Source organism: Zalophus californianus, chromosome 9 (genome assembly GCF_009762305.2).
Source record: "Zalophus californianus isolate mZalCal1 chromosome 9, mZalCal1.pri.v2, whole genome shotgun sequence".
Lineage (NCBI taxonomy): Eukaryota > Metazoa > Chordata > Mammalia > Carnivora > Otariidae > Zalophus > Zalophus californianus.
In genome coordinates this window covers 134,686,947-134,829,067 of record NC_045603.1, presented here as the reverse complement: position 1 = coordinate 134,829,067, position 142,121 = coordinate 134,686,947, and the positions used below count along the sequence as shown (strand labels likewise).

At 49.4% G+C, this 142,121-nt stretch overlaps 1 protein-coding gene and 1 long non-coding RNA gene across 9 annotated transcripts; one reads left to right on the top strand and one right to left on the bottom strand.

Annotated features, from left to right (window-relative positions):
* The first annotated feature begins 21,752 nt into the window (after positions 1-21,752).
* PFKFB3 (6-phosphofructo-2-kinase/fructose-2,6-biphosphatase 3) lies at positions 21,753-97,822 on the top strand. 8 transcript variants are annotated; one of them, XM_027594039.2, is made up of 18 exons: positions 21,753-21,875; positions 78,341-78,466; positions 79,369-79,465; positions 80,136-80,202; positions 80,760-80,834; positions 81,202-81,258; positions 83,440-83,564; positions 84,260-84,467; positions 84,748-84,894; positions 85,055-85,159; positions 86,528-86,657; positions 87,362-87,424; positions 87,551-87,615; positions 88,385-88,447; positions 89,458-89,631; positions 91,103-91,125; positions 93,599-93,651; positions 95,159-97,822. In XM_027594039.2, the coding sequence occupies exons 1-17, from the start codon at positions 21,860-21,862 to the stop codon at positions 93,639-93,641; spliced, it is 1,584 nt and encodes a 527-aa protein (XP_027449840.1). In that variant the 5' UTR covers positions 21,753-21,859; the 3' UTR covers positions 93,642-93,651; positions 95,159-97,822. The 8 variants fall into 8 exon arrangements, 7 of the variants coding, with proteins under 7 accessions (XP_027449840.1, XP_027449837.1, XP_027449839.1 ...); XM_027594036.2 differs by lacking the exon at positions 21,753-21,875 and adding an exon at positions 70,274-70,715; XM_027594038.2 differs by lacking the exons at positions 21,753-21,875; positions 93,599-93,651 and adding an exon at positions 70,274-70,715.
* On the bottom strand, positions 66,619-68,390 carry LOC113922159. Its single transcript, XR_003519915.2, has 2 exons — positions 67,402-68,390; positions 66,619-67,200 (listed from the first exon to the last, which is right to left on the bottom strand). It is a non-coding gene; the product is annotated as an uncharacterized LOC113922159 (long non-coding RNA).
* Positions 97,823-142,121: the final 44,299 nt, after the last annotated feature.

Sequence of the window (142,121 nt, the reverse complement as noted above, 5' to 3'; positions counted from 1 at the left end):
AATGCTTTTTCTGCATCAATTGAGAGGACCATATGGTTCTTCTCTCTCCTCTGATTAATGTGTTCTATCACACAGATTGATTTGCGAATGTTGAACCACCCTTGCGTCCCAGGGATAAATCCCACTTGGTCGTGGTGGATGATCCTTTTAATGTATTGTTGGATCCTATTAGCTAGGATGTTGTTGAGGATTTTGGAATCCATATTCATCAGGGATTGCGGTCTGAAATTCTCCTTTTTGATGGGGTCTTTGCTTGGTTTGGGGATTAAGGTAATGCTGGCCTCATAGAATGAGTCTGGAAGCTTTCCTTCTGTTTCTATTTTTTGAAACAGCTTCAAGAGAATAGGTATTATTTTTTCTTTGAATGTTTGGTAGAATTCCCCAGGAAATCCCCGTCAGTCCCTGGACTCTTGTTTTTGGGAGGTTTTTGATCACTGCTTCAATCTCGTTACTGGTTATTGGCCTATTCAGGTTGTCAGTTTCTTCCTGTTTCGGTCTTGGCAGCTTATAGGTTTCCAGGAAGGCATCCATTTCATCCAGGTTGCTCAGCTTATTGGCATATAGTTGTTGATAATAATTTCTAATAATTGTTTCTATTTCCTTGGTGTTAGTCATGATCTCTCCCCTTCCGTTCATAATTTTATTAATTTGGGTCATTTTTCTTTTGGATAAGTCTGGCCAGTGGTTTAACAATTTTATTAATTCTTTCAAAGAAACAGCTTCTAGTTTCGTTGATCTAATCTACTGTGTTTCTGGTTTCCAATTCATTAATCTCTGCTCTAATCTTAATTATTTCTCTTCTAACACGTGGCTTAGGCATTGGTTGTTGCTTTTTCTATAATTCCTTAAGGTGTAGAGTTAGTTTGTGAATTCGGGATTTTTCTATTTTTTTGAGTGAGGCCTGGATGGCTATGTATTTCCCCCTTAGGACTGCCTTTGCACTATCCCGTAGGTTTTGGACCAATGTGTTTTCGTTCTCATTGGTTTCCATGAATTGTTTAAGTTCTTTGATTTCCTGGTTGACCCAAACATTCTTGAGCGGAGTGGTCTTTAGCTTCCAAGTGTTGGAATTTCTTCCAAATTTTTTCTTATGATTGAATTCCAGTTTTAAAGCATTATGGTCGGGGCGCCTGGGTGGCTCAGTCGTTAAGTGTCTGCCTTCAGCTCAGGTCATGATCCCAGGGTCCTGGGATTGAGCCCCGCATCAGGCTCCCTGCTCGGCAGGAAGCCTGCTTCTTGCCCTCCCACTCCCCCTGCTTGTGTTCCCTCTCTCCCTCTCTCTCTCTCTGTCAAATAAATAAATAAAATCTTTAAAAAATAAAATAAAGCATTATGGTCTGAGAATATGCAGGGAATAATCTCAGTCTTTCGGTGTTGGTTGAGACCTGATTTGTGACCCAGGATGTGGTCTGTTCTGGAGACAGTTCCATGTGCACTTGAGAAGAATGAGTATTCTGTTGTTTTAGGGTGGAATGTTCTGTATATAGCTATGAGGTCCATCTGGTCCAGTGTGTCATTCAAAGCTCTTGTTTCTTTGTTGATTTTCTGCTTAGGTGATCTGTCCATTGCTGAGAGTGGAGTATTGAGGTCTCCCTTACAATTAACGTATTGTTATCAATATGACTCTTTATTTTGGTTAACAGTTGGCTTATGTAGATGGCTGCTCCCATATTGGGGGCATAGATATTTACAGTTGTTAGATCTTTTTGTTGGATAGACCCTTTAAGAATGACGTAGTGTCCTTCTGTGTCTCTAAGTGCAGTCTTTAGTTTAAAATCTAATTTGTCTGATATAAAAATTGCTACCGCAGCTTTCTTTTGAGGTCCGCTGGCATGGAAGATGGCTATCCGTCCCTTCACTTTCAGTCTGGATGTGTCTTTAGGTTCAAAATGAGTCTCTTATAGACAGCATATGGACGGGAACTGTCTTTTTATCCAATCTGCAACCCTGTGCCGTTTTATGGGAACATTTAGGCTGTTCACGTTGAGAGTGATTATTGAAAGATATGAATTAATTGTCATCATGTTGCCTGTGAAGACCTTGTCTTTCTCCTTTTATAGAACCCCCCTTAATATTTCGTGCAGGGCCACTTAGTGGTCACATATTCTTTCAGTTTCTGCTGGTTTTGGAAGCTCTGCATCTCTGCATCCATTCTAAATGACAGCCTTGCCGGATAAAGTATTCTTGGCTACATGTTCTTCTCGCTTAGTACCCTGAATATGTCTTGCAAGGCCTTTCTGGCTGGCCAGGTCTCTGTGGATAGGTCTGACGTTATTCTGATGTTCCTCCCTCTGTACGTAAGGAATCTCTTCCCCCTAACTGCCCTTAAGATGGTTTCCTTGGTTCTAAGATTTGCAAGTTTTACTGTTACATGCTGGGGTGTTGGCCTGTTTTCCTTGATCTTGGGAGGGGTCCTCTCTGCCTCTAGGACACGAATGTTTGTTTCATTCCCCAGATTAGGGAAGTTCTCAGCTACGATTTGCTCAAATATACTTCTAGTCCTGTCTCTCTCTCCACCCCCTCAGGGATTCCAGTAATTCTGACATTAGAATACTTCATGGTGTCACTTATTTCTCTGATTCTATTTTCATGGATTCTGAGTTGTTTTTCCCTGGCCTCCTCTTTTCCCTTTTTATCTATTAAATTGTCTTCCAGGCCACTAATTCGTTCTTCTGCCTCACTTACCCTAGCTGTGAGATTATCTCCATTAGATTGGATCTCAATTGGTAACATTTTTAAGTTCGGCCAATTCAGCTTTCATTTCTGTCCTTAGAGACTCTATGTTGCCATTAACTGATTTCTCCATTCTAGCCATTGTCTTCACAATTGCTAGCCTGAATTCCATCTCTGACATCTTGGTTATATCTGCATCCATTTGTAAATCTGTGGCATAAGTCATAATCTGAGTCTTTCCTATTTTGGGGGTTCCTCCTCCCTGTTGAGGGAATGTATAGAGTCCAAATTATTGACCACAACCCAAGCAAGATGCACCTGTTTTCTACGGACCTTAGGGTTGCTGGCCTCTTGTTTTCCCAGCCTGTCTTCTGGGGCAGGGGCCTGCCGTGCTGTTACTCAGGCCACCATGTTTGGGCAGAATTGCCATGCCCCCTGTGGCGGGGGGATGGGCTCAGTGGAAAACATTTTTGGGGGGCTTTTGTTCCCTGGCAGTTTTCTGCGTCTCTTCTGAGAGAGCAGAAGAGACCGTTTCCAACCCTCAGCCTCAGAGCAAAGAGATCGCAGCCTGTTCTTCAGTGAGCTCTCCAGGCCACACGGTCTCCGTTTCTGTCCATGCTGCTATAAACTGCAGCGTCCTGGGTTTTCGCCCCTCCACAGCACCCCCAGTCCTGCCTCCAGGTCGGGGCACCTCCCTGCCCTTTGTGCCTCTAAAACCGCCAACCACCCACAGTTCGCACGCGCAACCCCACTGCTCCAGGTTTCCACCTAACGTCCTTTCCCCGCTGCTACCGATCTGCGAGTCTGTGGCCCGTCCTCCCCAGCGCGGGAGGCTATCGCTCACCAGCGGTGTAGGATCCCCATGGCCAGGCTCCCTCCCGCTGCCGTTTACCCTCCAGTATCTGCCCGCAGAATCATGGTTCTCTGCTTCGCACCTCAAAACCAACCGCCTGCGATATTCTGTTTGTGAAGATCTGGATCTATCTTCCTACATCTCAGGCTGATTTCGTGGGTGTTCAGAGTGGTCTGGTAGATATCCAGCTCAGTTCCCAGGATGGTTGGAACAGGGTCCCCTACTCCTCTGCCATCTTTTCCCCCCCTCCCTAGTCAATTTTTTAAATGCTGCTCTATGACTAACTTGAAAGGATGAGTAGGGGGCGTAGAAAGGCTAACTCCGCCATTTCCCAGGAAGTCACCAGATTGTTAAAATTCTCTTTGACTCCCCCACATTGGATATCTACGCTGGATTCTCTGTCTTCATTTTCTGGATTTCCTCCCTATTTTTGGTGGGGCTTATCCTCTAGCAGTTTCCTGAGAAAAAAGACTTGGGAGATACAGTTTTTGAGGCTTTGCATCTGAAAATATCTTGATTTTTGTCATCATACTTGATAATTTGGCTAAATCAGAATTCGTGGTTAAAACCCATTTTCCCTCAAGAACGTTAAGGTATTGCTACATTGTCCTCTTTCTTTAGTGCTGTTGAGAAAATGAATATCATCCTTTATAATCTGTCTCTCTTCTTTCTGGAAGGTTTTGTGATTATGTGTCTTGGTTTATAGCTCTTCATTTGTTAGGTGTTTGGGACACGTTCAGTCTGGAAATCCATGTCCTTTGAATTCCTATCCTGGAAATTTTTCATGTAATATGTGATATTTGCTAACTTCCTCTCCTTCCATCATTACATCTTCCTTCATTGTATCTCATCTGGAGCTTTTATTAGTCAATTTGTTCCTGAATTGGTATTTCTGTCTTTTCTCTCATATTGCTGACCTCTCATCTAAGGCAATAAAATACAGAAGTGGTTGAGTCCTGGACCAGAACCTTAAGGGTTTAGATGTACCTGAATTATGGAACTGCATGTGTTGTTTTATTTTTAGAAGCAGTACCTTATAAAGATTTTCACAGCTTTTGAGGAGCAATGAATTTAATAATGACATTTTATATAAATGCACATATACCAACAATGTGGGAAAGTTAGCAGTTTCCTTCTAGAAGTATATTCCTCTGTTATTAAGATATAAATATTATTTGCTAAATAAAGAGACATAGACCTTATTCCGTGAAATGCGATTTAGTAAGTTTCCTTTTTCAGTTATCGACTGGACATTCACAAAATAGATTTTACTTTTTAAAGGTAACTGAAAACTTTTTTAAAAAGCGTGAGAAAGGGAAATATTAGGGAAATAACTTACATGAGAATGTCTTGGGTTCATACAACTATGATAACAAAGACAGTGTTACTACATTATCATCCCTTTTGAAGGTATATGGCTTGTAGATGATTTAAATGTTTCAGGATACCAGTGACTTCCAAATTTGGAAACAGCTGGGTCCTTCTCTTTAGCAACCGCCTTTTCCCCCTCCTCTGCACTATCAAACGATATAAAAATACCTCTTACTAAGTCTCTTGTATTATCCTCTTCCTGCTGTGTCCCATCTAAGCAGTGAACACCTGATGTTTTCAAGTTTCTCATAAGCCAAGGCATTGTCGCCTGTGGATGGGTTTGTGACAGAGCCTGTGGGTGGGTCCGTGGCTTGCTGAAACCAGAGCGGACGTGAGGGGAAGACGTAGGTCCACAAGAATGGAGTTGCTAAGAGAATTTTATTACTGATCTATCTTCAAAAAACCAGAAGGAACAAATAGAATCAGAGTCTGATAATTTAGCAAACAATCTTAACCTAGCAAAGATACACTTTGCAGTTACTTGCAGTACTGTTCTTCAGGCTGTAATCAAGAACTAAGAAACAAAATCATGATGACACTGAATCATTTGGAAGCAAGCAGATGGCAAGTCAACGAACCATCGTAGGCAAGTATAGATATGGGTACTTCATGAGGGGCCAGCTGTATTGAGTCATTCTGATCTGAATTTTGCATAATTCTTACCAAAATTCTGGTTGAAAAGTAAGTTCAGGGCTGTTATTCCTACTCTGTTTTTATTTTAATTTTCCGAAATAACATATGCACATAATTATAAAATCCACTAAGTGCTCAGAGGCTCGTAGCAAATTAGAACAGCCCTCTGCTTCACCAGCCTTGTTGCCTAAAAGAAAACACATTCAACTCTAATAACTGACTTTTTATGACATTTATTTCTCTTTCGAACTCATTGGCTCATAAGCTATTTCTTATTTGTAGATGTGTTTCTCGTGATTTTCTGTTACAGGAGAGGAGGATTTAGCTCTCGTATCCCAGCTCCTGTCTCATCCCTCCCTCCAACTCTTGTTAACTGTTTACATCAAAATTCTGTGTTAAAGCAGTAGTCCCTGCAAACTTACTAGGACATAAATATGACTCATGCACGATCCAGGTAGTATATTATGGTTATTTTTTAATATAACCTTTGAGTTTTCTAGAGTTAATAATAACTGCCCAGTTTTAAAAATGGTTTAGTGTATGTACCTATTTTAAGATTTTTCTAATTTCTCCTTTGGTGTTTATCTGCCATTTAGTATTTTTCCCCAGGTCAGGCATATCAGTGAATCTATGGATTTTGGGGCGCCTGGGTGGCTCAGTTGGTTAAGCAACTGCCTTCGGCTCAGGTCATGATCCTGGAGTCCCGGGATCGAGTCCCACATCGGGCTCCCTGCTCAGTGGGGAGCCTGCTTCTCCCTCTGACCCTACCCCCTTCTTGTGCGCTCTCTCTCTCTCTCTCTCAAAGAAATAAAATCTTTAAAAAAAAAAATCTATGGATTTTGTATTTTCCCTGGTGTCCTCTTCCCCAATCTGGCCTGGTCACTTCCTAGGCCTGCTGCACGTTGCCATCTCGACACTTCCCTTGGCTGTGTTTCATGTTGGGCCCTAATTTTCAGACTCTCCTACCTTCTACGTTCTCGCTTTAACAGGTTACATCCTCCAGGCATTAATGTAATTGAAAACTGAGGGATGAGTGGAGTCTCACATACAGTGTTGGAAAAGGAGAAACTTGACACGTCCATTCTCGTCAGTTCACTGTTGCTGCGACAGGGGGGCATCGAGGGATGAGGCTGACGGCGGAGACTGTGTGCCCTTTAGGCTGACACCTGGCCTTTACGTCATGAGGAGAAGCAAAGGGCAAGGACCTCCTACCTGGTTAGCTTGACGTGGCGGCTGTCTGAGTGCAGCTCGGGCTGCCGTTGCTTCTGTTGCAAGCCGGTGCAAGTACAGGTCGGAAATCTGAGCGTGAAGAAGGCCTCCTTGGGTCTGAAATACACTCCCGGGCAGCACTCTGAGGTTTGTTTCTGGGGTGGCTTGCACAGAATGGATGGGTCAGGGGTGCATGGAGAGGGGCGAAGGGTCCCCGGGGGAGGATGGAACAAGAATGAAGGGGAGCCCCTGTATCAGGAAGTGAGCTCTGAGTAATCTTGTTGATCAGTCAGTTTTCCTGCTCTGCCCTCATCTGGCATTTTTTTTTTTTTTTTTAATCAAATTGTGAGGAAAAGTGGTCACAGAACAGGGCTGAGTCTCAGTGGGCAGTGCTGAGAGGAAGGTTCTGGGCGGAATCAGAGTGGAGTTGGTAATAAAACTGCCTTGATCTCCTATAAATCAGTGGAAATCGGCCATTTGCCATCAACATTTCCAGTTCCTCAGTGGACAATGATGTCAGAGCCTGATGGAAAAGCAGTGCGTTCCGCACGGTCAGGCCTCATATAACAAAGGCGACCCAATGTAACGGTAGCTCTGTCAGTTTCCGGGGGCTGCCCACAGCGAATTACCACACCGGAGGCTGCAGACGGAATTTGCCGTTTTCACAGTTCTGGAAGCAGCAATTCTGAAATCCGGGTGCCAGTAGGGTGGTGCTCTCCCTGGAGGTGCTCCAGGAGGATCCTTCCCTGCCTCTTCCTGGCTCTGGCAGCTGCTGGCCATCCTTGGCACTTTCTGATTTAGAGACTTAATTCCGATTGTCATCACATGACATTCTGTCTCCATGTCTCTTCTAAGGACACCAGTCATGCTGGCTGCGGGGCTCACCCTACTCCAGTGTGACCTCATCTTGACTCATTACACCTGCAAAGACACTTTCTGAATAAGGTCACATTCTGAGGTATCAGGAAGGACATAAATTGCGTGTCTGGGGCGGGGGGTGGTGGGCAGGGGGAGACACTATTCAACCCAGCACAGTAGCTTCCATGAGAGAATGCTTTTGTCGCTTACAGAAAAGTTCCAAGATAAGCATCCAGGGGTGGCCAGGTGAAGGTATCGGGCACGGGAGGCTGCCTGTCTGATGGCTCCTCAGTCATCCTCAGCATGCGCCTTCCACTTCGTGGTCTGTGAAGGCTGCTTAAGTTCCATCCATCACGTCTGCCTTCCACCTTCAAGAAGGAGAACGGGGGAGAAGGTTTCGCACGGCCCATGTCAGGTGTCCTTCACACCGCAATGCAGTGTTTCTGCTTGTATCACAATGGACAGACCTTTGTGGATGAGGCTGGCGACATAGCTTTTTTTCAGACGGCTTTGTGTCCTGCTCAAACTTGGAAGTTCCCTTTCTGCGGAAGAGAAAGTGGATGGAGATTAGGTGGGCAGCCAGGAGTCTTCCACGGTCGGGGTGGCCTTGTCCTGCTTCCCCACATTATGTGGAGTAAGTGGATTCTTAAGTGAATCGCCAGAAGTTGCTGCGTTTGTTAAGTGACTCTCTAAATGTGTGGATAGTGTGTTCTCTCAAAAACTGATGTATGTTTGTAGGACTGAGAAATAGCTAAAAAAATTCGTTGTTTTTTTTTTTTTTAATGAAATCCAGAGCTACTGCATTACTGTAGAAACTCAGGGGGAGTTATGATGCTTAACGTCTACCCTTAGTGCAAGCATATGACTATTACACAGCCCCGGCCTCCCGTGGTCCGCAGAAGTGAGTCGCCCTTAGCGTCCTGCACCCGGGCCACAGCACCTCCGTGCGCCCCTTCCGCCAAGCCCTTCCCGCGTGTGCCCACCGAGCGTCCGAAGCTACGGACGCAGGGTCGCTGCCGCAGCCCATCGAGTCTGCACGTTCTCAGAGGAAACAAAAGGGAAGACCTCTTTCTGGCAGAGACACTACCTCTGCCAAAAATAAAACCTCTGGCCCCGGACGGAGTCTTCAGGAGGCCGGGCCAAGGACGGAGGAGGGCGCTTCTCTCACCGGCCGCCACCGCACATCTGCCCTGGTCCGCCGAGTCATCCTCTCGGCCGTGACGCGCGGTCTCGGAGTCAGCGCGCGGCTGTGCCCGCCCGTCCCCAGTGTGCCCGCCGAGCTGAGCCTCCCGGCGGCGACGGGCCTGTTCTCCGGCACTCCTTCTTCACGGTTCCATCCGCTCCTCGGCCTCAGCAGCGCGCGCGGCCGTCGGGGCCCCCGCCCCAACGTCCTTGCGCGCGCCTCGGGGAGGCGGCGGCCCGGCGGCGAGGGCACTGTCGGGCCTCAGCTCCGCGCGGGAACGTGCGGGGGGAGGGGCGCGGGGGCGCCTGCGGCCGTCACGCCCCCGCCTCGGCGGGCTCTCGTCCGGCTCCGCGTCTCCTACGGTCCGTGTCTCGGGGCCCGTACGTTCGGAACGGCACGGCATGGGCCAGGCTGGCCTCCCCACCGCAGAATCCCTCCTTTTCCCTCAGGAAACATAAACGGACCGTTTCCTCAGACTCTCTGTAGGCTTCATAACGGACGGTGGCCGGTAAAACTCATGAGCGCGCGCTCCTCAACAGCAAGGCTGGTGTATAATTTCCGCGCCCGGCGCCCTCTCCCCGACTGTATTCGCTTCATAAGCCCTGTATGCAGCAGGGGAGGCCACGCTTGTCCTCCAAGCCGTCCCACAGGCGCGTGTTTGCCGCCACAAATAAACCTCGCTCCCACAGGTCCTTGCGCGTTTCCCCAGCCACGCCCCCAACGCCGCGTGCGGAAGAGCGGGGCCCCTCCCGCCAACGACTGACGTGTGGGGCCGACCCAGAGGCAGTCTCCAGAGACTGGAGCCCTGGCCCCTGGGTGGTGCCCTCAGACCCACCGGCTCGTCGGTCTCCCCCCCACCCCCCCCCCCCCCCCCCGCCCCGGAGCGAGCCGATCTGTGTTGAAATAGCTCCTCCTCCCAAGGGCGGAAAGCGGAGCAAGAGGCTGGAGCAAGATGCCGAACTCCTTTATGAAGCGAGTCGACCTGGAAATATTAGGTGAGGAGGGACTAGGGCTCTAACTTGCTTTTTTCAGTGTTAAAAGATGCCATCTCCCGGCCTGTCTGATAGAAGGCAGTATTTCAGCCAACTCGTGATTCGGTTGTTGACAGGTTGAAAAAAATATCCGGGGCAATTATATATTTTTATACCAGCTACCCCTTGGCGATGTATTTCTCAAATGCTTACCATTCCATTAGGCACTATGGTAAATTAAATAGTATATCCGATGTCTCAAAATCGTGTTGAAAATCCGGCTACGAATACGGTTCTAAAATATGTAAACAATAAAGCTAGTAAACAGGTGTAATCGCCCCCCCCCAAAAAAAACACATCCAGAGCTTAGAGGGAAGGTTTTTTCCCCCCCTGACTTCTAGAGCCATATTAAAATGAAAAATTCCGAAGCATGAACACCTCAGCCACACAAAACTCCAGAGGTTTAATACCTGGCTCCTCGTACTCAGCCAGGGGTGGATGACCCCTTCGGCTCCGAGCCCTCTGCAGTGTCCAGTTCTCCCTCCAGCCAGCCGGAGAGGGGCCACGGAGTGTCCCCAGTCGGGTGGAGAGATGTGACACTGAATTTCGGGTGAATCTTGGGAATCTGAAACAGGTCATTTTAGTAACATGGTTTAAAATCCGTAGTCCAAGATCGGTGCTTGTGTGAACATTTGCTCTAAGTCTTCAGGGCTGGGATATAAAGAACTTCAAATATCCCACAGAGATTGCTTTTCCCAGCCATCCCCGGGTCATTCTGAACAGGACTGAAAGGCCTTCGAATCCCCTCCTCTCCGTACAGGAGCTCCGTGGGAACAGGCATCCCTTTCCCCTTCTTTCCACACACATCCTCCGCTTTCCAGCACGCAAGTCATAATTCCGTTTAATGAGATGAATGCAGAAATATCTGGGGTCGGCCGCCTCGGTGGCACGTCTGCCTCCCGCTCGGGTCATGACCTCGGCGTCCTGGGATGGAGCCCCACATCGGGCTCCCTGCTCGGCGGGGAGTCTGCTTGTCCCTCCACCCTTCCCCTTGCTTGTGCTGTCTCTCTCTCTCAAATCAATAACGAAGACTCTTTTTTAAAAAGGAAATATCTGGGGTCTTTGAGGGAAAGCTTTTGCTTTACTGGTCAAAGGGAAGGATGTAACTGTGCTACTTCTGTCCCCATTCAAGCTTGCGTGCCGTGCACCTCATGTCTGCAGACGCAGCGTGTGGTCGGACTGTGGACAAAAGCCCACTTGCTGCGTGGCTGGAAGAGAACACCAGCGACTCATTGCACCTGCCCTGCACTGCTTACCTCTGGACTTCTCATGTCGGAAAAAGAAGCCCTTTCTTGTTGAACTCACAGCCGACCCGAGTTTCTGTTACTAGTGGGCAGAAGCATCCCTAACTGAGAGAGAATTTGGTATCTGAAAATGCGTGGCTCCCAGGATTATTTTTTAAATTTTAATACAGAGCTTAGGAGGTACTGCTTCTTTGTCATTGTAACACGTTTACTAGGCATTTTTTCACGTGCCAGGCACTGTGCGAGACCAGTGACACAGGAGGAACAAGATGTATTTGGAGTCCAAGCCACACAGAAATACGAGCACGTATTCAGCAAAGGTCACTTTGTGATAGACTGACTCACTGATTTAACAGTAACTGTTGGTTATCTACAGTGAATCAGGCTCTCGGAGCCGAGGCTACAAAGACAGATGGATGTCCTAGCTCAATGCTCTTAGGAGCACAGCCTTCCAAACATCCGTCCTTCATCCAGTGAATGTTGAGGAATGACTGCTAGGTACCAGGCCGGCTCAGGAGCTCATGTCTTGAAGGAAAGCATCAGTCAGCAGGGTTACAAAGTTGCTCCACTTTGGGGTAGTACATCATACGGTCCAAACTTCCAAACGTTGGATTCAGGGGCAACCAAACAAAGGATGGGGGGCACACCAGCATGAATGGTCAAGGCTCTCTCCCGTGGGGGGCGAGGTGCTGCCGTGCGTGCTGCCAGCCTGCCTGTCTCCCTCTGCCTTGTCTCGCGTGTGGCCAAGAAATGTCCCCCGGTCAGGAGGCCAGCGTCCTTCTCAAGCCCCATTTCCTGAGGAAGTTTGCTGTGTGATCCGTGCCCGGGTATGCAGCAGGCTCGCCAGGGCCCTTCTTCTCGATCTGCCCTTCTGCCCCCCGGGTCAGCGAGCTGTCACGTCAGGACCAGGAGGTGCCTCAGTCACTTTACAGTTGAGAAGGGAAGCCCGCGAGTCAGCCGCAGAACCCAGGTCTCCGGGTTCCTGGCCCTTCTGCCAAAACTGTCCGTGGTTCTGCTTCGGGGAGGCCCAGGGGGATGAGCTGCTCTTCTGCACTGGGGTTGATGCCCCTGCTTCCCGAACACAGCTCCTTCCTTCGGGAGCCGCTCCTGCCAGCTTAGAGCGCGTGGTTCCCGCGGGAGCCGCTCCTTCAGGGCCTCCATGGTGGCGGCCGGGGGGAGCGGGGTGAGGCCCCGGGCGCCACCGGCATCTGCCCTCCGTCGCGCCCCCGCCCCGCGGAGGAGGCCGGAGGAGGCCGGGCGGCCATGAGCCAACGAGGTGACCAGTGGAAAGAAGAGGCAAGAGACAGGCAAGGTCCTGGCTTGTACCGGGGGCCCTGTGCCCACTGTTCCCCACACAGGCCATCACCTCTCCCTGTGGTTCGGCCTTTCGTTCCGAGTCGCATCAGCTTTCTTCCAGATGACTGCCCTTTGGCCGGAGCTCCTTTGTGTCTGCTATCTGTCCTTCCGCACTAAGAGTGCCGATGACCTCCACGGCTACTAGTGAAGCACACTTACCCCCGGGACTGCGATTTCAACTCTCGCCTTTTCTTTAACCGTCCACATGCCGTCCTCCCCTCTCGTCCTTAACTGTCCTTCCGTCTGCGCAGAGGCCGGGCGAGGCCCGGACACAACCACAGGATGCCCCCGGAACATGACACCATCTAGAAATTCATTCCCCGGCTAATCCTTGAAGCCATCTTTAAGCAGCAAGGGCCTTGTAAGAGCTTCAAAGCTCTTCTCAGACCCCATCTGGAAACTCCCCAGCAACAGACCTATAATTTAGCTTTATTTTTAGTTTTGAACATGTTATTGCAAAAATAACCCACAATTCAGAAGGTCTGGGAAACCCTTATTCCGTTGTGTGTTTTCTGCTGCCCTAATCGGGGTCTCTTTGGTCGATAAGTAACCTCAGTGCCTCGGAACAGGATAATGACATAATTGTTTTCCTTATAGACTCCCTTTCTTTTAACCGTGGAAAAGTTTCTATTTAAGTAGAGGAATAGGAAGCAAATTAAACTCATACTTTTGATATTTGGGGTTAAGTTAGGTGACCAGTATCTATTTGGCATTTTAAGAACTTGTAATTTTAAGAGAATGTGGCAAATGTGAGTATCCAGTGCACCGACCTTGTAATCCCACTTTAATACATATATGTCTGAGTAATTGATGTGGACTCATGATTTGACCTAAAAAGGTGCAATGGAATTTTATGAAGATTGTAAGCAATATGGGAACATCTAAAAGAACCTAAGATTCACCATATTTAGATGGTTATTTGGGAGGGCTTGTGAGCAAACCAAAGTGTTCTGAAGTATAAAGTAGTTCATAAATGCCGTTTTAAATTGAGAAAGTAGTTGTTTAAATAACCAAATTTCTACGTGGGACCAGTCATCAAGGTTCCCCTTAACAGTGACTGTTAAATTTTACTGTATTTTACATGATAAGGATATAAGTAGAACAACGCAGTTTTAAGTTAAGCCTACGGAATACCCCAGATCGTGAATTTGGATAAAATGAGTGTTAAAAATAGAAATAACTCCAAGCAGTCTTTCGGATATATAAAAGCCACCCTTCAGTACAGTAAAAATCTATGCTCCTCTAACTTTACAGGTTCTGTGTTCTCTTTTAAGCAGTCATTTGGTCCTCACGTTCGGCCAACAACTAATATTCTCTGCATTTTACAGGTGGGGAAACAGAGGCAGAGGAAGGCAGAAATGGGCAGAAGGAGAGCCGGTCACGAATCTCCCACCAGCTCCCGCAGCCTGGCTCATCCACTGTTCCATTTGCCTCTAAATTGTCCTTATCACGGGTTAAGTGAAAGCCAGCCCATCGTGAAGACTTGCCCTTTTTCTCTGGACGTGATTATGTGACTAATGGAAATCACAGCAGCTCTTCGTGTTCCTCTCAGAAGGCAGCAGCATATTCCGGGACCCTGACGGGGGTGGGACACCACCACTTGGCCAGGACAGTTGAGCCTGATTTCTGGGAAGGAGGCAGCCTGGCTCCTCAGCCATAAATAGGTTGTTAGGCGCCTAAGTCCGCTGAGGTTGGGTGGCGCTCGGTTCCCAGCTAAGCTAACCCTCTGAGGATGGTGACTTCGCGCCCGCGGGACACTGACCAGGGAGAGCAGTGAGAGCAGCGGCCCTGGTCAGAAGGCCTGCAATGAGGCCTCTGCTCTGTCCTTGTCTGGCCGGGCACCCAGGGCAGGCCAGCTCCCCAGCTGAAGCCAGCTTGGTCGGTGGTGGAATGCAGCGAACGCGTGCCCCTGCAGCCGTCAAACATTTGTCAGAGCGCCAGGAGAAAACAACAACAAAAGGCCTGGTCATATACTGGCCCAAGAGTGAGCTGCCTGAGAGCAGCCTGGTGACATTCTAGTCATTTCGGGCTCTGATGTTTTCAGTGGCTCCCCCCTCAATGCCACCCCAGCCCTGGGCTCGGCGGCCATCAAAGGCCCGGGTTACGCCCTGTGCCCAGCTCGCGGGGGCCCACCACTGGGTTTGGAGCCTCGCTTCCCCGACCCTGTCCTTCTGAAGAAAGGGGTAGCTGTCCCCGAGGAGTGTCAGGAGCTGGTCAGCCTCAGGGCACACATTCCCAGCTGCGGCAGCTGTGGGGGCCTGCTGCCTACAGAGCGGAGCCACAAGGACCGCTGAGCAGCAAGCACAGTGGCGTGCTCCGGCCGTCAGAGACATCGAGGACTAGAACAGAATCTGTCCCCTAGAGACGAGACCCTGATTTCTGAAACCAACTGGAAAGAATTAATTACACTCCATCCCAGTCAGGGCTGTACGTAGGAATCGGTTTAAACAGGAGGATTTTTGGAGGGTCCTTAAAGCATTTTTTTTTTTAAATTTCAATTCAATTAATTAACATATAGTGTATTAGTTTCGGAGGTAGAGTTCCGTGATTCCTCAGTCTTATGTAACACCCAGCGCTCGTCACATCCTGTGCCCTCCTTCATGCCCGTCCCCCTGTTACCCCATCCCCTTCCACCCCCTTCCCCTCCAGCAACCCTCAGTTTGTTTCCTATGGTAAGAGTCTATTATGCTTTGTCTGCCTCTCTGATTTCGTCTTATTTTTTCCTCCCTTCCCCTATGAGCCTCTGTTTTGTTTCTTAAATTCCACATATGAGTAAGATCATATTCTTGTCTTTCTCTGATTGACTTATTTCGCTCAACAGAATACCCTCTAGTTCCATCACCGTTGTTACAAATGGCAAGATCTCATTTTTTTTGATGGCTTATTATTATTGAGGATTATTAGGGAAGGAGGAGACCCTCTCTGAGCCAGGTCAGACTGATTTGGTGGGCACTGGGGAGCCCACGTCCTCAGTGCAGGTGGGCCAGGCCCCCCACCATCCATAAACCTGTTGCCACTTTGTACCCATTTATTCGGTTTAAAGAACTACTCTCTGGCCGGCAGGAGTCCCACACGGTCCGGGATTCTTGGCCCAGGCATACACAAAGCTTCCCGCTATTCCGTCTAACACTAATCTAGGTACTGCCATGAAGGGGATTTGCAGATAAAATTAAGATCCCCAATCTGCTGAGTTTATGGTAGGGAGATGATCTGCACGGGCCTGAGTCCTTTAAGGCGGGGCATTTTCTCCGAGGGTCCCAGAAGAAGAGGTCAGAGGTCAAAGCATGAGCAGCAGTGGGGCTGCCTCAGTGGCTCAGTGGCTGCCTGAAGACGGGAGGGGACCACGTGGCAGGGGTGCAGGCAGCCTCTGGGAACTGAGAGTGGCCCTGGCTGACAGCCAGCAGGAAAAAGGGACTTTCTTCCTGCAGCCATGAGAGCTGAATTCTACTGACGTCAGTGAGCCTGGAAGTGGGGTTTTCCTCCAGTCTCCTGATGGGAGCCCCGCCTGTGACCATGATGCCAGCCTCGTGAGACCCTGAGCAGAGACCCCGTCTCACTGTGAGATTTCCGACCGACAGAATTGGGAGTGAATAAATGGGTGGCATTTTAAGCTAGATGGAGCTAGAAAAGTCCAGGTGGCATTTAAACTAAATTTGTGGTGATGCTCCTCCTTGTGCTGCCTGGACATTAGGCAGTTCCCATCATCAGTGGAAATTAGTAGCTGATTACACAACCAAGTCAGTTTGGCAGTTCTCTCATTGAGTGAGTTCTGCAGCCTCTATAATTACTTTTTCATGTTTTTTCTTTGTTTTCTTTTTTTTTTTTTTACTTTTTTATTTTGAATTTCAAATTTACAAAAATATTGCAAAAAGGACAAAGAATTCCGACCCCCCAATTCCCCAGATGTTACAAAAGCAGAGTACGGTCACCCAAACCTGGAGATTAATGTTGGCACAATACCATTCCTGTTTCACCTGCTGTCCTACTAACGTCCCTTGTGTGGCACGGGACGCCATCCAGGGTCACCTGTTCCATCTGGGCTTCATGCAGCCTCAGCTGCCTTTCAGCAAGAACACGTCCTCAGTCTGTCTTTGTCTTTCCCGATTTTGACATTTTTGAAGAACTATTTGCTAGTTATTTTTGTAATGTCCCTTATTTTAGGTGTCTCATATTTCCTCATGGTCCAATTCAAGTGATGCGTTCTGGGCAGGACCAGTACACATGCAATGTATCCTTCCCAGTGCATTATATCAAGAGGCACCTGATGCCGACTGGGTCCATCACTGGTGACTTTGACTTTGAGGATGTGGTCCAGGTGGCTTCCAGGTTTCTCTGCTGTAAAGTCAGCATCTTCCCCTTGGCAATCCATAATTACCTTGTAGGAGCTACTTTGAGACTATTAATAGCCTGTTTCTCACCGTGTTGTTGCATGCTAATTTTAGCACCCACGGATGGTTCCTCTGTGAAATAATTATGTCTGTCCTATTTGCCAAAGGGTGACTTTTCTAGCTCCATGAGTCCTTCTACATCTATTCGCTAGGATTCTAGTCATTTCCATAAATTCTAGAATTTGTGAGGAAGCGTTTTACCTCCTTCCCTATGTATTTATTCAATGTTTTATTTATTTATGTCGGTACGGACTCAGGAATTCTCGCTTTATTCTACGGGTCACAATCCATTACTACCATGATTTATCTTCTTGCTCAGATTGGCTCAGAGGAGCCCTCTCAGCTTGGCCTCTGTGGCTTTTGGACACATCCTCGTCATTTGTTGGTACCTCAGCAAAATGATTACTTAGTTTCTGGCACCACAAGATGTTCCAGGCTCATCTGGTGTTTTGCTGTTCCAGCCCTCCAAGATCTCTTGGTTCCTTCAATCGGAGACTGGTATTTAGAGACCAACAGTCATGAGTTAGGTGGGGCCATATAACTACTCTTAATGTTTACAGTTTTCTCCGATACTGTGGATCATTGACTCGTTCATGGTTACCTAGTTAGACAGGCGTGCACCGGCATGCGCAGGCGCGCACACACACACACGCACTCACAGGTTGGTAATGGACCAGTGAGCTCATCCCCGGGCAGCTGGATTTCCTTTGTCCCGCGCGACCCCATGGAAGCTCAGCCCCAACATTCCTGGGCCGGCGGACGTGCTCCCATTGCTTCTCTCCTCTTCTGGGACCCTTCCCTCTCACTACCCCAGGGGCCCTGCTTCCACCTCTGATAATACTAATATCAATAATAATAGCGGCTACCTTTCATTGAGCACTCGTGCTCCAGGCAAATATGATTTCGCTGAATCCTTACAGCAATCCATGAAGAATGCATTATGCCCATTTTACAGACAATACTGAGGCTCGAAGAGGGTACGTCATAGAGCCTAGAAAGCCCTGCAGGGTATTCTTAGCCAGTCTCTTCTCCCCACCCCTGCTCTTTGTATGCAGCCATCCTAGGGCTGGCTGGCTGTAGGTCGGCCTCTTGGCAGAACCCCGGGAGCTGCCGCCAGGGCCATACCCTGCCAAGAGGCATAGAGTTGGGGGCTTACCTGGCAGTGAGGACAACCCCCCGCTGGACTCTCCACACTGGGGACTCTCGTGGGGGTGGGGGTGGGGCTCTCAAGTACTTCACGGGCCCTGCTGGTCCCTGTCCCCAGGCACGCCTCTTCCTTCCTTCCTTCCTCCTTCACACACTCTACCACACTGTTCCCTGGCCCTGAGCAGAAGGTTCCCTCCTCCTATGGCCTGAATTCCTTCATTGGAGACGAAACCTTACATTCTACAACTAAAGGGGAAAGGCTTGAAAATGCAAATACCTGCTAAGGAAGGGCTATGGGAGGGAGGTATTTCCAGGGTAGAAAGCGTGAGATCTCTTCTACCTGAATGTCACCCTCCCTTTGGAGAGAGCATGAAAGCCTTCGGTGTGGCCTATGAACTGGGAAAGAAATCTGGGCAGAGGGCCCTTCGCTTCTTGCAGTAAGATTGCTCGGCACTTCCTGCCCCAAGAGCCTGGGCGGGGTGGCACCCAGCGGGGCATTGATGCCAGAAGAGAAGGGTGGCTCGAGGCCTGGGTGAAAGGAGCCCCGGGTCTGACCCAGTTCCCAGGGGGCCCTCACCCCACAGCCCAGACCCACGCCCCTCTCTGGGCCTCAGTGCCGCAGGACACTGGGAGAACTAGCACCAACCTTAGCACCTGAGAAGCTTGCTTGCCATGCAAATTCTTGCACCACGCCCGCCCGCCCCAGACTTAACTAGAAAAGAAACTGCCTGGGAGGCCCAGCCACCTGTTACAAACCCCGCCCTCCAGCCCGCTCTCCTGCCTGCAAGTTGGAGCACCTCTGTCCTCAGACTCAGTGACCAGATGATGCTACTGATGGTGACCATTCTAAAGTGACGGTAGCTCGCATTAGACCGAGAAGAGAAATGTCGGTGGACACAGTTGGCAGTTTGGAGAGTAATGACGAAATGACTTCACTCTATGACTCACACCATATTGTTGACAGTGCCTGGGAATATATTCTTGATTTCAAATTGTTTCACTTCTTGCCTCCACGTCAAAAACCAGAACGCCATGTCCCCCCTACCTCAGCCCATTTTCCCAACCCGTACCAGGTCCTGGCTGCAGTGAGCTCCTTCTTGGGCAAATCCAATTTTTCTTTTAAATTTTTTGTAAAGATTTTATTTATTTATTTTACAGACAGACACAGCGAGAGAGGGGACACAAGCAGGGGGCGTGGGAGAGGGAGAAGCAGGCTTCCCGCGGAGCAGGGAGCGCAGGGCTCGATCCCAGGACCCTGAGATTGTGACCTGAGCCGAAGGCAGACGCTCAATGACTGAGCCACCCAGGCACCCGCAAATCCAATTTTTCACACCACTCGTTTCTCTTGTGCGAACTTGCCGGCGTCGTTCCCTCCCTTGTGCAGAGGACGAGCAGAAACACTCTTCGAGTTATGAAATGTCAACATCAACCCTCGCTGGCTGACTCCGATTGGGAGTGAAAGCACAAATGTCCCAGGATTATTAACAACACCCAACGTCTGAGAGGCTGCTCTCCAAAATGACAGAAACAAGACAGCAGCGAGTCCCATGCCCTTGTTCCTCCATAGGATGACGCTCAAAGTGGAGAGATCAGGCTCCAGGGGTCCTAACTGGTTTTCCTCACAACGCTTCTGATACCAAATATGTGGGGTTTCCACACCAACAGGCAGTTGTCTAGGTGTCCTGTCATTCAGCTCAGTTCTGACCTGACTCCCTGGAGTCAGCACAGACCCCACGGGGGGGGGGGGAGGGCTCAGTCCCACAAGACCGCCCCCCACTTCAGATGCCAATACAGCTACTGTGTGCCCAGGTCTCCCCTCTTCTGTCCAACTTGGCTACAAAGTCTCCACAACTCTCCCTCTTTAGGGTTTGATAATTTGCTAGAGCTCAGAAAAGTGCCTTAATTTGTTATTATCGGTTTATTATAAAGGATACGACTCAGGAAGAGCCGAGCAGAAGAGATGCCTAGGACAGAGGTGTGTGGACCTTCCATGCCCCGACCATGCCTGTAAGCTCTCCCAACCCGGTCATTTAGGGGTTTTTATGGAGGTTTCATCACGTTGGCATGACTGACCACTGGTGATCTGACTCAATTTCCAGCCCCTCTCCCCTCCTCGGAGGTGGAGGGGTGGTGTTGAAAGTTCCAGGCCTCTAAGCATGATGTGGTCTTTCTGGCCACCAGCCCTAGCCTGAAGCTGCCTACGTGTCCCTGCCACCACCCGTGTTTCATGAGTGTGCAAACACTCTCTTATCCCTGTGCAGATTCCAAGGGTCTGGGGAGCCGTGTGCCAGGAACTGGGGACAAAGACCAAATATGTATTTCTTACTGCATCACAATCAGCCACATGAGTCCACAAGGTAGTAAAGCTGCCAAATACAAGGAAGAAAGGCCCATCCACCTCAAATTGCACGTCCTCTGGTTTCACTGTGACTCGCGGCTGGACAAGTCTGAGATGTGCAGTCTTGCACACTTTATCTGGCCTCAGATAAAATTTGCTTTCCTTGGCACGTGAGTCCATGGAGTAAAGTACAAGTCCACCGAGTGTTACAGTTGTGGCAGGGAAAAGAGCAGAGGGGGTTGACAATCTCTCAATCTGGCACCCCCCTCCCATCCCTCACTTCCTGTTCCTCTTACACAGACCGGCACCCACACTCATGAGGCCTGTGGCACAGGGGCTGAGGTCTGAGAGCTCATGATCCCAATCTCCAGCCAGGCCCATGCATGCAACAGTGTCTTTCCAGAAGGCTCGACCGAGGGCCATGTCCCAAGCCAACCGACAATACCTTGTCTGAACTAACAATGCCTTCCTTCTCCCAGACATGGGCTCCCTTTGAATGTGGGGCAGGAGTTTGGATTACCACCCATAAGAGAGAACAGCCCAGGAAACTGATTCTAAGAAATGATTGAAATCAGACAGCCCTCTGGCTCTGACTTTTCAGTTCACCTGGATGGCTTTTTTCACTACATGGAAAGTGGGGAAATTGCTATTTGCATGAGTGTCTTAAATATTAGATCAGGAGACTGTTCCTAACATCATTTCTTCAAATTGCAATATAAAATAGCACTTTCCACAGGAATGAACAACTCTCAGCTGAACAGAAAGATGACCTGCCTTTGAGATATTTGACCCCATCCAATAATCAAGCATTTCTCAGGTGCTGGCCTTTACAGAGGCAAAATGAGTAGTAATGTGAGGAATGGCCTCCCTCCTCTCTCTAGGTTACCGTTCCTCAAGTACCATTATTTTTATTATTTTTGACATATTTAGCGACCTGTGTGTGAGGTGCTGTTCCAGGTTCCCCGGGAAACAGCAGTGACCAAAGGAGAAAAACAGAACGTTTGTCAGAGGTGGTAATTGTTGGGGGAGGTGGGGGTGGGGGTGGGAGTAAAGCGGGGCAGGAGCCCAGGAGTGGGAAGGGTTTAGGGTTTTTGAACGAGGGTGGCCAGGGAGGCTACCAGAGATGCACTTTGAGGGGTGACTCCCTCCAGCCCTCATTTCATTTCAGTTTAAGCCAGCCAGCCACTTGGGCCGTCCCCCTGTGCCTGAGGACGGAAACATAAGCGCGCGGTAGAGTTCCCCCAAAGCCTTCCGGGGAGGGCGGCCCCAAGCCGCCCGAAGGAGCCGGCGAGGGGGTCCGACGCCGCCCCTGCGCAGGAGGCGGGTGGCCCGCGGCCCCGCGGCGCGCCGGCAGCGCAGGGGTTAAGCGGGTTCCGCCGGGCCCGCCCCGGAGGCTGCACCGCCCGCCCCGCCGCGGTTCCTCCCTCGGGCTGTGACGCGCCCCGCTTTGCCCAAATATGTCCCTTCCCCGCCCTCGCCCGGCGCCCGCGAGGCGCCCCCGAGCTGCGGGGCTGGCACTCGGACGTCGCCCGGCCTCGGAGTCCCGGGACAGCCCCGCGGGGCGCCCCTCTCCGCGATGCCCTTCAGGAAAGGTAGGCGCCGTCCCGGCGAGCCCACCGGCCCGGCCCTGGCCGCCCCCCCCCGCCCCCGCGCGCGCCGCCCCTCCGCGCCCCCCCGCGCCCCACCCCTGCCGCCGCCGCACGTGCCCGCGCCGGTGCGAGTCGCGCGACGTGGAACCAGCCCCTAGGCGCGCTGCGTTCAAGTTCGCGGTGCTGCCGGAGCAGGTTCGCGCGCGCGGACCCGCGGCCTGGGGGCCCTCGGGGGCGGCAGCTTCGCCGCGTGGGCTCCCGGCCGCGCACTCCGGTTGCAGACTGAGTCTGGGGGAGGGACGGCGGGGGGCGGGGGCGCACGCCGGTGGGGAAGGCAGGTCTGTGTGCGAGTCCTGCCGCCGCGCTTCTCTGTCCCCCGACTCTTGGGAAGTCATCCGACCACCCCGGAGCCTCAGGGTCTTCTTTGGCCAAACGGACAGGAAGAGGGGCGACTGCATGGGGACCGGTGGGAGGGTGCACGGAAAAGCGAACAGACGTGTGGTGAGGTGGGCCTGGCCTAGGTCGGGGCCCTCCAGCAAGACCTTGCCTCGCCTGGCCCCCTGCGTGCAGTGCCCCACCTGGCCCTCCTGCAGGCGTTCAGGCTCGTTCGCTGGGGCCTTCCGTCCTGCAGGGGGTGGTGGGCCGCACGGGGCCTGTCTGCGAGCCCAGATGCTCCCATGGCCTCCTGCCCCGAAAGGGGACCCCCCCCCCCCCGCGTTGTATTGGGCCTCATTTTACGGGCGGGGTGATGGAGGCCCTGATGCTCCCAAGTCACTGCAGGGCTCGGCTGGAATGCTAGCCCGGGACGGAGAGGAAGACTCAATTTCACTTTGCAGTCAGAGCTATTTGACTCCTTCCCTGTTTGTTCAGGCTGGGAGGGGCGTGGGCTCCGGCGACCCCCTGTCACTTAAAACCCAAGGCTTCTGAACCCCCCGGGGTACCGTGGCCTGGTGAGAAGGGAGAGGAGGCCTCCACCCCTCCCGGGTGCCTGGGACTGAGCTGTGTGGCCCTCTCCCTGCTCCCTCCCTCCCTGTGCTCTTGCCTTTTCTTCCCTTCCCTCATAACAGAGTAATAGGTTAATGCAGTGGTTGCCCGTGATGCCCTGTTGGCCTTTGTCCCTTAAACAGAGGTTGCTAAGATGCCACTTCGAGCTCCTGGTTGTGAAGGTGGGTGGTTGGCACACCTTGTTCTTTGGGGGATGGTGAGAAGTGAGGTGACCGCTTCTGAGAGCCGTCCTCAGTCAGCTGATGACGTTTAGTCCCATGGTTGCTGTCCCCAGTTGTCTCCATGATTCCCGATGTAACACCGTGCCCTCGTCCGGAGGTTCCCTCAGCTCTCAACCTGACCGCGTTTAGCTGCAGCGGGAACAGGGGTGTATGTGCTGAGTTCACCCCTTCTTCCCGCTTGTTTCCTTGTGGTCTCTGGTGGCAAACTTCGAGAAGGCAAGGATGCCTGTCAGCTCCACCGAGCACTTGTTGCAGGGGGTGGGGGTTGGGGGCGGGGGGAGAGGAGCAGAGGGGCTTATGCATCAAGGATGAAATAAATACCTGCGCTGCTAGATTTCACTCGGTGATTGATAGAGCAGGACAAAACATTTGCAAACTGCTAAACGTTAAGCTTGTTTTCTTTTTTAAATCTGAAGAGAACTTTGTTGCACAAAGGGAAAATGCCGTTCCTTCATTCTGTGGATGCCAATTCCTGAAGGTCCCAGGATGTGAGGAACAGACCTGGCTGGGTTTTCCGGAAGCTTTGGTGGTAAACCAGGGCAGAGACTCTGGAGGGCTTCGAGTCCAGGGCAGGACTTCTCTACTCTAGTGAGTTGTGATCTCCTATTTAGAAGGAAGCCCAGGTGGGAGTTGCAGGGAGACCCGGTTTGTCCAGTGTGGTGATGGGACATCATCTGGAGCTGCCCCCAGGTGACGGGGGCTCAGCACTGTATCCCTGGAACTGGCCAGGTGGTGGAGACTTCAGTGCAGATACTCTTTTATGTCTTTTTGGACTTTGAGCCATCTGAATATATTTACTATACAAAAAAAGTAATTTAAAACTTAGGAAGAGACTTCCCTGCTCTTTGCCGCCCCTCACCAAGATGAACAGAAGCCAGATGGAGAAGGACTTCCTTCTAGCTAACCTCTAGAACATTACCGCACTGCTCATTCCCTTCCCGCGCTGTTTCTGTGTCCTGACAGGTAAGACTTGGGGATCAGCTCGGTCAGAGGCCTGGCGAGAAACATGGGGCCTGCTCGCGTGTATGGGGCACGCTGAGAAGAGATTAAGAAAGGGACTATTACAGAGGTTTGGGCAGGGTGTGGGGAAGCCACAGAAGAGAGGGCAGGACCCCAGGCATTACCACACGTGCCGGATCAGAGCTGACCCTCCCTTAAGGATTCAGGCAGCTCACAGCCTTCCAGAGAACAAACTGGGAGAATGAGCACCCCTGGCCCTCCCTCCCTCTGACCTCAAGGCATCGGCCCGTTGATGTCCTTGTAGGTCCACATGCTGGGACGCAGAGCTGGGCGGACTCACCTTTTGTGGTGGGTGGATCTGGTGAGACAAACAGACGACCAGCCCAGTATTTTAGGTATTGGTCCTGTGTCTTGAGTGTGGGAGGAACGCAGCCGATGGCTCCTGAATGCAGAGTTCGGAGACTGCATGCTGCATCATTCATTCTCTAGATTGAGTGCTTGCTAGGCACCAGGCACACAGAAGGTGCTAGCTGAATAAGATCTGGCGGTTCCCTCCCTGTAGTTAGACCTTCACGGTCTGCCTCCCCAACATGGTCCACGGTGCTACGGTAAGTCAGGCAGAAAGCCCGAGCGTGAATGGATGAACAGATGTGACTGAGACCGGCCCAGGCAGCAGCTGACAGTGACCCCCCCCCGCCCCCCCGCCACCGGGCAGGTGGGGATGAAATGCACACTCTCACTTCTTTCCTTGGTCGGTTCCAGGGTGACAGTGGCCACGGTGGGGGAACAGGGTTGGGTCCTCCGCCATGTGGCTGGAGGAAGTAGGTCTGGAGAAGTCAGCCTTGAGGTTGGTTTGAGTCAGAGGAGGAAATGTGCTGCCGTGAGAACAAGAGGGGGGCGGGCAAGAAGAACTTCGGCCAGACACTGGGAGGAAGGCCAGGGTGGCTGGTGAACACTGGGATGAGCTGCGGAGGAAGGCTGAGGGAGTTCTCCCTCTGGAGGCCTTCCCAGGTCGGAGAGGTTGGCCCTCCCTCTGGGATTTGCGTGTGGCTCTGCTCCGGAGGCCGGGGTCTCGACGACATTCTCAAGGGCCCTTTCTGGTCAACAAGTCTGTCACACTGTCTTCAGAGAGCAGGGTCCCAAGTATTCTAGCACACTGCCCCGCCTTCAGAGCGGACAGGTGGAGGGTCTGCCTGACAGAAACCAGACTAACGTTACCGAGCACCCCCCCCCACCCCAAGTGCCTTCCGTGTGTGCACTTACCTCCCGGCTACCCTCTGTTGCATGTGGCATCGTGCCCACTGTGAAGATGGAGGGCATGCGGCTCACGGGCATTATGCAGCTTGTCTAGGCTCCCTCATCAAGCTGGGTGCTCAGCGGGGCTGGGAGGCAGACCCCCTGCCTTGTGCCTTTCCAGCATGGCCCGTGATGGGACTGGAGGGGAAGGGACCCAGAATACGACTGGCACCAGGCAGGAATCGCAGAGTATGGCAAGTCCGCCGTTAGGAACCAGCTACTTCTTTCAGGTTGGCAGTGAGCAGGGAGACAAGACGAAGGTGCCCGACTTGTCTGGATCTTTGAGAGGTGGATGGATGCAGGTGGGCCTGCCCAGGAAAACCCCAGCCTTCTGCCCCTCCTCACACGGCGCCGGGACACTGCTGTCACGGGTGCTGGTCCCATAACCCCGGCTGGTGTCGTGGAGCTGAGGGGCCAGCCAGACGAGAGGCCACGGCTGCGTGCCGGGCTGACCGGTGCCTACCGGGTACTGAGGGAACAGAAGCGAAAGCCGAGTACCGCCGTCGCAAGGGATGCGGGCCCTTCGGAATTCCTGCAACTCAGCCCCTGGGGTTGCGATGTGCTAACCGGGGTCAGCATTTTTGGACCTTAAGCCCAGGACCTCTCCTTCTTTTCTTTCCACTTCCCCAGTGGCTGTGCAGAGAGCAGATCGTGAAAAGACAGTCTCCAGGAGGGTCTGGGCACCCACCCTGCACTCCGGGTGTCTGCATCCGCGGGCTGGGTTCTGGGGCGCGTTCTCCTCCCCCGGGGCCCAGCGACTTACTGGACGACATTAGGGCTCCCGGGCCATTTCAGAGTTCTGTCCCTGATGTGACTGCAGCATGCTCCCCGAGGAAGGAGACCCGGGGATGGTGTGTATGAAAATGCCATGGCCCGGGAGCTCGGGGGCCAGGTAGTGACGGGCCTACCTGTGTCAGGTGCTGGCTGGGTTATCTCAAGCCACTTAAGAGCGTATGGCCTCAGTTTACCCATCTGGAAAAGAGGGTGTGAACAAAGATTCCCTCCAAGTCTGACTCAGCTTCCTCTAATCATTTGTCACATAGACACTGAGTGTCCCGAACTACTTGGCCAAGCTGGCTGCAGGGGGCAGAAGAGATCCCCTCTGTGCCTTTGTTCCCAAACAAAACTGTGCTAGGCACCCTGGCCTCGTCTCCCCCAGGGTCTCCAGGAGAGAGCTACGTTTCAGGGAAGTGGCAGATGACGAGGTCATGGCTCTGTGTTCTCTGGGCTCAGTGTTCCTTCAGCTTTGACTTCGAGATTGAAATTTGTGCCAAAAGGAAGTTAGTGTCGGAGTCTAATTTCTTGAATGTGCATTAGACCCATCTGTCCTATGAAGTCAGTCTGGAAGTCCCTGTCCATCCATAATCGTGGGTCTGCTGTTCCTTCACGTAGCTCCAGGGCTAAGAACTTCTTGCTGATCTTCCCAGAGTCTAGATGATCATCAGTGGCAGGCCCTCCAGTGTGGAAGTTTAGGTACAGTGTCCTTGCCCCACGCTGTGTTGACGATCGGTTTGTCAGAAAGAGAGCGTCCCTCACCCCCCGGTGTCCTTGGCCAGACGGAACATTCCAGAAGTGTGGTCCCCTGACCTGGCTTTTCTGCCTTGACATGCAGGGTGCTGAGCTGTGCTGATGCTTTTTGAGGAAACAACTGTGTTCTTTCTTAGGGCTGAACTGCTTTGGTATTTTTACTGTCTGCTTGACATACTGAACCCTGGCAACAGGTTGGATTCAGGAAGCCTCCCCCTGAGGCTGCGGAAGTCACTCTCGAGCCTTGGGGACCTGGCTCAGCCCCGCCACAGTAAAAGCAAAGTTTCATCAGTCAGTGGTGGCAAATGGGAGCTCATGGAGGTACCCCAAGGAAGTGTGGGCTTCGAAGCAGGAAGAGAGAAAGAGAAAGATCTTGGGCAGGAGAAAGATGCATTTTGATGCCCACAGACTCTATGGACAGCCTGGGGCCTCGGCACAATGCCCACATGACTGCTCGGGTGCCCAGAGGCTGGCTGGGAGTTACGGGTACAGAAGCATCGTTTCCCTTTGGAAAAGACCAGACCCCATGGCTCTCCTTCCTGGCCACACATTTGGATTAACCAGGGAACTTTTAAAAAAGTCTGATGCACCAGAAATTCTGATGTCATAGTTTGGATTGATGCTTGCTTGGACAGACATTTTCATAAAACAGTACTTCTCCCAGAATATGTAGCACACTGTGATATTTTGTCGTCTGTTCCATTTCATTTTAAAAAGGACTCTGGTCTGCCTTCAGTAAATTGATTTCAAGGCCACTAATGGCCACTAGTGGGGAGTAACCCATAGTCTTGAAAGTACCGTTCTCGGGTGACTGACAGCTCAAACTCTGGAGGCTGGGAAGCTGTAAGCCGCATTTCCCAGACTCCCTTGCAGCTAGGGCTCTGAGCATGATTTAGGGTCTTCTGCAAGATCTGAGTGGTCATGCTTCCAGGCTTCTGGCAGGTACTGCTGTGGAGGTATCTGGCCTCTCATGGGGGCTTTTTGAACCAGGCAGCCTCAGGAGGAAGCAGTGAATCTGGATGAAGGGATGGAGACCCCCATGCACAATCAGCCATCTGCAAGGGCCACATTTCCCTGGGGACATTCACAAAAATAACCATTTGGGGGAAACACTAAGAAAGGGAGCGTTATAGGCTCAGTAGCTGAGGACGTTTAGTTGAAAAGGCAAGAAACCCAGCTGGATGCCAGCCGGCTGTCCCCGCCTGCTGCTACCTCTCCTGGCCGGTGGTGTTACTTCAGTCACTTCTGTACGCCCTTCAGTCATCTGGCAAACATCTGTTCAGCGCCTAGTGGACCAGGTGTGGGTGAAGAGCTGAGAGTACAGCAGTGACCACCGTAGGCAAAACTGCCTGCCTCCGTGGGACTTGCATTCTAACGGGGGGCAGACAGGCAGTAAACAGATAGGTGAGTAAATACAGAGTGTGCCTGGTGGGCTGAGTGCTCTGGAGAAAAATGAAGCAGGAGAAAGGAGGAGGAGGGAGATGGGGGCAAGCGGCTGTTAACTAGGATGGTCACCACAGGGTGACATTTGGGTAGAGACTGAAGGGACTGAGGAGTGGACCGTGCACTATCTTAGGAGAGCGCTCTAGCAGGGGGAAGTGTAGGTGCAAAGGTCCTGTGGCCACAGTGGGCTGAGTGTTGGAGGAACATGTGGAAGCCAGTGAGGCTGGAGCTGAGTGAGTGTAGGACACCTTTCAGAAGGGTAGCAGGGCAGGTCCTGTAAATCAAGGCTACTCTGAGGCCTTGGCCTCTTCCTTGGGGTGGGATAGGACGCCCTTGGAGGGTTTAAGCAGAGGCGTGGCATGAATTAACTTTGTATGATGAGCCATATATGCAGCATGTGGCTGCCCTCCTGAGACTGGACTGTGGGGTCCTGAGGGTGAGTCAGGGAGACCAGGTGGGAGTCTGTTGGGTGAGTGGTGATGTTGGGTGAGGTCAGGGTGGGGAGGGGCGGGCGGGTGTAAGTGGTTGGATCCTGAGTATATGTAGGAGACACAGACCGCAGGGTTTGTGAGGGATTGGGTGGAGGGGAGGAGAAAGAGTGAGTCACGGAGCGCTCCTACGCCTGCTCTAGGTGACCGGGAGAGGTGCCGGGAACACTGGTGGTTTCCCGAACGGCTGCGTGGCCAGCAGGGGTGGGGACGCGGCTGGACTCCCGTGGAGTAACTGTGTTGAGCAGCGGATCTCCCCAAGCAGCGGTTCCGTTTGTATCCATGGTTCCAGAGGCTTGGGACTCAGCAGGGAGCCTTCTAGAAAGATCTCTTATGCTCTGGGCCGACTGCAGGACAGATACTTTAAGAACAAACTGGCTCTCAGAATCAGGGTTGATTATTATTGCCACACATAAGGGATTCCTCACGTTTGGATGTGTTTTACCTGTGGACGCTGAGCATGGTTACGGTCCAAGCTGGTAGAGAAGCATGCGGTGGGTTTTCTTGTTGCCAGAGTTTCTGTGTCAGGGGTGCCCAATTGCTGGTTAATTTCTGCCCCTTCTTCGGTTTCCTTAGCCTGTGAAGGGCTCCACTGTAGGGCAGGGGAAAACTCCACTCCAGAAAGGCTTCCTGAGCAAACTCGGCCCAGCCACCAGCTGGCTAACTTAGCTTCTGGGCCAGGCGACCAACTCAGCCTGGTTTGCCCTGGATTTCCCCTCTTAGGCACGGAAAATCGTGAGAGCCAGCAATCCCCCCCCCTCAATCCCAGGACGGTTATCACCCCACCTACCTCCAGCCAACCCTGTGCCCCCGGGCTCGCTGGCCTCATTCAGAGAAATAGGTTTTAAGACCTCATTAATGTTCGAATAACAAAAGGAAAGAGTCCAAGCAAATGTTATGGTCCTGGGCCATAGACTTGAAACTAGGGGAGATCCGTTTCAAAGCAGTTCTGCCAACAGACGTATAAGAAAAGACAAGAATTTTGTCATCGACTTGCCGCCTCATAATAGCGGGAAAGCAGTCGGAGTCTGCAGATTGGCCGGTTTCTGTGTGAAAAACCTAAAACCTGAATGTCACACTTTTATAATAAAAAAGCGAGTCAGTCAGCATCCACCTGACCATGAATCGTGTTTGCTGAACATGAATGGAGAACAGCAACATGGAACCTACTTCAAGCCGAAACCATGTTTTGTGCCAATCCTGGATTATATCAGAGCTTTTCACTTGAAGTCATTTGAATGAAGCAAAAGGTCATGTTGTCACTGCTGCTTTATAGGACATTTCTTAACCTTATAAAACTTCAAAAAAACTCATTTCGGAGTGCCTCCCAATAGGTAATAAGTGGCATGACAATAAAATCATAATCCACGCGACAGAAGAACCAACTGCCCCGGGAGGTGAGACAGTCCTTTTTTCTCTGTGGCTGTGTTCCTTCCTCTGCCTTCTGTTAGAAGAACCAGGGTTGGTGTTTTTGTTTTTTTGTTGTTCTCATAGTTTTTAAACATTTAAATTCAGTTAATTAACGTATAACGTATTACTAGTTTCAGAGGTGGAGGTCTGTGAGTCATCAGTCTTACATAACACCCAGGGCCCATTACAACACACACCCTCCCCAGTGTCTGTCATCTAGTGACCCCACCCCCCACCCCCCACCCCCCACCCCCTTGCCCTCCAGCAACCTTCAGTTTGTTTCCTATGGTTAAGAGTCTCTTATGGCTTGTCTCCCTCTCTGGTTTTGTCTTGTTTTATTTTTTCCTCTTTTCCCCTATGACCCTCTGCCTTGTTTCTTAAATCCCACATATCAGTGAGGTCATGTAATAGTCTTTCTCTGATTGACTTATTTCGCGCAGCATGATACCTAGTTCTAGTTCCATCCACGTCATTGCAAGTGGCAAGATTTCATTTTTTTGATGGCTGTGTAATAGTCCATTGTGTATATATACCACATCTTCTTTATTCATTCATCTGTCGATGGACATCTGGGCTCTTTCCACAGTTTGGCTATTGTGGACATGGCTGCTGTAAACACTGGGGTGCACGTACCCCTTCGGATCCCTACGTTTTTATCATTGCGGTAAATACCCAGTAGTGCAATTGCTGGGTCCAAGGGTAGCTCTATTTTCAACTGTTTGAGGAACCTCCATACTGTTTTCCAGAGCGCCTGCACCAGCTTGCATTCCCACCAACGGTGTAGAATAGAAGGGTTCCCCTTTCTCCGCAACCCCGCCAACATCTGTCTTTTCCTCACTTGTTAATTTTAGCCATTCTGACGGGTGTGAGGTGGTATCGCATTGTGGGTTTGATTTGGATTTCCCTGATGCCGGGCGATGTTGAGCACTTTTTTCATGCGTCTATTGGCCATCTGGATGTCGTCTTTGCAGAAATTGTCTGTTCATGTCTTATGCCCATTTGTTAGGAAGAACCAAGTGACTGGCAACACCTTTTAAAAAAATCAGGTAGTGTGGAACATAAGATAAGGAAATAAAGACACTGAATCTCTTCAGGGACCAGCAAAGTGCAAATGGAGACCACAGTGGGAGACACAGTTTTACCCCTGCTTGGTTGGCAGAAGTGAAGAAGTCTGCCGGTGTAAGGTGTTGGAGAGGGTGGGGGTCAGAAGCATTTCTGATACATCGTGACGGGTGGGTAAATTTTACAAGTATAAACAGGAAACAGTTTGGAATTATCTTGGAAAGGGGGGGGATTCACATCCCCTGTAACCAGGTGTGTCCTTCCTGGGCATGTCACTGAGAGGAACTTGTGCACAGGCGATGTTTGGTCTAAGAGGAACGGCCCTAAACAGCCAAATGCGCACGCGCAGGAGAGGAGGGAATGCGTTCTTGCTGCAGTAGCGCAGTGGAATGTTTGTCGTGCGGCGGACCGGACGCACCCCGCACGGAGAGACAGCGGTATTCGATGTTGTCACGACCGTTTAAAAAGATTGCAAGACATTAGATGCAGCACAATACTTTTTTTAATAAAGTTAAAACGCCTAAAACTAAACAATATGCTTTTAAGCAATGCGTACATAACAAAACAGTATTTCTTCTATGAAGTTCAGGATAATGGTTACTTCTGTTTGGAGAGAGGCGGGAGCAGGGATGGGGAGCATTTATATAGATGTAACATAGGGTAAGAAGCTCGGATGTCAACGGGCTGATGGATTTCTGCTTGTCTATGACATCGCTTCAACAGATGGTGTAAAACAGGACCATTCAGGGATCAGTGATGACTGTAGGAGGTGGACCAGGGATTATGATGAACCGCAATCTCTGTGCCTGGGGCCCAGAGATAAAGAAAGAATGAAGAAGAATTGCTCCTCCTCCTTGTTAAGGAGATCAGCAGTTCCCAAAGCTGTGTTTCCACCGTTCGTAAAATAGTTGTAAGGCAGTTCGAGTGGCCTTGCCCACCATAGTGAGTGGCTTCTGAATGAAATGCGGTGAGAAGAGTATGGGAAATCTCCTTCGTCAAAGTAGAACATGAAATTGTATTTTTAAATTTTAATTGCTCATTTCTATTATTACCAATGACATTTAAGTTTTGACAGAGAAATGAAATTATTTAGAGTCCATTTCAAGTAGTAGGTACTTTTAAGTATTAGGTCCTTAAAGGTAGGGACCCAGATTGGATAGAGACAGACAGACAGACAGACGGACACTGACTGTAAATGCTGGAGTGCAGCCTCGGCATTAGCGTGGCCATCGGCCAAATGCATTTGGTGTCTGTATTGTATTCAAGTTCATTTCCTGCTTTTGATGGTTGTATTGTAGTTGCACGGTAGGAAAGCATCTTTGCTTTTAGGTAATACACATGGAAGTATTAAGAAGAAATGGGGCAAATTTTATCTTCATGTTTCAGAAAAAAATAGTATGAATTTTTAAAAAACTTAATTTATGTACTATCTTGTATATATAAAATACATATTTAAAAAACATAATAACATACCGAGAGAATGGTAAAAAGCAGATGTCGCAAACTGTTAGTGTGAATTGGCGAGTCTGGGTGAGGGATACACGGGAAATGCCTTGTGCCACTTAAAGTTTTTCTGTAAGGTTGAAATTATGTCAAAAGGAGAAGTTCAAACGGAATGAGAGATGCTTGGTCATCTCTCCAGCCTCATTGCCTAATCTGGTCCCCTGGTTCCTTTTGCCCCATTCTTCCGTCCTTCAAGGTGCCAGGTCATGGCTTGGGGCCATGTTCACTCTGCCTGGAATATTCCTCCCTCAGAGCTTTGCACGGCTGCTTCCTGCAAAGCATTAGCTGATTCTCACCTCCTCACAGAAGCCTTCCCTGACCACCCAGCTAAGAGCCCTCACTCCGTCCCATCCCTCTCTCCTCAGCTTTCCTCACCCCACGGCTTCTGAAGGTACAGGCAAGAGCACTTTTTATAGATTCATAGACTTATGACCCAGCACTTCTGCTCCTAGGTGTGTGCCCAAGAGAAACGAAAATATGTCCACACAAAAAGATACATATCGATTTTCAGAGCAGCGTGACTCATAATACCCCTAAAGTAGAAACCACCCAGTGGCCATCAACTGATCGATAAATAAAATGTGGTCTATCCATACAATGAAACATCGTTCAGTAAATAAAAAGGAATCCTCTATCTACAAAGCAGATGAGTCTTGAAAAACATGCTCAGTGAAAGAGCTATTCACAGAAGGTGGTATGATTTCGTTTATATTTAATGTCCAAAAAAAGCAAATCTGTAGAAATAAAGTAAATTTGTGGTTGCCTACAGGTTGAGGAGGAGGGATGTGGAGGTGTGACAGCTAAAGGGTTCTTTTGGGGTAATAGAAAGGTTCTAAAATTGGGATGCTTACACGAGTCTGTGAATATATAAAAAACATTAGATTGTGCAGTTTTAAATGGGTTGACTTATATCTCAAAGCGGTTCCAGAAAACAAACAAAAGGAATTCATCATCCTCCACGGCAGCTGGTTTCTCAGCCTTCGAGAAGCAAGGCTTTTTGTCCCCATTTTCTGGAGAAGCAGAAAGATACAAAGATTTTGCAAACTTTGTCAAGGTGGATGGATGACGAGGAGGAAGGGCTGAGGCTGGGACCTAGGTTGCAGGCTCCCTCAACTTCTGCCTGGTGCATCAGGGTCCTTGTCCTTCTTCCGGGGCTGCGGGGGCCAACTTTGGAGGCAGTGGTGACCATGGTTCCCTACCCGAGAGCTGCCCCAAAGCAGCACAGAGACCTTAGACAATATTAGAGATGTGCTGGGCAGAGACCCGTTTTCTGGTCCCGTGACACCTCTCCTTGTCATGGGGCTGTGAACTGGTCACCTCACCTCTCTGGACCTTCATTCTCCCATCTATAAAGTCAAAGAATTAACTGGAGTATCTCTTCCAGCTCTTGCATTCTATGATTCTAGAGATTCTCTTTCATCTGTTGTAGCATAATGATTGTTTTTAAAAATATGCATTTGATTTTTAGCCCCCAAATGGGTGTGGTCGTGATTCTTAATTTGTGATACATCTAAGTGTTTTTAGTTATCTCAATGGGTCTTAAAAAGCTAAGTTGAATTAATAGCGCTTCTTCATCCCCTCCACAAAACGTGTGTCAGCCTGAGCTCTGGACGAGCCTACGTTGCCAACTTGGACAAATCATGGCAAGCCATTCTCCTACCATAACATGGCATATCTCCGCCATACTCTGGGGTCACTAAATCTCTTGTCCTTAGTGAGTCCAGAAAAGTGGTTCACAGCAAGACCTACGTCACTCTTCTTTTTGTTACTGGCTTACATTTTACATCTCTTTAACGCAGAGGCATAGAATATATATAGTTAAGTGTACAAATTCCCGGTGGTTTTATACATATGTGTACATCCATGTAACCCAACGCCTGACCAAGCTATAGAACATTTCCAGCACCCCCAGAAGGGCTTCCCAGCAGAATCCACTATGCAGACTTCTCTCATTATGAATAAGTTCTGCTCACTCTTGGAATTCATACAGATGGATTGTACATTATGTATCTTTTTTTTTTTTTTTTTTTTTACATTATGTATCTTTTGAATGTGGCTTCTTTCCCTCAACATCCCAACTGGATTTTTTTCCATGGTGTTACGCATAGAAATCCTTAGTTCATCCTCATTGCTATGTAGTATTCTACTGTGAGAATAGTTGGCGTCTTGTCCCTTTGTTTCTTTTTTTTAATTTTTAAATTTTTTTATTTAAAAAATTTTAATCCCAGTATAAGTAACGTACAGTGTTATATTATTTTCAGATGTACAATTAGTGATTCAACACATCGTGTCCCTTCTATTGTTGACGGGCCTTTGGGTCATTTCTGGTTTGGGTTATAATGTTCAGAGCCACCATGAACATTCTATTTGTACCTGTCTTTTGGTTGGTAAGAGCACCCCTTTTGGAATTGCGGGGTTGAAGTGGAATGGTAGCTTTAGCTCCTCAGTCGGTCTTGCTCTGGACGATTTTCTGCTCTGGAAACTAGAGACTGTATTATCTATCTGATCTAGAGGAAAGGTACTGTCTTCCTCAGGAAAAGTTTACCTTCTCGAGATTTTTTTTCCCCCTCACATCTTCCTGACCATGTCTTCACCCCTGAAAACACTGTTTCCCCATTCTTTCCGTTAACTGTGCCATTGCACACTTTTCCCTGTGCACACCCCTCGCCCTCCCAGCCGCGCTCTTCTCATCAGCTCCCTCCTTGGTACGTTTGTGCCGTAGCTTCAAGGCCCCCCTCAAACCACAGCCTGCCTTGAAGTCTTCAAGCCGGCGGGAATCATGGTTCTTGTGCTATAATTTGTGTTCATGCTGTCTCCCCAACTTGACCGTAAACTCCCCGGGCCAGCCTTGTGCCTGGTAGAGATGATTGAAGACTCTATGTTCGGGTAATTCATTTATGGGAACGTTAATACTTCCGTGCACATAAGATTCCTCAAAGAATATCATTCTCTGACTTGAGGTTACTTAATTCTCCATTCTTGATGAAAATTTCAAAGTGCATTAGAATCTTATACTATTTCCTTACAACGATCCTATCAAAGGTGATCCTTTGATCAGGGGAGCCTGGTCTGCTGAGGAAGGAATAGAAGGTGCGGGGCACCTGGGTGGCTCAGTCGGTTGAGCGTCTGCCTTCGGCTCAGGTCATGATCTCGGGGTCTTGGGATCGAGCCCCGCATCGGGCTCCCTGCTCAGTGCGGAGCCTGCTTCTCCCTCTGCCTGCTGCTCGCTCTGCTTGTGCTCACTCTCTCTCTGTCAAATAAGTAAATTAAATCTTTTTTTTTTTTTCTTTTTAAAAAGAGGAATAGAAGATGTGCAGCTTTTCCATAGTGGCTCATGGAACTTTTGGCCTTTAGGTCTCTGGGTGTAGTTGAACGTGTAAAATCGTTCAGGTGCCTTATTTTGGGGTGCTTCATTTCATTTCATTCTCCAGTGCACCCTTCCTTCATCCCTACCCCCTTCTAACAAGTCACACACTTATTTTTCCAAGGGAGACCACTTACGGTTCCATGCTGCTCTCTCCACCTTGCTTCGATTGTGTCCTGAGTCGTTCTAGTTGGGAATATCCTCCGTCACGATCCCCTAGGGTGTTGGGTGGACGTTAAAAATGAAACAGAACCTCTGAGAGGGTGGCCCTGGACTAGGCAAGGTACCAGCGTTCAGCGGTAGCGGGTCTCCCCTAGAAGGTGTGAGAACCACTGCCGACGCTTTGCCCACCTCCCGTAACAGAAGGAGACACCGAATGCTTAACCTACAGCCAGAAATGCGTCGCAGCCGAACTGGCCAAAGGGAGGCCTCGATTTCAGGAGACCTCTCTGACCCACTGAGTCTCCCAATAACCAATGCCCATCATGTTCTTTGATTTGAAACAGAAGTTGCAGAAGCTGCCCTCCTTCTCGAAGTCAGTCACTAAAGTGCCTCCTTGCTGAGCCATGGGGCTGTCTCAGGCACTTGCTGTGTGTGTCCACCAGCCTCTGAGCTGCCCTGCTCCGGGGAGATATGCCTTGTAAGCAGATGGGAAATATTTGTCGGCACCAAACGTATAAAACACCTGGGATGTAGGGACTCACTTGCCACACACTTGTCCCTTTAATTTCGTACGTATTTTCTTCGTGTATCTACACGAACATACCAACCTTGACTTGTGTTTGCCTGATGACGCAGAAATGCAGTTTCTTGGCCCATGGATCACTGATTGTGTGTTAGGAAGGTAAACGTGTGCGAGGACAGCGAGAGACTCTTGCCCGGGGAAGTTTTCATTTCTGTCTCTTTGTACTTTAAAGAATGTCGAGCCTTCAGAAAAGTTGGCATAGTGAATGGCATAGTGAACAACCTCCATCCCCTAGATTCACCAACTGTTGCATTTTACCATCTTAGTTTCTCAGTTGATTTTGTTGATGTTGAACCATCTGGGGAGGAGCTGCAGACATCATGACATTTCATCCCTAGATGCTTCAGCGTGTTCTTCCCAAGAACAAGAGCATTCTCTTAAATTACCACCACACAGTTATCATCCTAGTTGGAAACTTAGCAGGGACACAAGACCGTTACCTAGTTGCCAGTCCATATTTGAATGGTCTCAGTAGTGTCTTTTATAGATTTTCTTTTTCTTTTTGCATCTAGGATCCAGTCAAGTGTCACACATTTATCTAGAAGTCTCTTTTGAGCTAGGAGAGTTCTGTAGCCTTAGTTAGTGTTATTTTAATGATACTGATATTTGTGAAGACCCTGGCCACTTCTTTTGCAGGAAGCCCCTTAATTTGCAATTGCCTGATTGTTTTCTTATTCAACCTGTTTGGCAAGAAAAACTGCACAGATGCTGTGTGTCCTTCTTACTGGCATTACATCAACAGACTAGGGGGTCAGCTTGTCCCTTTAATAGCGATGTTAAATAACTCTGGTCATTTGTTTGGGCTACTCATAAAGATAACTTTTCCCCTTCCAATTACAGATGTGCCTGTGGAGTATCCTTTGGGATCACTTACAAAGTGTGAAGCAAGTACTCTGTTCCCAATCATCTTTTATGCAGTGGTTTCAGCATGTATTGGTGATTCTTGACTGAAACACTGATTATGGTGGCTAAAAATGGCAAATTTACATTTCTGTCATCCTCTTGACATTTGTTAGTTGGCCTTCTTTTGTAAAGAGGAGGCTTCCTGCCCACCCTCCCCTTTGAAATAGATTTCATTTCATTATTATTAATAGTAGGAATAGTATCAATACAGATTCAGGGATTTTGAAAATTATTATTGCATGCATTATAATCTATTCCTGACATTATTCATTCTGATGCTCAGATTGTCCAATTTTGGCTAAGAGCCCTTTCAAGCTGGTTGCCATGTGTCCTTTTGACACATCCCCCTTAGTTTGTGAGCTCTACCTTATATTTTGGGACAACCAGATGTTCCAGGCTCAGGCACTTCCCGGAGGAGCCCTGGTGAGGTTTAGTGGAGAATGATAGTTGGAAACAAAGGTCTGGGCTCTGGTGTGCTTGTTGTTCCTGGGGTAGCATCGTTTCTAGGGCCTTTCCAATTGACAGAGCTAGGAAACAGAAGTTTTTTAAGATCCTAAGTTCACGTTGCTCTTATTCCAGTCCAGTTCCAGAAAATTCCCTCTCCTTTCCCCATTCTGTAGGTTGTTTTTTCATTTGCTTTTTATATTTTCCCCAGGAATTAAAAAAAAACTTTTTTAAAAAAGATTTTATTTATTTGAGAAAGAGAGAATGAGAGAGAGCACGAGAGGGAAGAGGGTCAGAGGGAGAAGCAGACTCCCCGCTGAGCGGGGAGCCTGATGTGGGGCTCGATCCCGGGACTCCAGGATCATGACCTGAGCCGAGGGCAGTCACTTAACCAACTGAGCCACCCAGGCGCCCCCCCCCCCATCTTGAATCTTCTTTACTCCTGGCCTTACTATGAAAATAAAAATCCTCATGATTGATGTCTATTTTCCCCATAAGTGATGACACTGAGTAGATCATAAATTCAGTGCAGAGGTGGAGGCTAATGCCAAATTTCCTGAGGCTCTAAAAATAGTCTGCTCAGATAGGAGAGCCTGGAAGGAAACACAGCCGGGAATATGTTATGTTTTTTTCCTGTATTTTCCAGTCATTTCACAATTAATGTATATTACTTTTAAAGTAACAAATAGGAATATTTTAAGGCAAAAGAAACCTATATAGGTTGGATGTCAACACCTTGGTCCTCTGTAGTGTAGGGAAGGAAAAATAATTTTCCCTTTTCCCTTTTAGATTCTTGGCTGAGACTCTCCCTGCCCCTATAAAAAATAAACAGGAAGGAAAAAGCCAATTTTTAATTATGTATGTGATGTGCATACCTTCACGAGCCGCACAAAGATACTGGACTCAAACTGCCAGGCAGTTGAGCCTCCTGGACCATTCTGAGCTAAGGAAAGGGAGAAGGGTCCGGGGCCTCAAAGGCAAGGAAGAATACTCCCAGGAGGGTCAGAAGACGAAATGTATGGTAAACGAAGTTTGCCCGGCCACGCATGTAAGTAAGGTGATGTGTGGGCATAGCTGTCGTCCCGGCATAGGCCCCCTTTCCCTGTCAATCCCCCCTACAAAAGGGTATCTTATACTCTTGTTTGCAGAGCTCCTGTGTGTCTGCAGTTTCTCCAAAATAATCCTTATGCCAAAGAGGCATATTTTGGGGTGGCATATTCTGGTGCCCTTCCATATACCTCCTAGGAGCCGGGCACTGTGGGGACCGCGCGATGAGGAGGGCAGGGCTGGGGGGGGGGCCTCTTCCCCAGCAGGAAGGTCAAGGAGGGGCCCCCCACCCTGCACGCCCCTAGCCCTGGAACCCAGGCTTCCTGGACGGTGCCCCCTGCCCCGCGCCAATTTTCGGGTCCCCTGTCGCGGCGGCGCCGTGGGGCAGGAGCCGCCTCGCAGGCCGGGGGCGCCACAGAGCCGGCCGGCCGGCCCGCCGCTCCCTCGCTCCCGCTGATGCCCGGCGCTGAGGTCAGCGGAGCCCTGCCGGCCGGCCAGGGGGCAGGTCAGCCTGGGACGCTCGGCGCGGGGCGGGGCCGGCGGGGCGGGGCGGGGTCGGCGGGCCGGATTGGCTGCATGCGCGGCGCACGGGCCGGTCAGCGCGCGCCCCGCCCCGCCCCTCCGCGCCGCACGCCGCGTTCACGTGGCGCCGCCCCAGCCTGCCCCGCGCCGCCGGGTCCGGCACGTGGGCGCGGCGTGCGCCCCGCGCAGCTGCGCGCCTCTTGGGAGGCTCTGAGCTTCCCCGCCCAGTGGCCTGTTTTCGTTTTCTCGGCCAAGTTCTCCCCCGCCCCGGGTTAGGTCTGAGAGCGGGCGCGCGCTGTTAGTGCGCCAGAGGAACTAGGTCGGCAGGTGGCTAGCGGAATCCGGGGTTGGGCGGGCCGGGGCGGTAGTGCGCGCCGCACAGGAAGAGGGACACACGGGAAGCGTTAAAGGAAGGTCAGAACGTGGGAGATGGCCAAGGAGCATGCAGTGTTTTTATCTTTGGGGAGTAGTTGTAAGTGCCCGACGCCGCTTTTTTCCTGCTGGGCATCCTGGACGGGATGTTCTGTGACAGTCACATCAGTAAACAGCCGGCTGGCACGGTGTTTTGGGCCACAGGGTCCCCAGAAACCGCAGCCACGTTCCGAGTGCAAGTTGTCCCAGCTCCTGGTTTGGGGCCCAGACTCACCACGAGCGGAGGACACCCCCCCACCCCCCGCCCCACGGCCTAGAATGAATTGGGACTTTGGTTGCCCCTGAGTTTTTTGGGAGGGCTTGGAGTTAACTTGCCGAGAGCGACTCAGCTGGTGGAGGGGCAGGAAACCAAGTTCTAGGAGGAGTGAGTGCTCAAAGAACTGGGGATGTTTAGCCCAGACCAGACAGGTCCCAGGGGCCTGTGAGCCTGTCTGCAAGTGTTTGAAAGACTCACGTGATCAGATTTGACTGGTCCCATGCCACGGTGCTGGGGACAGCGCGCTGTTCGCGGAAGGTGAATTTCAGGTCAGTTACAGGGACGGGGCAGGAATGAACTTTGTGGAGTTCTCTTCAGGAACCAGGTACAGCTAGGCATTTGTACCTACCAGTAAGAGAATGGGGGAGCTCAGATTCGGATTTTCATGTGCCAGACTTCATAGCCTTTGCCTTTCATGGTGCATTTGTCTTAATGGAATGGGTTACTTTGGGAGTAGTGCCAAAGAGTGTTTTCGTGGTTGGAACACATTGCACTAGAGGTCATTCAGCTGTGCTTAGCCATGTCAGGGATTCTCTGCCTGGGATGAGGTAGAGACGAGGGAGGCAGTCCTGGGCCAGAGGAGGAGGCCACCTATCTCTCCAGCAAGTCAAATTTTCCAGCAGGGCGCGTCTCCGACCCGTTGTGACTATGAAGGCTCTCCACCTTGTTAAAGCAATAACTTTTTTTAAAAGATTTTATTTGTTTATTTGACAGAGAGAGACGCAGCGAGAGAGGGAACACAAGCAGGGGGAGTGGGAGAGGGAGAAGCAGGCTTCCCGCGGAGCAGGGAGCCCGATGCGGGGCTCGATCCCAGGACCCTGGGACCATGACCTGATCTGAAGGCAGGCGCTGAACGACTGAGCCACCCAGGCGCCCCTAAAGCGATCATCTTGACTTGGAGTTCAACAAATGCGATCACAGTGTCCAGCTGTTACCCAACATTCTTACTGCCCCTTAGCCCTTCCCTTTTGTCAAATCCGACGCTTCTTCCCCTTGCCCGGCCCCTCTGCCTAGATCAGACCAAAAGTGGGACCAACACAGTGGGAACTGAGGAGTGCGGCGAGGGGGGGGGGGGGTAAGTCACTTGGGCGCATTTCGGCCCTCGAGGCAGCACCAGATCCGGTGTCCGGAAAGGTCAGGAGGGAAGCACCTGGGCTGCTCTTATTCGCTCTGTGGCCCTCCGTGTCCGACACTGCAGACTCCAAGCCTGGAGGGCAGATGCATGAAGGAGTTAACCCCCTCTGAAGTTTTGGATTCATTTTATGAAGGAAGAGCTTCACACTTTATGAAAAGACAAGAGCTCTTTAGGAATCTATTTTTGCCTCTCCTCCTCGTATTAAATTGTCCAAAACCAAACCAGTAAGAGCGTCCCTGGGAGGAAGGTGGGAGTACAGAATGGGTATAAAGAGGCAATATCCGGTTTTTGTTGGCTCTCCAGCAGATGTGGTTACAATTTCTTACCAAAACCCAGCCAGAAAATACCAAACAGCGCTCTTCCTCCGGAGGCAGCATCCAGCCAGAGGTGGTCTCTCTGCCCTGGATGTAATTTTCAGAGATCTAGAAGTTGTCTCTGAAGGGGCCCACTTACTTTCCTTTCAGTAAGTCTCTGGTGATTCCTTCTTAACCTCCTGGGTCCTACGTGTCTCCTTCAGGGTGTCAGGGCGTTGGAGGTCATCCAAGGTCATCCAGGTAGCCAGTCCAGCCCGGCTAAGCAGTGCTTAGATCTCGGATTAAGATCTAAGCAGTCCCGGAGAGAAGGTGAAATGTTCCTGTCTGCCTGCAAGTGCTCTCCCGCCTTCTCCTCCCTCAGATCCTTCATTAAGGAGGGTTCTTAAGGTGATAGTCGCTCGGCTTGCGTTTGCACTGATCTCAGAGATCTGGAACGCGAGGGATGGTACGGTAATGGTGGGCTCTAAGGCATAAACAACTTAGGGAGAGGGTAGGAGCAAATGTTCAGACCCACTGCTCTTTGGCCTTTTGCTGTCCCCACCCCAGCATCCTCCTCCTACAGGGCAGCTGGAGTCAGGTGGCTGGGGAGGTGGCGAGTGTGTTGGAAGGCTAGTATTGAGCCCCCTGTCACCCACTCTGGCCAGCTATCTTTGTACGGATAAGGGGCAAAGATGGAAACCCCCCCCCCCCCCCACCAGGCTCTTGCTGCAGCTGGGAGCCAGAGAGGCGGGGAGCTGTGCCTGGGCTCTGCAGTCAGACTTCCTGGGCTCAGATGCCAGAAGCTGTGTGACCTTGAAGTTCCTTCCCCTCTCTGTGCCTCAGTTTCCTCGCCTGTCAATGGCAGGGTGGCTGTGAGGTTTAGGCCCCAAGCACTCCAGACATGCCTGGCACATGCTGGGTGCTCATAGGCGGTGGCTTTGATTCCCGAGGAGCCCGCAGTCCAGGAATGACGACAGCCCTGCGGTTGCTCTGTGTGAGCTTAACTGGGCTGAAGAGTCAAGGATGGGTGGTGAGCACAGCAGCCCCGCTGCCCCAAGCGCTAACCTGTCCTCCAGGCCTGCCCTGCGGAAAACCATGTGGCGTGCGGGGCCCTGACTCGTGTCCAGGGAACTTGCTGATGGTCCATCCGCCCAAGACAGCCCCTCTCGAAGTGGTCCTTAGCCAAATGCTCTCCTTCCTGTCCCCAGAGTTGTCTAACGGGGTCCCCCCTCTCGTACTCTTGGCACGAGGTAGCTGGTTGGGTGACTGATGCGCCCGGGAAACAGAAATTTTCCCGTTCTTTCTTGTTCTCCTACTTGTGGGATTTGTAATGGGGTCTCTGGTGGCGACGAGCAGAGCTGGATCTTAATTTTAGTGCAAGGAGGAATAAGGCGGCTCCAAAGTGGGCTGGAGCCATTGGAGTTGATAAGAAAGGGTAGGGGGCATCAGCAGATACCCAGCAGACCCAACTCATCTTTCCCTGGGGGTTTTTGTTGTTGATCTTGGGCCTTTGTTTCTGTTCCTTAGGCTGCCTTGGGGGTGAAATTGCCCTCATTGACTGGTGGGCTGGCAGATGGCTAAGGGACAGGGAGGAAGGGGGTTGCTTGCTGTGGTCTAGACAAAGGTTTACAAGTGTGCAGAGGCTTTTTAAAAATACTAGATACTAGTGAAAAAATTCCATATCGTCTGAATGTTGTGCTGTGGGGTGATATCCCAGTCGCTGAGCTCTTGCCCACAAAATTGGCCACCAGGCTCAGAAGGATCACGGGAGGACTGGCCCCTGCCTGATTCCCAGTTTTGTGTTTTTATAGTTATTTCATGGATGTGCATTTTCTCACACCTTTCCCAGGTTCTTGGAGATTCTGGGTCTAGATACTGAAAAGATTGAAATATTGATTGGTAATATGTGTGGCTTGCTCTTTGGGAAGACTTTCCCTTTTGCCTATTTGTAGGAACTTTTAAATTGTAACATTTTGGGAATCTTTTTTGCAATGACTTTCCTGGACTGCTGTTTGTGGTGGTTTTGAAGTGGTGGAGCTGGGGGAATGCGCCCTGGGGGCCCACCTTCTGGTTCTCTAATGAGGAGACCATGGTTTTGCTTTCAAGCAGGAGAATCATGTTTACCGGCTACCAGAGCTCCAAAAATAGATGCTTACCCCAAGACAGGAGGCGGTGGCATGCGGAGAAGCAATTTAGAAAAAAACCTCTGTACCTCTTGACTGTCACCTTATCTTGAGTGACTTGTCGCATTGTTTGGTGATCTCCATTAATCCAGGAGTCGGGACAGGCAGGGCACACCTCATGTCCTTCCTTGGCCCCCAAAAGATTACTTGGGTGCAGGAAGAAAATATGACAACTTCCCTTTCTGTTTATTTTAGTGCATCCTTTTTAATTTCTAATTTTTGTTTAAGTTTTATGATCGATATGGTATAACAGCACAGAAGCACATGTTCATGATTGACAACTAAAGAAATGCCTTTTTGGGAGGTAATAGTGTGTGGTCAAAGTTTGGATGCTGCTCCTCAAAGAAATGATGACACAGCCTGGGGACAACGGGGGGCGGGTGCTTGAATGCCTGAGACTCATTGGTGATGTTATTACAGTGCAAATTTGTATTCACTGGGTCTGGGCTGGAGCCCCAAATTCTGCATTTGGAACTAACTCAGAAGGAGTGAGATGGTCTTTTCCTGTTCCTGCCACAGTGTTGCACCTGGTGTCTCAGACCTAGAGGGAAACCCGAAGCCGCAGGGCGGTCGGGAACAGATGCCCTGGCATTTTCTTTCCTGGAATGCCTCTCCCTTACTCTTGCAGCCGCGAGGAAGTCCCGCACGCACACTGGATCAACTCGCCGGCATCCGTTCGCATAAGGGATGTGTCACTGTCACATGTCTTGTGATGTTTATTTGCTTCTCAGTCCAGATGGTGTCTGTGGCCCACTTCACAGAGAGGGAAGGTGCTGGGTGCAGCGGGGGGGGGAAAGCCGATGGCTGGGGAGTGTGTGGAAGGAGATGGGCGGGCAGGTGCCCTGCTCTCCCTGCCCTCTGTTCTGTACCCAGCGGACTGCGGTACTTCCCTTCGCTTTCCTTGCCTTCCTCTGGGGCGCTGCTAACACAGGTGCACCACACCTCCTGCTTCTGATGTGAACTAACATTTGCCAAGCACGTTTCAACCCTGCGGCTTCCAAGTGACAGTTCCGCGAGGCCACTCTTTCACCACCTTGCAGATAAGGAAACCGAGGCCCCGAATAGTTAAGTCACGTGTCTAAGATCATAGGGCTTGTAAGCCGTGCGACAGGGCACGTTCTGCCCACTGCGTGCTCAGTGTTCTTTCTGTTCGAATAAAATAAAAACCTCTGTCCTGGGAGCCAGGAGAGTTCAGAGGCTTGAGTTTTTGAGGACTGGACTTCTCATTCAGTCATTCATTCGTCGAGCAATATGATGTGTATGGTACCACGTGGTCAGGATTCAGAGATGAACAAAATACTCCGTGGCCTTAAGGAGAGAGAGAAGCGAAGATGCATTCACCAGACTATTGAGTCCTGTGATGGGGTCAGAGTCCCCTGGCCCACAGAGGGGGTGGCAGAGAAGGTTACCTGGCAGCAGTGTCTCTGAAGGGTGAATAATCCTAGCAAGATACAGAAGGGGCGGATGCTACCAGCAGGGAAGTCAGTGTGCTGACATGAGAAACTTTTCCTCAATATGACCCAAATAGAAACGATAGTAACTAATACATTTGAAACTTAGTAGAGATCATCCTAATGACATGCTTCTTAATTGCTGTGTCTTCTTGCCAGATCAGCTGCTTTAATCATTATGAAATGTCCCTCTTGAACCCCAGAAATATTTTTTGTTTTGAAATTACTTTGCTCTTGATAGAGCAACTCCCTTTTCTCTTGATAGTGTTTGCGTGGTGTGTTTTACTTTTAAGTATCCACGTCTTTAAAGTTGGTCTCTTAAGAGTTGGGCTTGCTTTTTCTTTTTATCCAATGTGACTGTGTCTTTTGATTAGTGTTTAGACCATTTACACTTTATGTAATTATCAACCGTCTTCAAGCACAAGAACCAAAAGCTCCTTGTCCCTCATTCCTCTCAGGGGAGCAAAGATAGGGGACAGGAAGGGTTGTTCTTCCAGCCTGTTCTGAGCCAGAGTCTGGTTTTGGGTTTGGCCTGCTTGCTCTAAAGAAGATTTCCTCAGTCGTGGGCCCCAGGATCAGTGGCCTTCTGGGGGTGGGGCTCAAGGGGCTCAGGTTTGGAGTCCTAGCTTGAGAAAGCAATGACCAGTAGGTGTAGCCAGTTTAGAAACCACTCTCCCCGCCCTCACACCCACATCCTGCCATGCAAAGCATCCAGCTTTTCCCCTTGAGTCCCTTTCTGGCCTGAAAAAAGCTCACTGGCCTCATGATGACACCTTATAATGCCAAAGAGCTGATTGATTTGCAAAAGGGGTTTACTTCCGTAGGGCACACTAACTCAGTGTAAATCTGCTCCGGGTGTGGTGAGCAGCCCCCCACCCCCCCCACGGCAGAGGAAAAACCCCTTCAAAAGCAGAATTTCTAAGTCCTTATCTCAAGCTTATGGTGTAACGGCCAGGGGTGATGTGACACGTCCTATAGCGAAGGGGACCGGCCCTCGCGTGGGAAAGGATGTCCACCTCGGTGTCTGTACCCTCCAAGTGGGGGGCCGTCCTCCAGGTAAATACCCAAATGCCCTGTTGATGCGCCCTGTCAGTGCCCAGTAATCTTGCAGTCCCACCACTGAGTTCTCAGACCCCCTACGGGACCAGGTCAGTGGGACCCGGCTCCTTCCTGGTTGGGAGGGAGCCACAAGAGGCTCAATTCCCGGTGCCTTAAATTGGAGCTGAAGACCCAGGGTCTGAGGGCCAGAGGCGCCTGGCAGGGAATGGGTCGCGTCTTTAGGTGTGGTTTTCCTGAGGCACAGATGGATTCTTCGGGGTCACCCTGGTGGACGTTGGGAAGCAGGGTAGAATTGTCCATCGAGGCACTGGGGACTGGAGCGACTTACAGCTTTGCCCAAGCCCAGAGGGCTTGATGGAGGGGAAGGAGCAGAACTTCACCTGCGGTGCTAGAACACATCGGCCCTGTCCGTCCCTGGAGGAAGGCCTTTACTAATCCTCTGTGTCTTCCCCGCCCCGTGAAGCCTCATTAAGGCTCGGATTATGATCCATTAGGCATCACCCGCTCGAGTCATTCAGGTCTTCCCGGTAGCCCCTCCCACGGCGCCTCTGCCACACTCCTCTTCTCTCTGGCCCCTGGCCCCATAGCCCCCCCACTTGTCCACTGCAGAGCTCACCTCGCACCCCTTTCTGCACGAAGCCTGCCTTCACGTCTTGTGGCAGGATGGAGCCTTATTCTCAGCGCCTCTCCCGGGCCCTTACGCACCTCATAGTGGAAGCTCTGTCACCGCTGTCCTTTCCTGTGCTCCCCCCGTGTCCACCGGCAGCCCCCCACCCCCGAGGGGCGGAGGTGGTCCTCTGTAACCCACCTGGTCCCGGCGCCGGGCACGACGTCCCCAACCCGGGGGAGAGCTGGCTACAAGAAGCCTGTCCGTCCCGTCGGCGTTTTTTTGTGTCTCGTCAACCTATATTTTCCCACCCATACTCTAGAGGGGTGGTGCCTTGTGCTGGGTCAGACACGGAGACGAATATTCCGGCTCTGAAGAGCTTAGCATGTGGGTGGGAGCACACACAGCGGATGTCCGCTCCCATGCACAGGCTCGAGCCGCCTAGTCCTTGAAGCACCGTGGGAAATAGAAGCGGATGGCCACAGCAAGAGGGAGATGCAGATAGTCATGCCGGACGGTAGGAATTAGAAAGGAGGAGGAGGGATTTCGGGTGGAATGCTTGAGAAAAGCAGAAGTGTCCGGGAGGAGGGGCTGTTTGGGGGAAGAAGCAGGTCAGACGACCAGAATGCAGAGAGGTTGCTTCAGAACCCGCAGTAGAGGATCCGCCACGAGGCCTGAGGGTTTGGAAGTGGTCCTAGAGGAAGCAGGGAGACTGATGGTTTCTGAACAGAGGAAGAACAGGACCGAAGCATTGTGCTGGAAAACGTGTCGGTGGTGCGCTCGCTGGCTCGGAATGCCAGAGGCTGGCGGAAGGGTGTGGGAGTGGTGACCTGTGGTCCGGGTGAGGCTGTTCGGGTTTGATCGGAGTGGAGACAGTAGCGATGGGGAGAATACCGATCACGCATGTGAGCAGCACACGGAAGGCAGGACTCGGTGATGAGTAAGCCCTGAAAGGACTCGAACCGGCAAGTCGTATGAAAGGAGGGATCAGTGCTGACCAGGTGGGCCTCACTCCAAAGCCCGTACATTGTCTGCAAACCTCTGGGAGCCTCAGTTTCCTTATGTGTAAAATGAGGGAATGAGATCCCTGTGACTCATTCTGATTTCATGCTAGACCTGGTCTCAAAGCACAGACCTGCTGTGTTTGTCATTTCGCCGACCCAGGCCTGTTTCCCAGAAGAACCTAGACTTCCCTGACCTCTTCCTTTCTGGCCACATAACCTGCTTTTTCAGTCCAGCGTAGGGACCCTCCGGAGAGCCACAGTGCCCGCAGCACCGGTCTGGCCCCGTCCCGCGGCCAGTGTGTTCTGGGAGCGCGGGTTCTCTTCGCCTCCTCCTGCTGACGGAGGGCCTGCCGTCCGGGGCCGAGGCAGCCGAGGCCTCAGGCCCACTTGTCAGGGGCATTTTTGTCTCTGGAGCCAGGCTTGCTGACATGGGACTGCCGACCAGGGGCTGAAGCTGGGGCAGGCCAGGGTGAGCCTTCATTTCATGGCCCCCTGGGCTGTGAGCAGCTCCTGAGGCGAGAGGAGGGGCGGCAGCCGAGCCTGCACTTGGCACTTGCTCAGGTGGCTAGGGGGCTCCTCGGCCGCACCCCCTCAGTATCCCTCTTCTGCAGCCTTTGTGGGTGATGCCCCGACGAGCGGTCCTCGTGTGTCCTCATGCACCACTTCTGTTTCGTTCCTTTTCAGTTGAGATGGATTGGCCCCAGCATCTCCACCAAACACCAGATGCACCTCTTTGGTTTGCATGCATGAGGGAAAGATCTCTTTTTAGTAGGGAGAAGTATGAAGTTGCTCTTCGGGTGGTGAGACGTTACCGACAAACTGGGACATTTCATCTCCGTCTTGCTACGTGCCCTCCTCGTTCTTGGCGGTTTCAGGCATTTTAGCGACAGAATGCTGGGGATAACTGTAAAAATCCCTATGTATTGAGCACTCACGAGGTGCCAAGATCGTTCTAGGTGTTTGCATGCATTCCCTTACTCACGCAGATGGGAGAAGGTCCTGATCTTACAGCCAGCACAGCTGGGGCCTGGAGAGGAACCGAGCAGCCCAGAACGACGGGCGTCCCTGCTAGAGCCGGAACCCCACCGGGGAGTCTGGCTCCTCGGTCCTTCTATGTGTACATCCACCGAAGTCACTGTGGTGAAAGGAGAACCACAAACCTGGCAAACCAAAAATAGCTAAACACAGAAACAGTTACACATTTTACGATTATTCATAAAAGAAGATATATCCAAATGGCCAATAAGTAATGAAGAGTCACTGTACCTCCTTAATCATCTAGGAAGTACAAATTAAAGCTACAGTGAGATACTGTCTACCTCCCTTATACTACTCCGTGCCGGGGTGGAGTAAAAGGAACTCTCGCATGGAGGGAAGATTGGTGTAATCACTTTGGAAAACCACTTGGCAGTAGTCCCTGGATGGAGGCAGACACTCTGACCCAGCAAGTCCACTGACCTAGCAATGCCGTTGGCACAGACCCCACAAAAATGCCTTCATGTGCGCACTGAGACATGTACAAGGACGTTCGCAGCAGCATCGCTTGTGATAGCCCCAAAGGGGAAACGATTCAATGTACCTTCAATGTGGATAAATACGTTGTAGTTTATCTGTGCAATGGAATGTACAGAACCATGGTAGCCAAGGAACCTTGGTGGTAAGAGGCAACATGAGAGAGCTTATGAGCAAAATGTTGAGTGAATAAAGCCAGACACAGTAGAATACATACTGCCCTATTCCACTATACAGAGACAAACCATACAAAACTAATCCGTGTTGCTGTAACTCATCCGGGGGCCTGGCGGCGGGGTTTTGGACTGGCAAGGGGCTCGGGGGCTTCTGAGGCTCTGGTAAATGACCTCGTTCTTGAAACTGAGCACTGCTTACTCAGGTGTGTTTGTTTTGGGCATTCGTGGAACTTTGCGTGTTTATAGGTCTGTTACACTTCAGTAATATGTTTATTTAAAACATGACTTGGGTGACAGGAAGCCTGGGCCTTAGTCCTCACTCCTAACTTGTGAGGGCCTCAAGCAAATAAACCTCCGTCTGGATCCGCTTTCTGCAAAATCCGTGGCTTGGACCGGACCATGGTTTGCAAATCTGTTGTAGCCCAGAACCATCTCTGCAGACAAAGCCTTGCCTGAAATCTAAATATGAAACAGGTCGTGGGGGTTGGGATGACATTGGGAATGACAACAGCCAAGGCGCTGTGGCTGCTGTCTGGCTAGGGCTCGAGGAGGCAGACAGGAGCACCCCGACTGCATGCTCTGAGGGGGCTGCTGGGCTGCCTTTCCTGCACTGGGAGGCGACTCCAGGCGTCCAGCACTCAGCCTATGTGGACCTACTTCAGCACTTCATTGTTCTGTGACGGCTTCCTAGGTGACAGATTTCCTAGCTCTGCTGTTAACTCTAACAGGGTTGACTCACTCTTTGGTTTTCCTCCTAGTGGCTGGAGAAATTCAGAAGCTACCCGATGACCGAAATGTAGCCATTCACATTTTAGTATGAATTCCTCTTATCAGATTTTTTTTTTCCCCCTCCTACATACACATCGTAGAGTTCAGTGAACTGGAGTTAGTGGAAGTTTTTGATGCAGGGATGGGTGGGGATGGTGAGAGGGAGACGGAGTAAAAGATGAGACTGAGATGGACAAGAGGAAGGGAGTGAGAAGGAAAAGTAGCTGGCTGGGGGGGCATTGTGCAAGTGGGGCAGCATCGAATCCTAATGCCACTTTCTGGGAGAAGCAGGGCCTCCTAAATCACAGCCCCAGCCCCTTCCCCAGGGTCTCCACAGGCCAGCTCTCTGCACCCGGCTTGCTCTAAAGTGCAGCGGGACTGGCCCGGGAAGCAAGCTCCCGTCTGGTGGGCTGGAAATGGTAGTGCCGCAGGTCCCCTGCTCGGCACCCCCAGGCCCCCTTGGCACCTCTGCTTGGCTTCTGCCACAACAGGCTGGGGCTAGGGAGCCTTGATTGTGGGGCCAGTGGAGGAAGGAGGTGAGAGCCCTTTTGCTCTCACTGTCTCAGCTGGACCGGGCCCAAATGTGGGTGAAGTTTGTCATCGAGTCTGGGTCTGGGGCCAGGAGGGCAGAGGGCCGAGTCTCTGCCAGGCGGCGTACCGCGTTTACCAATGCCCCGGGGGCCCTGCTTGCTCCACGGCGGGGTCAGCCAGAGTCGCTGTCTGTCCCCGTGAACCCATCCTGGGAACTTTAGGCTTAGGAAGCGGCCGCCGCCGAGCCCTGCAGGATGTCGAGCCGCGGAGCCCAGAGCGCGTGGCGCGGTCCCAGCTGCCCTGGTCCCTACGTGCCACGCCTGCCGTCCTCATCGGGGACTTCCAGCCTGTCTCCGTGTGTGCTGAAATTCAGAAGCTACCCGATGACTGAAATGGAGCCATTCACATTTTAGTATGAATTCCTCTTGTCAGACTGGGTATTTTTTTAAAAAGTTTTCTGGATGGTTCTTACACATCCCAGATGTTGAGAACCAGCGACCTGTTTCGGGGTTCAGACTAATCAGTGTTGTGTGTTCACTCTCTGCCCCTTCCCTCGATTATCCAGCATAGCAGCCTGGCATCTCCCTTTATTGAAACCCAAGACACAAAAAAACCTGACTTAAATAGCTGGGAGGCCAAGTTCTGGCTTTGCGTGCGGACTCCAGTGGAAGAACTATTTCGGTGAGCAGACTGGGCCCCAGAGGGCTTCCTGGTGAAGCTGTGTCACATCTCCTGTCTGCCCACAAGGCCTTCGAGCTCCTTCAGTGCATCCTCATTCGACCCCCTCGTTGCTTTGGGAGGATTATAGAAACAGCGGCTGGGTTAGTGGGTAATCCCTTTAGAAGGCATCGCAGGATGGGCTGTTTCTGCAGATAGCTAAGCTCATCCACTTTACACAGATGCCGTAGCATCCAGAGCCCACGTGTCCTCATCTTGGCTCCACTTCCGGGGGTGCACACTGTGGGGAGCCTCTGGCCCCTCTTTACCGTGTAATACGTGTGTGATACCTAGTTTGGAACCACGAATAACCGATTATCGTCTCCTGCTTGTGAGGCTTACCATTTTAGGCGGAGCCGTCCAACTTGTACAATGTCTTGAGGGTCCCAGAGGTCACGACATGATACGGGGCCAAGCAGCTCAGTTTTCTTGTTCGTATGGAAAGGGCTGAGCTGGTCCAAGTGTTCCTCTAATGAGGGCATGCAGCATCTCAGGGACAACACACAGGGGTCTCTCAGTGATGGGACCTGGTGGAAGAAAGCTCCTTTCAGTATTCTGTGTCAACTCATTGAACACTTGCAGCCGCGTCAAAATTACCTGTGGCTAGGCACAGCCATGCTCTGTCCCTGGCTGACCCAGGAATTTCTCCTTTCCATGCCTTTACCCCAACTTCCAGTGTGGGGTTCCTGAGTTCTCTCTCAGAACTGTCCCCTCACCAAAATAAAAAAAAAAAAAGGGATCAGAAGAAGGTACCCTCATTTATACTTGTTAACTGCTCTTTGGTTAGTTGAGGGGCTGTGCTCCCGGGCAGCCCCCTCCTCTGTAATGACATGGGGGCTCCCCGGTGGCCCCTCCTGCCTGAGGTTTCCTGGCAGACCTTCCTCTTTTCTTGCCCCCTTTCACCAGATGTATATATGCATTCCCAAAAAAAGGTTGCATTTCTGGAGACCAGTAGGGTACAGATCTCATCTGCATTGGAATCCCTGTTCTGTGACCTGGTTTAAGAGTTTTACCTCTCTCAGTCTGCGTGTCATTCTCTGAAAAATACCGACACTTACTTACCAACAAGTTGTTGGGAAAATATTTGCAAAATTTGAACACAGAGTCTGGCCCAGAATCAGCGCTCCGTAGATGGTGGCTGTTTTAATAATGATTGCTGTTAGGATTATAAAGTAGTTACTATAATATTACCATGTTATATTTACTATAAAATATACAGGAAGGCACACACACAAAACAAGAGTGAAAATTGCCTCTAATTCAGCCATGTGGCTGTATCATTTCTGATGTGTAGAAACACCCAATAAATTTTAGAAAATTGAGATTCCACTAGCATTACTTTTACATGTAATTTCCTTGTCACCATGGTTTGCTGTTAGGAGTACACCTTCTAGATGGTGCCTTAGAGTTCTCAAAGAATGCTGTCATATTGGCAATGCCACCATCTGTGTCCTGTGCCATCTCTGTGTGCCGGCTTTTATCTTAGTCCCTGGTGATGAGTTTCTGGTGACTCACGTTAGCACTGTGCCATTGGATAGGGTCCTTTTCATCTATGATGGTGCTTTGACCTTGATTTAAGCTCACCGAAGGACGCCCCTGTAGACGGTGCACGGTGCTCTGCCTCTCCATCCCCTGAGAGTTCTCTCTCATATGGAGTGAGGGCGGCCTTCCCCACACATCTTTGCCAGTCCAGCCCCATGCTTCTGCCTTCTTTGGGGTGTCTTTCCAACTCTTGGGGCGGCGATCTGGGGCATCCCTGGGCCAGGAGGACACTGAGTGACTCCGCCCAGTTTCCAAAAGACCAAAGCGAAGGGAGAACCCCTTCAGAAGGCAGACTGTGATCCCTCCAGAAGAGACCAGTCCCTTGAAGCAGACATAAGCCAGGAGAGGCCATTCCCAAGCCCGCCCAGAGGCCAGTGCCCATCGCCCACCTCGTGCAAGGCCTTGGTGGTGGGTGCCTGACATGCTGTTCCTTCAGCTTCCTCCTCCTTCGGAAGGCCTGGATAAAAGTTAAAAGCCAAGCAGCATGGGAGGGGGTATGCTCTAAGCCATTTAGCAATCATAGGATCTAACTGGAATGGGGGGCGAATTCTTTTCTGAAAGCAAGTTTACTAAGGGTGGAGAGAACAGACCATAAAAACTATTCATTGATGGGGTGAGGAGGGTGTTGGAAGAAGACCAGGGCCTCCAGGTTGTCCCTCCTGGTCTCGTTTGTCTTCCATCCGGTGTGGCTGGACCAGTACTCAGTCTGAAGGTGACTCCGTGGGGGTCAGAACTCGCCTGTTCACAGTGATGTCGTCTTGCTGACTCTCCTGCAAGAGCAGGAGCGCTGGCCGAATTTTCTGGGGTGGCCCCGGTGAGGCTACTGATGGCTTATCTTGCTTTCAGGGAGGCAAAGTGGCCAAAATCAAAAGTTTTTGGTGGTGTTTTTTGTGATATATAGTAGAGAAATGATTTTAAGTAGAACTACTCTCGATTACATTATTAACATTTTAATTATGAGGTTTGTATTAGTAAAATTTTGATGAAATTCATGATGCATTGCTTTTGGTTGTATAACTAACAGATTACCTGACCAACAGTAGCTTAAACCAGAGGGATGTCATTTATTCTTTACCATAAAGCACTGGTCACACTTTCTTACCCAAGCACAAAAATAAGCTCAAAGTGGATGAAAGACCTAAAAGTGAGACAGGAATCCATCAAAATCCTAGAGGAGAACACAGGCAGCAATCTCTGTGACCTTCGCCGCAGCAACTTCTTGTTAGACACATCTCTTGAGGCAAGGGAAATAGAAGCAAAAATGAACTGTTGGGACTTCATCAAGATAAAAAGCTTCTGCACAGTGAAGGAAACAGTCAACAAACCTAAAAGGCAGCCTGTGGAATGGGAGAAAATATTTGCAAATGTCTCATCAGATAAAGGGCTAGTATCCAAAATCTATGAAGAACTTATCAAATTCAACACCCCAAAAGCGAAAAATCCAGTCAAGAAATGGGCAGAAGACATGAACAGACACTTCTCCAAAGAAGACATCCACGTGGCCAACAGACACACATGAAAAAGTGCTCAACATCGCTCAGCATCAGGGAAATCCAAATCAAAACCTCCGTGAGATACCACCTCACACCAGTCAGAATGGCTAAAGTTAACAAGTCAGGAAATGACAGATGTTGGCGGGGATGTGGGGAAAGGGGAACCCTCCTACACTGTTGGTGGGAATGCAAGCTGGTGCAGCCACTCTGGAAAACAGTATGGAGGTTCCTCAAACAGTTGAAAATAGAGCTACCGTACGACCCAGCAATTGCACTACTAGGTATTTACCCAAAGGATACAAACATAGTGATTCAAAGGGGCACCTGCACCCTGATGTTTATAGCAGCAATGTCCACAGCAGCCAAACTGTGGAAAGAGCCGAGATGTCCACTGACAGATGAATGGATAAAGATGTGATGTATTTATACAATGGGATATTATGCAGCCATCAAAAAATGAAATCTTGCCATTTGCAACGACGTGGCTGGAACTAGAGCATATTAGGCTAAGTGAAATAAGTTAGTCAGAGAAAGACAAATAGCATACGATTCCACTCATACGTGGAATTTAAGAAACTAAACAGTTGAACATAGGGGAAGGGAAGGAAAAATAAGAGGAAAACAGGAAGACAAACCATAAGAGACTCTAAGGAAACAAACTGAGGGTTGCTGGAGGGGAGGTGGGTGGGGGGATGGGGTAGCTGGGGGATGGGCATGAAGGAGGGCGCGTGATGGAGTGAGCACTGGGTGTTCTATGCAACTGATGAATCACTGAATTCTGCCTCTAAAACTAATACTACAGTATGTGTCAATTGAATTCAAATAAAAAATTTAAAAATACATTCTGGTTCAATGGGTTATCCAAATAAAAAAAAGGAAATAAATTATATCACTACTTATATCATTCACAAAGTAAATTCCAGTTGGATAAGCCTTCGGTGGGCTCCATGCTGGGTGTGGAGTCTACTTAAAAATGTTTTTGGGGGGTCTTGATTTAGCTCTACTTTCAGAATGTGTTCCACCGGGAGAGGGAAGAAGTGTCAGGGGAACAGAGAAGGGAAGGATGCCCGTTGGGATGTGGCAATCCCAGCGTTGTGCGCACCACACCACGCAAGCGGGCCTTGCAACATAGTGCCAGTTCCCAACTTTCTCCACCGCAGGCTGCCCTCGGCGCGTCCCCGTGGTGCGCTTCGCCTACTCAGCAGAGGGTGGTCTGCTGGCCAGTTTCTGTTCTCACCAAAGTCCAGGGGCAGGAACCCCAGCTGTTTGAACCTGGGCTCTTCCCCTCATTTGGAGTGCGGGCTGGGGGGCATGTCGTCGGGGTGCGGTGGAAACCCAGGGATGGAGGCCACATCGCAGCGCAGCCAGGCCCGGAGGAAGTGCATCCAGCCGTCTGAATCACCACCTTGGGGTGGGCTGGGACAGTTCAAAACTTCTAATCTTTGTACATTTGTGGAGTACTTCACAGTCTTTCCGAGAGCGCTTTCATCCATATCTGATCTGATCCTCATAAGCACGGTCCCTGGAGCGGTCCAGTTTCCAGTCCACGATGGGAGCCCCCCTGGGTCACTGTAATAGGACCACTCTTCATCACACAGACCAATACTGAACACCTCCCGTGTGCCTGAGGCTTTCGCAGGCTCTGGTGTCACAGGGATGAACAGCTGTCCCTGTTTTGAGCTGCTTAGAGTCTGGTAATTATTGTCAAGTTTCTATTTATATTTCATCGAGAACAATTTGGATCATTGGAGAGTGGAAGAGATGCTGAGAGACCACCTAGGCAGCTCATCAGCGGACGAGGGAACTGAGGTCCAGAAGCTCTGTGGCCTGGCGTAGCTGTGTCGGCGGCAGGGTCCAGGCTCCTCGCTCCCAGGCTGGGCCCCTTCCTCCCCCACTCCCACTGGCTAAGCTTTGGAGATCAGACAAATCTGGTTCCCAGGAGCCGAGAATCCAAACCTAGATCCTCCATAGGTTCCCGAGAATTGCTTTTTGTCATAGTAATTTCGAGTGCCTGGCTCATTTCAATATTTATCACAGGTCTAACGGCGTCACTCCGTTAACTTCTCCCTAGAACTGGATGCTTTTAACATCACGAGACACATTCACGCTTTTAGTGGGCTTTGCTGTGTGTGCTGTGTGAAGACCGTGTTTACGCTGTTTTCAAGCCCAGGAGTGAGCTTCTTAGCCTGAAGATTGTAGGTTTTCATGGGAACATGACAGTTGCTTACAGATACTGAAGAGCAAGCCTCTCTTGCTGGAATGGGGCACAGGCTTGTTGCGTCCCCAGCAGCAAAATGAGAGCCCATGGGGGAGAGTTACGGGAAGAGGTGTTTGGCTCGGTGTAAGAAAGTCTGGCCAGCAGCACTGTCTAAAAAGGGATCAAGCAGCCTGAAGCCGTAGGTTTGAGCTGAGGCCCTGCAGGAGGGCTGTCACAGAGGGGTTTCTAGATTCGGGGGGAAATGGCCTCAGGGACATCCGAGGTTTGGATGGAGCAAGGTGAGCTGGTTCACTGCTGGGAACACCTCCCCATTGCTGCTCCTCATTTAGAGGCAGTTCCAGCAGGGAGCAGCTTGGAGCTCGAAACTCCTTTGCTACCCCTGCCTTAGCCTTTCAGCCACGTCTAACCTGCAAGTCTGAAAAATATCATTTAGCCAGGCAGCTAAAAACTGGGGCTCTGCTGTGAAGGAAGACGGGATGCATGATGGTTAATTTTATGTGTCGACCCGACTGGACCAAGGGATGCCCAGATCGCTGGTAAGACATTATTTCTGGGCACGGCCATGATGATGTTTCTAGAAGAGATTACATTTGATGTGAGGGGTGGAGTAAAGCAGATGACTCTCCCCACTGTGGTGGGGCATCATCCTATCCACTGAGGTCCCGAATGGAACAAGAAGGTGGAGGAGGGGTGAATGTGCTCTGTCTGCTTGCGCCAAGACATCCATCTCCTCCTGTCTTTGGACATTGGTGCTCCTGGTTCTCAGGCTTTCAGGCTTAGACTGAATTACACTGGCTTTCCTGGTGCTCCAACTTGCAGGTGGCATATCATGGGACTTCTTGGCCTCCAGAACCATATGAGCCAATTACTATAACATCTCTTCTCATACGTACATGCTTTCAACCTTAAAAATAAAAATAACCAGGGGCACCTGGGTGGCTCAGTCAGTTAAGCGACAGACTCTCAGTTTTGGCTTAGGTCATGATCTCAGGGTCGTGAGACTGAGCCCCGTGAAGGGCTCTGCACTCAGTGTGGAGTCTGCTTGAGCTTCTCTCTCTCCCTCTGCCCCCTCCCCCTGCTTATGTGCTTGCTCTCTCTTTCTTTCAAATAAATAAATAAATAAACAAAATCTTAAAAAAAAAAAACAAAACCCAGGTAGTTTACCAGCAAAATGAGCTTATTTGGGAATAGCGGAGCAATTGCAATTTGGGACATGCATACTGTGGTAAATCACAGGTAAACCTGGAGAACAAGGGAGGAGAGCGTTCTTTTATGGAGAAGAGATGGGAGTTGGAAGGGGCTGGTTTTGTCAAAGTTCGATCCATGGGAGGAAACTGGGAGTTTGAAGTGTAGTGGCTTCTCATTGGCTAGGCTGTTGCTGGACAAGGGGAGAAAGCTACCTTAGTCGTCTGGGGATCTAAAGTCCACCTCTTCTTCCTGCCCAGGAATATGGAGTAAGCTGCCCAGGCGGTGCGTACTCAAGAGCTCCCCCTTCTGGGCTTCCTGACTCCATTTAAAATGTTTCCCTTCCTTAATTTTCTCCCACCCTCCATCACTCCCTCCTTCTCTCTCTCTTTCTTTCCCTCCTTCAAGAGCCCTAACTAGTACAGGAAGTAACGAAACCTCCCAAATATGTGATTGATTTCACTGCATGGGAAGGAACGGACAAGGGGGGGGAACCGGGAAGCTGTCCATGTTCTCACGTGGGCGCCAGCACCTGGTGTGGGGTTCAGAGAGAGGCAGAGTCTGTAGAAAGCTGAAGGCTCCGTTTGCACAGAGCTCTTGGCTACCAGGTACCGTGTGTACCACAGGCCAGGTCCTCTGCTCTGCACTGTGCATAACCCTCTGTTACAGGCGGTGGGCATCGTCCCTGGTTTATAGCCGCACGAAGCCACTGCAGCCGTGTGTGGTGAACCCGCTTGGTGTGAAGTGATTTGTTCGTTGTCCTCAGACTCTGCCTGTCTACCGCCATCGCTCTGCCCTTGCTGCCCCGGGCCTCGGTGGGGAGCTCTGGGCCGACCGTGGCTTCTCCAACTATCTCAGGTCTCTTGCATTTGCTTTTCCCTGCTCTTCCCATCACGCTCTTCTCCTTGGTCTAGTTAACTACCCTGTTGTAACTTGAACAGGTTTCATAGCTTCATTTCTCAGCTTTCTGTCTCTCATCTAACTGTCATTGATTTTTTTTTTCTTTTTTATTGAGTTAAAATCACATAATATAAAACCATTTTATTTTTAAAGTTTAATTTTATTTAAATTCAACGAATTAACCTATACTATGTTACTAGTTTCAGAGGTAGAGGTCAGTGATTCATCAGTTGCGTAGAACACCCAGTGCTCATTCCATCAAGTGCCCTCCTTAATGCCCATCACCCAGTTACCCCATCCCCTACCCACCTCCCCTCCAGCAACCCTGTTTGTTTCCTAGAGTTAAGAGTCTCTTAGTGTTTGTCTCCCTCTCTGATTTCGCCTTGTAAAACCAACCATGTTAAAGTGCACAATTGAGTAACATTTACACATTCACAGTGTTGAGCAACCATCACTTCTGTCTGGCTCCAAAATTTTGTCATCACTCCAAAAGGAAGCCCCATTCCCATGAAGCAGGCCCTCCCCCTTCACCCCTTTCCCCAGGCCCTGGCCGTCACAAATCTGCCTTCTGTCTCTGTGGATTCATCAATCCTGGAGATTTTATGTCAGCGGACTCATATGATACATGACTTTTTGTGTCTGCTTCCTTTCACTTAGCATAATCGTATGAGTTTGCTCGGGCTGCTATAACAAACTATCATGGGGGGCTTAAACCACAGAAATTTATTTTCTCACGGTTCTGGAGGCTGGAAGTCCAAGATGAGGTTTGGTGTTTCCTGAGGCCTCCCTCCTTGGCTTGTAGATGACCGCCGACTGGCCGTGTCCCCATATGGTCTTTCCTCTGTGTGCACACGTGCCTGGAGTCTCTTTGTGTGTCCAAATTTCTGCTTCTCGCAGAGAAATTCATCAAGTTGGATTGTGGCCCACCCTAACCTCATTTAACTTAATGACTTCTTTATAGACACTATGTCCAAATACAGCGACATTCTGAGGTGCTAGGGGTTAGGGGTCAACATAGGGGTTTTGGGAGAACACAGCTCCGGTCCATTGCCGTGATGTTTCAGGATTCATCCATGTTTCAGCATGCTTCAGTACTTCCTTCCTTTTCATGGCTGAAGAGTATTCCGTTGTATGGATGGACCACGTTTTGTTTATCCATCCATACGTTGATGGACACTTGGGCTTTTGGCTCTTGTGAATAATGCTGTTACGCCCGCTGTCTCTTTACACAAAGAGGTTCCTGGCATTGGGGGATGGGTGGGAGAGGAGAGACAGGTAGCGTGTGTAATATTGTCCCAGACACTGGGTGGTAAGTGGCTGGATGCACATTCGGCGTCCAGCCTGCCATATCAGGGTAGTAGTGCTGGTGCCACCATCCCCCTGAAGCTGGTGCACAGGTGTCTGGCGACGAGCTGTGTTGTTGTGAGCTTGCCACCGGACGGTGGAGGGCTGTCAGGCTGTCTGTGTGTTTCGTAGGCTTAATCACTGTCCAGCTGGTTGCACACTATTCTTGGCAACTCTGATCCACGATGATGGATGACTGATGGCTGAGTAATCATCTTCTTACTGATGAAGAAACAGCCTGAACTGTCAAGAGCAATAATGCCAGGGGTTGTCCACCTTATCCTTCTTGAACAGACCTGGGTACAATTTATCTAGTGAGGCACTCTGAAAATCTTTCACCTTCTGAAAGTCACATAGTCTTTTTCTTAGCAAGTTTCTTTTTCACCTGTGATTGGAGAGAAAGTGTCATGAGGGTCATGGAAGACCCTTACGCAGGGAGACATCTGGGGTCGGTAGTAGCCATGGTTTCTCTCTACCCAGAGACGTTACATCGGTTGTTCTGTGTCTTACCACACTCCTGGATGTTTTCTTCAATCTCTCTTTGTTTTGTATCTGTGTCTATAAAATGTTGTCATTGAGAAACTACTCTGGCAAGAAACAAAGCCATGAGTGTTCCTGGGCATATCTCCATGCTGACAATGAAGAGAAGCAAGATGGTGGTGGCAGAGAGAAACCTGGCTGACCCCTCAGCCGTGCCTTCTCAGGTGGCTGGCTTGGTGTGGGTCTGGTCCTCAGATTTTTCTCTGTAGAACTGGATTTTAGCAGTGCATCCAGAGATAGTCAAGCTTTGGGAGACGGAGTCACAAACCAAACTAGTCAGAGAATGGCATGTAAATATAGATTGCCCACTTGATACATTTCCAACTGTGGGTTGGAATAGACCATTGAAGACAGCTCACCCATGAGTTCTCTGTGAGAGAAGACAAATGGTAATTCTGCAAGAGGAGGTAAGTGGTAGTTCTCTCCGCGAGAGAAGGGGAGTGATAATTAGAAGGCTGCTGTGCATGGTGGACCAGAGACAGGAGAAAGTTTATTACTTTACTGTTTTGGCTATTCTCGAAGAGCTAAGGCAGCCTGATACATTGGTTTCTCAATGAATTGTCTGTTAATTTATTCTCACTGCAGATGATAACGTTTTTCATGATATGAGGGGCCCCTGCTTCTTCATATAGCTCAGTTATGGGTTCCAACATCCAGCTCTTTTTCTGCCCCACCCCCTTCTTGTTTTCAAGCCTTCAAGAGAAATTTTCCAGAATAAAGCTTTCCGGTTTGCCCTCCTCTTTCAGTTTCACAAGGATAAACATTATTTGGGGGAGGTGTGGAGGAGAAATTGGGAGCCAAGTTGTTTGAAACACATCTCCATGCAGGAGCCTATTTCTTGAGCTGTCATTCACCCCCTCTTCCTTACAAATCCGGATCAGAGGTTCTGGACCTTATGATTATTTCAGGGTCCCAAGATCATTGCCTGCATGTTATAACCTGTTCTTAACACAGCAACCAGAGGCCAGTCTTTAAACAAGTTCTCATTCGGTCAACCCATGAGAGCCGACCGTGGGTGTGCCTCTGTTCCAGGCACTCAGGACGGAGACATCAGTGAGCATGAATGTATTCATGAATATGGCCTCCCTGTCCTAGCGGGTCATTCGCTGTATTGCTCAGTCGTCTTCTTCTTCTTCTTCTTCTTCTTTTTTTTTTTAAGATTTTATTTATGTATTTGACAGAGAGAGACACAGCGAGAGAGGGAACACAAGCAGTGGGGAGTGGGAGAGGGAGAAGCAAGCTTCCTGCCGGAGCAGGGAGCCCGATGCGGGGCTCGATCCCAGGACCCTGGGATCATGACCCGAGCCGAAGGCAGACACTTAACCATCTGAGCCACCCAGGTGCCCCAATGTATTGCTCAGTCTGCTTATCGCCCTCCAATGGCTTCCTAGCTTTCTCAGAAGAGGAACAAGCCTTCTGGATGGATCTATAAGGTGCTACTTGATGGGACTCCTCCTACCTCCTCACGTTGAAGCCCTCCCTGTTCCAGCCCCCCCCCCCCCCCCCCCCCCCCCCCCCCCCCCCCCCCCCCCCCCCCCCCCCCCCCCCCCCCCCCCCCCCCCCCCGGCTCTATCCCACATCAAGATCCCACTCCAGAGCCTTTGTTCCTATTTCCTCTCCTTGGACTGCTCTTACTCCAGATGTCTGGAAGGGAGGTGGAAGACTGCTAACATATGGAACGCAGAAGAGCTCAGTGTGTTACAACGTAACATGTGGAGATGACCTTAACTAAAATGTATTACTGATGCTAGTTTCACCTGTTTCTACTACTATAAAATCTTAAGCTAAGATTGTAGGTCCTATGGGATGGCATAGAGATGTCAGGCTATTGACAACCTGGGTGAAGCAACCATTCTGTAAAAATGTATTATTGACAATAGAAATTTGAGACTTATCTAAAAATTTGGATAATGTTGGAGACGTAGGAATATTTCTTCTTTCCTTCTTTCCCTTTACTAATAAATTAGGACATTCTAAGACCTTTGGGAAGTACACAAAAGCCCAAGATCTCCTTCACCTCTTTTTTTCTTTTTTTTAATGCTGATGCAGTTTCCTTTCACAAAACTGTTACTTCTTTTTTTTTTAATTTAAATTTAATTAGTTAACATACAGTGTATTATTAGTCTGAGAGGTAGAGTTTAGTGATTCATCGGTTGTATATAACACCCAGTGCTCATTCCATCGCGTGCCCTCCTTAATGCCCATCACCAAGTTACCCCATCCCCCCAACCCACCTAACTTCCAGGAACCTGTTTGTTTCCTAGAGTTAAGCGTCTCTTAGCGTTTGTCTCCCTCTAAGTTTTCCTCTTATTTTATTTTTCCCTCCCTTCCCCTTTCCTCTGTTTTGTTTCTTAAATTCCACATATGAGTGAAATCATAATTGTCTTTCTCTGACTGACTTATATCACTCACCATAATACCCTCTAGTTTTATCTTTGTCATTGCAAATGGTGAGATTTCATTTTTTTTTGATGTCTGAGTAATATTCCATTGTATATATATGTATACCACATCTTCTTTATCCATTCAACTCCCGATGGACATCTGGGCTCTTTCCCTATTTTGGCTCTTGTGGACATGGCGGCTATAAACATTGGGCTATTTGTTCTCCTGCGGGAGGGACCATGAGCCTTTCATACATCATAAGGTGAAGGCTCTCCAGATGTGCCTGCTGGAATACAAAGATGTGTGAATCTCTGCGGGGCTGGCTTTGTTTTCATATGTCAAGTAGCACCTTCCCTTGTAGGATCCTGTGAAAGCTTTTAGGTATGAATCCTCAGAGCAGTTTCTGAAGATGATCCTTCATCTTACTTCCATACCGTAGCCAAATTCTAAGTCATTTCGAGACCGTCATCAAAAACCACTTGGATTCAGGATTTTGTTGTGAGCATTGTTGTTGGGAGGGAAATTGCATGTCCCACTTGGAAGGCGATTGAAACGGGAGAGGCTTGAAAGACTACCAGGCTCGTTGAAGATCATGTTTTTTATTCCTTGGCTCATTAGCTATGTGATCACAGGCAAGGAATTGAATGTTTCTGAGCCTCAGGTTCTTTAACTGTAAGGAACAAAGGGAGGAGTGAGTGTGCGTGCGTGCGTGCGTGCGTGTGTACGTGCGTGCGTGCGTGCACGCAAACTGGGGGGGGGCGCTCTGAAATTCCAGAGTAAGTCGTAATTCTGGCGAGGACCACATCTTACTTGTCCTTACCCCTCCGGGTACGGTGGCTCTCCATGAGTACTTGTTGAATGTAGGAAGAAATGAGAGATGTTGACTTCGTTCCATGTGTCCTCTTGGACTCAGAGGAAAACTGAAGAACCATGAGATGAATATGAAATTACCAACTGATCTGCCCCCATTATGTGCAAACGTTTCTTACTGTCCCCAAGGGACCTCCGCACAGCCTGCATTTACCTACCACCTCTCTCTTCGTTCCGTTTTTATTCTCAGACATGGACATTTCCCCCTCTGGTCTTAAGTTACAAGCTCTTGGGTGTGGGAGCTTTTTTCTTTGTAATACTCAGCATGAGGCTGGGCACACAACACCATGATGACAAGCTATTTGCCCACCCACTTCTCTTCCCTGGCGGGACCCAAGATCATTGAGATCCCAACACAGTTTGCTCCTTGCAGCAGCTGACACACAGTCGCTGCTGTGAGTATCTAATAAACGCTAGACACCAGAAGATGGGCAGTGAGCTGCTCAAATCGTCCCCCATCCTTGTGCTCTTTCCCCTCAGGGAAAGACAGGATCAGCGAGGGCCTCTTGGAGCCCTCAACTGAACTCTGCATGATTGTCTTTCCCTTATTTTGTTTTAGGCATGCACATTGGGGACAAACTACAAACCCATTGATATTTTCCCAAAGGTCTATGCAAAGCCCAGAAATAGAATCCTTTCCCCCTAAATTAAAACACAGCTTGAGCTTGGTTCCATTTTTCCACAGATAACAAGACTCATGCAAATTCTGTTTGTGTATGTGTGTCATTTGCAAGAAGCCAAGATGTTAGGAACCTGTGCAAATCACCACGGAGTTCTTGACTACCTCTCTGCCAGTTCCCTTCTCCCTCAATGCCTGGATCGACGCAATGTGGGTCGTCTTTGTTTTATGCAGGATTTGAGGAACCTGAACTCTCACTGGTTTTAAATACTTTGTTTTCTTAAAACTTTTTATTTGGAAATATAAGATACAAAATAGTTCATAGAGTCCCGTGGACCCTTCCCTCAGCTTTATCTGTTGGGGACATCTTACATGACTGTCAGATATCAAAACCAGGAAATTAACATTGGTATGATCCCGTGAACTAGACTCTAGGGTATCTGGTTTTTAAAAAGCACAAATATTTTGAAGTCACAAAATAATACTTTTAAAACACAAATAGTTTATGTCTTGGTCTTGGGTGAGGAGGTCGACAAGGAGTATAAGATACTCTGAGAGCAGTAGCCAGGCTTGATGCTGGATAAGAAACACCGACTGGCAGTTTTAAGAGCCTGGGCCCAAGCTCAGGGGCGTGCCCTAAGGAAAGGAAAGGTCTGGAAAAAGTGGAGAAACACAGCCTGGGCGGAGGGAGATGGAAACTTGCTGTAGGGTTCAGTGGGACTTGGGCAGCCCACTTTTCGTCTGTTCACCCGGACCCCCGGCTGTGGCCACTGAGGAACATTGTCACAGCCTCATAATGAGACATGTAAGTCCACTTGATGGGAGACAAGCATATGACACTGGCAGAAACATAGCAATTTTTTAAATAGACTTTATTTTCTGGAGTTTTTGGTTCGCAGCAAAGTTGTGAGGAACGTGTAGTGCTGTCGTATATCCCTGCCCCACACGTGCACAGCCTCCTGCGCTGTCCACATCACTCGCCAGAGTGGCGCATTTTGACTACGGATGAACGTGCGCTGACACGTCATCATCTCCTAAAGTCCCTCGTTTACCTGGGGGCTCACTCTTGGTGTTGTGCCTTCTAGGACTTTGGATAAATGTGTAATGACGCGTATCTACCATTATAGTACCCGACAGAGTAGTTTCACTGTCCTGCATCACCCCATGTTTCTCCTGTTAACCGTTTCTCCCCCCCCAGCCCTTGGCCAACCATTGATCATTTTACTGCCTCCATAGTAGTGCCTTTTCCAGCATGTCATGGAATCATACAGTGTGGAGCCTTTTTAGACTGCATAATATGCACACAGGTCTCCGTATCTTTTCATGGCTCGATGGCTCATTTCTTTTTTAGTGCTGAATGATACCCCGCTGTCTGGAGGGCCCACCGTTTATTTATCCATTCACCTCCAGAAGCACATCTTGGCCGCTTCCACTTTTTGGTGATTATCAATGGAGCTGCCGTAAACCTCCCTGGGCAGGTTTTGAGTTGGGTTTTCTACCCCCTGAGGTGGAATCGTGTGGGCATCTGTGTCTGGGTTCCCATTCATGTACGAGTGACAAACATAAAAAAATCACCCTCTCTCTTGTTTTTGGGTGGATGGTGAGGTGAGGCTTTATTTCAGTCTTTTATTTGGTGTCTCACTTCACTCTCTCAGACGTGGGATTGTTAAAGGAGCAAATGACGACACGTTGTGTCTAATTAACAACTTCTGACGGCTCCCAGCCTGCTGCAGCTTGTCCTCTCATACTCTCGCTGGGGAGGAGGTAGGAATGGCATGGTTTAAGGGTTGCAATCTGGCTAGCTGGCACAAGATCTTGCAAGTGGGGTTCGCTTCTTGCTGTTGGTTAGCAACAGCAACTCCCCGTCGGGGAACGGGGGGTAAGGGTTAGATGACGTTGGCCAACAGAGGGAAGAGCGTGTCGTGGAGAAAGCTGTTTCCACCATCTTTCTCTGAGTCTCCGCATCGCTAAAGAATTCTCTATAAGCACCTGCACCAGGCATTATTGTGCAAGAAGGTCTTTCTCTGTTCTTTTCTGTCCGGCCGCTCAGCGGTTCTAGGCGAGAAGGTCTGAGGTACAGTGCAGTCTTCCCCTTCACCAGACTCCACTCAGCACCCTGGGGTTAAACTGTGCCCATCACGAGTCCCCTGGGGAACTATCAGATGTCTCTGTCAAGTCAGGGAAAAGATTTAATAACCGGCAGTCTTGACCTTTGACCTAGTTCCTTAACCCCTCTCATCTCTAAACTTCCCCTTCCTCAATTAAAACAAAGGGCTGACTCATCTGGAAGGTTCCATCTAGCCTTACTTGTGCTCTGGACCATGGAATCTCCCCTAGGACTTGGAGCTGTCCTGTCTGCCATATCTCACCGCATTACAGACGTTTTTATATCCTCTGCAACCGATACTGAAGGACTGCGCGTCTCATCACCAGACTGGTGACAGGGGAGTTGGTAGAGGATGGGCCCATTAGCAGAACTAGGGAAAGAGTTAGGAGGATGTCTAAATCAGTAAACTCTGAACCAGTACATTCTTGGAATTCAGTTGCAGTGGGGTTGTTTATAAACGGTTTTGCGGTGAGGCAATTTTGTCCTCATGAGGACACTACCCTAATGGACTTGAGTGTTGTGAATGCCACACTGGTTCTGGCTGTCCCCTTGCCCTATTCTCAAGCGTGAAGTCTTCCTTGAACCCCACCTATCCCACATTGTCTGCACTTAGACCTCAGAAGCCAGGGGGGGTTAAGTCAACTTCCGTGTGCCTGTCCCCCTGTCAGGTGCAGGCGGTGATGAGGAAGAATTTCATCTTTGCTCCGTAGCCGTGGACACACAAGCCCAAGGCATTGTTGACACACAGGCAGGGCAAGTGAGAGCTCTGGTGGCCGGCCATTGCTTACCGAGGAGCTTCAACTGCCCCCTGCTCTCAGACCTGGACCCTGCCAGACACATTATCTAGGTCAGGACATTAAAGAGGGGCCTCAGCTAGTGAGGACCCCACTCTCCCTGAGCTGAAACCCACAGCTGTTTCCAAGCTTAGAGGTTGGAAGACTGGCACCTCGTCCCCGTGCCCTGGCTGTGTGTGCAAAAAACCCGATGGAATAGTAGCAGGCACGCAAGCAGGCACACCGATTCTTCCGATTCTTCCCGGAGAGGCAAGTGTGCAAGCATGGAGGGGTGCAGCCACTCACACGCGCACAGCGGGCCCCCCTCCCTGACCCCAGCGAACCCCAGCCAGCAACTTTCCCGAGGGCTCCAGCGCTCGTTCGCGGATGTTTTTCTCTGGATCAGCCCACTCTTGTTTCAAGAGCGGAGGGGGACTCTCCCTGGGGCGTTATAGGGTGTCATCTCTGGCATTTGCTCCCACTGCAGAAAAACAAGTCCCATGCAATGCACTCGGGTTTCTGAACAGCTGCCCGAGCGCCGAAACCAGACAGTCAGCAAAGCTGTCAGAGGGAGAGCGGGGACTCCCGGGGAGGGCCGCGGCGGGGGGGGGAGGGGGGCGGCTGCCCGGAGCGCAGTCGCGACGCAGGGTGGGGGTGGGGTCCGGGGTACCAGCGCCGCGGGCTACGTTGGGGCGCTCGCGGCCCCTGGGCCGGCTGGGGTGCGGAGAAGGGTGGGGTGAGGGCCTGGCTGGGCGGGGGTGCGCGGAGTGGGGGTCGGGGACACCCGCGCGGTGGGCGACGCTCTACACTCCCGGTCCCTGGGCGGGCTGGGGTGCCGGGAAGGGAGGGAGGCGCGGGAGGGAGGCCCAGGAGGGGCGGGGCGGGAGCAGCTGTGCCTGCCGCCAGGGAGCGGGCGCGGTCCAGCGGAGCCGAGCGGGACGTGAGCGACGTGTGGCAGGCTCTGCGCAGACTGTTCTAGCGCGGTGTGGATTTCAGGGAGCGCCGCCTTCTTCCTTCCAATCACAGCACAACCTCAGAGTGAGCTAGGCACCTCTGCAAGGCAGGGCACCGCTTCGGTGCTGATGTATGGCGTGCTAAAGCCACATGCGTGGAATACCACTATGCGGGCGGCAGTCCCCGCTAAAGGCACCCCGGATCTTCACAGGGTGGGCACTGGCCTGACCACACGACTGTTCCATGTCACTAGCTGGTGCAAAACTCCGAGGACCGTGGAGGCAGGAAACACACAGACACACCAAAAAAAAAAAAAAAAGGGCGAGGAAGGGATGTGAGCTGTGCCGGATAAATGTCATGAATTTTAGGGGTTTGCCTAATTAAGGTGCCACCTCCCAATAGTTTCCCGGGGCTTACAGTCAGGTAATGAATTGCAGGTCGGAATAGGCTCTAGTTTTACTTACTCTTCGACTCAGAGAGATTAAGGTATATTGAAAATACTGTAAATGGTGACAGCGAAGACCAAGATGACTCGGTCCATTTCAGTCCGGCCTCCGGGGCTTTCCTGTCCCCTTCTGGTGCCCAGCCCCTTGGGCCTCTCAGCAGAGACGCTGGGGGTGGGGTGCGGGAGGGGGGAAGACCGGGTTCCAGATCTTAGGGCTGGGTGTTGGGGGAGCAATGGGCAACACAAGTCAAGTTTTCTAAGGGATTTAGGAAAGTGGGTGCGGTGAGGAAGAAGGACCAGGGAAGCGCCCTCCCCGTGGGTGGCAGGGGTCGTGCTGGGTGAGACTCACAGGTATTATCAGGGAGCAGCTTTGGCAAGGGGTGACCCAGAGACCTATGCCACACAGGCGCTCTCGTCATCCCCCTTCTAGCTTCTCTCTAAGGTAGCAGAGACCCCCACCCCCGAATCCCCCAACCTCTCTCCAACCTGTAGCCCTAAGCCCGGGTCTTCAACCTGGCTGTGCCTAACCTGGATCGCGTGTTAAGAATGTAGAGTGTTGGGGTCTCACTCCCAGAGAGGCCGAGTCAGTAGGATGCATCCAAGGTGATTCGGCTGCGGGGGTCCACGCACCACACTGGACGGCTCCGCTTCTTTCTTCCCAGCACCAGTGAGGTGATTATTCTGGGAAGCTGTGCCAGTCATCTTTAGGGGACGTAGAAGGAAGCTCAGAGAGTGGGACTTTTCAGCCAGAGTTTAGGGCGTCATCAGAGGGATTGAAGGAGCAGGGCGCGCTGCTGTGACCGACCTGCAGGGGGCGCCAGCAGGTCACCTCCTGGCTTGCCCACCCCCACGTGAAAGAGGGGTGGATCTCGGAGAATGCGTCCCCGCCCCGAGGCTGACGTCTGCGTAGCTGCCGGTCCCGACTCTTAAAAGCCTGGGCGCCGCGCGAGGCATCCTAGCAGAGCTGGAGAGGCGACGAGCGGGAGGCAAGACCGTCGGACTCGAGCTGGCACCCGGGGACCGCGGCTGTCACTGCGCTCGGAGCATCCCGGTGGCTTCCCGAGTAGACGATCCCGGCCTTGCGGCAGCTGCGATCGCAACCCTAGCCTCCTGCGCTCTCGCCGCGCTCGTGGAGCCTCACGCCCCGGGCGAGCGTTCGTGATTTAGCACAAAGCACGTTTCCAAAAAGCGCACGGGAGAGCTCCCGCGCCGCGCTCCCGCGCACGCACCCCCCTTCCCCTTTGTTTCGGGGGTCGACAGGCTGCTCTCCTCCCCAAGTCTGAATTCTTCGCGGGGGGCGGAGGGCCGCCGAGTCTAGGGCTGTGAAGATGCCCTTGGAGCTGACTCAGAGCCGAGTGCAGAAGATCTGGATCCCCGTCGACCACCGCCCCTCGCTGCCCAGATGTGAGTGCAGATTCGCGCGGGGGCCGGGCTGCAGGGGAGCGGCGCGCCGCGTGGAGAGCCAGGCCATTGTGTGGCTGGCGCTGGCGGGGCGCTGTAGTGCCGACTCCGCTCCTCCGGCGCTCTCGTGCCGGGCCCGGCGCCGCCCTCCTCGGCGGGTCCCTGCGGGCCGGGGCCGGGCGCTTCCCGCTCCTCCCCGCGGACGGGCGGGTCCCTTCGCTCTGGCCGCGGGGCGGGACCGCGCGGGCTGGGGCGCGGGCGCTGCGCCTCCTCCTGCCGGCGTCGGGGGCGCTGTGGCCCGGCCCGCCTCCCGCAGTGCTCCGCTCGGCTCGCCCGGGAGCGCAGAGGCACTCGGAAACTCCGAGCACGCCCCGGCCTCCGCTCCGGAGCGCGGGAGGCGGGATGCGCAGGACCCGGCGGGAAGCCTTCGCCGCGCGGACGCTGGGCCAGGGACGCCCGCGTGTCCCCCAGCCGAAGCCTCTCTTCCGGGCGCCTGCCGGGCCAAGTCCCGGCCGAGGGACGCGGCGGGTCTTTCCCCACCCTTTCTCTGCCTTCGCTCCTTCCCCTGCTCTCTGCCTTTCTCTCTCCCTCCTCTCCACCTACGTTTCCGTCGCCTCTCTCTCTCTCTCTCTCTCTCTCTCTCTCGCTTTCCATAGTTCTGTCCCTTCTCTTAATTTCTATCCCGTTTCTCTCTTCTGCGTAGTTTTAATCTCCTCTTTATATTTCTGTCTGCTCCCTCTCTACCTCCCTATCTCCTCGCTCTCTCTTTTTTTCTAAAGTGTATGTTCTTTCTCCTTTTTCTCCCTCCCCCTCCCGGCTTCCACCCCCAGTTCCTGTGCTGGGGGTGAGCAGAGAGCTGCCTGGAACCAAGCCTGTGCTCCTGGGGTTGGGGAGGTCCGTGGATCAGTGACCGCACAATTGGCAGCATTTTGCCCGCGGGTGAGCTACACACAGACACACAGACACACACACACACACACACACACACACACACACTCCACCGTGCTTGAAATTTGCTGGCAGTTCACCTTCCTGCCCTGTCATCGGCTCCAAGTGCTTTGGAAAGGTTTACCTTTTATCTTGGGCTCTGTCCCTAAGTTGCGGAGAGAGGCACCTATTAAAAGGGTGGTCCCAGTGGTTTGAAGGCAACACCTGCTCTCCAGGTAACGCACCCGGGAGTCTACCGGGTGGAGGGTGGATGGGGTGAGTCGAGTGCTGGGTGTTCTGCTTCAAGCAGGGTCAGGTTACCTGAGAGGTAAACATGGGATCCTGTGTCCAGATCCTCAAAGTGGCTTCTAGGCAGTGACAGCCCGCCTGCTGGCCTTCTCTGCTGCCACGTTTCTCAGGGCATGGTCACTGAGGCCATGGTGACTTTTTGCCACCTCAGGCTTTGCCCAGGTCTGAATCACCAACCAATAACCTCCCCGCCGCCCCCCCCCCCCCGCCGGGCCCTGTGCCCCAGACGGGAGGTGGGGAGAGCTGGCTCTGGGGTGCTTCTAGGTCATCCTGGTGATGGGGGCCTGGCAAGGTGCTCCGGACACTGGGGGCCGCTCCTCCACCAGCTTACCCCCTCTGCTGGACCTGGGGTTCTCGGGCCCCAGAAGCCTTAAGAACTGGTTTCTTTGCAAGGTAGCCAAGGGCCGGGGCTTTGCAGGTCTGTTTCTTGCTTTCAGATACACTCTGAAATAGCTTTCTACGCTGGGGCTGACCACAGTATTCCCTGGTTGGCGGTGGGGCATGCAGTGCCCTAAATCGTGAGGGAGATGTGGCCGTGGCAAGACACAGAAACAACCGCACCCTTTTTGACTTTTGAATAAAACCAGTATTTCTGGAGCACTTTGTAAACTGTAATTGGTCATGCAAATATAGGTTGGTTCTCTGTACGCACACACGTGTGTTTGTAGGTAAGTGTGTACACACGTGCACACATTTAGTAGTCCCCCGAGGTTCATGGTGGAGGTGTGAGGTTGCGTGTGGGGGCACTGAGATTGGCTGGCATTCGCTCAGTCGTGTGAATCGGAGACAGACAACTGTGTGGCTATGCTTCCTTCCTCCGGGCTTCAGAGACCCATCCATTAGACCCTATCAGTCTGCACGTCTCACACGCAGATGAGAGATTTGCCTAAAATCCCTGTGAGAACCATCAGAGCTTGGTGTGTGCCTGGGTGTGTGTGTGGGGGGGGGTGGGTGCTAAAGCGGATGGATTAAGTCTCTTGTCCCCGCCCACTCCTGGAATCCCTCTGTGTGGTTCTGGGGTGTAGTCTCAGACACATTCTTCCTTATAAAAATATCTGCGGCCTGGATATTTGTTACATGACCTTATTTCAAGTAGTGGTGTCTTTTTGGGTTTATATAGTCATATTTATTTCTCAGCAGAATGGGGAAAAGAGGGTATTTCTTCTTGGGGCATCTTTCCTGGTTCCCTTTCCTCCCCCGTCACCTTTCCCCCCTTCTTTAATGGTATTTGGAAACTTGGAATGATTTTCTTCCTTCTAAACCTGTTGCCATCTTTCTGAGTGGTGTCCTAATTAAGGGTCTTGAGGCAGACTCCTGTGAGCTTTCTTAATTAAACGATGGCATGGTGAACATTACTGTTCATGTACAAAGAACAGTAAAACAACAACAGAAAGTTCTAGATGGGCTAGTTGGACGATATTTCTGTGTTTAAAGCACATCAGTTGGGTGCCCTGTTGCTCTACCCATGTTGTGGCAAATCCTTACAAAACCTGCAATGTCAGTTGCAGACTGTAATAGGATTTACTGACCAGCATGCCATCGATAAGGAAGTAAATGACTGGTAAGGGCCAGTTGTGCGTTTAGGACACTGTCACTCAACGTTGAGAGCCTCTGTGTGGGAGTCCTGACTTTTTTGGGTGAGGTATTTATCCACTCAAAACCTGAGTGTCTACAATCTAGCTCATAGGTTATGCTCCGTCTCCTGATAGACTTTCATCCTAGTAGGGGCTCAAACCCACGGGGGGGGGGGGGGGAGGGGGAGGGGGCATTCCAACTTGAAGGAAGAGGGGCGGGGGAATGTTTAGTTGTCCCAACCTTATCTTTGAGGGGCCACTACAGTTTGTAGCAGGGATTCTCAGCCCTGGCAGCATGTTAGAGTTATTTGGGGGAGATTTGTGGGGAAAGAAATCCATAGTGGTGAGCCCAAGCCAAGGTAGAAGTGCTGCAGATGGGGCTTTGGGATCAGCCACTGGGTGAGAACCACCAGTTGAGTTTCAGGTGAAGGATTTCAGATGAGAAAGACCTAGGCGAGCCCCAGTTCTGTCCCTCACTCTGTGTGCAGTGGGACCTGTCTTCACCTGTGGGTCTTACTTCCTCGTGTCTAGAGTGATGGAAACCGTAACGACTCCTGCTGACGGAGGCTGCTACAGGAAGCATTTTTTACCCCTGTCCCCTTGTAGTTCATTCTCCTGAGAACCTTGATGGAGCACCCCTCCATTTCACGGGCAAGGAGGCTAAGATGCGGAGAGCTCAAGTAGCTTGGCCAAGGTCCGAGGAAGTGGTGGGGCCCTGCCTCGAACACTGTTTATTTGACTCTGTGCTCTGTCCTCTCAGCCAGGTGGTATTGCTTGCCTCCCAGGGTTGTCAGATGATTCACTCAAATGCGCAGTTCCTCCCTATTGCCGGCAGGGACCGTTCAGATTAGGAGGGCCATTCACTGGACAAAGGTTAAGTGAGGCATGAGTTACAGCATGCATGCAAAGTAGTGGATGATTTGGTATCCAGCAGTGGGACAGAAGAGCTTTCTGGGCCTGTCTTCTCTTACCCCAGGGCCAAGTAGGTGAAACCTTCCCAGTGAGCCCTTCTGAGGTGGGGGGGGGGGGGGGGGGTTGGTGTCACAGCGGTCTTTGTGGGCAGCGCTTGGCTTGCTCTTGCAAACCTTCCTGTAGACACATGGCAGGGGAGACTCCTGCTGGGGCCATCTGGGAGTTGACCCCGTCCACACCCGCAGCTTGCCCCTCTGTCAGAAACACCCCTTCCACTTGTTTCCCTGGAACTTTGCACTGAAGCATGATTAGCTGCTTGCAGAGAAGAACACCAATGACTTAGCATCTTTTGCAGCTGGCATTTTGGTGGAGTGCCTTTGGGTGGAAGGAGGCATGGGAGCAACAAAAAGTGTCTTCCAGCGGTTTCTTTTCTGAGCATGGGTTGTGGGCGTTGGTGTGGTGGGTGAGGACAACTGCGGAGTGCCTGTTGGTGCCTGTGCGTTACACGCTTCCCGAGAGGCGAGTCATTGAATCTGGGGAGTAGGGCCGGAACTGGAGCCCTCGAAGGCAGCCTCTGTGCAGGGCGAGGGGGTTTACCCTGGCCCATCCAGCTGACCGTTTTTAGGACCAGCCACTCAGGTCGCCCCATTGTCTGCTGCTCACTGCCCTCAGCAGCCGGCCTCCTGGTTGTCACTTGCTTTGCCGTATCCGCCGGTACAGCGGTGCCCCTGGCTGTGGACAGTTAGCCCTTAGTTCAGGTGCTCCCAGGGACGCTGACTCTGACTGCCCAGTTCACACTCACCCCGTGGCCACGCCCAGCCCCAGTGCCAGGGCTTCACGCGGACGTCTGCGCTGCTTCCTCATGGCGTTCAGCACACTCCGAAATGACTCTGTGCCTCTGTGTGCTGTACTTTGTCTCCTCCCCACCCCAGACCAGGGGTGTCAGCGCAGCGCCTGGGCCACATAATGCTCGGTGCTCACAGGGCACCCGGCACATGTGTCTGTTGCGTGAATGAATGAATGCAATGACAGGAGTTGAGGGTGGGCTCCCAGAACTTGGTGACTTTCTGTGAGCTCTTGCTCAAGTGTCAGCCTTAACCCTGGATGAGGCTTTTTTTTAATTTTAATTTTAATTAATTAATTTACTTATTTAAGATTTTATTTATTTATTCATGAGAGACAGAGGCAGAGGGAGAAGCAGGCTCCCCGTGGAGCAGAGAGCCCGATGCAGGACTCGATCCCAGGACCCTGGGATCATGACCTGAGCCGAAGGCAGACGCTTAACCGACTGAGCCACCCAGGCGTCCCTGGATGAGGCTTTTCGCTTGAGCTCTGTCCCCCTCCCCCTCCCAAACCCCAGCGAAGGTGTGTATAGTCTGTGAACCCAGCGGTCTTTAAACAACTGCTTCTTTCGCCCTTCAACATAGCGAACATATGTGTGTCCCCTTAAACATGCTTACCTGGACATCTGAATACATCCGAGTATAAAAACTTTGGGGGGGGGTCAAAAAGAAGTTAAAATGTTAAACATTTATGTAGGATGAAATGAAACACATACGAACTTCTGGGAAAATTTTGTGTTAAACTCCACCCATATCTTCCCTAGCCCCTGGGCTGCTGGGGGGAGAAGAGGAGACAGCAGAGTGCCCGGGGAATGTGGTAGGAGAGGTGGAAGGAGACGCTCTTCTTCTGTGGGTTAAAAAGGTCTGCAGAGAAGAGGAAACTGAGGGTCTAGGGGGAACTGAGGCAGGGGCAGGTGATGATAGCATGAAGGCACTTGAGCTCACCTGTGGGTTTAAAAAAGGAGTGGGGAGGGGTGAAGGAGAGTAAGACTCAGAAGTTTAGGCAAACAGTTTCCCTGCTCTGAGACCCGGCCCCTCTCACAGCTCCGCCCAATCTTGTGCGAGAAGCCAAAGGACAAGGGAGAATGGCTTCTGCTTTTCCGAATAAGAGGGGGATGATTTATTCGGGTTTGAGGTTCAGCTTGAATTCTTGGCTTAAGATATTTACTCTGCCATGTCCTTACAGTTTTTTTCCTCCCAAAGCATCGACTGCCAGGGATTTGTGCATACGATTACTTGGTAGTAGAACTAATCCCCTGTTTATAAGTTGGTCCGCCTTTGTTTCCACTTACTTGGCGTGAGTCCATCAAAAGTATTCCATGCGTGTGCACAGCTGGTGGGGGGGTGGGCAGAGAGAGAGAGTGTATGTGTGTGTGTCCATCGGGCCGGCCTATCTGGATGCTCTTGGGAGCAGCGGCGTGGTGGAGACGTATCAGATACGGCCACTGGAGAGCCAGAGTGGCTTGAGGGAAGGATTAGTAGAGTAAAGGTTGTTTCCAGGCATAAGAGAAGACTTTGCTCTTGAGTCACCTGCAGCCGCCACAATGCAAACGGTAGGGTGTGTCTTACGTCCCCACTGGTTTTCGGGAAGGCCAGCACTTTTCTCTTCTTGCCCCTCGGACTCAAGAAAGCCCATTGGCGCTTCTTTGCTCTATTTGTGTACTTCTGCTGGGCAGGGAAATGCCTGTTTTCTACAGACTTGTTTGTCCCCAGCCCCTGGGAGCTGGGGAATCCCAGCCAAGCGCTTTTATGGCTCCTGAATGTCTCCCGGCCCCTGATGGCCTTTCTTCGTCCTCACTCTGCATGGAGAGGGTCGCTGATGGTCTAAAACATGAAAGAAGAAACAGCTCCCTCTCTGCTTTGTTTCCTCCCTCCTTGCCCCCAGCCCACAGGTCCAGGGGGCAGATCCTAGAACAGGATGGTGGGTGTTTGGACATGTCATCTCAGTTTGGTCACAGGCTGGGTGGGCACGGGACCGTGTTAGGGCGTCCAGCTTAGGGGAGGTGTCCTCCTTCAACCCTGTGCCTGTCAGTGGCCTGGTGGCTCTCCTTCCTTCCCCATTTGGCACTCGCTTGTTTAGGAAGACACAGAGCCCCCGGCTAAACCTGACGTCTGCCTAGATCTGTGGTGTGATCACAGTAGCTTTGCCGGCATCCATGTGGCCGGTGCCCAGGAAGCAATGCCAGGTAGTTGCCCGGGAGAGCGAGCTTGACTGTGGCAGCCGGCGAGCACCAGGCAGTGCTGTTGGGCTGGGGGTGGGCAGGTGGCTGGTCTCTTGCTCCCAATGGGTGGCCCCTGGCACTCTTGTCACCAGGATGCTGGAGTCACCTTAGAGTCTCAAGGGCAAGACACCAGCCAAGGAAATACGGCACCTTAAGTGTCCAGACCAGGGTTCTTTGGGTTCCTTTCTTAAAACCCAGTGAAAACTTTTCTCCCTGGTGTTTTTTTCTTTTTTTTTTTTTTTTGTAAAGATTTTATTTATTTATTTGAGAGAGAGAGAATGAGAGATAGAGAGCACGAGAGGGAAGAGGGTCAGAGGGAGAAGCAGACTCCCTGCTGAGCAGGGAGCCCGATGCGGGACTCGATCCCGGGACTCCAGGATCATGACCTGAGCCGGAGGCAGTCGCTTAACCAACTGAGCCACCCAGGCGCCCTCCCTGGTGTTTTTTTCCTATCGAAACACCTCTCCTACTGTTAACCTCACCCCCACTGGTGTTGGGCAGTCCCTTCCTTATGCCCCCCCCCCATAGTGCCTCTGCTTTGGGGTTAGTAACGGGGTTCCTGGCTGGGTTTAGGGGCCTCAGGGATCGGGTTGGTATTTGGGGTTGGGACAGCCCCTGCCATGCATGACCTGAAAGCAGGATGGAGACATATAACTGGGGGGCTGGGGTCTCTGGCCAACAGGGGTTCTTGGCCTCGCTGGACTGTAAAATGCCCAGGGCTTTGAGGTGGGAATGAAATAGGAATTTTTGCAGAATTCCTGAACGTTCACCGTGGGGCACAGGATTTCGTTCATCATCGTGCGCTGCTTCATCTCTCACACCTTTCTTTGCTCTCCCCCTAGCCTGTGGGCCGAAGCTGACCAACTCCCCCACCGTGATTGTCATGGTGGGCCTCCCAGCCCGGGGCAAGACGTACATCTCAAAGAAGCTGACTCGCTACCTCAACTGGATTGGCGTCCCCACGAAAGGTGAGGCCACGGGCCGGGGCCAGGCTGGTCACGTAGATTGCTGCAGTCTTGCTCGCCTACCCCTGAGACAGGGAGAAATGGCTGCCGGGACCTGCCTTGCAGGGCCACTTTGGGGCTGGCCTGTCCCCCGTGGCTGTGGGGGACCCATTCTGGCTGTGTCACTCACCGCGCTGTGTACGTACCCTAACTTTTGTTGGGGTGTTTTCCCACCTGCTGCTGTGTCATCCCCACTGCCCCCCACGTGCCGAGCTCAGCCCTCACCTCCTTCAAGAAGCCTTCTCTGGCTGCATGGTCTGTGGGGAGCCGTGCCCCTCAAGTTCCAATAGCACTTCGTTGTGACATCCTTCTCCTGACTGTCATAAAGGGCTGCATACCATCAGTTACCTCTTTATGACCAGTCTTTGCGACGACCCGGGGGAGGTCGTGAGGTCGGCCGAACTCCTTTGGGCATGTGCTGTCCCCCGCAGTGCCCAGCGCCGCGTGTCACACAGTGAGTGCCCCGCCAGCGCCCTGTGCTTGCGCCGCGCGGGGGCTGCCAGGTCAGCAGGAGAACGGCCGGTCTGGACCCCGGGGGAGGCGTGAGACCCCGCGCTGTCCTGGGGGCCGTGCGCAGAAATCCCTGCCCCCGTCGCCGCGTCACACGGTCTCCCGAAGCTGGACTGCCCCGGGGCGGCGGGAAAGCAGGCCGCCATGAGCAGCGTTGGGCCTGGGGTTGCCGGGCGGCCTTCCCGGCTCACGGCCCTGCACGGGGGTCCACCCCCCGGTGTCCGTGTCTTAGCGCCATCTCGTTCAGGTCGGCGTGCGTGTGTTGGCGTGGTTTCCTTTTTTCGAGAGAGCTGCGGATGTGTGCGGCTCCTTCCTCCCCGGCGGTCAGCTGAGGGCCCTTGTCTTTGCCTCTGCAGTGTTCAACGTCGGGGAGTACCGCCGGGAGGCCGTGAAGCACTACAGCTCCTACAGCTTCTTCCGCCCCGACAACGAGGAAGCCATGAAAGTCCGCAAGTAAGGCCCGGGCTGCTGCGGGGGCCTGGACTTCCGTTCGCTTTGCTTCCTGAGGGCAGGTTCTGTGAGGGAAAGAGGAAGCGGGCCTGTGGGAGGAGGTCCGGCCCCACCTCCGAGTGTCTTAGGACGAGTCCTGGCCTCTGTGGGACTCACTCTTTCATCTGCCCCCAGGGGGTCCGGTTCAGCTGACGGTTGACAGAGATCAACAGCCATGTCTCACTGAGAAGGAACAAAATCATTTTTGTGGGAAATCTTCTGTTGACATTTGAAAAGGATTTTTTTTTTTTTTTTTTTTAAGCCCAGAGGGGTCATGAAACCCAAGTGCCATGGTGCCCAGCCCTGACAGCTTTTTAGACTCACCTGGCAGCTTGGGGCGATCCTGAAGCCAGCCCTACCCTACCCAGTGCCGTGAGAATCTCTGGGCAGGACCTGGGCCTCAGTTCTGTAAAAGCTCCCCGTGAGATTTCAGAGCGCAGCCAGCCGTGAGCATCGTCTCCCGAGGGTGACTAGCCACCTGTGTGAGGCCTCTGGGTCTGTGCGGGCTGGGCCTAGCAGTTTAGCGGGAGACTTGCCGGTCACTCTGTTCGTCACGAGGAGTGGGGGGGCTGCTTGGGTGTCCCCCGCGGGCTGGGCTGGTCTGAGGCATGGATTCTCTTTCTGTGTGTTGCAGGCAGTGTGCTCTAGCTGCCCTGAGAGACGTCAAAAGTTACCTGACGAAGGAAGGGGGCCAAATTGCGGTAAGTCTGGGGACTTGGCCAGCTCTGCTCCAGCATCGTAGCAGGATGGTGCTCTGGAGAGAGGAAGATGTAGACGCGGGCCAGAGCAGTGCTGAGAGCCATTGCAGGGACACCTCCAGTAGGGGCAGGTGCCTGGGCCTGAGAGTTCGGCGGGGGGGGGGGCAAGGGGCTAGAGCAGCACCGGACCCAGGAAGGTGGTTAACTGGGAGCGGACTCGGAGCACAGCTGGTTGGTGTGCTCTGCACCCGCTCCTCTGTGAGGGCCCCAGCCTCCGAGGCAGGCTGGACCTGGGGTGGCTCCCGCCATGGTAGCCAGGGTCCCTCCCCCGTGCCTTGCTGTTGTTCATTTGCTTTAAGTTCTCTTCCCACCTGCCCATCTGTCCCTGAGTGCCCGAGGCAGTGGGAGGGGCGGGGGGGGGAGCAGGGCGTGGTCTCTCCTGGAACCACATTTTTGGCTTACACCTAGAGGTGACAAGTACGCTGACCTACTTGTGGTTTGGTAAATACTACTCATCTCAAACTTGGGTTCTCTTCACTGCCCTTCCGTCTCCCTATTAGGTTTTCGATGCCACCAATACTACGAGAGAGAGGAGACACATGATCCTTCATTTTGCCAAAGAAAATGATTTCAAGGTGAGCCAGACTTCTTGTCTTGCTCTGGAGTATGCAGGAGCAGGGAAAACAAGCAACTGAGGGATTGGCTGGTTCCCATGTCTGGGGCACCTCTGCTCCATGCTTGGTTCTTTACCTCCTACTGCCCTTGTTTTGCTGCCTACAGTTTGGGCCTTACCGGTGGGGCCTCTGAGGGGTTACCGTGACTAGGAAGCAGGGAGGGTGAAGGACTCGGGATTGAGCAAGTGGTTCATTTTATGTGTTTGGGTGTTTATAAGTGGGGTACTTCCTCCTCAGATGTGGTGATGACATCACAGTGACACCAAAGTCAGCCCTTTGTGTTAATCACATTTGTTGTTTCCTAACTTTTCGCTTTGCTTTCTTCCAGGTGTTTTTCATTGAGTCTGTGTGCGATGACCCTATGGTTGTAGCCTCCAACATCATGGTAAGACCACACAGGACCCCACTCTAGGGTGGCAGTGAGAGAAAAGTGGGGAACCAGATCTGGCCCAGAGCAATAACTAGACGCTGAGAGCGAGCTGACTATCCCAGCTTGTTGGTTTTGTCTGAGAGGTGGGGTCCTGGGAGGCGGGAAGTACAGAGTGGTATTTAATTTAGAAGCATGTTCTGTGACCTGGACTGGCTTTATCTGGGGTCCTTGCCGACATTTGGCAGAAAGCAGTCTTTGCGGGACATAAGAGATAAAGCAGGGGACTGGGAACAGTTTCTGTGAGTGGCAGTCACTTGGCAGCCGAGTGGGGACAGAGCTGCTTGGGACAAAGGGCAACTTAACCCTCCAGATGGGAAAGGAGAAAGCGGGCTGGACTCTTTAGCTGTTAAGGTCCTTAATCGGTAAGAATGATCGAGTATCGATAAAACTCCGTAGGACGCAGCCAGCGTAAAAGGCAGAGCCCCCAAGAGTGGGAAGAATGGAGGTAGTAAAACAGTCTTCCTGCCTTTGCATCTGCAACTTTCCCTTCTCCTCTCCCAGTGCCAAGGGGGAGGTTTGCTCAGATCCGTTGAGGATAATTGGCAGCTTAATTTAATTAATTCTAAAATTTTGCCACTCGAGAGCAACATATCGTAAATGGAAACCGTTACCATGAAGACTTTACTACAGGTCACCTTCTCAAGTAGGTAATTTTCTCTCCAGCTTAAATACATGAGAATAAGATGGGTCTCTAATGAAAAGCAGGTCTGATGCGTGCACAGGGAAGGTTCTGGTTTGCTGTACACCAGCGTGCGTCTTTAGGGGGTTGCTGAAGATTCACTGGCTTCTGGCATTGGAACTTTTCTGCAAGGTAGTGGGAATATTTACAGGCGTTTCTAAGAAATGAGTTCATATTTCAGGAAGGGCTATTCAAATTGTGGAAAATCAGCCTGGATTAGTTTCAGCGCGTCCACAGGAAGAGGCTCAAAGTACAGGGATGTAGGACAGAAGTTGCTGTAATCTGAACAGAGGGTTTTGCTGTGTTTCTTCGGTTTGGTTCTCCTAGTCCCACTTGGTAGCGAGGCACAGTGCAGGTGCACGGTTAAATTTTTCCACAGTGAGCAGTCCCCACGTGCTCGGCTGGAAGCTCACCACTTATCTTGTGCTCTGTTAACACATCTGGTCATTTGCCCCACTTCAGAAATCTGTGGCTCTGCTTAAGCCCAAGAAGCAGCTCTGGAGCTTAGGCCTTCCCACTGCGCTCTTTGTGGCGGCCTTGCTAGGGAGAAAGGGGTTTGGGAACGTAGATCATTTCTCACTGTGGTAAAATATACATAAGACCAGATTTGCTGTCTGACCCGTGTAAGTGTTCCAGCCCGTGGCACTCAGCACGCTCACATCTCTGATGCAGTGGTCACCCCCCGCGATGGGCAGAACGTTTTCATCTCCCCAGACTGAGACTCTGCACCGTGAAGCACCTAACTCCCTACTGAACTCGGGTCTTTGAAGAGTGTCGGCCTCTCTTGTGGCAGTACTAGTTGTTGTAGAGGAAGAGAACACCTGCATTAACAAATTCTGAGTTTCCCTCAAATCTGCCCCATTGCTCAGACCTATCACTTATGGGAGATGGTGGGTCCGAGGGTTGTTTCTGCTTCACCTCCTTCCCAGGAGAGCAAACCTTCGAAAAGACAGGGCGTGTGGGCCCGGTGGAGAAGTACTAATTGGGGACGAGTGACAAGCACGTGCTGCCCCATGTGGGTGGTGGCAGGAAGAATCGTGCCTGGTGCGTAGGGCAGGGCCTCGCTAGCTTCTCCAGAGTGCGCCTTTGCTAACCGGCAGCCTACTGTGCTTATCCAAAACTTGAGTTGAGGGTTGGCGGTCTGGTGGCGACCTGGCTACTGGGTTGATCCCGAATCATGGCCCATTCAGATGTGCTCATTAGAATCCTTGTGGGTTTCCTGTCTCCATCCTGCCGGGGAGCGATCCTCTGTCTCCCGTGGGTGCTTTCCCAGTGTAATCATCCGGCTCTGACTCAACCCCTGGTATATTTCTTTTTTTCCTCTTAAATGCTGGGTAGGATCATCATTATTCTGAGCTGCTCTGTATTCTCCCTGTTTGCAAGCCCCAAATCCTGCTTCGTCTAAGCAGAAAGCCTTCACAGCGTGATTCATCAGCTGCCTCTTTGTGGTGTTACAGGAAGTTAAAATCTCCAGCCCGGATTACAAAGATTGCAACTCAGCAGAAGCTATGGACGACTTCATGAAGAGAATCAGTTGCTATGAAGCCAGCTATCAGCCCCTCGACCCCGACAAATGTGACAGGTGATTCCTAAGAGATGACCGCTTCTGAGTCCCCCCGCTTTAGTGTTTCCTTGCTGTCCTCACAAAGCACTTGCTCCTGGATACTTTCGTCAGTTCTCTTTTAAAACATCTTTTGAAAAAAATCCTGGGGTGCCTGGGTGGCTCAGTCGGTTAAGCGACTGCCTTCAGCTCAGGTCATGATCCCAGGGTCCTGGGATCGAGTCCCATGTCCGGCACCCTGCTCAGCGGGGAGCCTGCTTCTCCTTCTCCTTCTACGCCTCCCCCCTGCTCATTCTGTCTCTCGTTCAAATAAATAAATAAGATATTTTACAAAATAATAAAATAAAAAAATCCTTGATTGCGTATTCGGTGTCCGTGTTTTCGGTGCTCACCTTGTTGAGGTGTGGAAGGTGCACATCGAGCCCCTCCTGTCCCTTTGCTGTGTCCTTCCTTTTTCTGTTCTGTTCTCGTGCTTTGCTGTCCCCCCCCTCTTCTGGGAGGCAGTGGCCTCTTGACCACCCCTGCACACTTACTCTCTGTCTCTGAGACGGCAGACTCGCATCCTGTGCCCTCACAGAGCTCACGGCCCGACGTGGTGGTTTTGTTGGGGCTGAGTCTCTGCGACGGGCCTGGGGCCCCGGGTTTTACACGCGGGACGGCTGGACTGGGCCGTGCGGTCCGGGCCCTGCGGCTCAGCTGCTTGCCTTCCTGTGCAGGGACCTATCCCTGATCAAGGTGATCGACGTGGGCCGGCGGTTCTTGGTGAACAGAGTTCAGGACCACATTCAGAGCCGCATTGTGTACTACCTGATGAACATCCACGTGCAGCCCCGCACCATCTACCTGTGTCGGCACGGCGAGAGCGAGCACAACCTCCAGGGGAAGATCGGAGGGGACTCGGGTCTGTCCAGCAGGGGCAGGAAGGTAGGGGGGCTGGGCAGGGGACAGGGCGGGCTGCTGAGGGATGGGGTGCGTCCCCAAGGGTGTAGCGCGCGCGTGGGGGGGTGGTCCCCGGGTCTTCGGGGAGGATGTGCCTGCAGGGGCTGCTCCTCAGTGGCTCCCGGGCTCCTCCTCGCTGATCTGATGACAGCAGAGCAATGTCGCTGCCGTGGCGTGGGACGAGTCCTGCACTGCTTCTCGTGGGGTGGGGGGAGGGCAGGAGCCTGAGTCCAGCGCGTGTCCCTCCCGTCCTGTGCCCTCTCAGTTCGCGAATGCCCTGAGCAAATTTGTGGAGGAGCAGAACCTGAAGGACCTCAAGGTGTGGACCAGCCAGCTGAAAAGTACCATCCAGACGGCGGAAGCCCTTCATCTTCCCTACGAGCAGTGGAAGGCGCTCAACGAGATCGATGCTGTGAGTGCGGGGACCCGACGTCGGCCGTGGGAGGCAGGGCGCGGGCGCGGGGGGCGGAGTGGAGGTCTCTTCCCACCGAATTTGCCCGAAGTGAGGGCCCTTGCAGACGTGCACGTGCTGTGTTGAGCGATGCGCAGTGACGTCTGGGTGTCCCCACCAGGGTGTTTGCGAGGAGATGACGTACGAGGAGATCAAGGACACCTACCCCGAGGAGTATGCTCTGCGGGAGCAGGACAAGTACTACTACCGTTACCCCACCGGGGAGGTACGTGCGCTGGCGGGGCCCTGCACCCGCTCTCGGCGTGTGACGGCCAGGCCGGGCCGCGGAGGGCTGTGGGGGGCCCAGTCGGCCCCCTTCCTGGCGACGGGCCGCAGTAGCCGAGGGCTCTGGGCGGTAGGGGCAGAAGGGCTCTGCATCCAGCCTCCCGTGTACCCCTTCCGATGCTTGTTCCTGGCGCTCTCAGCTCCCGTCCAGTCTTCCTAAACCGATCCTTGTAGACAGCTCCAGGCAGTACGGTTGTATTTCCCAGTGAGCAGCCACGAGATGCGTTTCTCTGAAGAGTACGTAGTGATGTGGGAGACGGCGTCAGTCGGGGCGATCATTCGCTCGGTACGAGGGACACCCCCCACCCCCGGCTGCAGGCGAGGTGGCAGACGTGTGTCATCTCAGGTCATGTGTACTCACTGAGTTGCGGCCACGTGTGGCCCTGTCTGGCCGAGCGAGCAGGGGACGGAGCCTCTGGCATGCGGGGTGCTCTGGGGGTCTGCTGCAGGCCGCCGGGGACGCTAGTGGGTCCTTGCTGTCTGCAGGCTCTCGGTCTTTGTCCTGCCCCGTTCCCTCGTGCTCAGGGCGCTGCCCTCCTCTGTGGCCCTGGCCCCCGTTCCTGGAACCTGATTAGTAAGAGAAAGCAGGGGGACCACGGAGGGAGTGGCGTGAGTGGGAGCCGTGGTGGTCCTTTTTAAAAGCCACCCATCAGCCCCTTCTTTTTCAGTTTCTTTTTATTGAGAGGAAATTCACACAGTATAAAATTCCCCATTTTAAAGTAGACAATTCAGTGGTGGTTAGTGTACTCACGATACTGTGCAACTGTTACCACTAATTTTAGAATGTTCTATCGCTCCCAAAAGAACCGGCAGCCTGTGACCCCCCGCCCCCCCCACCCCCAGGCCCTGGCACCCACGGATCTACTCTGTGTGTCTGTGGACACGTCTGTCCTGCACAGTTCGTAGAAATGGGGTCGTACAACACGTGGCCTTTTGTGTCCGGCGTCTTCCACTCAGTGTAACGTGTTCAAGCGTCCTCCACGTCATAAGCGTGTGTCAGGATGTCATTCCCTCCCCCATGTGGAGGATCAGGGAGCAGCCGTGAGAGAGGATGGTTTACAAAGTTCCTCTCGGAGGACTGCTTCTTCGCATCCTCACCCACAGGGGGACAGTCTCCCTTTTCTAGGAAGCCAGTGGAGGTGGGTCCCCCGGCGCCCAGAAGGAGTGCACCACGGAAACACCACTGGCTGTGGATCGATTCTCAGTTGATTCCGTGTCCTCTGGTTTCTCACCACAGGAAGGCGTGGCCCCCACCCTTCCTGCGTGCACCTCTGTTCCAGTGCAGCATCCCTGTCCGTCTGTCTTGCAGTCCTACCAGGACCTGGTCCAGCGCCTGGAGCCGGTGATCATGGAGCTGGAGCGCCAGGAGAACGTGCTGGTCATCTGCCATCAGGCCGTCCTGCGTTGCCTCTTGGCCTACTTCCTGGATAAGAGTGCAGGTGCCGCCCTCCTCCCAAGCCGCCTCGGGGCGGTGGGGGCGATTAGGAGCCAGCTGGGCTCCCCAGGAGGGAGGATGGAGACTGGCCTTGGAGTGTGGGGCTGCTGCAGACCAAGGCCTTCGCCACCCAGGCCACACGGGTCATCTGTTGTGCTGCTGGCTGTTGGGGCAAGCCTCCCGGCCCAGGGCTTCCCAGCCAGCCCTCGGAAGGCCTTCGGAGCACAGCTGATGCACAGTCTGATGGGCTTAAGGGCTTCGTGAAACAGCCTCCCGAAAGTCGTCAGCTCCTCACTTCTCAGGGGCTTTGGGCTGGGGGCCGGGGGCAGCGCTTCAGCCCACCTCTAAAGAACAAAGCACCCAGAAAATTCATGAGACTTAAGAGACTTAAAATTCAAGCCTGTGTCTTATCCAAGCTCCACCCGAATCCCCACGCACCTAAACTGCGGAATGACTTTTGAGCTCTAACGCACTGCGTGAGGGCGGGCTTGGGGTTGGCTTTGAGCGGGTTCTTTTGGCTAGGGGTTTCTCCGAGGGCCGCCTACCTTGAGCAGGAGGGGACCTGTGCGTGGGGTGGTGGGGGACGGAGACACGCTCGGCCGGGACCCCGAGGGCACCGACGCCGTGGCCGAAGCTCTCCCTGGGGACCTGTGAGTGTCCGTCCTCAAGGCTCGTGGCTCATCGTGAGGCCCTTTCTGTTCTTTTCAGAGGAGATGCCTTATCTGAAATGCCCCCTTCACACCGTCCTCAAACTGACACCTGTTGCTTACGGTGAGTGTGGTGACGCAGCCCCTGGCACGCCCTGCTTCCCTGGGACAGTGGCTCCTGGTGGCTCTGGAGTGGAGGTGGCCTGTCCCCTTGAACCAGAAGCCAACCTCTGTCCCCACCCTCACGCAGGCTGCCGTGTAGAGTCCATCTACCTGCATGTGGAGTCTGTGAGCACGCACCGGGAGAGGTCAGAGGTGAGTGCACCCCGGCATCCCCCTCCATCCCCCATCCCGGGAGGGACTCTGTGGAGTGACAGGGCCCGTGGGTGCGAGCCCTGGGGACGCCCCCACGTCACATTGCCTGTAACTGCACACCTGTGTCCTTTAGCACCGGGTTCTCGCTGAGGGAGTTTGTTGGAAATCGGCTGGACTTTGTGACTTTCTCCCCTGCCTTTCCTTTTCATTCATGTGTTTCTGCCCTGTCTCTGTATGTGGCTTCTTGGCGTCTTCTTTTTCTTACTTTTCCATACTTACCCCCGCCCCCCATTTTGACGTAACCCAGGAAATGGGTATTAAAGCGGAAGACACATTCTGCTCTTGTAAGCACAACCGTAGCACAGCCAGTGTCTTCCTTTGGGGCGACTAAGACGCCTTTCGCGTTTAGAGTGACCGGTGCAAACGGGATTAGCAAGTGCGCTCAGTTGTCTGCGTACGCTTAGGTGCAGAATTAGCAAGAAGACGAAAGTTGTGGCAAGGGGGTGGGACTGGAGAGGCGGTGTGGTCTGTGAGGTAGGGACTCCACGGACCACCCGGTGAGTGGAAGGTTTCTTCAGGAGACCCCAGGCCTGGTGGCATCTGGTTTCCCCTGGGGAGGCCTCACCCTTGGAGGTCAGCCAGGTCGGAGGCCCCACGGGCACAGCAGTCCGCTGCCCGGGCGTGGTTGGGAAGGAACGCTGGGTTTACTTTCCACCGACTATCTGTCAAACCACAGCGCTTTGCCAGTTGACCCTTTTCTCTTCCACAGAGTGTGATGTTCCCGTCCGCACAGGACACCTACCTCCCTGTTCCCAAGGAGCTTGGCCACAAGGTTTTGGCATGAAAGTCCCAGCTCCCACCACCAGCTGTTGCCTGGCTGGTTGACCAGAGGGAAAGGAGGATGGACAGCGAGGCTTGGCCCTGTGGCGGCCCCCGATTCTGAACGTGGGTGGTGGGGTGAGGAGCAGCCTCCCAGCCCGACTCCGCCAGCGAGGCTGGGCCTCCGCTGGGCTCCAGTGGTCCCTGGGCACCTCGCTGTGTGGGACTGGGGCAGTGTCTTGAGGGAGACTGACCTCTGCTCAGGCTCCTGGGCTGCAGGCTTCAGGGTCCCAGGGCCTTGGGACAGAAGTCCTCGCTCCTGTTGCGTGGTCACTCGATTGGAAGGCTAGTGTTTGGCCCCGGCTTGCCATTTCTGCCCCCACCTCCGATTTTCTGCCTCCTCGCTCTCCTGGTGGGGGTCGAGGCTTGCACGTCTCGTCCTGAGCCGGGGTGTGGTGATGGGGAGCAGGAACCATCCCGTGTCTGCTGTGCGCACCCTGGCTCGCGGTCAGTGTTGGGGCGGGGGGGACCAGCCCTGGCTCCTCCCCCCCCGCCCCTCCGTGGTGACCCGAGCCGCGTACTCAGGCCTCCGTTCCCCTCTCTCGGCTCTCTCAGAGGCTGGCAACAAGGTTCTTTCCTCTGATCTCATTATCTGCTGTCCCTGAATGACTGCCCGCAGAGCTGGTCTTGCTGTCCGTCCCTCGCCTGCTTTGTGAACGTTGCGTTTGTCCGCGTGGGCGTCTTGGAATGTTTCGGGAAGAGGGCTCAGCACATCCTCCCTCGTTCTTACCAATTGGGAGTCACGGGGCAGAATTGCAACCCCGTGGTCCCAGGGTCAGGCCCTGTGGTCAGTCTCGAGTCTGTAAGACCCAGAAGTAGAGAAATGTGTTTTGTTTGGTTTTGGGTTTTTTTTTGTTTTGTTTTGTTTTGTTTGGGTTTTTGTTTTTGTTTTTTTTTTTGGCTTATTTACCTCCCCACTCCTCGTAACTGTCGCCTTCTCTCTTTTGTCTTTGTCTCGCTTAGGATGCAAAGAAGGGACCTAACCCGCTCATGAGACGCAATAGTGTCACCCCACTAGCCAGCCCCGAGCCCACCAAAAAGCCTCGCATCAACAGCTTTGAGGAGCATGTGGCTTCTACCTCCGCTGCCCTGCCCAACTGCCTGCCCCCGGAGGTGCCCACGCAGCTGCCCGGACAAGTGCGTTGACCCCTTTCCTTTCTCACAGTCAGTGTGGGGTGGGAGGAGGAGAGCCCCCTGGGGGCAGCGGTGGCCTCAGACCCAGGCCTGTGTGTGCGGGTGGGGGAGGGAGAGACCGTGGGGATGCCCCCCTCCCCCGCACCGAGGTTCGTGGCACCCTGGGGTCCTTCCTTGCTGACCACGGCTGCGCGCGTGCACGCCTCCTTTCTGAGCAGCTGTTCTTCCCGGGGCAAAACAAGGCAGAGCAGGAGAAATGGCCGGGTGTCTGGGTCCCACTCACATTCCCGAATACTTTTTTTCTCAAACAAAATTGAAGACAAAGGCCTAGTTCAGAAGTCTCCCTTTGGCTCTGGGTCATTGGCCACGCATGGCCCGAGGACGTCTTTTCTGTCCCAGGCTGATGGCTGGGAATCCTCCCTCCCTGCTTCCTGGCACGGCCCCCGTTGTAGAAAAGCATGTTCTCCTCCAGAGCCGGGGTAGAGCCTGGGCAGCCAGACTCGCAGGACGGCCTGGGAAGAGCGACTTTCTCACACAGCACGGATGCCACATAACCCCACGTAGTAAAGACACTAAAAAGCAAAAACCCGGCTAGATTTCACTAGTTTAGTTTGCTGTGAAGATACAAAGCTGACGGATGTTGGTTCTTGGGCATTAGGACTTATTTTCAGAAGAGCATCTTTTCCTCGGTGGCAGCCAGGATTCTTTGCCAATACGAGAGACCTAGCAATTCCCAGGCACGGATTTGGGGGCCTCCTCAAGATTGCCCCCCATCTCCACCCACCACGTCTGGGCTCTTCACAAATAACTCACAGGCTGAATCTCAAATCGGATTTGAGAGCTCAGTGCCGAGGCCCCCAAACTTTATTGCTGCGTTTCCCCTGAAGCTCATATGAATCTCGTGGTGTCTGGACTTGGCGTTGTGGGGGAGAGTGCCGGGCAGCCTCAGGCAGGCCACCAAACCGCTGCAGGCCTCAGTTTTCCCGTCTCTGGAAAGGGGAAATAGCACTTACTGCAAAAGGCGGGTCAGACGAGGTCGTTCGTGCTGAGCGTCTCACACGGTGGTGGCCGCCCCTGGCACTAGCTGTAAGATGTTATCGTGTCCTTGTATGGAAACCGAGAACTGAAGTGGTTTGTGGGTGACATTCAGTTTAGGCGTAAATTGTGGGGTCACGGTTGGAACTGGAGAGGTTGCTGCCACAGATGCTTGCTGGGGGGACTGGCCTGGGCCGGGGTTGGGTGGCACGTGGGCCTGTGCTGCGGGGTCACGGAGGATGCACGGCTGGGGCGCCCCCGACTTTGACAGGACAGTCCTTGGAGGTTGGCAGGCCGGATCCTCAGGAAGTCTGGAAGCCATTGGGTGGGGCCGGGCTGGTCCCAGCAGAGGATGTCCTGGTTTCAAATGACTCGGGGCCTGTACCCTGTCCCTCTACTGACTTCTCTCTCTCTCTCTCTCCACTTTTTCTCTCTGCAGCCTTTGCTAGGGAAAGCCTGTTTGTAAGTATTTTTCTGTGACTAATTTTGCTCCTCGCACCTCTTTCTCCTTGCCAGTTTGGCCTCCCGCCTGATAAAGTGTGGAGGACCATGACAGTTTTGGTCATATCTGACAGAGAAAGACGGCCTTGGGGGAGGGGGAAGGGATTCATGAAGTTTTAGAAAAAGTTGCAAGAAGCAATGTGGCCCCGCTGTCTCCGGCGCGTCCTGCTGCCCCGCTTGCCACAGCTGCCTTCCTGCATGTCCCTTGGGGTCCTCGTTAACTGTTAGTACTTGCAGTGGGCCTGGCTTGATAATAAACCTACCTTTTTCCCTCAAGTCCGATTTTGGTGCCAGGCTGGGTCTTATGCCCGATGCATCATCTTTTAAGTTCTCTGCCTCCTCTGGGAGAGGCCTTTCATGTTGAAAGGAAAAGTAACCCAGGGCCTCGTCTGCAAAACAGAGGAGGACAGGCTCTGGGGTGGCGGTGGGGGGGCGGGGAGCGGGTGTGGTGGGCCTGCAACCCTGCAGGCTCTCCCTTCTGTCCAAGCAGAGACCCACTCCTGTGGGGGCTCCAAGACCCTAGCTCTCTGGGGAGGTCTGTTTGGGAACCATTGCTGTGGATCTGGTTGTCCTGTACCAGCATCTGCTTAGCCTTAATGGTCACGACCAGGATTGGGTGCAGCGCTCGAATCAGAACCATTGGTTTCCCCTGCCCTTCAGCCGGAGTTCTGCAGGAAGTTTCTGGTTAAGTGTCAGAATTTCTGGTTAAGCTTCTGTTAAGCTGCTAGATAATTTAGTGTGTCCACCGCTCCGGCGGCCCCCCACGGAAGGGGCCGAGGCCTTCCATCTTGGAGTTCCATTAACAGCTGCTGTGATATACCCTCTGCCCCAGCCCTTCCGGTCACTACTTGCCCATCCTCCTTTTTGCTGATTGGGTGACCTTGACTAATTGACGCAGAAATGGAACTGGCTTGAGGAGTCCAGCCTGGTGAGCTTGAAAGTGTGGCTTGTTCTTGGAAAGTGGTTGTTTAGCATCATGCTGGGATTAGGTGGCCCCACCTGCAGCGAAATCTGTTTTGCGATGCTTTACAGCTCACGGAGAATGGGCTTGCTTGCATATGTTCCGTGTCTTTGGGCCTTAAAATAACTCCAGGAGGTCTGTAGGGCAGTTCTGTCCGTTTTTTACCAGATGGACGAGGGTAGGGCCCTTGCCTTTGGCCGTCCAGCTAGTCAGTAGCAGAACTGGGACTTGAATGGGTCCGTCTACCTCTCCTGAAGGCTGACTGCCTTCTCTGTGCTGGCTTCTGGCCGCAGTCAAGGCACTGTTCACCTACCGCTGGCCGGGGCACCTCTGACGTTTGAGGCCCATGGGGCATCGCCCAGAGCTGCTTGGATGTCCTTTCTAGCTCTTGCAGCCTCTCCCATGCACCTGCCCTCTGCAGCTGCGGTGTGTTTACTTACTGGTGGGCCTGTCCATGAAATTCAGTCTTAAAGACAATCTGTCCCCTGTCTGGTAGGAGCGTTGTAACCGAGTGCTTCTAGAGCAAGAGTTCTCCTGGTGTGAAAACTAGCCTTTGGGTTTGGAGGCATCTACTTTTGCATCTGTGCACATCCTGTTGCTTCTGAGCCATGGCCTGATGCTGCCAGGAAAGACACCTTCCTGCTGGGAGGGTTGCCCCTCGGGCACACCCTCCCCACCTTCTAAGGTTGAACTTGCCTGTCTCTGTGGCTTATGTAGTGCCTTTGGCTAGAATCCCTGCAGTTCAGCAAAAGTACATGCTCTGGACCCGTCACACCTGCACCAGCGTCCAGCCCCGCCTGGGAGTGTGAGGCCACGTCTGAGATCGCAGATACCCACTTTTGCTACTCAAGTCAAACCAAACCCGGTTTGGATCTTGGTTTTATTGCTCTCCGTCTTTGGACTTCTGGGCAATTCTAGCACTTCTGCTTCCTCGTCTGTAACATGGAGACAGGAACAGCACAAGGTGTTTTGATCATGAGAATATAGATGTGGAGCTTAGCAGAATGTCCAGCACATAGTCCGTGCCCGGTGGACACTAGCCGTTATCACGGGACAGACGGTGCCCTGTGCTTTGCTGGGATGCCCAGGGTGCTCGGGTTTGCGCTCCCTCTGCATTTAGATGCCCGCCTGTTCCTTCTGCATAGGCCAGTGGGGTTTCTTCTCCTGAGCAGCAGGAGCACCAGGAGACTGGGGAGTGGGGAGAACCCCTGGGGGCTTACAGGTTGTGGCCTGAGGACACCAGCGAGATCGTGAGATCGTGGTTTCCTGGTTAAACGGGCCCGCCTGCCGGGTCGGGTGCTGCATTCGGCTCTCCTCCCCCGCTGGCAGCACTAGTGCTCTGGGCGGCGGACCATCGGGCATCCTTGATTTTTAAATTTCAAATGCACACGAAAAAGAAGATACTACTAAAGATGTTTTGTTCTGTTCTTCTTTCCCAACATGTTCTTCCCTTCCCCCCACTATGCTTGAAAGACGAACTGTTTGTCACATTTTCTCAAAGTTTTCTCCTTACTAACCTTGGAAAGGTAAATGGCTCGGTGCATGCCCCTCTCTGTCCCCTCCCCCTCTCCCTGAGGCATGGCATCTCAGCCTGTCCGGGCATCTCGGTCTGTGTGGAGACTGGCCATTGTCAAGTCTGTGACTCATACACCCCATGTCGGAGAACACGTGTTTTTTTAAGAGCAGCACCATTGTCTCGAGGTCCTCTCGCTCTCGCTCTCTCTCTCTCTCTCTCTCTCTCTCTCTTTCTCTTTCTCTCGTTTCCTTGTTTCCCTCCATATGGCCTGAGCCAGGGCACCATGCGTGAGTGATGTGACGTGGCCCGTGCCTGCACTCCCCAGTGTCATTGTTCTATTCGTCATCATCCGCGGGCGCTCAAAGCCGTGGGCGTGCGAGGTCAGAGGGCCGGGTGGAGCCGGCAGCTGCAGTGGGGCCGGGCAGCGCCTCGAGCTCCCTAAGTGGTGGGCTGCAAGGCCGCCAGGTCCTCCTGGGGAGACCCCCACCCACAGACACCGCCGCATGGACCTGTGACCCGAGGTGGCGGTGGCCTGGGCTGAGTGGGGGCTGCGGGTCCTGCGAGTCTCTTCTGTCCAGGCGTCCCCACTGCGGACCCTTGGTTCTGCGCGGGAGCAGAGGGGGCCGCCAGGATCCCTGCACCCCTGTGTGCCCGCCTCCGCTCCCCCTCCCCCCGCCCCCTTCACACGGCCTGGGCGGAGACAGGAGGGGAAAGAGCACTTGGACCAACTGTTTCCTTTCTTGGTGAGGCGGGTGGAGGTGAGGCGAGGAGCGTGCCGCGTGCCCTGGCAGCTGCCCTCCGGCCCCAGCTGACTGAGAGACAGCTTTTCAAGGGGGTTTTGATCCTGGTCAGCATCATAGGTAGGGGTGGGACTTCCAGCAAGGACTGCTTTTGTTGCAACAGGAAGAGAGCTTTAGTGACACGCGTCCTTGCCTGCCTGGCGTCCTTGCCTGGCTCCTCCCTGGTGCCGTCCCTCCGGCCAGTGGCACCCCTGTTCTGGCTGCCCGGCCCGTTCCTAGAATCTGGGATCCAAGGGCCGGACGCGCGGTCTACTTGAGCAACTTGGGAGGAGAGTCCGTATGCTTCGTTGGAGGGCCCCTGGCCCATCTCCTGCCCTGGGGGTGGGCGGGCCGGTCTCCAGGCTCTAAAGGGCCGAGGGCTGGAGGGCTCCTTAAGTGCGGGCGCTCGGTGTTGCCCGGAGCTCCGACCCACGAGAGCTGCCTGTTCTCCCCCGCCTCCTAGAAGCAGGTGCCAGGCCTCTGCCCTGAGGGCCCTCGCCCGGCCTTGCCCAGGCCCTTCTGTGGGGTGACGTTGGGCTTAACTTCCACCACGGCCCTGGAGGCCACCTGGGCCTTCTTCCACCTGTTTGGCGATGACGCTCTTCTGGGGTCGTGCTCTTTGTCTGAGGGAGGGACGTGGTCTCCCGTCGCATGGCTTTAGTCTTTTTGGCTTTAGGAAGCCTCGTGGACAGGAAATAATAATTCCCTTTCCTCGCCCCTCTCTTCTCCTGGAAACAGAACATGAAAGGCACCCAGAGCAGCATCGACTCCAGGACACACTGAGGCCGGACCCGGCGGTTCCATTCCAGTTCCATTCCTGCAGCTTAGTTAGTGCTTTTCCCATCTACCCGAGGCCAGCGATCCCCAGGACTTCTTCCAGAACGGGGTGGGTGGGATCGAAGAGGGGCCTGCTGGTCAGAGAGAACCAGGCCCCCGACCGCGGCAGGGCGGCCGAGACCCCCAGAGGCCTCTCCCGGGGGCGTGTGTGGGGTCCACGCCCTCTCCCTGGCCTCGCTGACCCTCCGCACGGCTCAGGAAGGATGATGAGCCGTCGAAGAGGAGCTGGGAGAAGGCCCCGAGGAGGGGATGTTGGCCTCCACGCTGTTTTGTTTTGTTTAGTTTCTATGATCCTGACCTGGTATGTTCCCAGCTTGGGGAGATGACACTTGGCCCCAGAATCCTAGAGTTAAAGGGGGGGCCTAGATCCCAGTTGCTGAAGAGGAAGCGACGGTGAAAACTTTTACAAGGCTCTTCTGTGCCTCGTGGCTCAGACGTTGCCTCGTGAAGGAAGGATTCAGGCCTGCGCTGGGCTGGGGCCAGAGGTGCAGGGAGAAGGCTCTGAGCCAGACGCGCCTGTCTGATCGTTAGCCACCTGCCGCGGGGCCACACACCTTCCTTCCTGGGTCTGCGTTCTGCCTCTGCAGACGCTCAAGGACAGTCTGGCTGTGTCAGCAAAAGGAAATACTGTTCCAGAAGAGCCCCAGGGCCTCCCCCCTCCCCCTCCCCCCTGAGCTGCTTGCTCTTGCACTTTCTTAACTGGCAGAAGGCGGGATGGGAAAGTTGCACCTTCTCGTCAGGAACCTTGATGTTTGGGATTCGTGCCCTTGGAGGCTGGAGCTCGGAAAGCATGTGGGGAATGGGGCATGCCCATGAGATGGGGAGCTCAGGGGGACCCCAGTCAACCAGCGGGCAGCAAGTTGTTCGGATCCTTGCAAGACTGACCCGGGAGATGGAGCAGAGATGATCAAGCCTCTGGCCTCCTTCCTTCAGGATGTTCATCGTCTCCCTGTGCTTCCCACGTGGGGACGGTGGCCCAGCCGAGACGTCCCCTGTGGCCGCATCCTCCAAGAGGCTGTCTGTGGTCTCCTGGCGGGACTGAGCTCAATCCTGCATATTTTTGTGGAGCATCTGGCTATACACCCAGCATGGTCCTGGGTTGCTTTATTCTGAAGAAGAGAATGTCCTCACTTGCCTTTGGCTCCTGTGGCATTTTTGGGGGTGGATCAGAGCAGGGCTTGTGGGGCATGTGGTTCTGAATACCTGTAGTTTCTGCCTACTGGTTTCTCCTTGCTGCCTCCATGGACTGGGGATGAGGAGGGGTCCTGAGGCCCAGAAGAAACGATTTGGAGACTCCGTGGTAGAATTTGCCCAAATGACCCTTTGAAGAATCTCTAAAAAGCTGGTGCCAAAGGTCACTTCCCTTGCTCGCCCTCTGCTTTCGAGTCGGACAGTCTCACCCCTCTAAGCTGACAGAGACGTGTACTGGGAGTGGGCTCGGGGTGTGGGGGTGGGGGGCTTGGACATCCAGACCGGGGGCTGGACAACACGTGTTTTTCTGGTTGGGGTTCAGTGGGACATTGGGACATGCTTCCGATACCATACAGTCAAGTTCGTGGGTTTCGCACCGAAACATTCAGATCCTCCCCCATAATTCCCCAGTTGGGCACTTTGCCCGAAACGATGTCTGCGTACCTGTGTTCCTGTGTGGCCGAAGATGGTCATTTTCCCTTTCCTGCCATCTCGAGTCTCGTCAGACGGCGAGTGTGCGCGCACGAGCGTGTGCTTGTAGGTCGGTCGTGTTTTTAGACCAAGGGGCGTGCAGCTCTGCTCTTGAGGACAGCTTTCTTAAGTCCCTCTTTCTGGCCTCCTTGTCACGCTGGCCGCCAGAGCCAACTCTTGAGTTTTGACCCTTCCTACCGATCCACCTGGGGCTGTGTGTGGGTGCCCTCCCCCGGCCTCCAACTGCTGAGGTCAGTGCCTCCGGAAGGGAACATCCCGAACACTCCGTGTGTGAGGGCCCAGATGGGGCGAGAGGACATAAACACGGAGGAGGAGAGAGACCCCAGAGAGAGCAGAACGCTTCCCGACTGAAAGCTGGGATCGGACTCGAGGCGCTGGACGGAGCGTGTGTGTGAGCTGTGGTCATGGGGCTACTGATACTCCATCGCCTCTCCCCCCTTACCCCCCAAAAAATATCTGGGACCAATTTTGTTAACTCGGCATCGTTGTTTTTGGGTGGGCTTACCCCCTGTCCTTACTCTGTCCTGAGACCACGGGCGAAGCTCGTCATTCGCGGGGAGAAGAGAAACAACCACACCAATGATGTTTTCGTTTGTAATACTTGAAATTTATTTTTTTATTATTTTGATAGCAGATGTGCTATTTATTTATTTAATATGTATAAGGGAGCCTGAAAATAGAAAGCTGTATAGATCGGGCTTAGTTGTTCGTTGGTTGGTTTGGGGGCCTTTTACGTGTGACTTACGACTTTCTCTGTGTTCTGTATATTGTCAGAATTAATGACCTGGGATGAGGGGTGTGCCAGCTTTTCAAATGGGATGCTTTTCAGAAATTTGTATATTTTGCAGTTGCCAGAACAATAAAATACCTGGTTGAAATACGCTGATGAAGTGCACCTCTGATCCTTTTCTGGGGGGGGGGGGGGAGGGCGGTGGCGGGGGGTGGGCGGGCAGAGGAAAGTGTTTAGTTGACCCTTGTGGTCAGTGCACCAAGTGTCTACCACTGGGCTCTTGACCGACCTACCACCGGTCTTGTCCTTTAAACGGGACGTGCGGGTACGGATTGCCGACATTGAGCCGTACGATACGGCCGTCCCTTCACGGCGCACAGACCGGCCCGTGTGTGTGCCCTTGCTCCTCAGCCCCTTCAGCAGAAGCGTGCTCACACAAGCATGGCTGCACGTGATGGCCCCGGGCAGAGTCACAGGAAGGCATTTGGTGTTAGGTTCTGGGATCCTTCCACGTCCCTGCCCTTCCCCCCGCCCCCTTGTCGCCCCTGTCCAGTTTCTGCTGGGGAAAAGAAGACTCAGTCGAGCTTCTCGGGCCACTCTGCCACGCCTGAAGCGAGGTGTTTGACTTGAGCACCTTCGTCTCTACAGAGAGGACCCTCTAATGCAGGCAGGGCTGGGGGCTGGGGGCTGAATGAGAAGACCCGTGGCCCCTGCTGTTACAGGCCAGAAACAGACCTTGCTCCCAAGTTTAGTCTTTCTGCCTCGCTGACACTTTCTCCAGCCTAGCTGCCAAGAGACCCAGGAGTCAGTGGTTTGGCACCTCCATTTTGAAATGACTTCCGAGGTTCTCTGCAACCGGCATGGCGGGCAGAGCATTTTGGTCAAGGGCCTCGCCTGGCACTCGGAGCACAAACACCCACCGTGCGCTGGGCCTGACCCACACTTCAGGCCAGCCTCTCAACTTCAGAGCCCACGGTGGAGCGCTCGTGACGTGTTGGGTGCAGGGCTCAAGGGAGCAGCCTTCACAGACGTGGTCTCTGTCCCTAGATTGGGGCCGATCTCTCAGGTCATCTACCAAGGAAATTGGAAGGTGGTCCTGGGAGAGGTTGTACGCAAACTTCAAAGCCCCGGGCCCACCAGGTGGTGGAAATCTGCAAGTATCATGACCTTCTGGGCAAGCTCTGAGATGCATGTGTGACCTTGGGTCAGGGCTATAATGACAGAATAAATATATTTTTTAAAGATTTTATTTATTTATTTGACACACAGAGAGAGCGAGAGAGAGAGAGAGAGGGAGAGAGCACGAGCAGGGGGAGTGGGAGAGGGAGAAGCAGGCTTCCCACGGAGCAGGGAGCCCGATGTGGGGCTCGATCCCAGGACCCTGGGATCATGGCCTGAGCTGAAGGCAGCGGTTTAACCAACTGAACCACCCAGGCGCCCCAATAATGACAGAATAAATATTGACGAAAGGGTGACCAGGTAGGCAAGTGGGGGGGAGAAGAGGGGCAGAAAGCTGCAGGAAAGTGAATGCCAGAAGGAAATTGATTCGTTACTGAGGTCCTAAATACGAGCCAGACACGCTGTGGCTCTTTGTACCTTGAAAACCACAGTGGGAATTACCCTGTGGCAGATAAAGTCATTATGCAGGTACTAACTGCTGCAGTGCTGAAGATTTAGTTAACCCTGTTCGGTGATCCTTAGGGGTGCCCCAAGAGGTCAGCCTGTTACTGTCATGCCCGTTTTAGGGATGTAGAATTCGAGACTCAGTGAAGGTAACTTAGGCCTTACCTTGGCAGGTAAATTTTAGTGATTCTAATCCAGGTATTTGGGACTCTAAAGTTTGTGGCTTTAACCATTATAGAGTGTCCCTTCCATGTCTCCTCGGTCTTTCCACAGTAATGTGAGTTAGCAGCAGAACAGGTGAGGGGTCCGCTCAGCGTTAAGCTGCTTGCCTGTCGGCTGGGAGGCATGGGCTAATTTAATACCCTCCCAGCTGGTGGTCAGGTGGTCAGGGTCTTTAGAGAAGTCATCAGCAGCCCATCAGGAGAAGACGGGAGCCCTGGCCCAGTTTGTGGAAATCCCCAGGTAATCTCCAAAATCTGTGTGGGCAGAAGTTCCTCCCAAGAATTTTACCAGCACTTCCGAAGAAGCAGCAGATGCATTGTGCCATAGAGGGTGGGAGGCCAGGGAGGGGTGGGGAGTGGGCAAATCGGGGCTTAGGGGGGGTTTACCTCTGAGTAAACAGAGCTGGTGGCCTCACTCTTGGCGGGGCTGGGCGGTACCTGCGTTCCTGATGCTAGACGCTCCCCACCCGCGGTCCAGACCTGCTGGTGGGGGCAGCCAGCCAGCCTGACTCGTCGCACTTTGGCCTTGGCTCATTTAACGTTTTTCTCACCAGCAGTGTTGGGAATATTTAATTGGGGATTATTTAATAAGCAGAACTGGGAAAAATAGTCCACTATTTGAGAAGAAGCTAATTAGACCATAGCATTGCACCATCCGTTTGACCTAAGTGTTAAAAAATACCAAACTGTTAAAAAGGAGAAAAAAATATTGGGTGGACAAAAATCAAGCTTAAAAGCAGTAAAAGAAACCACAAAGGAAATACTGAGATTCCACAGTGTAAATATTTTAACTTCAAAGTCATTACCAACCATTGTGAGGAAAAGGAAAGCAACATGCTGAGAAATTTTACAATAAATCTGACCCCCCCCAAATCATCCTAAAATACAAATTGCGAACATATCCAGAGCGATAAGGAAAACACAAGAGACTCTTCTAGATTCCCAAAGGCTTTTATTTCATCTCTACCATAAACCTCTACAGTCTTTTAGACTAAAGACAGGGCAAGTGAAGTCTGGTGGAGTTACGTCCTGAAGGTTGTTTTATAAACTTCTTGAGCTACATTTTTCCACACAGCATGAGTGGGCTTAGATTGGGATTTTCTCAGCCCATGAGCAGGTCTTTACGGTCAGTGCATTGATGGTTCGGGTAATCTTTTCAAGGCACTGGTTTCAACCTATAGGTTCTGACATACTTTTAAGACCATACTAAAAGAGAACCCCCATGAAGACAACAGAAGCACCTCAAAACGTGCTACTTCTGCCACTTAGGACTAAAGAGGATTGCTTGCACACCCCTGGAGAGAAGTCTTTGGAGATATTCAATAGCTCGTGTGCCAATGGCAGAAGCCTGATGTCTTTTGTGTGCAGGGTTCATTAGCCAAATAGGATTCAGGGCACAGGGGGAAGTGCAGATTGGGGTAGGCTGGGGGGGGGGGGGCGGCGACTGTAAGAAAGAAACCTAACGGTGGTGGAGAGGACGGTGGGCTCAGCGGAGAGGTGTTCCCCATAAGCAACATGCTTCATGACGTTGCATTGTCAATGAATCCCTGATGCTGGGGTTGGATGGGGGTTACAGGTGAGCTGTCCCTTTTCAGTTCCTCAAGGCCTAAACTAAGCTGCAGGCATCAGAGTGACTCTACCTCCGACATGTTGGATTAACTGAACAAAAGATGCCTCACCTGGATATTCTGGCAACTACATGTGGTGAGTGAAGGGGCGGAGAGGATCCTTAAGGCCTGGGTGGGACTCAGTTCATTTCCAAGTCCTGACTGTGTGGTGGAATGGGGGGCTGGGGTGAGGAGAGGCGGGCAGCCTGGTGCGATGAATTGACCAGGCAACCCCAGGCTTTGGAGACCGACGGTCTTGTGTTTATCTCTGTCCCGCCCCATTCCAGATGTGTGGTCTTGGACAAGTTACCTTCATGTTTTTAACTTGTTTCCCATTCATAAAGTGGAGAAGTTCATTCATTTTTTATTATCAGATGCACCATCGATTTGTTAACTTCTCCTGCAAAGTAGAACAAACCATATGCACATCCAATGCAAGACAAAATTCAATTTTTGGATGTGTTAAATGGAGACAAAATTTCTCCTTAGAAGCGAAGAAATACCATAATTACTTTTCAGTCTTTTTGTGAGGACCAAATCATATAAAGGAAGAGAACTTGACAGTTCCTGGCAGGAGTAAGCACCAAAGTGGTAGCTATTAATTTAATAATGTACACCGGGTGCTTTAAATGCAAAGTAGATATTGTTATTCCCACTTTATAGATGTGGAGCTGAGGCCAGGAGAATGTAAGGATCCTGCTTGGGTTTGTTCAGCCACAACTGGGGGTAAGCCCTAGGTTTGTCAAACTGCCAAATCATGTAGCCTAAGAACCACACAGCTGAGCCAGGCCCTGCTGGATGAATCACCAACCACAGGACTGAGATTGAGTCCCATGTTAATTAGTGAGCAGGCTTTTGTGTCCTGGGGCTGTGGAAAGGTCCGTGTGCATCCAGGTGAAGAGCAGATTTTCTTTAAAGGGCTGTGATTCAGGATGCTTGCAGAGCCTTGAAGACCAGATGTCCAATGTCTAAGGTTCTGTGTTTTCCCCTTCTTACCTCTTCCAAACAGAGAGTGTAGCCCAGCATCTTTGGGAGTACCCTATTCCTGGGTGTCCATGGAGACTTTCCCAGGGGGATGCATGCATACCTCGTTTTAGGGGAATAGAGTTCCAGATCCTCAACTTCCACATTCACTCCTTCTAAAACAGCCTGATAAGTTTGCTTACCTTCACAATTGCAATGGCCTTTCTCTGCTTTGCACACAGAGGGCAAACCCCTCACCCACCCCAAAAATAGTTACCAAAGTGCATTGCCAGGGCACCTAGCAGAGGGACTCCTCCTTTAATGATTAACCCCTGGCACTGTGAACCCCCAGGGATTTCTTTCCTACCCTGGCTGTCTATTAAAGGTAGAGTTCCGCTACTACTGGAATGTTCGGAATTGAGAACAAGTAAAGTACTATAAACTAATGCAGCCAATCCCCAACTTTCTGAGCTCAAGACTCTTTTACACTCTTAAATATTATTAGAGACTCCAGAGAGCCCTTGTTTATATGGGTTACTTCTACCCATATATAGTGTATTTGAAATGAGAACCATGAAGTTTTAAAATAGTACATGTGTCTAATAATTTATTTTAAAATAACAAACTCATTACAGGTGATAGATAAACATATTGTAGGCAAAACAACTGATTTTCAAAATAGGAAATATATAGTGAGAAGGATGGCATTTATATTTTTTGTAAATCTCTTTCATGGCGAATTCTCATATCTGATTTGGTATTCCATCTGTTGTGATACATTTATTGCTTGTGTTGAAGTATATAATGAAAATCTGGTCTCACACAGATATGTAGATGAAAATGGGCAGAGTATATTAATACCCTTTTTGGATAATCATGAGTATTCTTTGATCCTACACCTAAAGTGGACACATTATAGTTTTTTTAAAGTTTTGTTGGGGCGTGAGATCTGAAATGGTATCAGTGAACTTTTCATACTTTGTTATATTAAAATTCATTTGGTTGATCTCGCTCTTTGAATTGACTTTTCATCCATGCATGATTATGTAACATCCAACATAGGTCATTTGGAAAACATGGGTTCTTCTGGGTTATGGAGATCTTCTAAATGTTGACACATTTCAAAATGTAATATTAAAAAATCATATTGATTTAATATCCCTCTGATCTCATCAGAATAGTCTTAAAGCATTGAAAAACTATCAGTCTTGTAATGATAGATGTGTTTTCTACAGTTCTGATCTTTATGTGAAAACTTGAAATTTCCAACAAATACGGTCAGTTGTTTTCCACCGTGAGAACTCGTGGCATTTTTGAGAAACTCTAGGTATTGTTTTTATAATTTAAACCCCTCCTTTTTTTTGTCAAGTGGAAATCTGATAATTCCTATGCATAAATCCTTTCAATGGCTACCCATTCATTTCCCACAAGAAAAGGACAGGATGTCAGCATGACGACAAAGTCCCCAAGCCAAGGACCCTTCTGCTTACCTCTTAATCCCTCTCTCATGGCCTCCAGGCATTGCGATCCCAGCTGCCACCATCATGAGCCTTGCACTCCATTCTTGAACTTCTTCACTTTCTCCTCTCTCTGCCTGGATCAAACAGAGAAAGACAATTATCATATAGTTTCACCCGTAGGTGGAATGTAAGAAGCAGTGCAGAGGATCACAGGGGAAGGGAGGGAAAACTGAGCGGGAAGTCATCACAGAGGGAGACAAACCATGGGAGACTCTTAACTCTAGGAAACAAACTGAGGGTTGCTGGAGGGGAGGTGTTTGGGGGGATGGGGTAACTGGGGGGATGGGCACGAAGGGGGGCGCGTGATGTGATGAGCACTGGGTGTTATATGCAACTGATGAATTGCTGGACGCGACATCTGAAACTAATGATGTACTATATGTTGGCCAATTGAATTTACATTAAAAAAAAGATACATCCATTCTGTTGAATAAATCATTGAGCAGTTTAACGGCAGACATAATGGATGGATCTTTCCTCTCTTTTTTGGTGTTATATACATCTACCTCCATCGCTACCCAACACTTCAATAAATATATGACTCTAAGGAGGGACTCCAAAAAAAAAAATAAATAAAGATAAAAATGAAACTTAAAAAAAATTACGATCCTTACTTTACAGAGTCACCGTTCGTTTGGACTTGCCCAGGATGCCTGGGTTCTGGGGGCAACTGTTTAGTCACTAGCTATTAGAATAAAATCCATGTAATTAAGGGAATATTCATCAAGCACTACACATGCGCTTGCTGCTAGGGTGCTGGACGTTTGCCGGCTAGGACCCCTAGATTCCTCATACATAAAATGAAGAGCTTAGACCAGTTCTTAAAAATTTTTTTTTAAAGAGATTTATTTCTTTATTTGAGAGAGAAAGAGAGAGAATCTTAAGCAGAGTCCCTGCTGAGTGTGGAGCCCAATGCAGGGCTTGATCTCGCGACCCTGAGATCACGCACTGAAATCAAGAGTGAGATGCTTAAATGACAGAGCCACCCAGGTGCCCCTGAAACATTTTTATTTTTGAATATTTTAGATTTACAGAGGAGTTGCAAAGATAGTACAGAGAATTGCCGTACACCCCTTATTCATCTTCCCTAATGTTAACATCTTACAAAAATATGGTACTGCCATCAAACCTAAGGATAAACATTAGTACAATACTATTAACAAAACTACAGACTTCATTTGAATTTCCCCAGTTTTTCGTAGATGAGCTTTTATGTTTCTTGCCAGCTTTGCAGTTCTTTGATTTCCATGAACGACACGCCTTCCGTTACCCAGAATATTAAGCCCCTAATATTCGCGCCTGGGTGGGAGGCGGTTCTCTCGGTTTCCACCTGACCTGTAGGTCAGCATCATCCCGGCTCACCTCTTCCTCATATGCCTTAACTGCTGGGGGAAGATTTCACTTGGTTCTTTGGGTGAAGCCTGCAGGTTGAAAATATTCTCACGGTAATGCGCTGAAAAGAGTTTTTTGAATAGCACATTAGGTGACTGCTCAGCCTGGAGGGGTTCACTTTTCGTTGTTCCAGGGAGGCCTTCCAATATGACTTGGGAGGGGGTTACCCCCACTGCGTGTCTGCGGAATGGCTACTATGGGCAAGACTAAGGGTTGGTACGTATCAGAGCTAGAGAACATTTTCAGACTTGGTGGCTCCTTTCAGAGCTAGCCATCTAATGGCTTCACCAGGGATGCTCAGGGCCATAAAGTTCCAAAACAGATAAGGTAGCTGTGTAGAGAAGAAAGCAAGAGCTTCTGAGAAAGAAAAAGAGAAAGGGAGAGAGAGAGAGATTCCTTTAAAAATCACATTGTAAAAAATAAAAAAAAAGTAAAAAAATAAAAACCACATTGTGATGTTTGGAAATGGAGCAGCCACTGGTCCCAGGACAACAAATTCGGCATCTTTTGTCCGGCTTCAAGAGTCAAGGGAAACTTGGTCCAAGACTTCTTTCCTTTGTTACTAAACCCCAGAAGGCATCAGTGGGTGCAATTTCTGAGGAATGACAAGTATAGAGAGAGCAAGAAGAAGGGAGAAGTGAAGCCCCTGTGACAGCTTCAGAGAAACCACCCCTTCCCTCTGAAAGGAAGCAAGGACGTGGCCCCTCTGAGCAGGCTGCACGTCCTGTCATTCAGACGTCCTTTGCACATGGGAGCCATAGAAGCTGGGACATTTTCCTACAGGGGCCTAGTCTTTCTTTCTAACTCACTTTGCGTTTCCCCACACCGGGCGAGGAGGGTGTGACATACATTGTTATTCGTCATTTCATAACTTCAGGGCTTGGGAGTTAAAGTGTTGGCTCATTGTTTCCTCTGCTCATCAGGGGACAGTGCGACCTCAGCTCAGCTCTTTGGGCCTTTCTGGGCCTCAGGTGCCACACGAAGAGCATGACACCAGGTCCCTTACTGGGACTAACAAAGCACCAGACACAGGGAGGCTAAGGGAAGCACATTTAATGACCACCAAACTCGGTTCTCCAAGGTAGCTGGACCACCAGAGGCCACAGGAGGACGGGCTTGATCAGAGGGGAAGGGAATTTCTAGAGACACTATGGTCTCCCTGGAGCAATCTGCTTGCTCACTCCGTTTCAGAAAGACGTGAACTATATTCCAATTCAGACCATGCCCGAGAGTGTGGGCACAGTACCCGGGAAAAGCTGTCCTCAACTGGTGCTCTGGGTCAGTTGGACCCAAAATACACCTTAGCCCCCGTCAAGAATCTGGGCTTTCTTACCCAAGAACAGCAAGCAGATTATATGTGGACAAGTAATTCTTGGTCTTTTTAAATTCACAGCTCACAAAGGATTAGGGCGGAACGAGAAGCGGCAAAGGGCAGTTAAGGACAAAGGCCTATTACGCTGTTGTCTGGGGCCCCCATCTCTCTGCCATGGCGCTGGGCGGAAGTGCGAAGAGCAGGGTTAAATCGGGTTCCTTTGTTCGTTCGTTCGTTCGTTCATTCATTCAGAGTCACTCGGAATTCATGGAGTTCCTCTTACGGTCCAACACGGCGCTACGTGCTTGGAGGAACTTTTATAGGAGATGCAGGAGAGAAGCATTAGTTCCTATCAGAGGGAAGGGTAAACACATTGTAATATGAGCTTTTTCTTCTTAGAAGTTTAGGTTCCTCTAGGGCTGGGAGCCTCGAGGTGCTCTCGTCCAACTCCACGACTTAACAGATGTAGAAACGGAGGTCCACAGGGGAAAGTAATTTCCAGCATAGGAGCAACTGGGACGAAACCAACTTGACCCCCGCTCTAGCTCTTTTTTCAGGTGAGAGGCACCTCCCCAGAAAGAGAGAGAAACCAGGGCCAGATACAGAGAAGCCAGATACAGCTGCTACCACAGCTGCTGAGTTTCCTTCCTCTCCTGGAAGCTGACTCTTCTCGCTCTTCTCGAAGACTCTCCTCGAGATCCCGCAGCCTCTGCTTCCCGCGCTCGGCCTCAGCGTCCTCCTTGAGTGCTCCGTGGTGCTGGCTGTCTACCCCGCCAGACCCAAGCTCCCGAGTCTCCTGTTTAAAGGGTGGATTTGCCGTGTGACTTGCGCCCTGAAACTTGGGTAGTATTTCCCAAAGAAAGGACTGAAGGAGTTTACGCTCGGATTAAAACCACGGAACACAGCCCTTTAATCTCAGAGCAGACAAGCCCTTCAAAGAACGGCAATGAGAAGTTCTCAGAGGCTCTAGAAGGCTAGAGAAGAATGCATCCGTTTTGCAAAGTCGGGTGCCAAAATGACCTCTTGGGATGGCAACCAGTGGCTGGCGAGGTTACCTCTCCCTATGAGTCTGAAATTTGAAAAGTTCCAAACCAGGGAAGAGAGGTCTGAGGCCATTATGTAGACAAAGCAGAGGCAATCTGCTTGTCTTCATTCATTGGAAGTAGACACAAGGTGTCTAAATGGTCGTCTCCGTGCTCTGCTGGGCTAGCAGCAGGTCTTACCTCCTGGTGTAATGTCATGGCGGGACCAGTGTGTCTGTGGGGCGGAAAAGTCCAGGTGAGTCTCTGAGGGAGAAAACATGGTCGGCTCAATAAAAAAGAGGCAACATTTCTTTGACTTTGGGGGCCAAACCTTGCTCTAACACGGAAGGGCTCTGCATCTCAGACAGCCTGATTTAATTGCCGAACAAAGCTCTCCTCTTTGTGGGGAAGAAGGAAGAGGACTCCAACAATTAGCCCTCTCAAAATGTAGGTCTATAAAAACAACCGGGAGGAAATAGGCAATGACATCCATCTGCCCACTGCTTTGGGCTAGGCCAGGGGAAGGCAAAACAAAGGAAAACACATCTAGTTGGTTCAAGAGTTCAGCTCTCCATTAAGAGAAAAAAACTCTCTCTCTTTTCCTGGCCAGTCCAGTGCTCCGTCCCCATTCCACTGCTGTGATGTTTTCTCTTCCAGACTTTTCCTAATTGAACCTTTCTAGTTTTTTTTTTTTTTTTTTGAACCTTTCTAGTTTTGACAGGGCTATCTCATATCTCTTCAGCTGTCAGTTTGGATGCTCAGACAGTTCTGGGAATCACTAGAAGCAAGAATTTGATGTTCTTACCAGAGAACGTATGAGAAATGGTCCCAAAGAACAAATAGAAGTACTATCTGAATGCCTACTATGAGTTAGATGTTTAATCTTAGAACATTGTGCCGAATCTTTTCCACAGCTAGTTCTGTGTTCTTTTTTCCATTTTATGTTGTTGAAAACAAGACAGCAGACCCTGAATGGAATCACTTGTGCTAAGGCCCACGTCACCAAACCAAGACTTAATGTAAATACAGTTTGGGCTCTCCCAGAAATGGAATCCTAAGTTAGTCGATCAGGAATCTCCTGATCAGCACGAGCTAGGTCATGTGCCTGATAGACCCCTTCCCACTACTAAGGAAAGTGACCTTGCAATAAACATGTTTTTTGCCTAGTATAACCTTGTTCCCACTCCATTTTCCTATAAAAGTCTTTCATTTTGCACAGCAACTCAGAGTTCCTGTCTATCTTCTAGATTGAATGTTGTCCTATTTGAGTGGATTTTTGCACAAACTCTCAAAAATTGTAATGGGCCTCAGTTTATCTTTCAACAACATACATGAGAAAAGTCTGGCTCAAAGGTTAAATAATTTGAGAGATTGAATACTTTGCCGTAGAATGCACAGACTGTCATGGGTAGCTGGTGAATCAAACCAGGTAACCACGGTTGCCACGTGGCCGTAAAGCCAATGTCATTGTTGTTTTGCTGGATCCGACTTGATTAGAGAAAAGTCAGTGAGTTTACAGAAACAGGAGAAACCCTGTGGGAACAATCTTGTGAGATGGGAGAATAAACCTTTTCTTTCATTTTTCTTCATGTGATTTCCCTGGAAATGTAGTCACTTCCATTCTTTTGGGCCAGTAGTGTAAGGTATGAATTTTTCTGGCTTGGAAATGCCATTTTCTCTCCTTTACTTGAAGTATTATATTTGTATTTAAAAAAAAATGCATTTTGTTCTTGATGTTGAGTTCCGAAAGACTAACTCTCCCAGGAATGTGTTTAATCAGTCACCTTGAGAACATTTATTGAATCCCTACTACATGTAAAGCACTCTTTCTTTCTTTCTTTCTTTCTTTACCAACCACTTTAACAGTTTTTTAAAATTTGAGTATAATTAACACACAATGTTATATTAGTTTCAGGTGTACGATGTAATGATTCAACAATTCTATACATTCCTCAGTGCCCATCAAGTGCTCATCATTAATTCCCTTTATCTATTTCACCCCATCCCCCCACCCACCTCTCTTCTGGTAACCACCAGTGTGTTCTCTGTGTTTAATAGTCTCATGTTTGTCTCTTTATTTTTCTTTATGTGTTTTTTGCTCAAATTCCACATACAAATGAAATCATTTGTATTTGTCTTTCTCTGAGTGACTTATTTCACTTAGCATTGTACTCTCCAGCTCCATCCATGTTGTTGCAAAGGCAAGATTTCATTCTTTTTATGGCTGAGTAATGTTCCATTGGGTATATATACCATGTCTTTTTCATCCATTCGTCTATTGATGGGCACGTGGGCTGCTTCCTTATCTTGGCTATTGTAAATAATGCCGCAATAAACATAGGAGTGCATATATCTTTTTGATCTTGTGTTTCATTTCCAGTAGTGGAATTACTGGATCATATGATAATTCTATTTTTAATTTTTTGAAGAACCACAGTGGCTGCACCAGTTTCCATTCCCACCAACAGTACATGAGGGTTTCTTTTTTTTTAATTTTTAAATTTTATTTTATTATGTTAATCACCATACGTTACATCATTAGTTTTTGATGTAGTGTTCCGTGATTCATTGTTTGTGCATAACACCCAGTGCTCCACGCAGAACGTGCCCTCTTTAATACCCATCACCGGGCTCACCCATCCCCCCACCCCCCTCCCCTCTAGAACCCTCAGTTTGTTTCTCAGAGTCTGTCGTCTCTCATGGTTCGTCTCCCCCTCTGATTTCGCCCTCTTCATTTTTCCCTTCCTACTATCTTCTTTTTTTTTTTAACATATAATGTTAATGTTTTTTTTTTAACATATAATGTTTGTTTCAGAGGTACAGGTCTGTGATTCATCAGTCTTACACAATTCACAGCGCTCACCATAGCCCATACCCCCCCCCAGTGTCCATCACCCAGCCACCCCATCCCTCCCACCCCCCACCACTCCAGCAACCCTCAGTTTGTTTCCTGAGATTAAGAGTCTCTTTGCTTTGTCTCCCTCTCTGGTGTCACCTTGTTTCATTTTTCCCTCTCTTCCCCTATGATCCTCTGTCTTGTTTCTCAGATTCATGAGGGTTTCTTTTTGTCCACATCCTTGCCAACACTTGTTATTTCAAATTTTTCAGTTTCTTTCTGATTCATATTGGAAGGTTGTATGTTTCTAGGAATTTATCCATGTCTTCTAGGTTGTCCAATTTGCTGGCATATAATTTTTCATAATATTCTCTTATAATCCTTTGTATTCCTGTGGTATTGGTACTTATTTCTCCTTCGTTTCAGATTTTATTTGAGTCCTCCCTCTTCTTTTTTTAATGAGTCTGACTGAAAGTTTATTAATTGTGTTGTTCTTTTCACAGAATGAGTGCCTGGTTTCATGGATCTGTTCTATTTTTTTTTTTAAGTCTATTTCATCTATCTCTGCTCTAATTTTTATTATTTCCTTCTTCTACTGGCTTTGGGTAAAGCACTATGTTGAATGCTGTGAGAGATACAAAGATGATCTATACATCCCCTGAGCCCTCAGAAGTGGGAAGGAGATAAAATAGTTTAACCCCAAAAACCTAACCTAAACCATAAGAGATCATATGAGCATGTTGACTAGGCCAGTGCTTCTTAATTTTGGCAGCACATCAGAATCACTTGTGAACTCTACCAAGTGCTGAGGTCTGGGCCTTACCCACAGAGGTTTTGTTTTAATTGGCCTGGATGCCCCTTTTCCCCCGCCTCCCCATGGTTGTTCTTTCAAGTTTCCTGGGTGATTCTAACATGCAGCCAAGGTTGAGAACCATTGAACTACAATAACCCAAACTATCTTTTCCAACTCTCAGATTGCATGTCTAAATTCATGTGAGGAAACCTTGGATGAAACCACCAAATTAAATATTTTTATCTCGGTGAATCTTCACAGGAATTATTCATCACCTTCCCTCTGTCTACTATGGCAGACCCATCCACCCACCCACCCCCTTTGCCTCCAGAATGAGGTGCCATCTGCATTCACAGGGAGGAGACCCTTGCCCCCTCTACAATTTAGTTGGTAGACTACTTTGAATCCATAGTTCCCAATAGCTTTTCCACAAATATGGGCTTGTGAGTTTATCCAGTTTTCTTTTTCTTCTTCCTCTTTTCCAGGTATTAGGGTGGGTGGGTGTCATGGTCTCTTCTACATTCCCCTAGGAAGTGGAGTTCTCTTAGGTACTGGGAAGCCCTGCAAAGGGAGGCATGCAAATTACCGTATGGGAAGATTCATCTGGGGGGCAAAGGCAGGATGAGTTAAATTTAGGAGAGCCAGGATATAGGCAGGAGGGAGGATGTTGTAAGAATGGAACGGAAGTTGACGAATGAGAGAGATATTATGAGAGAAAAAGCTTCAAGTTGTAGGGAAAGATTCAAACTCTTGCCTAACTCCAACGCCCGAACTCTTTAGTCCGTATCCTTTGTGTGATTTGCCACAGGAAGCTACTCCCCCTGCCGAATGGCTAATATAGAAATAATGCTCTTTGGCTTCAGCTGTTATCCTGGTGTATCTGTAGAATATACTTTTGGCTCTTGGGACGCCTACCTTGAACTTCGTTTTACCTGAGAATGAATGAGACAGTTGAGAGCACTTATGCCAAAACTCATGGTGTAACTGGTAACAGCTACCCAGAACATCCTCTATAAAAGTCTCGTTTGTGACTTTTTTGGTGTTGTTTGTGGTTAACAGTAGTGTATGCTTTCTGATTGGTAATCGGATAAGTAAGCATGTATGACCTTTGTTTTAAAGAGTTTGGCTCTTCCAATTCAGTGATTCAGCTCCTAGGAGTCGGTCCTAAGACATAAATGCAGGCAGATATTTATATAGAAAGTTATTTATAACATGGATAAATTTAGAAATGATTATCTTACATTAAGGAATGATATATATATAATGTACATGTATGTAAAATCATGTATATATGATTATAACAATACCTGAAACAACTAAATAGCCATCAATATGGAATTGGTTACAAAACTATGATATGGTCGTACAATGGAAAGCAGCAACAACTACAAATGAGATAAACATGCATGTGCAGATTTGAAAAGATCTCTAGTACATATTATTGTGTTGTATGGTGTCATTTATGTCCTATATATGCTATTTATATATGTTATGTGCTAATGCATAGAAAAAACCTTGTACATATAGAAGGACATGTATCAAACTGTTCATGGAGGTAAGTTAGTTTTGGAGGTAAAGTGGGTGGAGATGATAAAGCAGGACCTTTATGTTTTACTTTATAAACTTCGGTATTTGGATCTCTTACAAGGAGAACAATTACATCCATTACACATATAATTAAAAGTGGTAAGATCTTGGGGTGCCTGGGTGGCTCAGTCGGCTTTCGGCTCAAGTGATGATCTCGGGGTCCTGGGATCGAGCCCCACCTGGGGCTCCCTGCTCAGTGGGGAGTCTGCTTCTCCCTCTGCCTCTGCCCCTCCCCCTGCTCATGCTCTCTCTCTTGCACGCTCTCTCAAATAAATAAAAGAAAATAAATAGTAAAATCTTAAAAAGTCTTGACTTTTAGTTTTCGTCCTGTGTATCTTCTCTTGAAGCTTGGCTGCTTTTTGCAAGATAAAAAACAAGTTACCTTCTAGAAATCTAAAGTGGTTTCAAAAAATTAAACAACTTGGGCATTTGGCTTGTGGTGAGCTGGCTCACCTGGTGAGGGTGCACACAGGTGTGTTGGAGTGGATGTCTGTGGGCGGCAGGCTGTGGTCTCCTAATGCAGACAGATTTGCTCCAGGTGAGGGTGACACACTGTCATCACCAAACACCGAGGGGTGGGATGTGTTCTGTGACGTGAGTTGTTAGCTCAGAAGGAGCACTTCCGTGCTTCGTTCCCACATTCTTCTACCTGGGTCACGGTGTAGAGAAGAGAAAGCAAAAGTGGGGCTATAGCCTGGTGGGAGGGTGGGTAGGGGAGAGCAGGGAGGGCAGTTGGTGCTCCCAAGATGAAGGAAAGAGCACGATCTTTGGGCAACCGTTAGTAAAAAGTAGCATGTCTCACTGGGGACCAGGAATAGACGGTCTTTTTTAATTCATGTACTTTCCTCTTTATCCCTTTCTGATGATTGACTCGAGCCAGTCAATCTACCGTGTGCTCCTTCCCACTCAGGAGGTGAAGGACAGAATTGAGGCAGGGTCTCTGGCTCACCCGGTCCAGCCCCTGGCTTGGGGGCAGTACGTAGACAGCGGGAGAGGTGACCCGGCCGTCCAGACACAGAGCTCACACTCCACCCAGCAGCCTGAGGGCCACACTGGTCTGCATCTGTACTTCTCTGGTTCTCTGATGATACCTGCCTGAGAGAACCACGTTCACCTGAGACAGAGAGGAGCCTCAGAGACAGACGGGGTTTCCTGGTTCCGTGGCCAGTTGGCACTTTCTCAGATCAGAGTCAGTTGTGTAAAATAGAAGTGTGCTTTTTGTGCAGACCAATTGAAGACGGGTTGTTTTCTCATGAACCTGGCATTTTTTGTCGGTTCTCTTGGGCCCTGTTTATAGCCTCATGGGGAGGGTTTCCATCTCTTTCTATCTCCAACCCCCATTACACGAAATAACATTTGATCAACCTCTTTTAAGAAAATCAATCAATTCTAATGCAAAAATGCAAGATATATGTTTTGTCTGGGTGCGATTCTCTCAACGGGTGTCTCCTCTTACGGCGGTGTACACTTGAGAGAAATAAAGAGTAATTTTTTTGTGTTGTTTTGGTTAGTGCCAAAACACTGTTGCCAGGTCGGGCGAACAGTGGGCAGGCTTTGCTGGGAGGCCAGAGCTAGTTGGACGTGTGGATTTCATGCGGTGAAGGCCCCGCGTTTTGAACGATATCTGTCTGGCTGACGATGCTGTAGGTTCTCGGCCCAGAGGGGCAGCTTGGGGAGCCACAGAAAGGGACGTACTGACACTTCCCCTTCAGGACCTTTTAGTTTAGCTAAGGGTGAAAAGAGAAATAAAGTGACAAGAGCATTCTATAATAATAACAATACCAGTAATCATAATAATAATAAAAACAAAGTGTCGGCAAGTGATCAGAGGGACCTTGACATTCACCCACGTTCTCTCTTGTGTTCCTCGTGTTTCTAATAACATTAGCAATGTATTCTAGTGGAAAGAGCCCCGGGCCAGGAACTAGGAAAGAAAGCAGGCTGCAATCTCTGACTTGCCGCTTAATGGCCTGCTTTGGGGTAAACCACTTAAACTCTGAAACCTTGTATTCTGCACCCCGCGCCTTCACAGTCTGATCGCCAGATTTCCTTCTACCGCTAAGTGCTGGGCCCTCAGCACTTACTTTGTCTTTTGCTCTTTGCTTCAGGACCAAGAGGATTTTCTGAAGAAGATTTCATTCTCCCCTTCAGGGATGGTTTGGCCCAGCATCCAGCCAACCAGAGGAAGTGAAAGGCCTGGGACTAATCAAGGATTTTTTTTTTTTTTTTTTCAGGACAGGAAGGGGTGCGTCAGTAGAAGACAGGTGAAGGTGAGTCAACCTGTTTTAAGTTTTGTCATCCCCGATGAAAAAAAAAAAAGATAGGGTCCTTGCTAGGATGTGAGTGCTAACACCCAGGGGAGATGGCTGTGTCTGTATCCAGCTGGTCCTAGGGTTGGGTGCTGGGAATACATCTGCAATGTTCTCTCCTATTCCACGTGGAGGCTAAGCTGTCAGGCAACCCGGAGATGCAACCACCACACCTCATCCCCTCCCCTCCCCCCATGGCTGTGTTGTAAGTGGACTGACTTCCTTGATCACCCTGGGCAGCGGCAAGAGTGAGGTGGGGCTAGTATCAGGCACGTTGATGGAGATTTGTCATCCTGCAGCTTCACTTGGGACTATTCAGTGAGTGGAAATCCATAGTCAGAGATGAGGGGGGCGCCTTTCAGACACTGATAGATCAAATTCACCCTCGCGGAGAGAAAAGGAAGGAACCAGATTACAGCTGCCTTAGGTTCCGTGCCAAGAGAGAAGGATGTGGCGGAAGGCTCGACTCTGGGGATTCTCTGGAGATTAAGAGAGTTTAGCTCATTTTTAAACGTTTCCTAAACAAGAGTTCCAAACAGATTTCCATACGTCCTAGCTGTTTGTTTCAAAAAGAAATATTCAACCCACTTGGAGCCCTTTCCTTTCAGGAATTCCCAGAAAATTTCCCAGTAGCGTCAATAAACGAAGTCTCTCCATCATCAAGAGCTCATCTTTTTTATTTGGGACCATCCAAGGAGTTGGGATAAAGGTTCGACACTGAGACCAGTGAGACGTAAGACCCCGTAATTTCCCAGACAAAGGACTCTTTCTGAGTGATTGATCTGAAAATACGTCTACACCAGCCTCCAGGGAGGGTGTGTGATAATAACCATTGATTACTTAGGAATCTGAGAGGAGGGTGTTTCAGGAAGCAGTGTGGGCTGAGCTCTTTGATCCTAACTTAACTCCAGGAAAAATAAACAGGCACACTGAGTCATTTATCTTCAGGGTTGCTAATAAAGGTAGTGGGGTGCTTGCAGGAATGTTTACCTTTTTTTTTTTAAAGATTTTATTTAGTTATTTGACAGAGAGAGACACAGAGAGAGAGGGAACACAAGCAGGGGGAGAGAGGGAGAAGCAGGCTTCCCGCAGAACAGGGAGCCCGATGCAGGGCTCGATCCCAGGACCCTGGGAACACGACCTGAGCCGAAGGCAGACGCTTAACGACTGAGGCACCCAGCCGCCCAGGAGTGTTTACCTTCTTCTTATTTATTTATTTGTTTTTACCTTCTTATTTTTAAACTATGATGGCAGGAGGCAAGACAACTGACTTGACCACCAAAGCAACTGGGAAGAGTAGCCAGGTGGGGGCCACGAAGGACTCTATTGTAGGAGTAGCGTGCAAATACGGGTGTAGCGTGGTCTGGGTTAGGGAAATTCAGAAATAACTTGAAAGTCCATTAACAGGAGATTTATTAGGTAGATGATGGTACATCCTATGCCATGGAATATTGTGTGTCATGAGTCATCTTCCTGGAATACACCCTGCAGTGACAACTTGTCTGCATGCGATTTGTTACGATTTATTACAGAAGTGTTCCTAGGGATGTAGGAAGAGGGAGGCAGGAGTGGGAAAGGGAAAGAAATCAAGACAAATCCCAGCACTCACCTGATCCCTGTGGGGCAGCTCCGGAGTATAAATTGTACCAAGGATAAATTGTACCAAATTGTACCACAGGCAAGGGTCTGGGCTTTCATGATCCTACAGCCCCTCCTAGTTCTCCATGTTAACAGGCAAAATGGCTGCAGAAGCTCAAGGGCAGGCCCCAGAAAGGAGCTTCAGGTGCTTACACCTAAAGAGAAGCACACATAAGCCGGGGGATAGACACGCACTGAAATGGTGGAGGGATTGGAGGGTTTGGTTAGTGTCTGCTTTACTCTTCAATTATTGAAAAGAATGAAGTGCTAAGTCCTTCCATTGAAAGTTATTATGGTAAACACTGACTGAAAAAGCAAGTTAAGAAATAACATATTGCAGAGTGTTTCCTGGCACCAGCCAATTCTCCAATACCAGCTGGGTAGCCAGTGATTCAATCCAGTTCTGGAGGGAGTGTTCTGTTCTGTAAGTGAAAGGGCGCAGCCCCACAGGAGCCCCCACTGCAGTCCCTGGTTGTCAGCTGTCTTTCTGGCTGACGGGCTACATATTGGGGCTCCCAGGACCCCCTCCTCAATTTTGAGAATTCGTTGGAATGGCTCACAGAACTCAGGAAGACACTTTTACCTATATCTACCAGTTTATTATAAAGGATACAGCTCAGGAGCAGACAAATGGAGGAGATGCCTAGGGCAAGGGATGCAGGAAGGGGCATAGTTCCCTCTCTGGGTGCACCACCCTCCCGGCACCTCTGCGTGCTCACCGACCTGGAAGCTCATCAAATCTCATGCAAGAGTTTTTATAGAGCTCAATCTCCAGCCCCCTCTCCCCTCCCCCGGGGTTGGTGGATGGAGCTGAAAGTTCCAGGTCTGTAATCACTTGGAACCAGCCCTATCCCGAAGCTATCTAGGGGCCCTACTTGTGTCACCTTGTTGGCATAAACTCAGGTGTGATCAAAAGGGGTACCTTAGACATAATGAGGCACTCCAATTGCTCAGGAAATTCCAAGGGCTTTAGGAGTTCTGTTCCAGGAACCGGGGACAAAGCCCAAATAGATTGTTTATTATACTATACATATATATTTTGATTTTTTTTTAATAAAAAGAAATGTGTGTCTGTATGCATGTAAAGAAAAAAGTCTGGAAGGAAACAGATCCAACTGTTAATTGTGTTACCACATGAGGGACTAGGAAGGGGGGCTGGAGGGGTAGGTGTAGATGTTCAGATTTATGAGCAAGCATATTATGCTTTATAATAGGAAAAAAATAAAGCAATGTACAAGACCTCTGTCATGTGACAATAGCATGTGCCTCTGTAGTCCATGGGCATCTCTGTCTGCAGTTCTAAGAACCAGACAGGCTTACTGAGTGAAAGGGACATAGTGATTGCTTGGTGCATATAGTGATGTTTCCCTGCAATGAACAAAACTTTGAAGTCTACAATTACACACAGTACCGGACTGGAAATTGTGGCTTCAGTGGTCCCCATTCCGGATGCCTGTTTGTCATTTTAGGCTTTCTTAGGAAAACATGTTTTTAGCCTCGTGCTTCCTCTTCATGCTTGAGTCCCTATCCATTGGATGTTCACTAGGTCAGCCTCTCCTCCCTCTGAGGGGTCTGTCTGGGTGGAAAAACTACTCTAATACTCTGCCTTCAACCTAAATTGGTAGCCCTGCCAGACGCTTAATTTGTAGGTAAAATCAGCTCTCTTCCCCCTTGATGGTAGGTATTATAGATCCAGGTTGATCTAAGCCCTTCCTCTGGCCAGTAAACAACCAAGAAGAACCATGAAAAGGTTGGCAAAAGTGGTCCCCAACATCCCTGTAATCACAAAGCCTGAAATAAAAGCTTGCGTATGGTGTTGTGTTAAGTTCTGGGCAAAGACAACTGTGTGGAGAAGTCTCTTCACTTTGGAGCTGCAAAATTTGCCTCAGACCAACTCCTGTTTCAATTTATCCGCCCATCCTCCAGTCCATTCATTCATCCACCCAACCATCCACTCACCCACCAATCTACTCACTTACCCATTCATCCACTCATCCACCTACCTTCCCGTCCATCTACGTACCCATTCACCCACCTACTTATCTACCTACCTATCCATGCATCCATGCATCCATGCATCCATGCATCCATGCATCCATGCATGCATGCATGCATCCATCCATCCATCCATCCATCCATCCATCCATCCATATTTCTAATAATTAATGAGGGCCTCTCATGAGCCAGGCAATGAGGTAGGCATTATTCCTAGTCTTTGGCATTTATCTATTGCAAACACACTTAAAGCTCACCTCCAACTTTTACCTACAGCCTTTAGCATATATAAGAAACCATTTCAGGTCCTCTGACTGCTTCCCATTAGTGTTTGTTTTCTCCTAGCCGGGGGTCCGTAGTTACTTCTGTCTGTCAGTAGTACTTCACCAGACTAACAACTATCATGTACCGAAGGCTCATTACCTGTCAGGTACTTTGCAAAGCTCTCTGTACACCCACCTTATCTCCTTTAATCCTTACAGTGATCCTAAGAAGTGTGCATTATCTACATTTTCATCCTCTTTCTTGTGAAATACAACATGTATAAAAATGGTGCCCCCTAAATAAAGTATGACTCTATAATTTTTGGAAAAGCAAAGTTGTATATATATAATGAGGTGAAAAATAGAACATCGCCGGCACCCAGCACCCAGAAACCCTCTGTGTGCCCCTCCTTCAGTGCCGCCCATTCCATACCTTCTAGAAGTCACCACTATCCTGATATATATGATGATGACCGCTCCTTTTTAAAAAAATAGTTTTACCATGTAAGCATGCATCCCTAAACACTATAGTTTGGTCCTGCTTGTTTTGTTAAACATAAATCATATTGTATGTTTTCTTTAGTGATTTTGTTTTTTCCCCTGAACATCAAATTTTTAGGATTCACACTTATTATTGCATTAGTTGTGTCCAGTTCTCCTTCCCATTTAGTATTTTATTATGTGAATATAGCACACCATTTCTTTTCCAGTCTACTGTTTTGGGACACTTGTGGTTTTGCAGTTTTTGGCAATTATTAAAAATGCTGCTGTGAACATTCTTGCACATGACTTTTGGTGAAAGGAGTCTGCATTTCAGTTGGATTTGCCAATAGGAGTGAAACTGCTTGGTGGTTGGCATGTGTTGAATTTTGGCAGGTGCTGCTAAACAGTTTTCCAAACTGGTTGTACTAGTTTACGCTTCCACCCACGGTACACCAGTGTGTTTGTGGCACTGCATCCAGTCTTTCTAAATCCAGCTTTTCTGATTGTTTGTAGTGATATCTCGTCTTGATTTTTAGTTTGCATTCCATTCATACAAATTAGGTTAAATGCCTTTTTGTGTATTTTTGGACATTGGTCTATCACCTCTTGTGAAGTACATTTTGAAGTCTTTGCCCCTTTCATCAGGTTTGTTTAAGCATAATCGCCTTTTAATCCTTTAAATGCCATCTTTCAATATTTCCAATGTCATTGAACTCACCAAGCTTTTCCTTTATGGTTAGCACTTTTTGTGTCCTGTTTAGGGAATCTTTCCTTATCCTGACATCTTAAGAATCTTCTTGCTTGTTATTGCATTGGTTGTGGCAGAGTTAGGAGACAGAAGTGACACCATGTGCAACAGAGAGGATTTAATAAGGAGAAATGGTTACACGGATCTCAGAGCCTGAAGACAAAAAAGGAAGCTTACAGCAACAGGGAGATTAATCGCTTCAGAAAACAGGTGTGCCTCTAAGACGAGGGGAGCAAAGAGAAGAGCTGGTGTTACCAGACCCTGGAACTCAGAGAAGGGATCCCACAGCAGTCCGGGAGGCAGGTGCAGGTGCCGTCCAGCTGCTGCTGCTGGCTCCCAGGAGGGAGTGGTGGGGTGGGCTGAGCTGGAGGCCGGAACCAGGTGCTGCGGGCATGAAGGGCTGCAGCTGGAGAGACGCGTGCAGAACAGCACACAGAGCTGGAAGGAGGAAGACTCTTCAGTTTCTCCCGTCTCTCAGTCTCCCTCTTGCAGCCCCTAATGCAGAATCTAGCAGGAAACCAACGGGCAAAGGAGAAGTGTAGAGTCCCAGCCCCTGAATCACAAAGCACAGAACAGAAGAGTAGATCTGGAGCTGAGAGACAACAGCTTAGGAACTGGCCCAGTAATCTAGAAGTTTTATTATTTTGCCTTTTACATTTGCCTTCAGTCCTCCTGGAATTGATTTTTGTGAATGGTAGGAGTCTAGCCTCCATCATGGCCCCCACCTCTAATTGACTCAGTATCACTTAATTGGGAGATTGTCTTTTCCAAATTGCTCTCCAAGGCCATTTTGTTATAAATCTAGAGGGTCCGTTTCTAGATTCTCTATCATATTCCATTGATTTATTTATCTAAACTTGCACCAGTTTCACCTTAATTAATGTAGCTTTAAAATGACGTTTGGTATCTGATAGAGTAAATCATCTCACTTGGTTCTGATTTTAAGATTGTCTTGGCTAGTCTTGGGCCATCAGATTTCCATTTGATTCTAGAATAAGCTTTTCAATTGTCATAAATATCTTGCTGGGATTTTTATTTAGACTGCATTGACTCCATAGATAACTTTGGGAAAATTGACATCTTTACAGTATTGGGTTTTCAATCCATGAATATGGTTGATTCCTTCTCTTATTTCGGTTTTTAATGTTTTCTTATCATGACACTTGGTGCTCTTCTGTTAGAGGGCTCACACATGGTTTATCACCTGTAGTTTTAGGTATTTGTTCTTTTAACTTTTTGTTTGCAATGATTTCAGACTTACAGAAAAGCTGCAAGGATAGTACAAAGAAATCCCTTATTCCCTTTACCCAGATCCAACATTTGAAACATATTTTGCCATATTTGTTGTTCTCTCTCTCTTTCTTATTCTTTCTGTAGGTATATATACTTTTTTGGTTTTCTAAATAATTTGAGAGTAGATTGCACAAGTCAGGCCCCTTTACCCAGTAATATTTCCATACGTATGTTCTAAGAACGAGGAGAGTCTCTTATATAACTATGATACCGTTCTCAAGTTCAGAAATCTTAGCTTTGACTTAATTCTTTCATCTAAAGCAGTTCACCTTCCAATTTCGTTAGTTGTGCTAGTAACATCCTTCCAGCATAGAACCTAGTTCAGAAGCACACCTTGCATTTCATTGGCATTTTGTGTTCATCTTCTTTGATTTGGCGCAGTTCCATGGGCCTTCTTTGGCTTTCATGATTCTGACAATGTTGAAGGCTACAGGCCAGTTTCTTTATTGGATGTTTCTCAAGTTGGATTTGTCTAATGTTTCCTCACCTTTAGATTCAGGTTTTGCACCCCTGGCAGGAATATTTCCGAAGCAATGCGTGTCTCTCTCGGGATGTTCCATCTGAAGGCACATGATGCCTACCTGCCTCTCATTCATAATGGTTTTGGCCACCCGCCCAAAGTATTGCTCAGTTTTTCCACTGCACACATATTTTCTTTCCCCTTGAGGTTAATAGGCAGTCTGGGGGAAAGCAATGAAGCCCTGAAAATATCCTGCACCTTGTTAACTGTGTCCCTTAATGTTAGCATCTGCTGAAGATTCTTGCCCAAACCAATCTTTGCTGTAATGATTACAGAAAGGTGATTTTCCAGTTCCACACTTCTTCCACATTTATCATTCAGCATTTGACTGTCAGGAAGAGCCCTCCTTTCTCCCTCATTTATTTCTTTGTTTCTCTGCTTTTTATTTTATGGGCTCACAGATTCCTATTATATTCAATGATTTATCATCCATTACTGTCTTCCTTCCTCCCTTCCCTTCCCTTCCCTTCCCTTTCCTTCCCTTTCCTTTCCTTTCCTTCCCTTCCCTTCCCTTCCCTTTCCTTTCCTTTCCTTCCTCTCTCCCTCTCTCTCTCTCTCTTTCTTTCCTGATGCTCAAATTGTCCCAAAATTGGGATAGTGAGAACATTTTTGAGCTGGCTCCTATGTCTTTGACACGTTTCCCTCTCTTTTTTTGAGCATTTATTTACTTTCTGACCCAAGAGTTCATGCTCATCTGTGCCTTACCTGTCTCAGCAATGGAACGAGCCATGTCTCCAATAAACCCTTGTTCCTGGATCTGGATGGAGGACTGTTCATTGCTCTTTCAGTGGCCAGGGCTAGGGTAAATATACCTCTGTGTGTGTGTGTGTAAATTATACACTGACTATAACATATCGGCATGTATATACTTATAAGTTTACATTGATATCTCCAATTCCAACTGAACCCATGGGTCACCTTGCCATCATACGGGACTGTCTACATAATTTGTGGAGTCGGGTGCAAGATGAACTGTGGGCCCCTTGTTCAAAATTTATCCAGAATTTCAGCACCAGAGAGCACTGAACCGAGCAAGGGACTCTTTTCACACAGGGCCTGTGTGACTGCCTATGTCTCACACGTACAAAGTAGGCTCTCTCTTCATCATTCCATATTTGTATTTCTCTTTTTCCATAGTAAGAATGCCCACTGGCAATATCAACACCCTTACTCAAGGCTTTCTACATCATTTGGGAACCACGTGCAAAATGAAGATGCCAAACCCTTTGTTCAAAAAGGGAAAAAAATGTCATGAAAGGTACTAGAATATAAAGCATGTTCTTTTCTTTTGCTATCTCCTGATTGGCCATGGTGTTTTTATCTGCTATTTAATCTCATTTTAAATAAAGAAAAAATTAAATTTGAATTATTAGAACGAATTCTATTGTTCATCTTTATCTGACAATGGCAATTTTAAGTGCAAATATAAGAGCATTTAACTCCTGAGTGAAATCCCCCAAAATCACATGATGAATATTTCCTAGTTTTAGCGTACGTATGTATTTTGTTCTTTGGAAGAAAAATGGGATGGTTGTACAAAACTAACTCCACTGTTTCTATTCCACTTCTAGATATGCTCACATTCTAACAACACTTGCTACCTTTGGGTTACTGATGAGTGAGGAAGGACTGAGAAGAAAAGGCACTCTGGGTTGTCTGTCTCTCCCCTTCCCTTATGTCATCATTTTCAGCCTATGTGGTTGGTGAATGGAGGGAAGGAAGATTATGCTTGGTCGTTAGCCTTTCCCAGGACAGACGCACTGCCTTCTGTGTGCAGTCAAAACAAATTCTGGGTCAAACAAAGTGTGGTCTCCTGGGGCTCTCTTCTTGCCTACCCGATTGTGGGCATTACACACTTTCTTTGCACTTTGAGCCTCCCTGAATTCCCAGGCGTGATGGCATTGGTTCAAAGATAAAATTGTGAGGAATTTCAAGATAGGGACAACAGAGCTTTAAATCAAGTGCAGCATCCTTCTGAGCACAGAGCCCTGGGTGACTACACAGTGCACAGGACTCCTGTTTCTCAAGGATTTTCCCAAGACTCCCCTTCCCACCCTTTACTCCCAAGGTCTTGAAGCCCCAGCAGATCTCCAGCGACAGCTTTGTTGTGATTAGGTGCATATTTCTCTGCATAACTTGAAGTTCTTCCTGATTCTGGTAATGCTGAAGGCATGTGTGGTTTATTTCCACTCCTTGATGATCTTAGGCTATTTGGAGGACATTATGTAGAGAGTTTGAAACTCAAGTGTCTGCTGTTATCCTACAGATTAGGGTGTGTGTGTGTGTGTGTGTGTGTGTATGTGTGTGTGTGTGTCTGTGTGTGTGTCTGTGTGCCTGTGTGTCTGTGTGTGTGTGTCTGTGTGCCTGTGTGTCTGTGTGTGTGTGTGTTTGTCTGTGTGTGTGTTTGATGCTATTGTTAAAAATAATCTTTTCTTTTTCCAGAACAAAAGACTGTTTAATCAAAAACATTTTCTTTGTACTGGATAACACATTCACAAAGATCAAACATAAAGAGATAAAGGTATATTAAAAATTTCATTTTCTAATTATTTAGTGCGGTTATGTAGAAATAATTGCCTTTTAAAAAATTATCCTTTACCTCCAGACCTTGTTAAATTCACATACTAGCTCTTAATAGTTCATCTGTAATTTTTTTGACATTTTATGTAAACCAATTATGTAGGCAGAGAATGATGACAGTTTTACTTCTTTATTTCCAACTCTATCCTTTCTCCATTTTTCTTGATTTACTGCTGTTAGGTCTCTGGTACAGCATTGAATAGAGGTGGTGATCGTGGGCATTCTCAGCTCATTTCTGATCTCAGAAGGAAAGTGTGGAATTTTTCTACCTATGATGTTTTTTGTAGATGCTTTTTATTTATTTATTTTTTTAAGGATTTTGTTTGTCAGAGAGAGAGAGAGAGAGAGAGAGAGAGCACAAGCAAAAGCACGGGGAGTGGCAGGCAGAGGTAGAAGCAGGCTCCCGGCTGAGCAAGGAGCCTGATGCAGGACTCGATCCCAAGACCTTGGGATCATGACCTGAGCCAAAGGCAGACACTTAACTGACTGAGCCACCCAGGTGTCCTGTTGCTTTTTAAATATAAAAACAAAGAGTTAGCTGCTATTCCTAGTCCTCTATGAGTTTTTTTTTTAATGACGGATGTTGAATTTTATGACTTTTCTGCATCTATTGAGATGTCATGTGATTCTGACCAACTGGTTTTTGAATGTTATGCAAACCCAGCGTTCCTGGGAGGAGACTGATTTGGCTATAATGTCTTAATTCTTTATATATTGTTCAGTTGGCTTTGTTTAAAATTTTGTATCTCTGTCATGAATAAGAATTGTCTGAAATTTTCCATTCTTGTAATATTCTTAAGAGGTTTTGGGTCATGGTCAAAAAACAAGTTTGAGATTGCTTTTTTTCTTCTTCTTCTTGGAAAGAGTTTGTGTAAGAGTTGTATTACTTCTTTTCTGAGTGTTTGGTGGAATTCCCAGTGAATTCATCTGGACCAGGACTTTCTTTTCAGGGGGTTTAAATTATGGATTCAATTACTTTAATAGTAACATGACTATATTTTCTACTTTATTGTGCCAGTTTGGGTAAGTTTTATTTCCCTGATACTTTGACCATCCATCTCACCTTTCATAGGGTTGTTTATAATACCTTCATAGTATATTTCTGCGTGGCATTTGCAGTGCTACTGCTTTTTTATTCCTGACTTTGTAGATGTGTGTTGTTTCTAAGCACTTTGAAGACACCATTCTATTGTCCCCTGTTGAAAAGTCGGTTGGCGTTTTATTTTTGGTCTTTTTAAGATAACACACATTTTTTTTTTCTCTTGCTATATTCAAGATAGTTTTTTTGTCTTTGACTTTCATTGGTTTTATTATGATGTACCTAGGGATGGGTTTCTTTTTTTGTTTATCCTACTGGAGTTCTTAGGGTTTTCTGACTGAGCTTTGGTCTTCACCGTTTTTGGAAATTTCTCAGCCATTATTTCTTAACTATCACTTTTCTGCCACTCTCATCTCTCCTTCTAGAATCTTGTATGCACATTTACCAGACATTCTCAGGGCATGCTCTGAGTCACCTGTTCTGTTGTGCTTCCCATGTTTTTGTTGCTCTGTGCCTTATTATTATGCTTTACTTTTCCCCTGTATATTTTGGTTTACTAATTTTCTCTTAAACCTGTCTATAGAATTCTTAATTTGGGATATTGTATTTTCAGTTCCAGAACTTCCATTGGCTCTTTTTAAAAGAAATAATTTCCATTTCTCTGCTGAAATTTTTAGTCTTGTATTTTATCTCCTTGAGCATATGAAACATTTGACAGTTCATGCTTGTTCACTGGAGCCCCTGAGTCTTTTTCCCACTGTTTACCACTCAATGGTCTAGGATGATTTAGACTTGCCTTAGGGAGTAGCACAGCAGTTAAGGAGTTGGGATGACTGAGAGCAGAGCAAGGGAGGAGAAATAGGTCCAGTGTGTGGAGGGAAGAGGGAGTAAGCCCTCACCACTCCTAGGAGGAGACATCAGGCGGCTTGTATTTCCGGCCTCTGGCTGAGTCCTTTATACCCACACAACTTCAGAAGTCAGCAAGCGTGTCAAATGCATAAGTTGAGAGGGTCACCTAATGTGACAATGGGCAGATTTTCAATCTACTTTTTAAAAATTGGATGTTTAGAGACTTGGGAACAGGGGACAAGGGTCCCATGTTATAGCCCCCAGGGTGCTATGACCTGACAAGTTGCTCTCCTTCTCAACATGTCATTACTGTCATCTCTAGAGGAGACAATAATCCATATTTTTTCCTATTTCAGATGAAACGTGCAGTATGGACGGTTTTACTCATTATGCTACCATGAAAGTAACATTTTTGAGGTAACAGTTTGATTGTGTCATCCCAGTGATCAAAGCCCTTCAGTGATTCCCGTTGCTCTTGGGCTTAGTGACAAACTCGCTCAGCCCAGCTCATCGCGTACCTGGTGGCCTGGCCCTTGCCCATGCCCCTGGCCTCATCTTAGACCATTTACTCCTCCGGTCATACTGACTTTCGGAAGTTCCCTTGACCCGGCCACGCGCTCTTCCCTTGAAAGGCCGTTGCACTTGCTGGTGCATCGGCTAGTAAGCGTCCTTCTTACCCCTCACCCGGTTAGCTCCTGATGCATCCAGTGTCATGTCCTCAGGGCAGCCTTCCTGGTCTGCGACTAGCCCAAACCCCAGTGAAATGCACTCTTTAGACCGCACGCCTAGCCTCTCTGCCATTGGGCTCCCAGAGTTGCAGTCTTATGTTTATTGGTATGATTATTTCCTTCACGCCTGCTCTCTTACTAGACTTCGGCACCTGGGGGTAGGCACCATGCTGGTGTTTGCTCATCCCTCCCTCCCCAGCATTTAGCCCATTGCCTGGGGATAGGAAGCACCCAATAAATGTTTGTCAAATCAGTGAAGGAAGGAAAGCAAGCTTGCTAATTTCCTTAATTTCATCCCAACTGTGGAATTTCCTGGTTTATTAACTTGTTTTTTGAAAAGTAGGGTGGGCAAGAAGCATTAGGAACAGATTCAAATTGAGAAAAGAAAGTGAAAGATTGGTCTTTAAATGTCCTTGGCTACAAGTAATTAGTATTCAACCACTTCCGCCGTCTGGAACCTGGTTTCAAGTGCCAAGAGAAAATGTGTTGAGAATTTAAACAGATTCTCCTGGAAACACCCGTGCAGTGCAATTTGCTAAGATATATCGAAGGAGGCTGTATGGATGAAAAATCTGTTCTTTATACGTTTGCTTTTTTTAACTGCAGGCACTGTAATGAGGACTTACCAGGGTAAGGGGAGGGACGTTGGTGTTTTCAGGAAATGGGGAGACCTCTCCTGCTGTTTGCTAATGAGCCAAGGGAACAGAGGGACTAGTTGTGATCGCCGCTGCATCTGGTCCTGGGGGCTCTAGGCGTCAGCGCTGTGCATCACACCTCAGAGAAGATAGGACTGAGAACTGAAAAAAAGTGTCATCTTTTAGTTGATTTCCTGGTACCTGCGTGACAGTCTGGGAAGGCCTTTGGTCACTGGAGGACTCTGGATGCGGCCTGATGGGACCGTGGGAGCCAAGAGGCAAGAAGTCAAACTGTAGACATGGCTTGGGATGATGGCGCGATGAAACCGCTTGGTCACCGTGCTTAGAGGCGGGCTGGGAAGCCGAGAGGACTTTGGAGGTAACAGAGCCACATCCAGTAGTTTATACAACCCGCTGATTACACAGTGTTTGGATCAGCCGGGTCTGAGTTCCAGTCCTGATTCAATACTGATTGAACAGAACACTCTGACACCAAATGTGGGCTTTTTTCCCCCCACAACAACCTGTTCTCTCTCACCACCTGGGTGTCTGCTGATTCAATTGAATTCTGACACTGTCTGGCAGGGATTGGCGCAGACCCCACGGACGGAGGGCTCAGTCCCACAAGACTGCCCCCTCCTTCTGATCCGCATTGCAAGTGCTAGGTTGTTACCTGTTCTTCTGACCCACTTGCTCTAACGCTGGGGGACTCTGCCTCCTCAGGTCTGATGATTTGCTAAAACAGCTCACAGAACTCAGGGAACACAGTTTACTTGCTATTACCGGTTTGTTACAAAGGAGGCGACCCAGGACCACCCACCCAGAGGGAAGACATGCCCAGGGTTTGTGGGAAGGGGCGTGGAGCTCCCATGATCTCTCCGCTGTGCCGCCCTCCCAGCTCCTCTCCACAGTCACCAACCACGAAGCCCATCTCCTTGTTCAAAAGTTTTTATAGAGCCCCAGCGGCAGTGCCCACTGCCCTATCGAGGGTTCCATGAGTAGGGCTGAAAGTTCCCCATCCTGAGGCGAGCTAGGGGCCCCACTCAGGTGTGCTCAAAAGGAGCGCCGTCTGAATAACAAAAGACACCCCTATTACTCAGGAAAGTCCAAGGGTTTTCCGAGCGCTGCCCCAGGAATAGGGGACAAAGACCGAATAGATTTCCTATTATGCCACAAATAGCCTCTAGCTGTGTGAACTTGCATAAGATGTTCAACCCTTAGCCCGTGAGTCTCTAAAATGAAGTCACCGTGTAGAATAAATGAGGCTGTGTATGTACAACACTTGACAGGAAGCATTAAAGGAGTCAGGGCAGTATCACCCACCCAGCAGCCTCAGGCCTTGTCCACAAAGTGGGTCTGTAAGGCAGGTTGCAGTGGGCTTTTGCTCCTGTACTCTGGGCATATTTTTAAAGCTAAATTTAAGTGAACTTGGGTAAACTTGAAGGGGAGAAAGTGCTACAAAAGGGCATAGGCTATCCGAGAGGTGGGTGTGGGAATGGGAGAGGCCTTCGTTTATTTGCTGAGCAAATATTGATCGGTGTTGGCCCTGTCTGGGAATCTGTGCTGAACACTGAGAGTACGGTGGTGGGAAAGATGCACAGTGGCCCCTGCCCTCATATTGCTTCTGATCTAGCAGGGAGGACACGGATGCAGCAATCGTATGCTTCTTTACTGCTGCGTGTGCATTTAGTATGTGGTGAAGAAGTGCAAAGTGCCCTGAGTTCACGCCACACGGGGGCTGTCACCAGTTTGGTGCACTTTGGTCAAGGGCTGATGGCACTGCTCAGAGGTGATAAATGTCCCAGATGTCACTTTAGGACTCTCAGGCAAGAGTCTCCCCTGTTCCCTGCCTTGACTTCAAGCTGTCTAGACAGGTGATCATTCTGATTGTCCCAGTAAGACATGGGAGTGCTGGTTTCTTTTTCTTTTCTTTTCTTTCTTTTTCTTTTTTTTTTAAAGATTTTATTTACTTGACAGAGAGAGACACAGCAAGAGAGGGAACACAAGCAGGGGGAGTGGGAGAGGGAGAAGCAGGCTTCCTGCCGAGCAGGGAGCCCGATGCGGGACTCGATCCCAGGACCCTGGGATCATGACCTCAGCCGAAGGCAGATGCTTAACGACTGAGCCACCCAGGCGCCCAAGGGAGTGCTGGTTTCTTAACTAAATGCTGAGTGACAGTCAGGTTTATGGATTCTGGCCAATGCATCAAAATAGTTGTACCTGGATCCCAGCAGCTCTCTGCTTTGACTGGTTTCCATCAGACTCGTTCCTCATCCTGGGCTTGTGCATGCCGATAGCTACATGGAAAGAGTCCATTTCAACTCTCTTGAGAACAGGGTCAGACGGGGGCAACAGGATTTCATGTTTGGTTAATAAGCCTGAGGTCGAGATTCGTCAGAGAGGTTCTCAAAGAGAACATAAAGGGTGAGAAAATATTCTCATTTTCCCAAAGTATTCAAATGTCTTCTGAGTAGTAAGTGCAGTCAGGGTTGCAGGCATTTTCTTGGGGACCGCAAGTGGACTCCCTGTGCCCCATTGCCCGCCACCTTCTATGCAGGCTGCAGGTGATGCTGCAGGTGATCCTAACTGCTGCAAAAATTACAGATGAGGCAGGAAGCAGCTTCCAACAGAAAGTAAAGAAATTGTATCACAAGTGGTCCCCGTTCCTCGTCTGGGGCCAAAGCACTGGCTGCCCGGAATGAACCATTTTGCATTCTGATTGGGCCTCTCGGGCTTCTGAGAGTGTCTGCAAGGGGGAGACTTGCCTTTTACCTATGACTGCACAACCCTTTACAGTTTACGAAGCCCTCTAAGTCCTGAACAAGGCATTGGGAAGCCTGCATTTGACTAGCATTTTTCTCAGGTGCTCTGCTACTCTGGGCCTGAGACCCCTCATGAAGAAAGCAGGGAGAATGGATGATAGCGTGTGTCTGTTGTGGGTTGAATTGTGTTCCCCCCAAAAAACCCATATGTTGGAGTCCTAACCCCCAGCACCCCGGAGTGTGGCCTTACTCGGAGATAGGGTCTTTGCAGAGGTAATGAGGTTAAATGAGGTTGTTAGGGTGGGCGCTCATTCAACATGACTGGTGTCCTGACAGAAAATTTGGACGCAGGGACCCACACTGAGGGAAGACGACATGAACAGACGCAAGGAAACCCCACTGTCTACAAGCCAAGGAGAGAAGCCTCAGAAGGAACCAACCGTGCTGACCCCTTGATCTTGGGCTTCCAAGCTCTGGAAGCATGAGACAAATTTCTGTTGTTCAAGCCCCCAGCCTGTGGTACTTTACTCCAGCAAACCTAGCAAACTAATGCGATGTCTTTATGCTTTTTCCTGCCACCGACCCCTTTGGTGCTATAAGGTTGACCCTGAACCCCTTCTCAGAATAATGCCTACATGTAAAAAATATTACACCAAATTACCCAGCATGTTTATTGAAACACAGTTATCAAAATACCAAACATTTGTGAAGAGTAATGTAGGTGCAACTTGAATATTGGATTAAATGGCGAGATAATGTGGCAAGTCTAAAACAACCATAAATTCTAAGTAGAGATGAAGGGTGGATGATATTTCAAGATACTTGCAACAACCAGAATGTGACGTGAGCATACTCTGGTTTTTATTGGTTGCAGGCACAGATGCTGCTGATGGGAATGATACCTACATTCATAGTTAAAATGCTAAATATCCATTGTTGGTTAGCGGAGCAAGGATTTTTTTTTATTTTTTTCATCCAGCTGCACATATTCCTGGACTGGATGACGTCTGAGGCCTTTTGAGATCTGTGATTGGGTGACTCTGGATTAATTCCTCTTGGAGGCTAACGTCTGTGGCTTCTTGCCTGGTCCCACTAACCCTCCAGCTGGGTCTTGGGGACTTGGTGCCAGGGGCTGGTGGTCATGCCACACCCCCCTCCTTTCTGTTGTCATGGCGGCAGGGCCTATTTGGTTCCTGGAAGGGGCCCCCTTCTCAGGCGCAAGCACCCGAGTGCTTACTCCGGCAGACTTCTCTGCATAGCTGGCTTGTGACTCAGCAGAGCCACCTCAGTCGTTGCTGTGTGACTCAGCTGAGCCTCCCTGGGGTCCCGCACCAGCAGGAAGTAGCTGAGTATCTATCGCAGAGACTGTATCCTTGCCCTTGTGATGGAACCAGTGGTTGATGAATCATGGGCCTCCAGTCAGCTGGTCTCCACTCACACACGGCTGACCCCAGGCTCTGGTCTCTCTGGAAAGTTTCACATGAGCTCGTCTTATTGTTTTAAATAACCACCCACTCTCCCCTTCCCTATACAGGTTCTTATCACACCAAAAGGAAACCTCTGTTTGGACCTTGTTGTTTGAGTGGAAGGATTACATCACCATAAATAGAAACATTTTCTATTTGAAGACCAGGGAGGATCCTGGTCTTCATATAAACACAGAGGTTACCTTTGGAGGTACCTGGGTAGAATTTTGGAGGTGTTTGGATGGAATATGACAGTGTTCCACTAATTCTTTTATTTATTTATTTATTTATTATTAATTAATTAATTAATTTATTTGAGAGAGTGTGTGAGCATGAGTGGAGGGGCAGAGGGAGAGAGAGAGAATCTTTTTTTTTTTTTTTAAAGATTTTATTTATCTATTTGACAGAGAGAGAGAGAGAGAGCACACAAGCAGGGGGAGCAGCAGAGGGAGAGGGAGAAGCAGGCTCTCCACCGAGCAGGGAGCCCAATGTTGGGCTCGATCCCAGGTCCCTGGGATCATGACCTGAGCCAAAGGCAGACACTTAATGACCTGAGCCACCCAGGCTGCCCAAGAGCGAGAATCTTAAGCAGTGTGGAGCCTGGTGCTGGGCTCAGTCTCATGGCCCTGAGATCATGACTTGAGCCGAAATCAAGAGTCCGATGCTTACCCAACTGAACCACCCAGGTGGCCCAGGGTTCCACTGATTCTAAGACACACCTCTTTCATGCTTGGATATCTCTGAAATCGGGATGTTCCTTACAATTCCTGGCATTTTGTATTTGACAAAATGGGGTGCATAAAAAGACAGCCTGTTAGGGAAGTAGAAGATTTTGGTGAAAAAGAGGACCAACACTTATGCCCACCCAAGAGAAGGCTTTGGTCACCTAGAGTAGATAGCCAAATGCTACCTTAATTTTTGTGGGATTTTTGACCTTTGAATCAGGTTCATGGGTGGCATATTTTATATATAGATAACAAACAGGATAATTCTTCAAAAAGAAACTTGACATGGGAATGGAAGGAGTTATTTATTTGTGTGTATGAGTCATAATGTGTTTTAGATCATACTTTAAGAAATGTATAAAAGTACAAAATGTGTGTTTATGGATCTGTTTAACAAAAAGATTAACAAAAAGCTTCAACAAAAACCAAAAATCTCTATATATGGGACTGTCATTTAACTGCTGGTAGGTGAGTTGCATGTTAACAGCTGACTTACCTTAACTATTGACTATAATAATGTGAATTTGAGTTCTGCCAAGGACCAACAAAAAAGGCAGTGGCCTGAGGGCAACGGCAGAGGTGTTACAGCTCCTGTGGAGTCAGTCTCCAAAAAAGGAGAATTACTTGCATAGCAGTTAAATTTTTAAAGAAAATTTTGAAATTCTTGTAGGTGCAGGGGAGTTGCAAAACAAAAGGCACAGGGAAGTCCTTGTACTCTTCACCCAGCTTCCCCGGATGGCATCATCCTACATGACTGTAGTACAGTATCACCACCAGGGTCTTGACATCAGTCCACAGAGCTTATCCAGATGCCCCATGTTTTAGATGCATTCGTGAGTGTGTGTGTGTGTGTGTGTGTGTGTGTGTGTGTGTGTGTGTGTGTGAATAGTTCTGTGCAATATTATCACATGTGTAGATTCCTATAACTCACCAGGGTCAATCAGTTCCATCAACATAAGGCTTCCTCGAGCTACACCCACCTCCCATCCCTAACCCCAGGCAACTACTAACCTGTTCTCCATCTCTATAATTGTGTCATTTCAAGAATGTTACATCAATGGAATCATACAGTGTTTAACCTTTTGGTTGACTTTTTTCACTTGGCATAATTCCTTTGAGATCCATCCAAGATGTTGCATGTGTGAATAATTCATTCCTTTTTATTGCTGAATAAATAATATTCCACGATGTGGGTGTACTACTGTTTATTTAACCATTTATCCACTGAAGGAAATTTATTTCCTGTTTTTTTTTCCTCTTATGAATAAAGCTGCTTTCTGCATAGTAATTTGAAAGGTAAAAAATGATACGGCCTCCTAGACCAGTAGTTTGCTGAGGGCAGATTGCATTTTATACACATTTTTTTATGTGCTTAGCATAGTGTTCATCTACACATGCTCAATAAATGCTTAGTGATGGGATAGATGCAAAGCAGCCTTTTCAAGGAGGTAATAGGACATGGTTAAAATCAAAGATTTAGATCCAGACTAGAATTTGGGGCCTGACTCTATCACCTCCTGGCTGATTTAATACAGACCTCTGTTCCTCATCTGTAAGATGGGAAAATTCCAGGACTGCTGCCGTAGGGGTGTTGTGAAGACATGCACGAAGCTCTGAGCACAGCCTGTTATTCCCTAAGTGCTTAGTCAATTTCAGCTGTTATTACTGACTATCCGTAAGCAGATCATGGATCTAAATAAGATCATAATAATGCATTTGTTGTAACTTTTAATTGCTTTTATTCTGAAATGCTTTATCATTTGACTGAAGATGCACCATTATATACATGATATATATGCAAATTTAAATTGTCTTCATGTAGGGACGCCTGGGTGGCTCATTCAGTTAAGCGTCTGCCTTCGGCTCAGGTCATGATCTCAGGGTCCTGGGATCGAGCCCCACATCGGGCTCCCTGCTCAGTGGGGAGCCTGCTTCTCCCTCTCCCTCTACCCCTCCCCCCTGCTCGTGCACGCTCCCTCTTACATAAATAAATAAAATCTTTTAAAAAATAGTGTTTATGTATACATGAACATTTAAAATATCTTGTGTCTTCTTTTTGAAGTGACAACTCTTAACATTATAGCGTATAGTGTTATGAACATCAATGGTCAAATATCTAACATGCAATATATATGCATATTTTTAGACATTTGGAAGTTTGGAAATGTTCTTTTCTACGCAGCTGTTCAGGGGTTTCTATCAGCCTTGGAAAATGGCATCTGGTCTTATAAAAGTGGGCTGAACAGATTTTATTTTTCCCTTTCCATCGTACTATAAGCAGCAAGTGTCTTGGTTCCTTTTTTTCCTTTTCTTTTTCAGAAATTTCATTGCTGTCTGAACACTTAGAGAGGAGAGGCTATCTCTTGTCTGCTTGGGCTCACAGCCTGTGTGCCTGGGGTCACGTTCAGGGGGAGTGTCTCTCCAGTGACCTCCTGGAATGTCATACTCAGGAAAGCCCTGAGTCATACAGAACCTCCCTCCAGACAACATGAAGCAGCAATTAGAAACTAACCATTAACTAGCTACAGGGGCAGGAGGAGGTGAGGAAAATTTCCAGCTATTTGACAAATAAAGACCAGTGATATTTACCATTGCATAAATGAAGCTAGAGTCAATTGGCTTTGACATGTCAAGGCCCTTCTGTGAGGGAAGTGCGTGAAGCAGTGTTGGGTTTATAAAGATTACTTTGTCATCGTGCTTGATCCTGCCAGGAGGCAGTGTGTGTAAGAAAGGGTGTTAAGAAATGCCTCTTGGAGGAATCTGGGATTTGCAGGTGGGTAGAATAGCCAGATATGAGAGACAAAGGACCCCAGAGCTTTTATTCGCTGTCCATATCACATACCAGCCACACCTGACTAGTTACGTTCCTGCCATGGTACCTCTGCTCAGGTGCCTCTTCTCCCTAAAGCACCCTTCCCTGGAGAAATTCTACTTATCTCTCAAGACCTACTTCCAGTGTCACTTCCTCTATAATGCCTTCCTTACCTCTACCAGACAGAATCAGTTGTTTTTTTTTCTTTCCTCTCTGGTGACAGCCCATTACTATATTTATATAATTAATCATAAAAACTCTAATATATATAATAAAATATATCTTTAGCCTACTGATGAAATGGAATATATTAATTAATTTTTGAATGTTGAACCAGCTTTGCCTACCTGGAACCAATTCTATTGGTTGTGGTGTGTAATTCTTTTCATACATTGTTGGATTCAATTTTGCTAATATTTTGTTGAGGATTTTTGTGTCTATGACAGATAAGGGTCTGTTGTTTCCTTGTGTCTTTGTCTGGTTTTGGTGTTAGGGGAATGCTTATAGAATAGTTAAGAACTGTTCCCTCTCCTATTTTCTAGAACAGATGGTAGATAATGAATATGATTTGCTCCTTAAAAGTTTAGTAAAATTCACCAGTGAAACTATCTGGGTCTCGTGCTTTCTGTTTTGGAAGAGTATTAATTATTGAGTCAACCTCTTTAATAGATAGAAGCCTATTCAGAGTGTCTGTTTCTTCTTGTGTGAGTTGTAGTGGATTGCGGTAGACTGTGTCTTTTAAGAAATTAGTCCATTTCATCCAAGTTATCAAATCTGTGGGTATATAGTAATCCATAATATTCCTTTATTACCTTTTTAATGTCCATGGGACCTTTGATGATGATGTCCGCCCTTTCATTTCTTGTATTAGTAATTTGTGTCTTATCTCTTTTTTTCTTGGTTAGCATATCTAGGGGTTTACCAATTTTAGTGATGTTTTCAAAGAACTACCTTGTGGTTTGATTTTTATCTATTATTTTCCTGTTTCTGATTTCATTGATTTCTGCTCTAATTTTTATTACTTTTTTTCTTCTGCTTACTTTGGATTTAATTTGCTCTACTTTTTCTATTTTTTTTTAAAGATTTTATTTCTTTATTTGACAGAGAGAGAGCACAAGCAGGGGGGAGAGGCAGAGGCAGAGGGAGACGCAGGCTCTCCACTGAGCAGGGAGCCTGACATGGGGCTCGATCCCAGGACCCTGGAATCATGACCCGAGCCGAAGGCAGCCTCTTAATCGACTGAGCCACCCAGGCGACCCTGCTCTACTTTTTCTAGTTGCCTCAGGTAGAAGCTTAGATCATTGATTTTATATATATTTATATATATTATTTAAATTCAATTAGCCAACATAGAGTACATCATTAGTTTCAGATGTAGTGTTCAATAATTCGTCAGTTGCATATATATATATATATATATATATTTTAAATATATGTATCCCATGCTAAAAATTTCCCTCTGAGCACTGTTCCCACTGCTCCTACAAATTTTGGTGGGCTGTATTTTCATTTTCTTCAAAACATTTAAAAATCTTTCTTTAGTCTTCTTCTTTGACTTATGTGTTATTTAGGAGTCAGTTGTTTAATCTCCAATTATTTTGTGGTTTTTTTTCCCAACTGTCTTTCTGCTGTTGATCTCTAGTTTAATTCTACTGTGGTCTGAGAGCATATTCTATATGATACGTTTTCTTGACCCAGAATATGGTCTCCTGGTGAAGTTTCCGTGTGAATGTGAGAAGAATGTGTACCCTGCTGTTGTTGGATGAAGTAGTTTATAAATGTTAGTTACATCCAGTTGACTGATGGTTCTGTTGGGTTCAACCATGTCTTTACCGATTTCCTGCCTGTTGGATCTGACCATTTCTAATAGAGGGGTGTTGAAGTCTCCATCTGTAATAGTGGATTTTTCTGTTTCACTTTGCAGTTCCATCAGTTTTTGCTTTATGTATTTTGAATGCTTCATTTTAGGCACATACATGTTAAGAACTGTTATGTCTTCTTGGAGAATGGACCCTTTATCATTACATAATGATCCTCTTTATCTCTGATAATTTTTCTTGCTCTCAAGTCTGAAATTAATATAGCCACTCCAGTTTTCTTTTGATAAGTGATAGCATGATATGTCTTTCTCTTTCCCTTTTCTTTTTTCTTTTTTTTTTAAGATTTTATTTATTTATTTGACAGAGAGAGACACAGCGAGAGAGGGAACAGAAGCAGGGGGAGTGGGAGAGGGAGAAGCAGGCTTCCCGTGGAGCGGGGAGCCCGATGCGGGGCTCTATCCCAGGACCCTCGGACCATGACCCGAGCCGAAGGCAGTCGCCCAACGACTGAGCCACCCAGGCGCCCCTTTTCTTAATTTTTTCAGGACCTGAGCTGAAATCAAGAGTCAGACATGTAACTGACTGATCCACCCAGACGCCCCTAGTTTGCATTTCTACCAGAAGTACACAAGGGTTCCAATTTCTTCTCCATCTGTTTACTTTTAATCTATCTGTGTTGGTATATTTCAAGTGGGTTTCTTATAGACAGCATGTAATTGGATGGGTTTTGGTTTTTTATTCACTCTGACAGTCTTTGTCTTTTAACTGGTATATTTAGACCATTCACATTTGAAGTGGTTATGGTGATTATTATGATAGTTGGTTTGGTATTTACCATGTTTGTAACTGTTTTCTATTCATTGCCTCATTGCCCTTGGTTCGTTGTTTCCTTTTTTCCCATGTCTGCCCCTTTTCTGCGTTTTATTTTTTTGAATTGAAGTATAATTGAGATGCAATATTATGTTAGTTCAGGTGTACAAAATAGTGATTCAACATTTATATACATTATAAAATGATCACAACAAGTGTAGTTACCATCTGTCACCATACAATGTTATTACAATATTATTGACTATATTCCCTATATTGCACTTTATATCCCCCCAGTTATATCTTTTATGACCAGAGTTTTGTACTTCTTAATCCCTCTCAGCTGTTTAACCCATCCTCCCCTGTCTCCTTGGGCAACTGCCAATTTGTTCTCTGTGTTAATGGTCTGTTTCTGTTTTGTTTATTCATTTATTTTGTTTTTTAGATTATACGTATTAGTGAAACCACATGGTATTTGTCTTTGTCTGACTTACTTCATTTAGCATAATACCTTCTAGGTCGATCTATGTTGTCACACATAGCAAGAGTTCGTTCTTTTTTATGGCTGAGTAGTATTCCATTACACATACCACATTTTATTTATACATGCAACTATTGATGGATACTTAGGTTGCTTCTACATCTTGGCTATTGTAAGTAATGGTGCAATGAACATAAGGATGCATATATTTTTTTGAATGACGTCTCTGGTTTTAACTGAGCACTTTGATTTTATTTTTTCTCCTCTCTTAGCATGTCAATTATACTTTTTTTTTTTTTACTTCTCTTAGTGGTTGTCCTAGAGTATGCAATCTACATTTACAACTAATTCAAGTCTAATTTCAAACAACAGTGCTGCCTCGCTGTTAGTACAAATAAACTTATAGCAGAGTACTCCCAATTCTTCCCTCCTGTCCTTTATAATGTTGTCATTCACTTCACTTATCTGTAAGCTATAATCACCAAATTGATTGTTGCTATTCTTATTTTGAACGAATTGTTATCTGTTAGATCAGTTAAGAAGACATAATTTTACCTTCGCTTAGTCTCTAATGCTCTTCCTTTCTTTTGTATATTTGAGCTTTTTACCTGTATCATTTTTATTCTCGCTGAAGAATTTTAAAAATTATTTCTTATAAGACAGTTCTACTGGCAATAAATTTCCTCAATATTTGTTTTTCTGTAAACATCTTTATTTTATGGTTGTTTAGGATTGTCACTGATATTATTACGAACAGGGATAGTATTATGCCTTCTAGGCAGAGTAGGGAGGATATAAGGTGGGGTCGATATATGAGCAGCCCTATAAGAGATACAATAAAGGCTATGACAATGTCAGCATATACTATGGACATTTGATAATTACGGTATGAGTTGTAATCTAATGAGTCGAAATCATTTGTTCAAGGTTAAACTATCATACTCTGTTCATTCAAGTCCTTTTTCGGTTCATTCATAGGCTAGGCTTACAGCTAGAAGAGAGATTAAGTAGGGGTGCTATGGTAAGTACGGTTGTTAGATCATTCGCGTGTGATGCTCGTGGGAGGGGTAAGAGTAGTGCGATTTCTAGGTCGAATAGCAGGAATGTAACGGCTACTAAGAAAAATTTCATGGAGAAAGGTAGACGTGCTGATCCTATGGGATCAAATCCGCATTCATAAGGGCTAGCTTTTTCTGAGTAGATATTCGGTTGGGGAAGTCAGAACGTGATCAATACGAGTAGGGAAGCTAGGGCTGTGTTGGTAAGTAGGGCCAGGATTATGTTTATTGCTTCTTGCTGTAAACATCTTTATTTCGTCTTTACTTTTGAATGATAATTTTACTAGATATGGAATTCTAGGTTGATTATTTTTCTTCCAACACTTTAAATATTTCACTCCACTTTCGTCTTGCTGGCATGGTTTCTGAAGAGAAGTCTGATGTAATTCTTATTCCAGTTTGTCTGTAGGTAGAGTGTTTTGTTTTTTTTTTTTTTAGTCCCCCCCAGCTTCTTTCAAGATTTTTTATTTTTCTTTGATTTTCTGCAGTTTGAACATGATATACCTAGATATAGATTTTTAAAAAATATTTATTCTGGTTGGTGTTCTCTGAGTTTCTCTGAGGATCTCTGGTTTGGGATATGCCATTTTTAGGAAATTTTCACCGATTATTACCTCAAATATTTTTCTGTTCCTTACTCTCTTTCTTTTCTTTCTGATATTCTCATTATGTGTACGTTATGTTGTTTATCATTGTCCACAGTTCTTGGATATTCTGCTCCACCTTTTTTCCATTATTTTTTCTTTGCTTTTCCATTTTGAAAGTTACTATTGACACCTCTTCAAGATCACTGATTCTTTGACCATGTTCAGTCTACTGATGAACACATCGGAGGCATTTGTCATTTCTGTCACAGTGGTTTCAATTTCAAGCATTTCCTTTTGATTCTTTTTTAAATGTTTCCGTCTCTCTGCTTACATTACTCCTGGGTTCTTGCGTGTTGTCTGCCTTTTCCGTTAGGGCCCTTAGCATATGAATCATAGTTCTTTTAAAAATGTCAGTCTCATAATCCCCAAATTTCTGCCATATCTGTGTCTGGTTCTGATGCTTGCTTTGTCAGGTTGTGCTTTTTGCCTTTTGGCTGCCTCGTAATTTTTTGTCAGAAGTCAGATATGATGTATCAGGTGAAAGGAACTGAGGTAGGCAAGCCTTTGATGTGAGTTTTAGGTCTAGTTGGCTAGAAGTTAGGCTGTGTTTACTCTTTACTGTAGCTGTGGTGTCAGAAGCTAAGATTTCCTCTAATGTTCCTGTTTTTATGTCCCCTGCTGACTTAGGTTTTCCTAAAGACTTATTAAATAGGGTCTGAGGTTTGCTGCTGCTGCAGCTCCTGCTGCTGCTGGTGCTTCTTCTTCTTCCTTCTTCCTCCTCCTCCTCCTTCTTCTTGTTCTTGTTCTTTTTTTTTTTTTTAAAGATTTTATTTATTTGACAGAGATAGAGAGAGAGCACAAGTAGGCAGAGTGGCAGGCAGAGGGAGAGGGAGAAGCAGGCTCTCTGCCGAGCAGGGAGCCGGACATGGGGCTCGATCCCAGGACCCCAGGACCATGACCTGAGCCGAAGGCAGCCGCTCAACCGACTGAGCCACCCAGGCGCCCTTGTTCTTGTTCTTCTTCTTCTTCTCCTTCTTCTTCTCTTTTTCCTGTAATCAGCTGTTATTATACAGGAACCCTACAGATGTGGTGGTGAGATATGACCAATAGTCAGTATTCTGTAGTCCTTCGATGAGGTCTCATTCTTTCCATGAGCCTGAGCTGGATATTTCTCTCCCTCCCAGGCTTTGGTAAAGCCCCAGTTGGCAAGACTCTGGTAAATAATTCCTCTTGAGGGCAGGCCTTGTTAATGAGAATAGAATGTTTTCCCTTCCTCCTCTTGGAAGAAATAGGGGATTTTTTTTTTTTTCAGATCCTCACAGTGAGAACTTGGCAGGATTCTTGGAGGTAAAACTCATAAAAGTGTGAGAAAACTCCTAAGACTGGGTCCCATTAGAGTCTCTGATTCTCCAGTTTGTTTACATTGAGCCTCTAGCAATTTGTCAATTAAAGCTTAATGTGTTCCTACAAATATTGGCTCCAACTGCAGGCTTCTGCTTTTGGGCTTCTGCTCTGGGTGAGCTGTGATTTTTTTTGTATTTGCCTATCTATCTGTCCAGTTCTGGGGACAGCTGTTTGCCTTGTGACCTCAATTTTCTGACTCTAACAAGACTTTTTGATCATGAGTCTGCTCAGCTTTTTTTCTTGTTGTGAGGATGGTGGTGATGAGTTCTAACCTCTTTACATGTTGGACTGGAAACAAGAAATTAACCTTTTTCAGTACAGCTTAGTTTGGGGACTGAGATTACCTGCTATAGACTGAGGTCTGCAAGTATTGTCAGAAACTCCCTGGCAGCTATTTACTTCATACAAGGGACTTCCATACCTAGTTTATAGGAACCTAAGGCAGAGGAATGATTGGACTGGACCTCACCTGTACGTGATAAAGGTGTAAGGAACATACTAACACAATCTTGAGATGAAATTTGGGTCTCCTGTCACTTACCAGGCTTCCTTGGGCAAATTAAGAATTTG

Excerpts from the sequence above, each read along its gene's own strand:
- PFKFB3 (XM_027594036.2), top strand. The coding sequence starts at position 70,640 with ATGCCCTTGGAGCTGACTCAGAGCCGAGTGCAGAAGATCTGGATCCCC. Across the intron at positions 83,565-84,259 it reads GACCCCGACAAATGTGACAG|GGACCTATCCCTGATCAAGG; the intron begins GTGATTCCTAAG and ends CTTCCTGTGCAG. Across the intron at positions 87,616-88,384 it reads CGCACCGGGAGAGGTCAGAG|AGTGTGATGTTCCCGTCCGC; the intron begins GTGAGTGCACCC and ends TCTCTTCCACAG.